General features: G+C 49.3%; 3 protein-coding genes across 7 annotated transcripts; 1 reads left to right on the plus strand and 2 right to left on the minus strand.

The window, feature by feature from the left end:
- The first annotated feature begins 51686 nt into the window (after positions 1-51686).
- ACAN (aggrecan) lies at positions 51687-86348 on the plus strand. 5 transcript variants are annotated; one of them, XM_063091001.1, is made up of 19 exons: positions 51687-51756; positions 54104-54487; positions 55432-55606; positions 56873-57000; positions 58437-58730; positions 60479-60883; positions 61988-62162; positions 62712-62839; positions 63709-64002; positions 65616-65831; positions 68176-70350; positions 70432-72105; positions 72929-73042; positions 79843-79956; positions 83125-83283; positions 83730-83812; positions 84664-84808; positions 85635-85817; positions 86272-86348. In XM_063091001.1, exons 1-19 carry the CDS (start codon positions 51687-51689, stop codon positions 86346-86348), a joined length of 6993 nt encoding a protein of 2330 aa, XP_062947071.1. The 5 variants fall into 5 exon arrangements, with proteins under 5 accessions (XP_062947071.1, XP_062947073.1, XP_062947072.1 ...); XM_063091003.1 differs by lacking the exon at positions 79843-79956; XM_063091002.1 differs by lacking the exon at positions 72929-73042.
- A 3110-nt stretch (positions 86349-89458) lies between these two features.
- On the minus strand, positions 89459-103742 carry HAPLN3 (hyaluronan and proteoglycan link protein 3). Its single transcript, XM_063090004.1, is given in 6 exon segments — positions 89459-89826; positions 90487-90789; positions 92888-93256; positions 97471-97596; positions 103681-103711; positions 103713-103742. Coding segments are annotated over 6 exon segments (1146 nt in total). The 3' UTR covers positions 89459-89539.
- A 4952-nt stretch (positions 103743-108694) lies between these two features.
- Positions 108695-121642, minus strand: MFGE8 (milk fat globule EGF and factor V/VIII domain containing). The gene is made up of 9 exons (XM_063090421.1): positions 121500-121642; positions 118659-118784; positions 118171-118302; positions 115457-115638; positions 114868-115023; positions 113917-114061; positions 110788-110972; positions 109591-109746; positions 108695-109493 (listed from the first exon to the last, which is right to left on the minus strand). The coding sequence occupies exons 1-9, from the start codon at positions 121570-121572 to the stop codon at positions 109356-109358; spliced, it is 1293 nt and encodes a 430-aa protein (XP_062946491.1). The 5' UTR covers positions 121573-121642; the 3' UTR covers positions 108695-109355.
- Between the last annotated feature and the right edge of the window lie 18673 nt (positions 121643-140315).

Genomic DNA, 140315 nt, shown 5'->3' on the forward strand with positions numbered 1-140315 from the left:
ACATGGATGAAACTGGAGGACATTGTGCTAAGTAAATAAGCCAGTCACAAAAAGACAAATACTGTATCATTCCACTTATATGCTGTACTTAGAGAAATCAAATTCAGAGACAAAACGTAGAATGGTGGTTGCCTGGGGCTGGGGGCTGTGGGGAATGGGGGAGTTACTGTTTAATGGGTACAGAGTTTGTTTTTGTGAGATGAAAAGTGCTGGAGGTTGGTTGTGCAACAATGTGAATGTGCTGAACACTCCTGAACTGCACACTCAGAAATGGTTAAGATGGACAATTTTACATTAGTGGTGTTTACCACAATTTTTTCAAAAAAGGACAAAGAGGCAGCTGGATATATATGCCTTGAGCTCAAAAATAAAAAAGACTGAGAAGAAATATGTGCAACATCTAGGACGTGGTAATTGTCAGGGCTCAGGATGTAAACAGCCTGCACGGAGAGAAAGACAGCTTGGGAGTGTCTCCATCTGACAGCTCGTGAGGAAAGACGCGTGTACAAGGAGACTGAGGAGGGGTGGACAGAGAGGTAGGAGGACCCGGGAGAGCGCCAGAGGATGGAGCATGTGAACAAGGAAGTGTCCATATGCCTCATGCCACGGAGAGCTCAATAGGGCATGCAACGAAGAGTGAAAGCCATCAGATTTAGTAACTTGGAAGCCACAGGACATCAGCCAGAGCTGTTTCAACAGAATGATGGAGATGAAAGCCGGGTTGAATCTACAAAAGAGAGAAGAGACAAGACCATCAGTGTCGGGTTCTGAGAACATGGAGCTGGGGAAGGCACGGGCACCCCAGGGGAGGTGGAGGCTTAGCCTCGAGGGGAGGACGGAGGCTCCACTGTGGGAGAGTGGAAGGGGAAGTGAGGACGCAGGTGGGTTTGGAAGCTGCAGAATTTTAATCTACAACTTCAAATTTCTCTGCAAATTGTGGGAGGAGTGCAGGAGTTTAAGGGGCTGGCAAAAGTGTTGTTGGGACGCTAGGCTGGGTAAGAGGAAAGGAGAGGACTAAAGGATGAGAAAAGGCAGAGATCCCAACAAGGGTGTAGATTGATGGGGTCCAAGGGTGGGCTGAAGGAGAGGAGGCTGTGATCGGAAAGCAGGATGCCTGAATTGGGGATTTGTGGGATGACAAGACTCGGAATGAGAAGCTCAAGGTGAGACTCAGGCCATGAGTAGGGGAGGTGGGCTCCAGAGAGGAGCCACCAGAAGAACCATCTCTCCTGAGTCACAGCCCAATGTGCCTCCCTACTCTGCAAGATGTCACCAACCCTGAGACATCATGACGGCGTGTTGATAACCAAACACACAGAGCCAAACAAATCTAATGCCCTCTGCACCCTGTTCCCCAGGCAGAGGGTATATATTTTGCACCCAAAGGTGATCCTAGAACTTGACCCTGGAAGAATATCAGTCAGGGCTGGAATACAAATTTGGAGAAAGCAGGGTGATGCCCCTATCATTTTAATCAGAAAAGAAGAGAGAGAGAGTGGCTTGTTTTGTCCGGGAAGGCAAATCTACTGAGTGGTTGCAAGCCCTCCCATTCTTCTCCATCTCATCTCACCAGCGTTGGTCTCTTTAGAGCAGCTGCTCTCAAACTCAGTAGCATAGGGGAATCACTGGGGAACCACAGCCTGGGTCCCACCTCCAGAGATTCTGGTTGAATTGGTCTGGGATACAGTCTGGGCATTGGGATCTCCGAAAGTTCTCCAGGTGATACTCGTGTGGAGCTAGAGCTGAGAATCACTGCTTCAGGCCAATATTGGAGCTGGAGCAGCTGCCTTCCCAGCATCCAGGCTAAGTGCACTTTCAAGGACAACAGCCACTCGCAGGGGTCTGTGGGCCAGTCTGGAGGAGAAACACAAACAGGTTCCCCTCTTCTTACAGAACTGCAAGGCCCTAGCCCAGGCCAGGAAGGAAACCATATAAAACTGAGCTTGGTTAACACCTCCTGGGCCTGGGTGCTTAGCTGGGTTTGCACATTTTGAGCAATCAGGCTGGACAACATTCCCAGAAGCATTGATCAGGTGGAGGAGGGCAGGGAAGAAAGGCCAAATGGCTTCAGGTGTGGTGTGAAATTGGGCATGAGTGACAGTCACACCTACTAGGAGAAGCAACCCAGACGGCAAACAAACAGGGCAGGTGGACTGAGACCAAGTTATGTGGACATCTCAGTGGTCACAGAATGTCAACAGAGCCAACAGAGCTGTCTTCTTTCTGTACCTCCAAATACAGAAACTTTCCACTAGGGACAGAACATCTGTAGACAGTGTGACGTGGCCATCCCAAGACAAAGCCAGAAAGCCCATGTTTGCAGGGACTTGACATGCAATCTTAACATCAAGAAGGAGCCTTATGCTCAGAGTCTAACCAGCATGGGAATATAGCCAGGCCTCGTGGGGACTTTTCTAAGACAAAGAGAGACCTCACCAGGTCCCCAAGCTGCAGCAGCCATGGTGACACCCAGGACCACAAGATTCACTCACTCTTCCCACAGAAGACTTCGCTGACCCCCATCTGCACCCCACACGTGGGGCTGCAATGTCTGTTTGCTTATCTGTCTGCCTCTACCAATCCCTGTTCACTGTGGCACCTATGAGCCCAGCAGAAGAGTGTCATGATGTAACTAATAAACACATAAATGAAGGGGACGTGTCCACTGTTCTTAAGCAAACAATCAACAGCTCTCAATCTGGGGAAGATTTTTTGTTGTTGTTGTTTTTTCAAACTACATAAGTCTGGTGGCTTACTCCAGACCTTTTAAATAAAGTTCTTGGGGACTGCAAAATGGTGCAGCCTCTATGGAAAATGGTATGGAGGTTCCTCAAACAATTGCAGATAGATCTACCATATGACCCAGCTATCCCACTGCTGGGAATATACCCAGAGGAATGGAAATCATCAAGTCGAAGGTATACCTGTTCCCCAATGTTCATTGCAGCACTCTTTACAATAGCCAAGAGTTGGAACCAGCCCAAATGTCCATCATCAGATGAGTGGATACGGAAAATGTGGTACATCTACACAATGGAATACTACTCAGCTATAAAAACGAATGAAATACTGCCATTTGCAACAACATGGATGGACCTTGAGAGAATTATATTAAGTGAAACGAGTCAGGCACAGAAAGAGAAATACCACATGTTCTCATTTATTGGTGGGAGCTAAAAATTAATATATAAATTCACACACACACACACAAAAAAAAAACGGGGCGGGGGGGAAGAAGATATAACAACCACAATTACTTGAAGTTGATACGACAAGCAAATAGAAAGGACATTGTTGGGGGGGGAGGGAGGAGAGGGAGGAGGGAGGGAGGTTTTGGTAAGGGGCAACAATAATCAACCACAATGTATATCGACAAAATAAAATTTAAAAAATAAAAATAAAAAATAAAATAAAATAAAAAGTCAAAATAAATAAATAAATAAAGTTCTTGGATGTGGGGGGCTCTGGCTGTGGGTAGTTATTATTCATATTCTTGATTAAGAAACATTGCCCTGCAACCAAAGGTTCTCATACTTTAACAGGCATAAGAATCACCAGAGGAGCTTGGTAAAAATGCAGATCTGGGCAATAAATTATTTGAAAAAAAAAATCTAAAAAGTAATACCATCCAACAGCATCAAAAAATATGATCCATCAACAGATGAGTGGATAAACAAAATGTGTTAAATACATACAATGGAATATTATTCAGCCTTAAAAAGGAAGGAAATTTAGACCCTACCTATTTCAAGACAAACTATAAAATATAAAAATACAATAATCAAGAGGTGCGGTGTTGGTATTATGATATACATTAATGGAACAGAAGAGAGAACCCAGAAATAGACCTATATGTTGATTTTCAACAAAGGTGCCAGTGCAATTCAGTCTTTTTAACAAAGAATGCTAGAAAATGGGGTATCTATAAAAAAAAAGAACTTACACCATACATACACACACAAAGTAAATCAAAATGAATTATAAATCTAAACATAAAAGTTAAAACCACAAAACTTCTCAAAGAAAACAGAAGAAAATCTTTGTGACCTTGACATCACACACACAAAAACTTTTTTTTGTGACTTTGATTTCTTAGGTAGGACCAAAATACCCCACTAACTATACCAGAAAAAAATGGAAAATATGGATTTATCAAAATTAAAGACTTCTGCTCTTTAAAATTCACTATTAAGAAAATAAAAAGGAAAGCCACAGACTGGGAGAAAATATTTGCAATACTTATATTCAACAAAGGATTCGTATCCAGAATACGTAAAGTATTATTAAAGGTAAGTAAAAAATAAATAAATAAACAACCCCCCCCCAAACACAGATTTGTGTTTAGATCTTTGTGTTTAAAATCTTTAGGCAAAGATTTTAATAGATATTGAAGATATACAAATGGCCAATAAGCACACCAAAAATGTTCAACATTACTAACTAGGAATACGCAGATTAAAGCCATAGTAAACTGCCTCTATACATTCATTTCAGAAACTAAAATTTAAAAGACTCACAAAATCCACTGTGGGTGAGAACGTGAAGTAACTGGAGCTCTCACACGTTGCTCATGGGAATGCAAAATGGTACAACCACTTTGGAAAGCTATTAGGTAGCTTCTTAATAAAATGAAAATATACTTATCATATAACCCAACAACTTCACTTCTAAATATTTACCCAAGAGAAATAAAAATATATGTACACACACACAAACTTGTTCATAAGAGTTTTATTCATAATAGCCTGAATCTGGACACAATTCAAATAGCCATGAGCAGGTGAAACGAATAAACTAATTGTGATATATCCCTTCAATGAAATACTACTCAGTAACAAAAAAGAAATAAATTATGGATGCAAACAATATGGAAGAATATTAAAATCTTTTCTTTTGCCAAGCAAAGAAATTAGACACAGAAAATACATATTGCATATATTAATTTCTTAGGGCTATTGTAACAAATTACCACAATCTTGTTGACATAGAACAATGGAAATTTATTCTCTCACCATTCTGGAGGCCAGAAGTCCAAAATCAAGGTGTCGGCAGGGCTGCACTCCCTCTGGAGGATCTGGGGGAGAATCCGTCCCTTGCCTCTTCTAGCTTCGGGCGGCTGTGGCATTCCTCGGCATTCCTTGGCTTGTGGCTGCATCACTCCAGTCTCCACCTCCATCTTTTTATTTTTATTAATATTTTTTTTTACATTCTATGATGCTGTTGCAGAGCAGTTGGGAGGGAGAGGGAGAGGGGAAAGAGGAAGGAAATGGGATGGAAGAAAGAGGAACGAGGAGGGGCAGGATTGAGGCCTGTGGCACCCCCCCCCCATTCCCACAGGGGAGACTGCGGGGCTTCCAGCAGTGGCTTGATCACTGCAGGGCTGGATGTAGATATCGGGGGGGGGGGTGGCAAAAGCCCTTGCCTCCCACTATCCCAGCTTGGGAATCCAGGGCCCTTCTTGCTGCGGCTCAGTGGTTGTCATTGGGCTGGTTGCTCATGTTGGGGAGGTGTGACCAAGGCCCTCGGCCCCCCACTGCCCTGGCTTGGGATAACCCAGAGCACTTCCTGTGGTGGCTCAGTGGTCGCCACTGGGCTGGCTGCTTGTGTTGGGGGGCATGACTGAGGCCCAAGGCCCCCCACCCTTGGGACTGGTTGTGGGTGTTGGGGGGCATGGCTGAGGCCCCCAGACCACCCCCTTTCTGGCTTGGTAGCCCAGGAGACTTCCAGTCTTTCTAGGTATTGTAGGTGTTCCTTGGTGAAATGAGACCTTTACTAGTTAATAACAAACTTTGTCTCTGGTTGTGGGTACTCTGTTTTTACTTTTATTTCTGTGTTGGATTATTTGCTGTTCACACCACTTAAACTCTGAACTGGAACTAATTTTTTGTCCTTTGCTTACTTCTAAAATGGGGGAACTTCCTGTGGGGACCAGTACTCGAGCTCTGTAGCTGAGCTAAATTGCTGCTTTGCTGCTGACTCCCTGGGGAAGGCTTTTTGTGCAGCTCAGGTTTTAATGGTTGACTTTATAGGTACTTCTGGGTCTAGTGAAATCCAGTGCACCTGGGTTGTGTAGAAACTCTAGTCTGGGCCTGAGTCTTTTCATCAAACTGCACCCTATGCAATTCCATATTCCTGACCAGTCTCTTCTGAGTGGTCCTACAATGATTGGGACACAGATCAGCTGTCCTTGCTGTGCCCCAGTGTTCCCCAAGTGTGCCCATCTCCCCCACTGCCCATGCTGCAAACAATTCCCATGGGATGGGCCATGCTCCAGTCCCTTGCAGTGACTCACTGTCCTCTGAGTGGCTCCTTTTTTTTTCAGTTGTTCTGGCTCCTCACTCCTAGGTGGGCCCACAGAAACCCTATTAGTGGTCTTGTTGGCCTGGGGGCCACCAAGGCTCTCTTCTACTTTGCTGCCTCCAAGCAACTTCACCTGAAGGGGCACAGCTGTGGCTTTTGCTGGCTCCTGCTCCATGGGCTCAGCAGCTCTAGCCTGGAAGTGGCCAGGGCTCGAAATGGTTGGAGGAGTTTTTTCTTTCTCTCATCATGGCTTCTTCAGCCTTCGTGCACTCCATAGGTCTCTCTTCCTCTTTCCCTCAGCTCTAGTGGCTCCAGCTTGGATGTCATTGCTTTTCTATAGTTGTAAATTGGCTGATTTGTGGGAAAGAGTGATGCTGGGGACCGTCTATTTAGCCGTCTTGACTGGAAGTCCTCTCCACCTCCATCTTCACATCACCTTCTCGTGTGTGTGTGTGTGTGTGTGTGTGTGTGTGTGTGTGTGTGTGTGTGTGTGTGTGTGTGTGTGTGTGTGTGTGTGTGTGTGGTGTTGGCTCTCCCTCTACCTCTGTCTTATAAGGACACTTGTGATGGCATTTAGGACCAACACAGGTAATCCAGAATTATCTCCTCAACTCAAAATCCTTAACTTCATCACATCTGCAAAGACACTTTTTCCAAATAAGGTAGCATTTGCAGGTTCCAGGGATTAGGACATGATATCTTTGGGCCACCATTCAACCCACTCCATCACATGATTCCATTTACATGAACTTTGAGAAGAATAAAACTAATCCACAGTGACAAAAAGCAGTGGTTGCCTGGGGCCAAGGAGGGGGAGGTGACTGACTGCAGAGGGGCATAAGGAGAATTTCTGGTGGGAAGGAAATGCTCTATATCATGATTGTTGTGATGGTTACATGACTGTATACATTTATCAAAACTCATCAAACTGTACCCTTACAATGGGCACATTTTATTTTATGTAAACAGAGTTCACTTTAAAAGAAAGCAAAAATCTCACCCCACCACCACAAAGGCCCCTAGGGAGAGGCCCCAACACGGCACCCTCTGAGGGAACCCATCCAGGTGAGACCCAGCTCCTGAGAAGCCTACTCTACCACTGCAAAGGCCCCGAGGGGAGTGACAGGCAGCTGAGTATCAGCAACACTCCCTGCCACTGTTGCTGACACCAGGGCAGAACTAGTGGACCATGACAGCCTCCACCACAGCAACTGCTGCTATAAGGACAGCTTGCTGCCAAGACAGCAGCCACTGCTACCTCATGGGTTTCCTCGAGACCACTCATCGGCATAGACAGAAGGAGCGACACCAGCAGAACCCAGGGAAAGAGGAAAGAAACAAGGGAAAATACATTCAGAATCACCCATTCAAATCGAGGAGCACTAGTATAACCCAGTGTACCTAACAGTGTCAGGGTGAGCTAGTCACAGTGCCAACAGTCCAGCCCAAGAGCACTCACTATAACCTAAGAGTAACAAGACTCCAAGGCGCTATCCCCCAGAATTTCAGAGCTTACCCATCTCCTGACAATCCAATATAGTGTCACTATCCTTAGCAAAGAAAGAATAAGCATCCTAGGGAATAGGTCACAGAGGCACTCTCACGCAACTCCAACACCAAATTCGGCCAAAATGCCTTCACAGAGACTACACTATAGCATCTACCTGGATCTAATACTAAAACACCCCATTCAACCATCATTATAAAACACACCTGCAAGAGGAACTCTTTCTCTGCTAACCCCACTCCAGAGTAACTTCTCTTCCAGATGACTAAACACCAACAGAGAGATACTAGAAATATGAAAAAATAAGGAAATATGACACCACCAAATGAATGTAATAACTCTCAAGTACTAGATCCTGTAGAACAGGAAGTCCTTGAAATGACTGATAAGGAATTTCGAGCAACGATTCTAAGAAAACTAAATGAGATACAAGAAGACTCAGTTAGACCACACAAGGAAACGAGAAAAAGTATACAGGACCTGAAAGAGGAAATGTACAAAGAAATCAATGTCCTGAAAAAGAATGTAGCAGAGCTTGTGGAGCTGAAGTATCATTCAATGAAATAAAAAACACAACAGAGAGTTTAAACAGCAGGCTAGAACGAGCAAAAGAGAGAATTCCTGATCATGAAGATGGTCTGTTCAAAATAACACAAGTTGTGAAGGTTAATTCTCTATGTATGTTTTGGGGGGTGGGGGGGCAGTTGGCTTGTACAGGATTGAATCCTGGACCTTGGTGTTTATCAGCACCATGCTGTAACCAACTGAGCTAACCAGCCTGCCCATGAAGGTTAATTCTAGGTGTCAACTTGGTTAGATGAAGGAATACTGAGAAACCTAGTAAAGCTATTTTTTTAGGTGTGTCTGTGAGGGTGTTTCCAGCAGAGATTAGTACGACAGTCTGAGTGGCCTGGGTGGGAACCATCCAATCCACTGGGGGCCCGGAGAGAACAAAAGACAGAGGAAAGAGGTGAAGCTCTGTCGATCTGCTGAAACTGGGATACACTCTTCTCTCTTGTCCGTGGGCATCAGAGCTGGAGACTCTTCAGCTTTTGGGTCCCAGAACTTACACCAAGGACACCATCAGCTTCCCTGGTTTTGAGGCCTTTGGACATGGACTGAGCCAGGCTACCAGCATCCAGTTTATATACAGCCTATTGTAGGACTTTTCTTTATAGTCACATGAGCTAATTTCCCTAATAAATCCCTCTCATATAATTATAAAATATCCTATTGATTCTGTCTCTCTGGAGAACACTGACTAATACACAGGTGAACAAAAAAAGAAAAAGAAAAAGGATTTAAAAAATTGAAGAAAATCTAAGAGAGATAACAGACAACCTTAAGCACTCAGATATCCAAATCATGAGTACTCCAGAAGGGAAGAAAAAGGAAAAGACATTGAAAACATATTCAATGAAATAATAGCAGAAAACTTCCCAGGTATAGGGAGAGCTATAGATCTTCAGATTCAGGAGGCTCAAAGATCCCCAAACGTATTCAACCCCAAAAGGTCCTCTCTGAGACATGGTCATACCGGCACTTCCTCAGTTCCATTGACCAACTCCTGGACTCTCAGGGATGGACCCCAGGCCAAGGCCCCAGGGCCTCTCTAGACCAAAAATGAAGCAGACCCTGGTCCCAGCACAACTCCCTGGATTTGGTCCTTATTTGCATAAGGGAGACAGCTTGGACTTTCTCTGCCTTTATCCTCCCCATCTCTCAATAAACTGGTAAGCTTCTCCCCCACCCCTCCCTCTTTTGCTGAGTGAGTCAGGGCAGGCTTCCTAGAGCCAAGTACAAGCCATGACCTGAAAGCTGATCCTCACGTGCTCCAGGTATGCCTCCTGGCTTCTCTGCTGTCACTGCACAACATCCTCTCTTCTTTGCCTGTATCCAACCTCATGGACTGAGGAGAGTTCCCCACTGGCTAGCTGAGCAGAGCCTTCAAGGGGTTCCAAGATGGAAAGTATGCAGCCTACAGGGCTGCAATCAACTCCTGGTGATGCCTCCACCTTTTGGAGAGCTCAGTGGCCTCCAGCTCTGGTCCCAGGAGATAAGGAATAAAGCCTGAAGGAGGGATGGGGCCTTCCAAGGAGATAACAATCCTAGGGCTAAGAGGAGACCTGACCCTGGCAAGTTCCCTGAGCCCACCACCTTGTGTTGAAGACTTAGACCCAAAACATGTCTTGAGCAGGGCCTCCATATCTTGAAGGCCCTGAGGAGGAACAGCCACAGGAGCAGGCTGCCCTCCTCTCTTTCCAGAACAGTAGGCCTCATCCACGGGCAAACTGGGTACTTAATGGGACTCCACCAAATGCCCCAGACCCCCATTAGGGTGTGACAGGCTATTCTGGCAGCAGGGACCCAGTGATGGGCTCAGCCAGGCCCCCAGTGCACCATTATAACCCTCACCTACTCTGGGAAACATTTCAGACCCCCAAGAAATGGAGCCCAGTGACCGAAATAGCCAGGTGGAGCCCAAACCTTATTCCACCATTGGAAGAATGACTAGAAATAGTAATTGCGTCTGTTCACAACAACATTTCAGTCTTGCATCCCCCTGACACATGAAGGGATTGCACTGCCCCTCCTGCTGTAGTTGGATGGGGTCATATGACCAGCTCCAGACACTGATCTGTATCCTCTGTGCTGGAGCATTTAATTGCTGATGCACAACCCTCCAGAGCTCTCTTTCCCCGCTGCCAGGGCAACCAGCAATGTTCTAGATGGTGGCTGCTCTGCTCAGCCTGTCCTGGAGCGAGGATGATGCTGACCTGGCACAAAGCTCCCAGCCTCTCCTCAGTGGCCACGAGCATGGGCAAGAATGAAATCTTTGTTATTTCATCACTGAGATTTGGGGGCTGTTGTTACTGCACCCTATCCTGACTGAAACACGGGTCAAAGGCCAACCAGAGCTGTGCATGTTCAGTATCACCTGCTCACAGGGTCCGTACATCCTTGCTTCCCTATCATGCACTTCTAAGTTTGGGTCCAAGCCTCAGTCCTAACACAACAATAGAGAAAGGATGCCTCATATTCCTGCCCAGCTTGAAGACCCCGAGTGAATGATCTTCTCTGAGCTGAAGATGCCAGATCTTTGGGATTTAGTGGATTCTAGTAGAGGGTTAGGATGAGGGTTTGCCCACTACTGGCAAAGCCCAGGTTGTCAGCCACATACCAGGAATTGAGTTGTGACATGTGAACTGATGTCTGACATCAGACTCTCGAGCTCTAGCATTTCTTGCCTGGTTTGAATAAAGACAGACTAACTTCACTTCGTCCATAGTTTCTCTTTGGCCACAGAGAACTCCCACCTGTGGGTCCTGACCTGAAGTCTGCACTGGGACATCATCTTCAGCCTCTCATTTCAGTGAGTCCTAGTGTGTCTCCAGTTCTCCCATAAATTCTCTAATTTGCTGTTTCATGGGAGATGTAGCTTCCAGTCTGCTTCCTTTGTTCCCAAGCCTCAGGAGCTCAAGCCTCAGGCCACTGCCTTGCCTGTCAAGGCACCGCTTCTCCCATCATTGAACAGCTCCTAACCCCACCATCCCCAGAAAGGTATCCTGACTGATAAAGCCTGGCTAATTGTCATTGAGAGTTCTCATGAGTTCCCCATCTGTTCCCATTCCTGACCCTATGCCTTACTACACCTGTACTGCATCTTATAAAGACCGAATTTGACCCTTTCAATCAAGTGGGTAGGGAGCGGAAAGGGAATAAACAAATGTTATGAACCCCTGCAATGAGCTTGTTGCTTTCCTTCACTCATGCAGCATGGTGAGAGGTTAAAGGCACAGGCTCAGAACCAAACTGTCCAGTACTGAATCTCAGCTCTGCCACTCACTAGCTGTGTGATCTTGGGCAAGGTGCTTGACCTCTCTAGACCTCTGCTGCCTTTTTTTGTAAAACAGTCGTAATTTGTGAAGAGTATTAACAAGTCATCAGGTTGCTATGGCGACCGAATGAGTTACTAGACATAAAGTCTCAGAACAACACCGAGCACACATTGCTCAATGCATGTGAGTTATGATGATTCACTAGCAGAGCATCTAAATGTGCCAGACGCAGGGGTCCAAAGGAGAACACAGACCTATTCATTTATGCAACAAATATTTACCGAGGGACTGAGGGACTACATGTGTCTCACACTGTGACGGGCACTGGGGACACGTGTCCTTGCCCTCATGAAGCTCGCAATCTGGGGAGTAGAAAGGCAGACACCAAACAAGTAGTGGCAAATTGTGGTCTTAGGCTAGAAGGGAACGAGGTGCTGTAACAGAGGTTGATGGAGGCAGAGATGAGGTGGTCAGGAAAGGCCTCTCTGATGTTTAAAGTACAACATAAAGATGAGGGGTGCTATCACGTAAGGAGCAAGTGCAGGAAGAGGGAGGAGATGAGGTAAGGGGACAGGCAGGGCCAGGTCACTCAGGCCCTGTTGGCCATGGTGTCCTCAGTGCAACCCGAAGCAGAGAAGTCACAGGATCCCATCTTACATCTTTCAGTGGAATTTTTACTGAGGAGGAAACTGAGGCCCAAGGTCACATTGCTGGTAAATGGTGCAGCCAGGACTACAACAGTTCTCATCAGCCCTAGCTCAGCAAACTGGCCAGTTCACAGCCTCTCACTCATCCCATTCTGGACAGCAAGAACCAACTGCACAAGTAACATCTGGTGGCCTCCCAAAGACCTTCACCTGCTCGTGGGTCATGGTGCCTGTCTTGATATAAACTCACACCACACCCAGGATGCCACCATGTGCAATTGGGTGTCCAGCAAAGGTTTCACGCCAATGGCTTCTACAAACAAACAGTTCCCCTGCACTCCTTCCCCACCACTGTTCCCATCCCCCACCCCCACCAGAGCTGACACCCAAGCCAATAACCACAGGTAAACGTGTTTGTCCCTGGGACACGGAGTTAAACACACAACCACGGAGAAGTGTCATGAGTCCAGAATGGAAGGAGCCAACGTGCCAGGGATGACAAATCCCCTGAGAATTCAGTTCAAAGATCCCCCAGAGACAGCCCTCCCCAAAATAGGCAGAGAGGGTCAGAAACACCCATGCAAAGAGCTGACCCACAAAACTCTCACTGTGCCCAAGGCTTTCCCCACCTCAGCCCCTACTATTTTTATCAAGAGAGTGAGAGGGGGTTGCCAGGCAGGGCCATGCCACTGTTTATGTCTGAAATTTGAAAAGATGCACAGTGTACTTGGGAGAAGGCGTTGTAGTTAAAGGAATTTCGGAGGAGAATTTCAAACCCGGCAGGGTGAATAGGTGCCTTGTGTTCTGGCTTTTGAATCTGGAAAAGTCACATTTCCAACCAAGGCAGGCAGAGGGGCCAGGAATGGGGGGAAATGTACGCGTGTGAGATTTGGACAGCAAGTGAAATCCAGCTCACCTGGGCACCGGGGACAACTGATTTTCAGACTGGGGGTGCTCTGGGAGGAAGACCTTCTGCACCTCCACTGTAATTTCGATTTATTTACCTCCCAATTAATTCATAGACTTTTCTTGCTCTCTTAGCCTATCCTAATTAACCCCACTCAGTCCTAACCATTCTCCATTCTGTCTGTCATCTGTCTCCTCTTGATGAGTGAGTTTTGCTGAGTATTAATTTTCTCATATATGCATATTTGCTTGTTAAGGCTTTAAGTCACTCTAATTTGTGGATTTTCTGCTTCCTGATAACCCTTTGATAGCTGCACATCTACTATTTCTTTAACACACACACAACTGCTGCAGTGGGACTCATTGGTGCTATTCCTCCAATTGTGGAAAATAGGAGGCCAGAAAGGGCAACAATAAAGAGCCCACCAACCCACCCACCCCTGTCCCCAGCTGAATGAATTTCATCATGTCTCTCCCCTATCCTCCTTCATCCTTCAAAGGTTAAATTGGCTCTGACACAGATCTGTAGTTTCTGGCCCAGACTGCACATGGCCCTTATTACACCAACGATCCTCAGAAAGGCTGGGGTGACTTCTGGGGGACTGGACTTCTGACTTGATGTGGGATTGAAGATCCTGATCCCCAAGCTCATAACTTTATCTTATTTCCTTGGGCCTGGGGGCAAATGCCAAGAAGCTTTAGCCTCATTGATGGCTATAGCTGCAAAAATGCAGCAGTCTTAAAGTTCATTAGTCACAAAGTCCTAAGAGCCACAAGATACAGTTGTCATGCAATTAAACTCTAGCTCTATGTCTGATGAGAGTTCATTGCTTGACCCTCACCTATATTTCTTTTTCTCTAGAACCTCCTCATATGCATCATTTTTCCTTGGGTGTGTGAGCGTCTCCAGCATTCCCTCCCTATATGTCTGGTCTCTCTCAGTCTCTCTTCGCATCCTTATATTACTGTCCAACAGCCTCTCTCTCTCTCCTCCTCTTCTGCCTCTTCTACTTTCTCCCTGTATCACAGTATACAATTAAAATATATTTAAGCATTTGTTGAGTAGAATTTAATGCTCCCTGTTCTTATATTAGGCCAACCGATCATTTCCCTGAGCCCCAGACCCAATTTCTCTCTGCCCGTTGGCCACCTCCCCAGGACCTCCTTCCACCTCTGAAAACCCAACTTTTCTACAATAAAACTCGCTGTCTTTTCTCCCCAAGCCAGCCACCCTTCCTGACTTCCCTGTTGCTGTCATAGGGACTCTGTGTCTCCCAATTATTCAGGTTCAGAAGTTTGAGGCCATCCTCAATTCCTGTCTCTTCCTGTCCCTTCTCACTGCCATGGCCATAGCATTATCCCACCACCCGTAGATGCATCTTGCTTATCCTTCAATGTGTTGACACATACCATGTTTTAAATTTGATAATTAGTCATCATCTGATTTCACATAAAAATTTAGATATTTGGCTTCTCAAGGAAAATAACAATAATTACTACTGCTACTGCAACAACGTGATTAGCACCAATGAACCTGAGTTCCTGGATGGCAACATTCAGTTGGACCTGGGCAGTGGCTACCCCTTTGGACGGAGCATGCACTCAACAGTTTGCCTCCAGTTTGAATAAAAGAAGGCAGACACGAAGGAGTACACATGGGAAGATAACATTTAAATCAAGTTCAAAAGTAGACAAAACTGATCAGTCAGGTCAGAATAGTGACCACCCTGGGAGGCAGGTACTGACCAGAAGGGGAACAAGGGAATCTTTTAAGGAGCTAGAAATGTTGTACAACTTGACCTGGGTTGTGATTACAATGGTGTTTCTATATGTAAAAAGTTCATCGAGTTGTACACTTAAGATGCATTTTATGTATATTGTATATTAATAAAAGGAAGGAAGGAAGGGAGAAAAAAATGTTGGTACAGTGCCTAGCTTAGTACCCAGCACATAGCAGACATTCAATAAATGGTTGGTTGTTGTTGTTTTTTTTTTTAAATTTTAAGTATGAAGGCTCTGGAGCCAGGTGGCCTGGGTTAGAACCCTCATTCTACTATTTAGCAATTATGTGAACTTGGGCAGCTTACTAAACTTTCCTGTCCTCCATTTCTTCATCAGTGAGGTGGAGCTAATGAGAGCCCCTACTTCATAGGTCATTGTGAGGTTTAATAAAATCCTTAGCAGAGGGCCCAGCACGTAGTAAGTGCTCAATAAATGCTACCCTAAAAGGAAAAAAATCCTGACACACACTGCAACATGGATGAACCTTAAAGACATTATGCTAAATGAAATAAGCCAGTCGCAAAAAGACAAATACTGTACAATTCCACTTATCTGAGTTACCTAGAATAGTTAATTTTATAGAGACAGAAAGTGGAATGGTAGTTTCCAGGGGCAAGGGGAAGGCGTCAACGGGGAGTTGTTTAATAGACAGAGAGTTTTGGTTTGGGAAGATGAAAAAGTTCTGGAGATGGAGGGTGGTGATGGTTGCACAGCAATGTCAATGGACTTAATGGCACTGGTCTGTACACATAAAATGATTAAAATGATAAATTTTGTGTTATGTACATTTTACTACGATAAATAAATAAATGTCATGATAAGCAAGCTGTGCTAGCCCACGAAGGAACTGACATTCCATTTTTCTGAACTTGAGATTTTGAGGCTAGACAGAGTCCCCTCCAGCATTCTCATAATGCCTGTCCTTTTTAATGAGTATTTCAAGATTGGAATGCTAACAAGTAAAATCCTAAGAATAAAAGATAACCCAGTTAAATATGGCTTTTTTCCTTTATATGTCTTGCATTTTCTCCCCTTAAAAGAATACACACTAAAAAAACAAATGTGAGGTTACTTCAAAAAGTTCATGGAAAAGTGAATTAGAAGATATAGGAATCTTTCCATGAACTTTTTGAAGTATCCTCGTACAGCAATAGCAATCACTAAAATGTCAAGAAAACTATTTCCCGGCACTGTAATATCAAATGAGTGCCAAGTTGTGTGGGCAAAAGTCAGGCTCATGTCTTAGCAGATCATTTTTAAGCTAAGAAGTTGCTGCTTGTAGCACTTATGTTTCATTTCTAGCAAGTGTTTGTGGGATACCATTTCTGCTCGTTTTATGAGTGTGCATTCTGTATCTATATGATAGTGTATAAAAAGCTGGGACCAAAATTTTTCAGAACAATCCAATGTTTATCACTGAAAGAAAATTAAAAATGTCCAGCCTCGTGGGAAAAAGGCTGAGCAGTCAGTCCCAAAAAGACTCTGATAGGTGAAATAAACGACAGAACAGAGAAGAGCCAGCTCTGAGCTGGGGTGTGGAAGGCAGCTCCTTAGAGTTTGGGGTGGGGGAGAAAGAAGTTGAGCAGGCTTCCAGGAGCCTCTGGGCTGGAGCTGGCTGGGGAATCACACAATTCAGGCACTGCAAAGCCTAAATCCGACCTTTCCTCTTCCCCTAGACCTGCTTGGAAAATGTTGTTGAAAGTAATGATGATGAAGATATAAACCAACGCAGTAACACCCCCTCTAGCATCACTCACTGAGTACCCTCAATGATAAAAACCCTAGTGAGAAAGAAGTAAAATATACTTGTTATACTTTTTTATAAGTGACAGGGTTTTACTAAAAATAAGAATGTGCTACGAATTCAGAAAAAAAATTTTTTAACTGAAGCTTCAAGAAATGAGTTTCTTTAAACACGCCCTTCAATTTCTGTGTCTTAGGTGACACGGCACTTTTCTGTTACTGTACATCATCATTCCACACAGACCTGTGACAGCTTGTAAGTGTTTCATTAACGTACCCTGCGGTCTTTATTATTAGAACGTTTCCCTCTTAGTGTGTCACTGTACAGTGTTAAAGTAATAAAACAGCACTTTTCAAATGTTCCACTAGCTCTCAGTAGTCTCTACTCCCTGGCCTAGTTCTGCTATAAGAAGGCTTTTCTATGTCGTATTTCTATGGCTCTTTGCTTCCAAAAACAATCATAATGTTCTCAACGTATTATATATAGTATTTATCATTGCCACATCCTTGTGTGGTGGGTATTTTTAGCTTCTTTTACAAACCCAGAAAGCAGCACCCAGAAGAGAATGTACTTACTCAGGGGCACTTACGCAGGGGGGTGGGGGAAAAAAATTAACCATCCTTGCACCTTGAGCCAGACCGTTTGCTAGGTGCTGACATTCCATACCTTATATTAATTTTCACAATTCCAGAAGGTAGCTGCATTTTACAGATGTGAAAACAAAGATCCAGAAAGGTTAAGAAACTTGCCCAAGGTTCCCATGCCAGAACTGGAATTCACATTCAATGCCTGAACACAGGGAATCTCCTTCCTGGACTAACTGGAGGCTGTTCTGCAGATATTGGGACAGACTGCGTTGCTCCAGAGAGCAGAACTGGACCACTTGCTCATACAGGGGAAATGGATAAACGCTCCAGAGGAATTCTGCAAACACCTTCTATCAGGACTTAGGCAAGGCATCACGTCCCATGTAAGGGACAGAAACAAGTATTCCATGGTGATACAGTTAAATGGACTGGGAAACTGGCCATCCTCTAAGAGTCAGTTTAATAGCGTGCAGAAGAAAGTCTCCACGATGCCCCACAGAGATCCCCAGCCCTGGTATTCATACCCTTGTGTGTTCCCTCCCACACTAATTCAGGGCTGGCCCTGTGTATCCAGTAGATTACAGTGGAAGTGACAGTGGGAATTCCAAAGCCAGGACATGTCAGCATTGCAGCTTCCACTTGGCCTCTGTATCACTCACTGTGGTGGAAGCAGCTGCCATGTCATGAGAACACTCAAGCAGCTCCATTGGGAGGCCCATGTGGAGAAGAACCAAGGCCACAGGCCAACAGCCAGCACCAGCTTGCCAGTCATGTGAGGGAGCCACCTTATACACGGATCCTCAAGCCCAGTCAAGCCTTCAGCTGAATGCAGCTGCAGCTGACATCTTACTGTAACCTCATGAGAGAGTCCAAGCCAGAAATGCCTGGCCGAGCTTCTCCCAAATTCCTGACACACAAGAGATATTAAATGACTACTTTTGTTTTAAGCCACAAGTTTTGGGGTAATTTGTTACAGAGCCATAATAACTAGAATACGGAGCCCTGTCATCCTAGGAGGGCTGTCTCTACTCCCCTGCTCTAGAACTTGGCCTGAGGCTCGGTCCTGTGCGATACATTTACGAGCAACCCGATTGAAGACACAGAAGTGACACACTAGTTAGCTTTGTAAAAGGTCTGCTGCTGAGAGCAATAGCAAACACATAAAATGACAGAATCAGGATCCAAGATGATGTGGACTGCTGAGCTGAATTTATTAGAGCAACTTTAAATAGAGACAAAGATAACATCCCATGTTGCATTAGAAAAAACCCATTGTAAAGGACAAGCCAGGAGAGTAGTTGGGTCACAGCAGCACATGTGGGAAAAGGTCTAAGTTGGCAGCAGGCTCAGAATGAGTCATGATGAGGTTGTCAAAAAAGCACACAAATGTAGGCTGTATAACAGAAGCATGGGACTCAAACAAAGGAGGTGAGTTCTCCTCTGGGCTGAACACACCAACGGGGAGGACTGTGTTCAGTTTTGAATCACTCTTTACATGGGACACAGGCAGTCCAGATCTGAGTAAAGAAGATTGATAGAGGTGGGTAGAGGTCTGTTGAGGGAGACAGATAAGGAAGAATAGAAAGGATGCCTACTCCAAAAAGACAAGAAGAGGAGGGAGAGGACAACACAACCACTGACTTCAAATACGCAGAGATCTGTCATATGACAGGAGGTCCAGGGGACAGGGCCGGGGGTAGAAATGGGCCTGTCTTGTTCACTGCTGGATCCACAGTGTTGGGCATGAGAGGAAGCTTATACAAAAGCTGAGGGCTGCCTAAATACTAGAACCACGTGAAAATGAGACGTGGCCTCAGAAAAGAGTCAAACCCATGGGCGTTTCCAAGCAGAGTCTGATGCTCCACTTGGGAGGACAGTCGTGGAGAGGATGAACATACTATATGAAGAGTTGTCCTCAAAGTTCTCTAGGAGCCCTTCCCAGCTCTGAGACCCTTTTATCCTGTAATCTTGCAATTGAATGAGCAGAACGTGTTGAATGACATCAGCACAGTGCTTCTCAAACTTCAGCAGGCATAGAAAACACCTGGCAGATAGTGTTAAAATGCAGACTCTGAGTCAGCAGGTCTGGAGTGGGCCTGAGATTCTGCATTTCAAACGAGCTCCCAGCTGACACTGCTAGTCCGGAGACCACACTTTGAGCAGCAAGAGGTTAGAACTTACCAATAACAGCAGATTGGATCAGGCAGCCTGGAAAAGGCATTAGGCAGTGGTAAAGTATTCTAGCAGAGGAGGGATAACCAGCACCGGGAATACTACACAAGAAACAGGACTCCTGAGTTGGACAAGAGGGGCCTCTACATGTCACCGAGGGCTCTCTGACACTAATGTCCTTTGCTTCTCTGAATAGTTTTTAAAGTGCCCAAACACTTTATCATCATCACGAGTTTTCTGTATCCTTCAGGAGTAGGCAGTGTGGAGTCATTTTTTGACAACTTGCATTGAAATCCCATTCACTACCTTGGTGGCCTCTAAATCTCAATTTCTTAGTGTGAAAATGGTAATAATATTCATGAGGCTGTTGTACCAAGCAGCATCTGGCACATAATAGGTGCCCAGTATATGTTTCTTAGCTTCATTACAAAACTAGACGACCAGTAAACATCTGTTCCCTTCATTACAATGACTTACCTAATTAATTTTATCCTTGACGAATTGTCTTTCATCACATGTCCTAGAGTGTATGTCAGACATGACCCCATTTTACAGATGAGGGCAGTTTGGTCTCACCTAGAGCATCAAACAAATGCTGGCATGAGAATCCATGACCCTTCCTGTTAGAACTTTAGGGATTTTTTTCCAGAAGGGTCATTTCCCCTGGTGCAGGCATCAAAGCCAGTAACTAATAAGATTTCATCCCGTTCCTTTGTCTGACAGGGAAGACACTGTTTCCTCCAAGGGGCGTTGGCCACCAGCTGGTTGGAAGTGCCTTAAGTGTTCTGCAACTTAGAGACCTGACTCAGAGAAGCCAAAGACTCAGGTACAAAAAGCAGGAAGTAAAGAATTGCCATCCAATGGAACACCTTAGCCACAGCTCCTGGGGACCAGTGGGTGGAGTGGGCACCACTCCCCCTCCCTTCCCCCTCTCCCAGGGCCTCACTGCCATGGACAGGAGAGACGGGGGCTTGCAGAGAATGTGCTGGGCCAGGGCCAGTCCTGCCCCCATGCAGAGATGGTCAGTAAAATAACCACACAATTGCAGCATTGGAAAACCTGGGGAAACCGAGGCATTTCAGTTCCTTTTAATTGAGGAAAAGCTTGGTCTATTATCTCTGTAATGGCAGCCCACAAAGATCCCACTTCTTGCTCCTCTTCATTCAGTCCTTGCCCAGTGAAAGGGTCAGGAGGCTTCCACCATACTGAGACCACTGAATCTTAGTGAAGCACCACCAGCTTCCCCCATAAGGATCCTGAATGCCGCCAGCCAGCCACCAGTCTCCCGAAAGTGCTGCGGCTTAACCAGCGGCTTGTGCAGCAGAGAGAGCATGACCTTGGGTTTGAATTCAGACCCCACCTTAAATAGGTAACTCCACAACTTTCTGAGCCTCAGTTTTCACATCTTGGGGGTGGGGGGGGGAGTAGCAGGGAGTTGTAATATTTACCTTATTGGGCTCTTTGGAAAAATTAAATGAAATATTAATGTATGTTACACAACTGGCTCATAAAAGGTATTCAAAAGCTGGTAGTTCTTTTATTCTTTTTCCCGAAATAAAAGTATTAAAGAATGCTATAGAGGTACTGGAGCTGTAGAGGTACTGGAGAATTCCTGCTTCATGTGAGATGTCCTTGGTCTCTCCAGGATTTTGAAGACCTTTAGCTTTTTGCTCTGAGGCTCCCAGCTCCCGGCACACCTTCTCTTCTCTCCGCCTTCCCCTGCCATCCCGGCGTACCCCACCCCCCAAAACTTTCAGCCAGCTCCTCAGTGAGGGTCCTTCCATGGGGTGGCCAAGAGTAGCAGGCCTTGCCCTCTCCGATCGCATCTTGCCAGGCCTTAGCTGCAGACGCCGCCGGGCGCCCGGGAGCCAGGTGCACGGCGGCTGCGGAGCCCGGCCGCTCGGGGCTGTCCTGCGGGTGCAGCCCTCGGGGGCCTCTCCGACTGCGGAGCTGCCGGCCGCAATGCAGACGCGGGCTCTCCAGCCCTTCCCGCGTCGCCTTCCTCCCGCGAGCCCCGGAGCTGCCGGGTCCGAGCAGCAGCAGGGAGCGCTCCTCCCGCGCCCTGCGCGCCAGGCGGCTTCCCCAGCGGCGCGCCGGTCTGGAGCCAGGGTCCAGCGCGCTCCAGACGCCTCTGCCTTCCCCTCCCCCTGTCGGCAGCCCCTGGCTCCCCCGGGGGTGGGGTTTCCCTTTGCGCTCGCCCCCTCCCGCCCCCATCACTCGTGTGCCCTCCCCTCCCCCGCCCGCCCCTATGTATGTGTCACCGTGCGCTATGCCCGCCTGCCCGCCCGCCCACCCACCTACCTCCCCGCCGCTCCAGAGGGGACTCAGAGCGGAGGACGCGCGTGGCGCTGCTCAAGGTCTCTCTCTCTCTCCGCACCCTCGCCGGCCATCTGACTCGGGTGCCAGGGGGCTCCGGGCACCTTTCAGTGTCCCTTTCCTCGGCCAGCCCGGACTCCGCAACCTAGCCGCTGCCGCTGCGGCCACCGCCCAAGGGGACCTGCGGACAGGACGCCGGCAGGAGGAGGGGTGCGCAGCGCCCGCACAGAGCGTCTCCCCAGCTGCGCAGCGAGACCCGGGCCTCCCCGCCCCAGGAGCCCCCAGCTGCCCCGCCAGGTGTATGGGACTGAAGTTCTTGGAGAAGGCAGTCCAACTCTTCAAGGTAACTGTCTCCTTTCCTCCAGAGAGAGGCTCTCCCAGGGCGCGCGGCGAGCCAGGAGCGGGCTGAGGCTGCCCGCCTCTGTGCTAGGGGCTGCGCTGCCTCGGTCTTCCCCCTGGAGATGTGTGTGCTGGGGGCTCCGACATCCACCAGCTGCGTCCGTGGTGGAGTTGAGCAAACTTTCCAGCTGTTGCAGACTCCGAATGAATGGGGCGAAGGAACACGTGAGGAGGGGCTCTTGTCTCCTAGTCCCCGGGGATTAAGGAACAAGGGAGCTTTTACTCCAAATTCCCATGTGTTTTTAAGTTCTATCGACTGGGAGGACTCAAAGTTGACAGAGTAGCAGCTTTAGGGTCAAGGAAATGTGAGTTCAAATCCCCTCTGTTCTACTTTTGAGCTGGAGGAGCCTTGGCCTGAGCCTTGGCCTGCCCTCTGTGCAGCCAGGAGAAAGCAAGCCTCCTTGGCAGGATGGCTGGGGAATAAAAGGTGTGGACAGTATGTCAGGTAGGCAGCAGGTGCTGAGAGAACCCATCAGTCCCACTTACTTGGCCACTTGGCTTCCTCCAGGGGCCACAGGGCACTCAAAAAGGTGCTGGAAATCCGGGAGCAACTTGGCAGAACCTAGGACAGGGCTACTAAACTGCCAGCAAGGGAGACCAGAGCAGTGCTCTGAACATGCCCATGTCCTCCAAGAAGGGACATTTCTCAAGGAGGAAAGAGGAGGGGAGATGAGGACATATGACCACAGGCAATTTTTCGTTCTCTGGGTTCCTCTGCAAATGAAGCCAATGAGATGGAGCAGGAACTCTTTCCAAACCTGGAGTTGGGGCAGAGGCTGTCAATATGTCAACTGAACCCACATTCTAGGCCAGAGCAAGCTGTGGGGGTAGGAGCTTGTTTCCGGCTGGGAGACAGGATCGAACTCAAACTTTTCCATCACTATCCTCCTTGCAGTCGTGACCTGGGTTCTGATGGGATTCTGCTAGGGTTTCCCCATTAAGAGGCTTAGGTCCCTGCATTTGATTGATGCGTAAATTCCAGTTCTTGTGGGGGTGGCTGCCAAGAGGAGAAGGAGGAAGATACAAGGTTGAATGGAGTTAGAGCAGTGTTTCTGGTCCCGGGTGCCACAGTGGTGAATGTCTGGCAGTTTGGGGGAACTCTGGGCCTTGGAAACACAACCGAGTCATCCCATGATGAGGGCAATTGAACCCAGAAAGGAGCCCTGACTTTCTAAAGGTCACATTGTCACTTAGGGTCAGGGGCAGGCCTAAAGTCTAGGTTTTCTCAAGCCATAGTCAGTCCCTCATCTTGATTTAAGAGTCCGGAAGTCTGGGCTCTAATCCTTATCTCTCTCCCTTGCCTCCTGGGTTGCTTCAGACAAGGAGCAATCAGGCTGCTCGTGCGCCTTTGGGCAAGGCGGTTTAGGAAGCACTGAGAATTCAGACGTAGCAGTGTCGGCCTGTCAATCACTGAGCCCAGGGAGAGACTGCCTAGGAATGGAAGGGCAATGGGGAGAAAAGCCTCCAGGCTTGTTGGGGATGGGGGAGTTGCGTGGGGGGGAGGGGAGGATGGTTCTAACCAGAAAGAAAATTACAGAACAAAAGATCTCCCCAGTTTATAAAAGTTTTAGATAAAGCAATTAGCAGAAGGAAGAAACTATCTCTCAAAAAGATGGTGGAATTCCTCCGGTTACATCAAGGTGTGTTTAAGTTAGATATATTTATGTGCAGTTTCTAGCGCCACACCTGGTATATTCATTCATTCTCCGCTCCCTGCAGAGCCCTGGCCCATAGATGGGATTCCATAAACAGCAGCTGTGAGATGACCCAAGCAAAGGGCGTAGCACAGTGCCTGCCACTGGGCAAGCACTTCATAACTGTTTGATAAGATTACTATTACAATTATTAATTCTAATAGGAAGTAATTTTTCTTTTCCTGGAATTTTCAATGAAAAGCTTACTTAAATAGGGATTCTTTATTTAGTGTGTGAAAACCCTCCTCTTACCCAGGCACAAATCTTATCCAGCTGATCATGTCACACACACCCAATCCCAGGCAGCCACCACCCCTGCATGCCCACTCCCCAGGTGGAAGGGGAATCCAAGAGAGAGCACGTCTCCTGAGATGGTGGGGAAGAGCCATGAGGGTGGGCAGCCTGGCAAACAGGCAGACCCTGGTTCATATCCCAGCTCAGCCACTTACTGGCTACATGGCTTTGATGAAGTTCCTGGGCCTCCCCAAGTCTCAGTTTCCTCTTCTCTAAAAAGGGGAGAAGAACCTCCAGTAAGAGATTTTTGTGAGGACTGAAAAAGATAATGTGGGTACCTTGTCTGGTTCTCAGCAGGCACCACAAACCTTAATTCCTCTCCTCTACTGGTTCCTAGGCCCCCTTGAAGTCACAAACCATAAGTTCAGGATAGTATCGGTTTTAAATTCTGTCATGCACTGCTTAACCAAGGGGATATGTTCTGAGAAATGCATCGTTAGGCAATTTCGCTGTTGTGCAAACACCACGGAGTGTACTCACACAAACCTAGATGGTATAGCCTATGCTATATGGTATAGCCGTTACAGTCTTATGGGACCACTGTCGTATGTGCGGTCCGTTGTTGACCGAAATGTCATTAGGCAGCGCATGACTGTATTGTCTTAATAAGAGACTGTGTGTTCCAAATTTTGTTGTGGATTTTTTTTTAAATGATACTTTCCAGGACTGGGTCCCTCCCAAGGCCCTTCTTATTGGGCACTAGGAGGACCTCAGCTGATCCCAGGAAGCCCACAGGCCACTGCTTGGAATCTCACTTTCAGTCTATCTCTGCCTGCAAGAATATTTAGCACAGGATTTGTCCAACCACAGGTTGTGAAACAATTTAGTGGGGGTTTTAACGAAATAAAAAAGAATAGATCATCTCATAGTGCCTTTCATGTAGTAAGTATTGTTTCTGGAAACTTTTATTTCTGTTATATATCTTACAGCTCTCTATGAGGATGTGTGTTTATCACATATATGTATATAGACAAATATTTTTGATATTTGCAAATATATTTCTTACTGCAGGCTGTGGTCAAAAAAGTTTGAAAGACACTGGTCCCGACGATGTTTCTGTTTCTGATGGATTCCTGCCTCTTGGTTCCAGGTGGCAGGCACTGGGGCATCCTTGATGCCACTGTACCAACAGCTGGACTGGACCCTTAAGTGTCCAGGAGTGAAGGCAACTAGGGGTGCAAGCTGGGTATGGGGGTGAAAGGCAAGGTCAAAGAAGAGGACTCAGGGCCGACCCCGTGGCGCACTCGGGAGAGTGCGGCTCTGGGAGCGCAGCAGTGCTCCCGCCCCGGGTTCGGATCCTACATAAGGATGGCCGGTGTGCTCACTGGCTGAGTGCGGTGCGGCCGGTCACAAAAAGACAAAAAAAAAAAAAAAAAAGAAGAGGACTCAGAGTCAGAGAGGAAAGCAAGGTCTGCCTACAAGTGGAGCAGGGGAGGGGACAGGGCAAGTGGCTGTCCTGGGAAAGGAGTTCTGAGGGTGGGCACACATCTGGGAAACAGGAGCCTTCCTCTCCTGCTATCACCAGGGCTGGGCTTGTGGCCATAATCTGGGCCCTGGTGGGAGCTTCATTGCTGCCCTCCTTCCTTAAGGAGTTCCTGTTCACCAGGGCATCTCGCTTGGGGGTGGCTGGTCTCCTTCCCTCAGACCCAACAGGGCACTGACATCCCTGCCAGGGGGTCTGGACTCCTGGGCACAGTTGGAGATGGAGTCTGCAGAGGCGGGGCCAATGGGGGTGGGACAAGGGGAGGGCTGGAGAGGGGGAGCCAGAGTGCAGGCAAGAGGAGGACCAGAGAGGGGGAATTTGCAGAGAAAACGGTAAAACGGTTCCTTTTTTCAAAAGTTGAATCCAGGGCAAGAACGGAAACGGTAGAGTTTACTTTTAAAAACTCAGAGCCTCCTTGTAAGCAGCCGAGTGTGCATGTGTGTGTGTCTGTGTGTGTGTGCGCTCGCGCCCGCGCTGGGAGGGCCGGCCCTGTGGGCTGGCCTGGGTGTGCGAGAGGCGACTTCTCTCCCTCTCAATGGCCTTACAGTGTATCCTAAAGAAGCTTTTTGTTAAACTCATGAATAGGTGGATTTGGGGTGTGTGATGCTGGGCATCATGATTTGGATATTTGGTTACCTTTGAGGTTACATGTTTTTCCTTTTAAGATATACACCCAAAACAGGGGCCACCTCTCCTGTGTAGGGTCACTTTTTGTGGGGGAGGGGGGTTATCTGTCTCTATGTAATCGATTTGACTTGAGAGTTGAGGGGGAGAAACACAGGACTAAACAGGTCTGCAGTGCCTGGCCTGGGGGACAGCCCCTCCTCAGACCCCTGGTCTCTGGCCATCCCCAGTCCACAATGCCCAAGGCCTTCAGGGCCTATGATGACCCTCATTTAAAAGATCAAAAAGGGGATCCAGGCCCAGAGAGGGGGAGGACCTGCCCTCAGACCTCTCCAGAACAGGTTGGTGAGGATCCAGATCTTCAGGCCTTCATCCCAAAACATGCCATGTCCGTAGAGACCCTCATTCATTCATTCACTCATTCATTCATTCATTCATCATTCTTCCAGCTGTACTTGCTATGTGCCAGGCACTGTGCTAGGTGCCAAAAACATAGCAGTGAATAAATCAACTCATTCTTCTTGCCTTCTGCCCACTCACGGTCTAATGGAGAACATGGGCTGTAATGACTTGACCCTGACCTCTCATTTCTATAAAGCAGTGGTTCTCAACTGGTGGCTATTTTGCCCCTCCTCTGCCCCAAATTGGGAACATTTTGCTATGTGTGGAGACATTTTTTTGTTGTTACCATGGGAGAGGAGGATGCTTACATCTTACAATGTACAGGACACACACACAATAGAGGATTATCTAGCTGAAAATGTCAGTGGTGCCAAGATTAAGAAACGCTTCTCTAGACCTTCACTCAGTTATTGGGCCAGGCCACACCCAACTGCATATAACAGCAGGAAAACCAGGGATAGGAGGGCAAGAGGGAGGGCTTGGTAGGCAGAGAAGAGTAGATGACAAATGAAAAGAGGGAAAAAAAAGGGAGGGCCACAGAGGTAAAGTAGAAAGAACATGGGCTTCGGTGGTCCAGATTAAGGGTAAGATTCTGTCTGTGTGTCCTTGGGCAAGTCTGTTATCCTCAGTTTGTGCACCTGTGAAACGGACTTGTGGGACAGTTGTGAGAGTTCGATAAATGACAGCTGTTATTATCTTCGAGGCTTTTAAAGGTCCTGCTATGGAAAATTACAGCATCAGCAGGTGCAGACATGTGATCACGAAGCCAAAGAAGGTTGCTGTTTGGGCAGGGTTGCCATAGTAATGCCTTCTGCTTGGAGGGGGGCAGGGGACGGTGTCAGCACCCCACACATGCACACACAACTCCCAGAGAGAAGTGAGAAGGGGGGAAGGCTGTGCTCCAGGGAGAAGCCCGATGTGTGCTGTCCTCCAGTGTGTGCAGTGGGAGGAGCTCTGGACCTGGAGTCACATGAACTGGTTACTGGCTGTCTGTGTGGCCGAGGGGAAATTGCCTCACCTCTCTGAGCCTCAGGTTCCTTATTGTAAAATGAAGATACTAGGGCCTCACAGGTCAAGATCCAGTGAAAACTGTTATGAAGGTGTTTTGTGGGACTGCCTTGAAACCGATGCAAGGACCTTTCGTATCTAGTGTGCACTGTACCCAACCCAATGCCAGGCACACATGACAGACTAGCGGAATGAATGAATGAACCAGTGCACTACAAATTCCTTTCAGTTTTTGAGAAGGAGAGTACCAATAATACCAGATGGGCAATCCGCTTCGCCAGTCCTCCATCCCTTGCAAGTCGGAAGATGCAGGGACCTCTGGTTCCCAGTTAGTGCTGGATCAGGTTACAGCACCGGACAACAGCACCCTCTAGAGGGCACTGCAGATATAGCAATGGTGCTGTGACAGTCCCGAGGTGGGATCCCTACGGGGAGTGGGAGGTGGAGGGGTGGGAGGTCACCAGAGCTGAGGAAAGCTCAGTTACTAAAAAGAGGACCAAATCAGGACCAGGAACCCAGAGACATCTTGGTGCAGGCACGTCATTGAACATCTCCATTTTCCTATCTGTAAAATGGAGCTGAAGTCCCAATAAATTAAGGCCTAACTGAAAGCCACTAGCCAAAGGGGTGGATTTGGATAAATCATAAAATTTTTTCTGAGCCTCTACTTTATAGAGGCATAAAACATTAAAGAAAGGGATTCAGGGGTCACCATGCCACCTTCTTCATTATGCAGATGGGGAGACTGAGTCCCCGGGAGGGGAGGGCACTTGGGGAGGGGGAAGGGGGCATGGACTGCTCTTGGCAGAGCCACAGCTTCAACCTGGACATCTGAGCCTCTTCCCTTCACACCACACGTCAGATTTAAACCAGTAAAAGGAGTCACCAAAACACTGTCCCATCCAATCAGAACCCAACTGTGGACAGATTTGGTCCTTGTGCCGCCATCTGTCCCTCCATGTCTTCTCAGGTTCCAGGGCTACTTTTGGAAAGAAAACCCTTCATAAGAATAATGTCCAAAGCCAAGGGGTACCCACTCCCTCAGAGACCTGGCTTCCTTGTGCCGGCCACCACCTGAGTCATATGTAGGGGGATTTTTCCCAGCAAGGCCTGGGCCCTTGGCCTGACCTTCCCCCGACTCTGTTCCTCTCCCACCAGGTGCTCCCTTCCCTCCAACTCCTGCTTCACCCTGCATATCCAGATGGCGCAGGGGAACACCTGGATTGGATTTTAGGATGACTCAGGGATGTAATGGGTGTTTTTTAGCTTTACAAGACATTGGAAAGGGGGCTGGAGGCGATCATCGAAGGCAGCCTTTAGTCCCTAGAATTAGAAGCATCTGAGAAGCTTTTAAAAATGCAGGTGCCTGAGCCCTAAGGTGCCTCAAGCGATTCTGCTTCAGTGGGGTGAGGCAATGGGGGTGGGGAATCTGTGGTTTTCACAATGGCCCCAGGTGATTGATTCCAATGCAGTCTGGTTTGTGGCCCTCTGGTTTAAAGCCCAGACATTTCCTCCGGGTGTGTTTGGTCTAAGTCCTTCTCTCTAGCTCCACCTCTGGGGGTTGCTTGCCCTTCCTTCCCCACAGGCTTGCCCTCAGTTTGTCCTGTAGGGGAGTGAGAAGGTCAAGGCCTGCTTCCCCTGTCTCCTCTTTCCTGCCTGAGACAGGGGCCCTGCTTCCACCATAAAGCTGTTCTTGACTTTGGATTAAAGTACATTTGCCCCTAGAAGCAAGGCCTGGGCTCCCCAGGTGGGTCCCACAGAACACACCTTCCAAGGGCAGTGAAAGGCATTGCGTGTGGAAAGGGTCTCATCCCCCAGGGAAGTTCAGGGTTAAGCAAAATTAAATGGGTCCCTTCCCTGCAGGGCTTCTCAATATGCTGATGGACTTTGGAAATCTCCATCAAGTTTCTCAAATGGAACTTGACTAGGGAGCACATTTTTCCCATAGCAGATGGAGGGACTCAAGTCTATGGAGATGCTGATCTAGTCAGCCAGCCGGGCTGATTCTGTGGCAGGAATGAGGCGCTGCGCCAGGGCCCGAGGGGCAGCCCCAAGGAAGGGGGAGACCCCACCAGGTAGGGCTTCAAATCCTAAATTCCAAATGCAGCCATGGACCCAGCAAGCCCTCTTCACCCCCGGGCAGGCTGGCCAACCTCACCTTCTCACTTCACACCTACCACCTTCCCTTTAAAGGCTGGACATGCTCGATGCTCATTTTAGTTCCATTTTTCTCTGGATTTAAAAAAAAAATGGGGAGAGAGGTGGAACATTCAGTGCAGTTTACTGGGAAGGGGCCCCACCCCCTCGGCTGAGTCCTGCCCCTGGACATGTTCTCTGGCTTCCCCTTCCCCCATGCGTGAGCCGAGGAAGAACCTCATATGCTCCCTCCGCTTGTTAGGCAACTCCAGGGGTCCGGTCTCCTGGAAGTCTCTGAACTGCATCCCCCAGGGGTGAACAGTGGCCCCTGGAGCTGGGCAAAGAGGTGCCTTGTCTCGGTCCTTGTCTCTGTCCCCTGTCCTCACCACCTCACCCATGAGCATTACCCCCACCCCAGGCCCATGAGGCCCAGCCAGGGTGCTTCGCACTGAAGCATCCTTGTTCTGGGATTCCCACTTGCTTCCTAAACCCAACCCACGCTGGCTTCTGCTGTGACTTGTTTTGTTAATGTTTTAACAGAGATGTCCCCTGGCTTGGGGACACCTGATAGCTTAGATTGTCCTAATACCCTCTTCTGAGGCAGGGAGTGCTGAGTAGGGCTGGGTTGGGGTGGGAATGGCTTCCTTAGCCAAGGAAGGGCCTATCACTGGGTTAGAACCTCGGTCTCCTCGAGCCCCCTGGGCCCACCAAGGCCCTCCCATCCGCCCTCCTCTCTGGGAATTCCATCTGCCATCTAAGTGACTCAGGGGCTCCCAGGTTTACTCACAGTAGGGTCACAAGACTCTCGTATACACCAGATAAGGCTCTGGTAATGATCAGTGGCTGGAAAATGGTAACTAATCCTGCCCCTCCTTAGTCACTGCCAGCACTGTGTGGAATGGCTCCCCTTACCTGCAGGCACCTACTGAGCAGGATTACCTGCGTATCCCTCTCAGCCCTCTAGGGACTGCAGAGGCTCCTAGAAGACCTTGGAGTTGGCCCTGTCACTGAGAATCAAGCCCATTCCCTTTCCTTGGCCCATAGGCCCTCGAGAGGGCATCCCACTTCCCTCAGATCATCTCTTGCAATTCATTCTCCCTTCCCCCTCCTCCCTCCAGCCGCTGCCTCCTACATGCTTCCCACCTCGGGGTCTTTGCCCTCTCTGTCCCCCTGCCTGGATGCTCTTTCCACATGGCTTTGCATGGCTGGTTCATTCTGGTCTTCAGGTTCAAATGTCACCTCTTTTTCTTGCCCACTCAATTTAAAGAAGGCAAACACCCCACCCCACCTCTCACCCCTGGCCACCCTTTACTGCATTTTCTTTGTAGCTTATCACTATCTGGAGGTTTCTGGTTGGTTTCTTCACTGCTTGTCTGCCCCCTCCCAGCCTCACTAGGAAGAAAAGCTGCATGGGACAGGAGCCCTGTCTCACTTGATAACTCTGTGTGTCCAGCTTGGTCGGCTGTTTAGCTCACTTGGTAGAGCATGATGCTGTTAACACCAAGGGCAAAGGTCCAGATCCCCATACCAGTTAGCCACTGATTTTTAAAAAAAAAAAAAAAGAAAGAAATGCTTGGCACACAGTAGGTGCTCAGGAAAATTTTGTTGGCTGGACAAATTCAGCTCAGTGCTTTTCAAACCATGCTCCAGCAAGTTGGTGGGGGCAGAGCCAGTGATTTCGGGGGGTCCCTGTGTCAGATTCTATCAGAACAACTCCAGTTTTCTTTCTATTGAAAGCCTCCGATATATTGCACTTAGCTCTTGTCATAGACAAGAAAACTGGGACCCAGGAAAGAATATGTCCTCACCCTGGCCATGGCTCAGGGACCTTGCACAGTCAGAATGGTCAGCACCTGCCCCCAGTGGGAGGCACCAATGACTCAGCTGAGGAGAGGGGTGGCCACCTCCATGTGCCAACCCCTCATTTCTCCGGCCGCCCTTAGCTGTTCATGAGGACTCAAACTTCACGGGGGAGCAGCTGCTTTTAGGAATAAATCTATTCTTAGGGTCACCTTTGGGGCATCAGATTCTATCACTGGGCTACCCAACATGTGCCATGGGCATCCCATTTCCTTTGCATCTTTTGTGCTCAGGGTCCCAGCACCCTCTGTGATGTGGTTAGAAGCAGGTCAGTCTCTGGGGATAGGACAGAGAGTAAGGCACGGTTTTCCTGCCTCAAGCAGCTCAGAGACCTCATGGTTTTGTAGTCCTCAGTGGGCCACTCTTCTCAGCAATCGCTGTCCACACTGAGTGACATCTCACCTCCAATCTCATCTGCATTTGTCCTCTCAGGCTCCACCCCCGGGACCTTCCCTGAACCTCCAGCTCCATCTTGTCTTTCTTCAGTTGTGATGGAGACTCTAGCACGTTGTCTCCTACATTTTTATTCCCAGCTTTCTTCCTGATGACATCTAGCACTCAGCCTCACAAAAGACTCTATGAGACCATTGCCTTCTAGGAGTGGATCAGGTAGAGGGACTCCAAGTTCAATCTGGCCACTTCACCAGCAATGTGACCTTGACAGAGCTGATTAATCTCACTGTGCCTCAGTTTCCTTATCTGTGAATTGAGTATAATGATTCTCACCCCATAGGTTTGTTGGGCGGGTAAAATAAGGTAATGCAGCTAAAACACAATAGCTCACACAGATCAGATGCTCTCAAAGCAGTAGCTGGTGTTAATCATGAGTATTCCAGACCCAATCCCAGTATCTCAGAACCTAGCGTTGTGTTGGATGGTCATGTCTTAGCTATGGCTGCCTCCTCTTGCCCAAACTGAAGTTCTTCAGCTGCTTTCCTGCCCACTTATGCTCTTAGGATAGTCTCACCATCTTGGAGCAGAAAGGGACCTCAGGAATGTAACAGGAGCCACATGTTCTCTGCCACCTTGAAGATAGCTAGGGGACAGTGTAGATGAAGAAAGCCAGGTCTGGCTCCTGATAGGCCTGGTAACTGCAGCAGGCCCTGTTGTACCCAGGGTTCCCACACTGCATAACTCCAGGGGGTGCGATTCCATCATGGTCCATGTCAAGAGTGGTCCCTGGAGTTGTGCAGTGCACTGCCTTCACAACTTTACCTGTCAGCCCTGATTATACCCCACTCCTTCAACCATTCTTTTGAGACTGTGCTGTAGCTATCACACTACAAAGGATGGGTTGGCAAGAATTCCTCTTCAGGCATTCTAACTGCTAGCCAGCATGGCTGTGCTGTCGGGAGGCATGAGGGGAGCAAGGGGCTGGTGCAAGGTTGGGAGCTGCCCACTGATCTCCGCATCTGTCCTCTGTCCTCCTCTCCTAGAACTGGGGAGTGAGGAAGTCTAAATGTTCCAGAAGAAACTTGGATGGTTCTGAACAAATTAAGGCAGCTGAACAGACCCACTTCTGCCTCCACCTGAAACTTTGGTCTTTCTTGTCCTGTGTGGACCCCAGAAGAAAAAATGCACTGAGTCCAAACAGGACAGAAACCTCCAAGAAACTTTCCTTTCTGGGTTTTTCCTTAATCAAAGGCAGAATCCAGACCAGGATCTGGGATATGGTTCTCCCTTCTCCTGGTTCCATAGAAATAGGCCACATTGTGTATCAAGTGGGAATGGAAGGGAGGTAGAGAGGCTTGATGATAGCTGAGGGTCAGCAAGCCAAACCAAGAAAGTCACAAAGATTAGATTTGAAGTAGAAGGGCAGATGAGAAAGACCAAGAAAGATCCATCAAGAACAATCCCAAGACATGAAATGTTCTGTCTCCATTGAGAAAAGAAAGGTAAAAGGAGAAACCTAAATTGGACATAACTTTCTTTTTTATTTTTTGGTGACTGGCCAGTGCGGGGATCAGAACATGTGACTTCGAGGTTATAAGGCTGCACTCCAACCAGCTGAGCCAACTGGCTAGCCTCTAAATCAGACATAAGAAATAATTTTCCAGAGAAATCTAAGTAACCCTGAGATCGACTACCAAGTGAGATTGGGGAATCTCCTTTATTAAGAAGTTTTTAATTTGGAGTAGTATTATAATAAAAGTTACCCTTTGTCTTCATTTCCTAGGGCTGCCGTAACAAAGCATCACAAACTGGGTGGCTTAACACAGCAGGAATTTATTATCTCAGTTGTGGAGGCCAGAAGCCCAAAATCCAGGTGTCGGCAGGCCCTGCTCCCTCTGAAACCCGTAGGGAGAAACTTTCCTTCCTCTTCCCAGCTTCTGGGAGTGGCTGCTGTCAGTCTTTGGGTTCCTAACCTTGCAGCTGCATCACTCCAATCTCTGCCTCCATGTCACTTGGCAATCCCCCTGTGTGTCTGTGTCTTCACGTGACCCTCTTCTCCTCTGATAAGGACACCAGTCATATTGGATGAAGGGTCCGTCTTAACCTCGCCTTACCTCGATTACATCTGCAAAGACCCTATTTCCAAGTAAGGTCACATTCACAGGCCCTGGTTAGGGCTTCAACATATCTCTTTTTGGTGGGAGGGACACAATTCAACCCATAACACCCTTTGTTGACTTGCTACTATGTTTTAGACCTACTCTGTGCTACTGCTACTATGTGCTTCATTTGAGAGATTTCAAGGAAGTTCTATCAGGAGAGACAGGTTAAACAAATGAGGTACTCTCCTACCGGTCAGTGCTTTAATGCTAACCGGAGACTGGACGAGTTGAGTAGAAAGGATATCAACGCCCTTTTGGGGTCTGAGCTGAGCTCCCCGTGTGCACACACGTCACACTGAAGCAGCAGAAACTCTGTGAAGAAGATCTAGTCATCCCCGTTTTATAGAGGATGAAACTGAGGCACAGCTGGAACTTGAACTCATGACTGTCTGATTCCAAAGTTCATGGTTGCCTGGCTATTCCATGCACTGTGCATGCAGAGAAGGCGAATTTCTCAGTCTTGACTCTGACATCTAGCACAAGAAAAAGAAGCAAAAAGGCCTGTCGCCCACACTGGGGCCCATCGGTCAGGGTATGTGCGTAAAGCCCACCACACTCAAAAGCTTCACGTAGATTCCTCTGGCTCAGGGTCAGGGCCACCTTCAGGAGATAGAGGTCATGAGCTGGAAAGACCTTGGACCCAGAACCCAGAATCTGTTGAACACTGTGACAGAAGAAAATTCTGTTTCCTAAGAGATTCCTGAGAGTTTTGACACATAGAAACCTTGCTCCTTCCCCCTCCACCCCCAACTGGCTGCCGCCTTGGTCACTGGGGACTCCGTTGGCTTTGACACATGAACTCTAGTTTTCCTCAGGGCCAGCCATGGCTGGAGTTTATTTTATCCTGTGATTGTCTTAAATGTAGATTTTTTAAAAGGATATAAAGTTTCATTTTGTTTTTAGAAACATTTTTCCTTCAAAACATAGTAAAGGGTATAATAGAAAGTTTAGGAAATATAAACATTCAAGATGGAAAAAATAAAAATCTGTTATAAATTTACCACCAAAGATAACCGAAATTAAATTTCTATTTTTGGGGTCTTTTTTTCACGAATACGTATCCACAAAAGTGGAATGGAATCGTGTCCTAAATATTTTGTGACTTGCTTTTTGTGTTTAACAATATAACATGAACATGTTTCCAAGTTGGTAAGTAGATGTCCATATTTGAACATTCTATGTGCCAGGCTCTCTACTGGACAGAGTAGGGGATATCGAAAGAGAAATAAAAAGTTTTCCCTGCCCTCAAAGAGCCTACAGTCTAGGTGGGAGACATGTCTGCAGTGAAAACTACTCACAGTTTAATGCAGAGAGCCCTCATTCCACGCCCCAGTGCTGCTCCTGATAATGCAGCTCTGAGTGAATTTCTCCATCAAGGAAAATCAGCACAGCTGCTCCCACCAGGTTTAAATGGGTTGGAGGCTCAGCTACAGGGCAGTGGCAGATCTCTGAGAGAGAGAACATGTCAGTGAGAAATCCCACAGGTGCTCCTGATGGGTATGTGTCCCCAGGAAGCCAGAGAGGAGACACTCGATATGCTGCTCCCAGCGTTGGCCTCAGTTCCTCTCATGGCGTGAGCATCTTCAGGCGCCAGGCCTGTGCCTGCTGTTTGTTGACATGTATCTCTCGTAACAAGCCAATTCACTTATTTGCTGCTCAAATAAAGAGTTGGACCCACCAATGGAAGAAAGATGGTTGTGTTGGACTCATTGGAAGGTATTATAGGAGTCTCCAGTCTGGTGCCTTTCTAAGATTTTCAAGGGAAAGTTTGATCATACCTGGTTTCTGCCTCATGCAGGCCTTTAGAGCCCAACCCCATGAAGATACAGTTCGTCTGTGGAGCATGTGAAGGCATCCTAGGGTGCTGAAGGCAATGTGGTACCCGGGAGGACCCCATGTGAAGGCTTCCTTAGATGTATAAAGCACTCCGGAAAAAAAAAAATGGAACTTGTCCAGTTGGAATAGCACATAAAGATACCTAGACACCATGTTAGATAGGGCTATTGATTTCTCTCCTCAAAAGGAGAGAGAGTACAACAGTCTTCCTCATCGGTGGTTTTGCTTTCGCGGTTTCAGTTACCTGGTGTTCAAAAATGTTAAATGGAAAATTCCAGAGATAAACGTGAGTTTTAAATTGCTTGCCAGTCGGAGTACCGTCATGGAATCTCACACTGTCCCGCTCTGTCCTGCTCAGGATGTGAATCATCCCTTTGTCCAGAGTGTCCACATTGCCTATGCTCCTTTAGTCACTTGGTGGCCATCTCCGTGACCAGATCTACTGTCACGGAAATCTCAGTGATTGTGTTCAAGCCACCCATCTGACTTCATAATGGCCCCAAAGCACAGGAATAGCACAAGAGTAGCTGGCATATTGTTATAACTGTTCTATTTTATTATTAGTTATTGTTGTTAATCCTTACAGTGCCTAATTTATAAATTAAACTTTATCATAGGTTTGTGTGTATAGGAAAAAACATAGTATATCTGGGGTTTGGCACTATCCATGACTCCAGACATCCACTGGGGGTCTTGGAACACATCCCCCCTGGATAAGGGGGTCCACCGTAGTCAAATTCACAGAAACAAAAAGTAGAATGGTGTTTGCCAGGAACTGGGAGGAGGTAGGAAGGGGGGGGGTATTAATTGTTTCCAGTTTTGCAAGGTGAAGAGTTCTGGAGATGGAAGGTGGTGATGGTTGCACGACAACCTGAATAGTTACTGCCACCAAACTGAAGACTTGAAAATGGTTAAGATGGTCAATTTTATGTTGTGTGTATTTTACAACAACTTAGGTGGGGAAGAATCCATTTTTTAGAAATAAGGAAAGGTGACTTTCTTGTGAGGACAATGTCATTGAAGAAACGCTGACTGGGAGGGACTGGAAGCAGCAGGCAGCCTGCATCCCTAGAAGGCGCTTCTGTGCAGGAAGCCGCTCTGGCATCCCGTTGGGAGGCTGTGAGGCTCTGTAATCCTGACAGCATCACAGGGGACAGTCACACAGGCAGGAAAGGCTGGCAGAGAACTGGGAATGCCAGATACAGCTAGAGAGGGAAGAAACAGAGGGAGGACTGCAGCATCAGGACGATGTGCACAGCCCTTCACTGACTGGGGAGAAGTCAGGAGACAGAAGGGTCTGCAAGGAGCTCAGGGAGCAAGTCTCTGCCTCTTGCAGAGGCATTGGTAGCAGGCACTCCACAAATGCCTGTTAATTGAATTCATGATTTAAATAAAGCCGAGGCCACAGATGCTCAAAGGCCTTTGATGACTAGCCCAGACCTCCAAGGGTCACCAACTTCAGCACCCAACACCATTATTCCTGGCACTTACATGGGAAGCAGGGGACTGGTGAAGAGCACTGCTTTTGGAGTCAGACCAATCTGGGTTTGAATTCTGGCTGTACCATTCCCTGGCTGTGGGATTTGAGGTAAGTTATTTATCCCCTCTGGGTTCTGGAATTGGACTCGTAACAGTATGCCCCAACCAGAACTAACGTGGTCATTGAACGGGACGATGCATTTGTTCTGAGTGCTGCTGGGCACCGTGCCTGCATGGGAGCGAGTCTCAGTAAATGGCAATTTAAAGAGGAAGTGGTCATGAAAGGTGCTCATGGATGAGGGAAGACCCATGGGTAGACAAGACCCAGTGCACGGCCCTGGGGGCACAGTGTCCTTGCAGAGGTAGCAGAGCTACACGCAGCGTGTGCGCCTGCTGTGATCGACAAGGGTGAACTCAGTCTTCATGGGGCATCACGGGGGATTCAGGGAGAAGGGGCCAGCCAGCAGAGATAGCAGAGGCTGCAATTTCCTCCTGCCACCCACCACAGTCATTCCCTGAAATCCTGAGAGCTTCCCCATCACCTATAGAACAAAGCCAAAGTCTTTAGCCCAATCAGGCAGGCTCCTCAGAAGCTGGCCCCGCTTTGTTTCTGACTTTGTTTCTAACTTTATTTGATCATACACCACTTGGGCCTACTACTTTCTCCCTGCCTTTGTGTGTGCAGTCCCTCCCTCCTGGAGGGCCCTTTCCCTATCTCCACACATCTGTATTGCACCTGTCTGTCAAAGCTCAGCTGAAATGCCACCTCTTCTCCAAAGCTCTCCCAGATCTCCCAAGTCTGCATCCTCTCAACTCCTAGAGCACTCTCTCTGCCTCTCATTGAGAGGCTCTCCTTGTATGGTAGGTTTATTCACACACCTCATTCCCTGTCCCACACAGTGAGCCCCAGGGAGTAGGCTCGCAGCTGCTGGTCCATCTGTAGATCCCCCTCAGCACCTATGACAGAGTCTTCCACATGGGGGGTATTTGTCAGAGGAAAGGAGGGAGGGAGGAAAGCCAAGAAGTACTTGGGGCTTTTCTGGATGAAAGGCAATCACTCCTGCCATGTGAGGCCAGGAAGAATGCTCTGCCAAGAAGGAGAAGCAGTGTCACTGTGGGATGACCATGGCAGGAAGAGGCCTGGTCCACCCAACCGACACTGAACTGTCCCAGGCAGGACCTGCCAACCTGATGGAGTAGAGAAGATACCATTTTGGGAGGTCCCCAAGACCATCCTCGGTTCAGTAATTTGCTAGAAGGACTCACAGAACTCAGCAAAGCTGCAATACTTACAGTTATAGTTTATTGCAGTGAAAGAATTCCAATCAAAATCAGCAAAGGAAAGAGGCATATCAGGCAGAGTCTGGGAGAGACTGGGCATCAGCTTCCAGTTGTTCTCTCCCCCAAGGAGCTGTGGTGATAGCCTTACTTCTCCCAGCAACAGTGTATGCAAAATGCACAGAGTATTGCTAACCAGAAAAGCTCCCCGAGCCTTGGTGTCCAGGGTTTTTATTGGGGGCTGGTCATATAGACATGACTGGCCTTAGTCTCCAGCCCTTCCAGAGGCTAAGTTGACACTATGTGGCCCAAGGTTTCCATCATAAATTACACAGTTGCATAACCTATCTGGCATGGCCTAAGGCCCCCGGTAAACAAAGACACTCTTATCAGGCAGAACATTCCAAAGGCTTAGAGGTTACCTCCTGGGAGCTGGGGGCAAGGGCCAAACCCTTCTTTGGGCAAGATAATCCTTCACTGCACAGAAGGACTGCTCTGTAAATACCCTGAAATGATACACAAAATCCCATGAGTGTGGGGAACGTTTCCTGAGAACTGTGTCCATGGCTCCCAGTGGCTCTCACAGAAAAACAAGACCCAAAAGGAGATAAGCAGATGATCTCTATGAGGTCATTCCCAGCCCCTGAAGTTGGGGTGCAAATTAGGATCAAAAGAATGAGGTTTGACTCCAAATAACCCATCTCCTTTCTTACCCTTTACTGGATCCCAGGACTAAACTCCAAGAACCTGAGCCCCTACCTCAAAAGTTTAAGGAATTGGGCTGGTTGCCCCTTGTTTCCTTTTAGCCATGTCCCACGCACCCGGCCCTCTGGCCCAGTAATTCAGCTGTAACCCCACACACCTGATGGCCCTTTCTGGCAAGCAGGCATTTCAACCAGGACCCTTAGCTTCCAGAAACCTTTACTGAAGATCATTTTTGAAACCTGGGCTCAATTTTCACCCAAGGGAGCTACCGAGAAGTCACACGGGGCCTTCTAGCCCCTTCCCAGGGAGGAAGTCTCTCTATCCCGCCAGGTTGGCAGTCAGCACTGAGTAGAGGGAACTCAGCTCTTGGCCCAAGATCCTTGCCCCAGGAAAGGTGCTTGTGCCTGATGGAAAGTTTGGGCTGAAAGACACTCCTTTCCAAAATCCTGGGTCTGATATTTACACAAAGTCTGAAATTAATGCAGAGAAAACTTCCAAGTGTCCAGGCTAGAATGGAAGGCTGAGAACAGGAAGGGGTGTGTCCCAAGTACCAGGGTTTTTTCCACAGAGAGAGCAGGGCAAAGGTGGATGTCCCTGGGTGTGAATCAGAAGTCATTAGTTAACCCAGTCCTTCTTTATTTTAAACTGGTTTTCGTGGGAATTTGTAATTCAGAGTGGGGATGGATGGGAATAATGGAGAAAGGCTGATGGTGTTGAGCAGAATTTGTCCTTCGAGTGCCCATCCTTCTCCAGGCATATGCTTCAAGGCCACCCATGGCTGAAGCCACCCCATCCTCAGGAAGCCTCATCCATGGGCCTCACTCCCAACCCTTTGGAAGTGCAGCCTGCATTAGGCTGACAGCCTAGCTCTGAGTTCTGTTTTGTCCCTGGATGCTGTCTCTGGAGTCACCCACTACTTCCTGCTTGGTGGCCCCAGCCCCCTCCTGCCCCACTCCTGATCTTCTCTTAGCAGAGAAGATGTTTCCATGGGTCACATTTGTGCTCCAGGCTACCCCTGACAGCGCCACTCAGAGTTACCCTCTGTCCTGGGGTTACTAGTGCTCTCCAGAGCTGAGGAGGCAGGAATGCTTTGGGATCACATGACACTCAACAGTTATGGTCTTAAGATTAACTTTCCTTCCATTTCCAGACTTAATTCAGAAGGGACGACATTGCCTGTTCATCAAGAGCTGTTCATTCATTCATTCATTCAACAAATACCTGTTGAGCACCTACTCTGTGCCAAGCACGGATCTAGGCACTGGGAATATAGCAGTAAACAAAACAGACAGATGTCCCTGCTATCATGGAGTGTATACTGTAGTAGGGGAAACAGACGATAAACAAACAAACAGAAAAGGACAACAATTTCAAATAATGATAATGCTATAAATAAGCTATAATAGGGTAACATGATAGGGAGGGACAGGATGACGGGGAGAGAACAGGATGGTCAGGGAAGGGACATTTGGATGAAGCTAGAATGATGAAGTGGCCAGCTAGGGAAAGATCTGGAAGTGTGTACCAGGAAGAAGGAAGAGCAAGTACAAAAGCCTTAGGAAGAAACAAGTTTGTGCTCAAGGCACAGCTGCAATGTGGCTGGAGTCAAGGGTGTGGGGAGTAGAGGACATGGTCTGAGCAGTAGCAGGGGCAGAGCATGTGGGGCCTTGAAGGCCATGGAAAGGAGCTGGATTCCTCCAAGAACATCCATCTGCCATGGAGTACATAGGCCAAGCTCTCTTTTGCTTTAGCCATCCCAAGCAAGCTCAATTCATTCAGAATCCCGATGAGATAAAAGCTCCCTTCCTTCCAGCCCCTCCTGCCACCCCATCCAACAGGATCGGACTACCCAGGGGACACAGGGACTTCTCCTGGGTGATTTGAAAGGAACAAGAGGAAGTTCAGAGCAAGTTGCCACAGGGAGTCATCATTCCCTGCCTCTTTCCCTAACTGGAAATCAGCAATTTCTGGAGGAACCACCCATTGAAATTCTGGCCAGAGATACCAAGAAACTTGCCCATGTTCACGCAGATAGCACATTATAAGTCGAAGGCATGAATTTAGGTTGTGTTCCTAAGGTACTAACCTTCTATCATACTATGTTGTCTCCCAGAAAACTTGAGAAGAGGCCATCCAGGAAATCGCATAGAGCCTGGGTTCAAAGTGGACCCCAGAGAGAGGATGAAGAACAGTATATCTCTTGTCACAACAGAGCCAAGTTAAGGAGGTATTACTAGCAGGGGCACATATCAGTGGGTGAAAGGAAAAAAGGCAGAGAGGCCAGAGAGGGAAGAAAATGATGTCATCTTTTAAAATATTTTCCATGCTACATGTCCCAAACTGTAGCCTCTTCTTTCAGTTCCCCACTGAGCTCACATCCACCTCCACAGGCAGGCATGGCCTTTACCTAAAAGCTCACACAGGCCTTCAGCAAATCAAGGCCAGCTCTGTCTTTATTGTTGGACCAGCATCCTCCTGGCTGCTGGTCAGGGCAATGAGGTTGGCCACACTTTGGCACTTGTAGAAACAGCTCCTTCATCTGATTTCTGAAGCTGAAGTTTAGAAGAGGCTTCCTTCCTTTGGCTCCCCTCTCCCTGCCCCTCTGTGATCAGCAGTGCAGGAAGCATCAGGACTTAGCCATCTCTTTCAGTTAGCTGATAGGAATCCAGATATTCTTGAACAAATGATATACATGCTTTTGCAGGTACTAAGACATGGCCCATTTAATCAGGAGTGGCTTGATTGGAGCTCTTTAAAAAAACCCACCCTGAAAGGCCCTGGAAGGGAGATAACAGGCCTGTCTTCAGCCCTGCCATACCACAGTGTGTTTTTGTAGTAGCCACCTGTTTTGGAACCCTCAGGCAATTTGCCTGAAGGACACTGGGAAAAAGCCACCTTGTTGGCTTTGGGATTGAGTCTTCCAGTAGACCTCTGGGAACAAGGGGAAATCCGGGACTCAGAGGCCCAGCAGGGCCCCTTCCTGTTGATGGAAGGTCCAAGAGTGGGTTAGGACTCCCACTTGGGAGCCCACCTCCTCCAGACTGGACCCTGCATTAATCATTGGCAAGATCCCCCCCAATCCTACCTATATTCCAGGCAATCTGTAGCCTTGAGCAGAGCTGGAATAGGTTTCCCTCTCTTATGAACTAATTAGGGATGTATTTTATCCTCTACCAACCGTCAAAACCCTCTGGATCTGAAATTCCATGAGAACATTCCCCGTCTCCCCTCTTGATTGAAATATGTTTGTTGACTGAATAATGGAATGAATGTGTAAAACTAGTGAATGGAGAGGGACAGGGATTGTTGAGGAAAACCATGGGATCTGTAGCCATAAGATCTGGACTCCAGACCAAACTCAGCCACTTACTATCTGTGCAACTTAGGACAAGTTATGCAACCTCTCTGAGCAGTTGTCTCACTACCTATAAATTGACTATAGCAATACCTATCTTTGCAAGGTTGTTTTAAGGATGAGAAATGGCATATGTACAGCCCAGGGCATAGTTCCTGCCAGAGAGCAGACCCTTCATAAAGATGATCCTTAGGTTGTTCATGAAACCACTGCATCTGTTGATTCTGGCTAGAAGATGCTCACTGTTGCCTGAAGGTGGAGAGGGGTTGGCTGCCCTCAGCAAACACAGAGAAACTCTGAGAATTCTACAATAAGCCTTCTATCACTGGCAACAGCAGTAGCAGCACTAGGCTCTTACTTTATAGTCCACAGTGTTATTTGAACCCACATCCTACACCCAGTCTTGGGGTGAATGCAGGGGTTCCCGTTGTTTGCCATCATTGCCGGCCAAATGACCATTCCCTTGGAGCATCATTTAAATTAGATATAAGTGTAAATTATGTGGGCGTAACTTCATATCAAGTTAGCACATGTGCAGAGGCACTGGGCTCGGTGCCCACAGTAGGTGCTCAGTGTATCCACATGGACTAAACGCAGTGGTGGGTATGCACAGCAGGTCTTCTCTCTCCTCAACCACAGAGGATCCCATCAGATGAGATTTGAGGAAGGAGCCAGCATTCATTGAGAACTGCACAGTCTCTCATTTAATTCCCATAGCAGTCTTATGCTAATGATAGATCGTATCCTATCAGCACTTGAGAGGTAAGGAAACTGAACCTCTGAGAGGGTGAATAATTTGGCCAATGTTATATGCTCACATGTAAATGTCAGAGCTGCAATTTAACATGATCTGTCTCCCTCCAAGCCATGCTCTTTCCTCTAAACAGTCCTGCCCGCCACCGGGCTGTTCCCACCCACCCACTCGCACACCCCTGTGAGTGGCTGCCCTAGTAGTCTAAGGCAACGGTGGGAAAGAAGGCACAAGCCAGGATGTGTTCATTAATAAATTGGTTGTAACAATGACAAAGGACATGGACAGAAAGGAGACAGTTTGAGGCATGGTACCTGCAGAGAGTTTCCAGGAGGTGGCATTGTGCTGGGTTGGATTAGGTCAGACGTAGGGCTGAGGCGAGGGTGTTCTGAAAGGACCAAACTGTGTGAGCAAAAGAAGGGAGGAGAAGGAGCAGGGCCAGACCTGAGCCTGGGGTTCAAAGGGGGCACTGCCAGGAGACAAGGCCAAGGCCGCGTCAGCAGAAGGTCTCAAGCAAAGTAACAAATGTGTCCAGCAGGTATGACACCCTCCAGCCTGCTGTGATTTCTCCATTTGTTATATTTTCTCCCCCAGTTCCACCACCTGAACCCTGCTCCTCCCCTCAGGGCCTCCCCTCACTTCTCACAGACATGGGCTCCACCCTCACAACCTCCCAGCTCCCCTCTCTGCACACCCTGCTCTCAGCTTCTTCTCCAGCACATCGAGGGCACAAGGGGCATCTTCCTGAGGGGGCTGAACCTTCCCAGAGAATGTGCTCAGCTGGCAAATGAAAACCTCATCCAGTCTTGGGGTGAATGCAGGGGTTCCCATTGTTTGCTAGCATTGCTGACCAAATGACCATTCCCCTGAAGGATCATTTAAATTAGATGTAGGTGTAAATTATGTGGGCGTAACTTCGTATCAAGTTAGTACAAGTTCTGCTCCTCAGTGTTGGAGCAGAACTAGGAGGAGACGAGCTGGTCCCTCACCACAAGGGAGGCTGTGAGGGGTGAGATGCGACTCATTCTGTCCCCAGAACAAAAGTGTCAGACTGTCTTCTGCACTGTGGGGAGTTGACATTTAGAATCTCAGAGAGCTCCAGGACCAATTCTCCCAAACTGCCCCCATTTCAGGAAAGACTGAGGCTTGGGGTCATTCAGCCAGTTTAGGCACAGTCAAGGTTAGGACCCAGAGCCCTTTCACTCATGTGTGCTCCCCTGGGTATGGGTTTGTCTCCACCCACTAGGCTACAAGCAACTCTGAGGAAGAACCTTCTTTCCCCTTCACTGGTCCCTTCTGTCTTAGCACAGAACTGCTCAAGGCCAATCCTAGACAAGCTGTGGCCTTGAAGGGCTCATGTGCAGCACTCCCCACCCTCTGCCAACAGCCTTTTTCACAAGACCCACTCAATTGCCCAGAAAGCAGGAAAACATTCATGGAATTTGATTTAAGATGCTTCAGTGATGAAAGAATAATAAATTTGGAATAAGGAAATCAAAGATATGGAAAAAGACACAGGGGTGGGAGTGGTAAGGAAAGGAGGGAGAGAAAGGAGAAAGAGGAAGAAACCTAAAAAGAGTATCAGCATCCACAAAAATTACTTTCACAGTTGTCTTGGGGGTGAAGCTTGCATTATGATTCCAATTTACAGATGGGAAAACTGGGTAAGTTGAGGCCTTCTATGAGTTCTCCAGTGAGTTAGGACAGAGCTAAGACTGGAATCAGCTTCCTGGCTCCCCCTTTTCACACCATCCCACCATGTCTGTTTAAAATATGTGGAAAATTGGCAACTGCAGTGGGATCACTCTGGCCAGGTGTGCCCTTGGTGTGGGATCCCTGGATCTTTCCCTATGCTGGGTTTGAAATCCCAGTCTCAAGTGCACATGCCACTGCTTTCACACACAGATATCAGGATGGATCTTGTCCACGATTAGCCTGCAAATAAGTGACATGCTGGAGGCCAGTGGCTGGGGGGAATGGGTGGCCCTTTCAAATCCCTCCTTCCAGACTTAAGTCAAGGACAAAGAACCACTTGGTCCCTGGCAAATCTCAGTAGTCCACCAGTCTACCAAATTCCAACATCCATTCGCTCATCCAACAAGGAGATGTCAAATACCATTTTGTTGTTGTTCCTGGCATGGTGTGAGTTAACACAGAGAAATTTTTTTCGTTTAAAGATTGATTTTCAACCTCAGGGAGGTCACAATCTGCATGGTGAGGGAAAGCTAGCACACATACAGCAACAGGAGGAAAACCCAGTGCTGTAGTGAGTGTAGAAGCAGTGATGGCCAAGGGAGCAGAAACAAGGGGCGGGGTCCGCAGAGGCTTTGGGAGCACACGGGAGCCTGCAGGGTCAGGGAAGGGAGGGTGCACATTCAGTATCAAGCCAACATTTGCTGAGTCCTCATTGATGTGGCGGGCGTGGGCTGGGCTGGGGAATATGACACAGAGATGAACATGGCCCAGCCCTGTCCTGGGGTTGGCAAACTGGCCTTGGTTTCAGGGACACTGAAGGACAGCACAGTGAGTAGAGAATGAGGCTTCATTCGATGGAAAAAGAGAAGTACCCGTTATCCTTCCCCAGCTGCTCTCTTTATTTACTGTTAATTACTTCCAGCAGTGTGCTGGCAAATCCACTCTCAAAAAGGAAGAAAGAAAAAAAAAGCTCTCACCTCATTTGTAGTGTTTGCTGATTCCCGTAGTGTAAATACTACCATCATGACCAATTTTAAGCTAGCAGGGTGACGGCACTGAACACGCAGTTGCAAAGACATGCTTAAAATTGGTTCTGGTGAGCTGGTGCTAATTGGCTGTAGCACAGCACTGGGTATCCTTGGAGCTCTGGGAAGAGAAGACCCTGAATGTTACTCCTCATGGCTGCACACAGACTGTGACCTTCCCAAAGTCACACGCCCCACTGAAGTGCTGTCATTAATCAATACAACCATGCACGTTGCAAGCAAGCAATGTATCTCTAGCTGGGATTTATTGAATGTGAAGGGGAAGTGGTCTACCTCATAGGGCTGTGTCCCCTGTAGGTGCTCGACAGATGTGAGCCTCCAGCCACACCCCTCTGCCCACCAAATCGTAGGGTTGAAGGAGATGACTTCCAAAATGTTCGGGACTCCATTTGTTCTTTCATTCATTCATGCAGCGGACACTTCCTAATTGCACTCCCTCTGTGCCAGGCACTGCGCCACCATGCCGAGCACGGGGAGACAGTGGGGAACAAGCAGATGCAGTCACTACCTCATGAAGCCCACTAACACCAGGAATTGTGAAGGCCAGGCCCCTTAGAACTGGGCTCTGGCTCGGCCTCCACCTCCAATCTACTGTGTGGCCTTGAGAAAATCACTGAACCTCCTTGGGCCTCAGTTTCTTCACCTGTAAAATGAAGGAGTGGAACTTGATGTTCACTGAGGTCTATCTCAGCTCTGGCCTTCTGTGGCTCCAGGGAGGAAAGGTCCGGAAGCCTCATGAGGAAGGATTGGTTGAGGGGATCAGGAATGCCATCATGGGAGGAAAGCAGGCAGGAAAGCAGACTGGATCCCTGAAGATCTGTCACGAGTCCCGTGAAAGAGGAGTGGACATGTTTTGTGTGGCCCCTGACAGTGGAACTCATAAGTGGAAATTACAAGAGGGTGGGCCGTTTCGAGTTCCTCGGAAGATCTTGAGCACAATTAGAGCTGCCCAGCAATGGAATGGGCCACCTTGGGAAGGACTGAGCACCTGCCATTCAATCAGAGGCTGAAGACCACCTCCCATGCCACATAGGATCCCTGGCAGGGAGGTCATGATTGTGAACCCTATAATCATCAGTTCTGAAGGAACAAAAGAAGTCATCTGGTCCACTGTGTTATGTGGAAAAGGATAATTGGATGCAAAAAGATTATAATGAGAAAAAACACAAGTACTTGCAGATGGCTAAGGAAAAAGACTAGAAGGAAAACTATGAAGACACTAATAATGATTGGATTAAGACTGAGGGTTATGGTGATCTTTTTTCTCCATTTCCCTATTTTCCAAATGTTTGGTAGTGTGGTGATGTTTTTGAAACAAAAGTAGTTTTATTCTTTATGGAAAGTCATCTAGTCATCCTGGGACAGGAAGCCTTCCTATAACCACTAAACTCTCTTCCAATCCCCAAATTCTGAGAGGCTCACTCAGGCCTGACAGCCAGGGAGGTGGGAGGAAAGTGGCTTTAATGGATGCCTGCTGAATGCCAGACCCTGTGCTGGATGCAGAGCCAAAGGCACAGTGCCCACCCTGGAGGAGGGAGGACTGACTGGCACACTATCTCACTCGGCCTTTGAAACAGCCGTGGGGTCCTGTATTATTAAGTGGTAGGTGGCCAGCCAGGACCAGGACCCAGGTCTCCACTGTATGTGGTGCAAGAAGAGAAATTCAAGGTGAGCAGGTGAGCTGCCCATTCAATCCCATAATCTGATGGAATCAAGGTCAAGGCCCTGGCCATGTAGACACCCATGGGATGGAGTCTAGCTGATAAGGAGGGTAAGGGTTTCCCTGTCCTCACTTATGGAATGCACATGTGCACATGCGCATACACACACACAGCCTCAGCTCAGGTCGAAAGCACTAGCATGCTTCCTCTTCCCCTGTCAAGTCTCCTAATAATTCTCTCCTGAGAAAGCCAATTCCTTGATGATCAACCCAACACACATGGATCTCACCAGCCTTCACCCAGCATCCACTGCCCACTCCCCAAGCTCCTCTTTCCACTTCATTTCAGGCTCCCCCTTTCCCTCTCCTCTACCTCACTCGCCAGCCTAATTTTCTTCCCATGGAGAAAGGCTCCCTGTTGAGAGGTCTGTGCAGGGACTTGGGCTGGCAGAGTCTGTCTCGTTGCATAAAAGACTCAGTGAGTCCCGGAGGCACTTGGAACCCAGACAGAATGGAATTTCTCCCTATTTTCTTTACAGCTGAGAAAACACACACAAACACAAGAGCATATTTACAGCAATATTTCTATCCCAAAGTTTGTCTTTAAAAAAAGAAATGAAACAGTTTCTCTGCCCACTCCACTCCTACCACCACTGCCCCCTTTTTATTCCTTCCCATTTCCCGGTTTAGGCCAGTGAGAAAAACAGAGTGGCTCAAGCCCCACTGAGAACCACCACATCCCTGGACAATGTCTGGCTTGTTCAGAGAGCAAGGAAGAAACAACTCCCCAAACCTGCACAGAACTTCCCAGCGAAGGGAGTTCTGAGGGAGCAACAGGCGGGCCTTGTGTCTGAACACAGAATCCCTGAGGCTCTGGGAAGAGAGGAGTCCACAAGTCTAGGCCCCTCCTCAGCATGGAGTGGACGCCTTACCCTCCTTCCCTGGGGGGGCTATTTCCCACCACGACGGTCCCACTGGGCTTGAGCAAGAGATCCACGACGAGCAGCCCCTCCCAGTGCCAGAGGTGCAGGCCCCCAGATCTTTTTCTTTTTTCTTTTTTTTTTAAAGATGACCGGTAAGGGGATCTTAACTCTTGACTTGGTGTTGTCAGCACCACGCTCTCCCAAGTGAGCCACGGGCTGGCCCTCCGAGATCTTTTTCAAAGGCGGCAAGGTGCCTCACACACTCATCTCTGTACCCTCAGAAGCATCTGCCCCAAGGTTTCTCAGGTGACTGATATATATGGCATGAGTGATGGATGGGTGGTAGACAGAGGCCACTCTCAAACAGACAGAGAAGGGCTGTGGCCCCCTCCCGCCCCTCCCCAAGTGTTCCTGGATGGGAAGACCAGTGCTCCCCACTGGACCCCTGGGGGGCTCCCCTTCCCAAATCCATCCAGCCCCAGCTGATGGTAACTGGGCCAAGAGTGACACCTGGGCCACCAGATTCAAATGGAGCCAAGGTCAGGAAGCCAGAGGTGCCCCCTTAGCTGAGCACTATCCCCAGCCTCTGAAACCTCCATTCTTTAGTTCCAGTTGCTCCATATGCTCCGAGGATTCCTCCCTCTGTGATGCAAACACTTCTTATACCAAAAGTAAACACTCACAGACTAGAGGGGAGGGCAGGGAAGGTGCCAAGGCAGCTCCATCCAACAGAACAACTCAGTGAGCATCCTCGGTGCAGGTCGCAGAGTGCGAGTCACAGAAACATCTGCAGCATGGCTCACACCCTCTAGGACTGCAGTGCTCCATCTCGGCTGCATATTAGAACCTTCTGGGGGGGGCTTTTAAAAACCCTGAGGTCCAGGCTGAAGACCAGGTGACTTCAGCGTGCAACCAAGCTTGAGAGCCACTGCTCTGGCTGATCTCTTGTAAATTCAGGTGGGTCTTCCTAGGGTCTACCTGTGCTGGCCAGAGTCAGGGTTCCATTTGTGCAGGGGATGCCCTTTACATTGTGGTCATCACAGATCTGTATACTTATCACGACAGTTTTCCAGCAGATGATATTAAGGAAGGCTTGTCTTTCTAATTCACATCAAGTTATTGTGCCAGCATGAGAGCTACAGGTATCCCAGGCTCTCACTTCTCTCCTAAATTATTAATCTGCTCATCTCACAGCTTCCTCAAGAGCTCTCTAGGTGGGCTTCCTTCCCCTGACTTAAACCAGGCCCCTGAATCTTGCCTGAAACCTTGGAGCAAGTCCATTCTAAAATACACAAGTCCCCTCGATTTGAAGTTGGTGGCAGGCCCAGATTTCACAAGGAAGGTTGGGGAGCTCGTCATTTTTCCGGTTCTGGAAGATTGTAATAGCCAGGATCCTCCAGAGAAACAGACAGATAGGACACATACACACACACAGGTACATACAGTCGTCCCTTGGCATCCGTGGGGAATTGATTCCAGGTCCCCCAGTGGATAACAAAATCTCCAGATGTTCAAGTCTCATATAAAATGGTGCAGAATTTGCATATAACCTCTGTACATCCTCCCATGTACTTTAAATCATCTCTGGATTACTTGTAATACCTAATACAATGTAAATGCAATGTAAACAGTTGTATATTGTATCGTTCAGGGAAAAAGGAAAGAAAAGTCTGTACATGTTCAGTATAGAAGCAATTTTTTTTCACGTATTTTTGATCAGTGGTTGGTTGAATCCGCAGATGCAGAATCCAGATACAAAAGGCCAACTCTGTGTGTGCGTGTGCGTGTGAGTGTGTGTGCGTGTGAGTGTGTGTGCGTGTGAGTGTGTGTGCGTGTGTGTGTGTGCGCGTGCGGGTGTGTGTGTGTGTGCGTGTGAGTGTGAGTGTGTGTGTGTGCGAGTGTGTGTGCATGTGTGCGTGCGGGTGTGTGTGTGTGTGTGTGTGTGTGACAGAGAGAGTAAAAGAGATTTATTATAAGGAATTGGTTCACACAATTATGGAGGCTGGCAAGTCCCAAGATCTGCATGGTGAATTGGTAAGCTGGAGATTCAGGAATGCTGAGAGTGAAGTTCTAGTCCAAGTCTGAAGGCTTGCAACCCAGGAGAGCCAATGGGGTAGTTTCAGTGCCAAAGCCAATAGCCTCAAGATCCAGGAACAGCTGATGTTTCTGTTCAAGTCTAAAGGGAGGGAAAAAACCAATGACCTAACTCGAAGACCATCAGGCAGGAAGAATTCTCTCTTACTCAGGGGAGAGTCAGTCTTTTGTTCTATTCAATCTTCCACATTACGGTGGGCAATCTTCTTTACTCAGTCTACCAATTCAAATGTTTATCTCATTCAGAAACACTCTCACAGACACACCTAGAACAATGTTTGACCAAATGTCTGGGCACCCCATGACCCAGTCAAGTTGACACACAAGATTAACCATCACAGGAATCATTGGGATGAGCCTTCACTAGCTGGAAGATGGGAGGTTAGGTTGATCCACCTAATGCCTGTAATTAAACTGAGAAAACTGTGAAGGTTTTGTGAGGAAAGGATTCTTGGGGAAAACATCTCACCAACCACATGCAGCCTCCATATCTGAATGTGATTACAGATTCCTGGGCTTGAAGCTTATCACCATGGCCAAATGTCACGTAACCTCATCATGCTTTAACCATCCCAATAATGCCTCTGCCTCTCCTCTTCCAGGTGAACTATGACCACTTTACTCTTGGTTTTTGTGACTCTGAGGGTCATCACTGCAACCATCTCAGTAGAAGTTTCAGGTAAGGACATTCCCATGCATATCTCGTTTATTCAGTAGGTGCTGGGTTCTGAGTGCTGGCTACTGAACCTAGTGCTGCTGGTCCCAGGAATATCACTTCTTCTTTTTAGCCTTTTCTTGCCCCTGCCCACTCCCTACTGATACAAGTGTAACCGCAGTGGGAAAGCACCCAAGAGCATGCACACACACATCCAGGAGCCTCTCTCAGAAAATAGTGCTCCTGGCTGCCCTCTAGCTTGGACAGCTGAGGGGGAGATCCTGGCAGGTGCCTTCCCTCCCAGGATACTTCCCTCTGTGGATCTCACCTAGAACTGCACACACTGAGCTCGGGGTAGGGGCAGGATATAGACAACCAAAAGAGAAAAATTTGCCAAGAGGGGATTGGCTAGAGCATCCAAGAAAAAAAACTGGCCTGAGAAACAGAGAGAAGCTCCTGTGAATCACATAGGTGTTTGCCCATCTTGACAAACCATCCTCGGGAAGCCCCCACCTATCAGGCTGGGTATATTTCTGATCATCAAGCCCTGAACCAAATGAACAAACCTTCCACTGACCCCAGGATGGGCTGCCCCAAAGTGGAACGTATCTCCCTCAGACGCAGAAAAGAGAGGCCCCAGCTTGGGGCCATGTTCTATAGAGGACCCCCTCGGGCCCCTCTCCCAGCCTCAACCCTCCCCAAAGGAGGGGACTATAGGGCCAATGGGACATGTCCACCCAGCTCTGCACTCCCCCTTTAGACACATTCTGGGTACCCAGGATGCCCACAATCCCCTGCCCAAGTGGGCCCAAGCCACCTTCGGGCCTGCATTGGGTCCATGACCCATGGTGTGAGCCACCCCTAGGCCCGAGGTGGGGGTTAAGGAGTGGCTGTTTGTATGTGGTGTGGACAGAGCGGGGATGTGAGGGCAGAGATCAACTCAGTGTGTACATGAGACCCCTCACAGTACAGAGTCAGGGGAGAAGATAAGGGGGCCCAGCTCCACCTCTTCCCACCCAGCCACTGCATCCCAATGCACACACAGCTCTAAGGAATGCAAGAATTCTACATTTGAATCTGACCTTTCAGTTCATTTTGAAAGGTTTCATTGTCAAATAGGAGGATAGAACATATTTTATTGAACAATCTGTTGACCTTATTTTAACTTTTGCACATGTAGACACATGGTCTATGGGCCTCCATTTGTACTGTTGCTCTGGGACCCACAAACACCTAGCCCCTGGCTATACCCTGGGGTGGTTTGCCCACACAGGCAAACCAGTTCACTAGGGTTGGGCGAGAGCTTTAAAACCTGCCACTCTGGGCACTGCAGTCACCTTCAGCTTTCCCCCAGAGCCACCAGTGCTAAAACCACACTGTGCCCAAGGGTGTGAGGGCTGAGCGTTCAGAGGGAGATGTTTGCGGAGGGGCTGGTGGGGACTGTCTAGGACATCAAAAGGTTAGGACTGGACTGTAACATTCCTGACTCCTCTTTCCTCGCCCTGTTATGTATCCACCACCCACAAATATCTGAAACATTTTTATTTCAGCCAGCAGGCTCTCCTGAAAGAAGGGTTCCATAAATTTATGACTCCCCATGAAAGGTGCTATTTTTTTGGAAAGCTGTTTCTTCCCATTCCAGACAGATCTTCTACTCCTAACAAGATTTGGTGAACATACCACATCTCCCTTACCAATACGTTCCATGATTTTCATGGAGTCTGGTCCTATCCCATTTCCTCACCACCCCCCATCCCCCAATCTGACTCTTTGCAGACTAAAACACCTGATCTTCTCAGATGCTTCTCCACCTAGGCCCCTGAATCCCAAATAGCAAAAGAGAGTGACTTTCCCCCTGCAAGGATGGGCAACAGCCCACAGGAGACCTCCCCAGATGGGAAACATTTTGAAGTTTTGTGTCTTAGCTTTAAAAGTTGTATAGATTTTATCTACCCCATAATAATTTTTGCTATCCCAAGGTCATTTTCCCAGAATCTTTGAGTCAAGCTGTCACTTTAAGATGGGTCCTATTTATCCTGTCGTTTGGCATTCCCTGAGGTACCCCAGTTTGAGAAACAGAGAGGCAGTCCTGATTCTGACGTTTCCCCTGCCCTCCTCTGGAACCCTTTTCTCACTCCACAGTTTCTGTTTTGAGGTGCAGAGGTGTCGTGAGGAACTCTGCTCTGGAAAGGGTGTGCAGGACTTCCTGGGAATTTCCATATGACACAGGAGCATCTCCCGTCATAGGCAGAAACACACAAGTTAGATTTTGGTCTCTCAGGAGAGTGCATTTCCAGGACTGGCGGGGAGGCTGGGTGGTCCTGTCTAAGCACTAACAAGTCTGTCTTTCACCCACACTTCTCTTTCACAGACCATGAGAACTCGCTGAGTGTGAGCATCCCCCAGCCGTCCCCACTGAGGGTCCTCCTGGGGACCTCCCTTACCATCCCCTGCTACTTCATCGACCCCATGCACCCTGTGACCACCGCCCCCTCCACCGCTCCCCTCACCCCGAGAATCAAGTGGAGCCGCATCTCCAAGGAGAAGGAGGTGGTACTGCTGGTGGCCACTGAAGGACGGGTGCGGGTCAACAGTGCCTACCAAGACAGGGTCTCGCTGCCCAACTACCCGGCCATCCCCAGCGACGCTACCTTGGAAGTCCAGAGCCTGCGCTCCAATGACTCTGGGATCTATCGCTGTGAGGTGATGCACGGCATTGAGGACAGCGAGGCCACCCTGGAGGTCGTGGTCAAAGGTGAGAGCCTCCTGCAGGGGAACTGCTTCAACCACAGAAAGAACCAGAATAGGGTCCTCACTGGTGTGGACCCAGGCGGGCTGGCTTTCAAACCCAGCTCCCCAACACACCTGTTCACACCTCATTCAAGTGGCTTAACATCAGGTGCTTCCTCTGTGACCTGGAGTTGGTGATAACTTTCTCTCTGGACTTTGGGGCTGATTAAATACTTCCTGGCCATGATCACAGGTGAATAACAGTTTGTGCTTCAAGACAATCCTGTGATTCAGTGGGCCTTGTGATCGTGCTCATTTTACAGACAGGCAGCTGAGGTTAAGTGACTTGCCTAATGTTACCCTGGAAATGAGTCAGAGCAGTCTCCTGACACTTCATCCAGGTGTCTTTTCTGTCTCCCTCTGCCACCTCCTCATTCTCGACTCCAGAAGCCAGAGAAAGGGCCGAGGTCTCCCTGGTCTTGTTTCTTTCTATGGCCCAAGAATAGTTAGGTCCTTGGTTGGCTTCAGAACTTTGGTCAGCACCATATTTTTCGCAGGGGGAGGTATAGTGAGAGGACTCTGACATGTACGTCTCCTAGATGTACCTTAAACAAGGCTCCCCCAGGTTGCCCCTGGGCTGAGGGTGCATGGGAGTCTCATTCCCAAAGCAATATAGGGTCCTGGAATAACCAAAAAAAATTATAAGGAGGCAGATTTTAGTTTAATTCAGAGAACTTTTTGATGATCAGAATAATATAACCATTCAAAAAGGAATGCCTTGTGAGGTAGTGAGTTCCCTGTTGCTGGGGGTGTTCCAGCAAAGTCAGCAGGACCCCATGCAAATGTGGAGAAGGATCCATGCATCAGCCTGGACCAGACTGTCCATGTGACTACCACCATAATTCTGTGAGGGCCTGAATAATCAGAGGCTGTGCTTCACCAGCTCTCCCGCCCACATGTGTCTTGCAGGTATCGTGTTCCATTACAGAGCCATCTCCACGCGCTACACCCTCGACTTTGACAGGGCGCAGCGGGCCTGCCTGCAGAACAGTGCCATCATTGCCACACCTGAGCAGCTGCAGGCTGCCTATGAGGACGGCTTCCACCAGTGCGATGCTGGCTGGCTGGCTGACCAGACTGTCAGGTAGCCCCCAGCCCACCAGCAGAGTGGGGCATCAGGACTGGGGGCCAGGGGTCAGAGGCCACAGTGGAATGGGGCGGGTGATGGGGTGGAACGTTGACCAGCACTGATCTGGCTCCAGCGTGACACCATGCCAGCCTAGGTTAGGGTCTGGGTCATGCCCTGGCCAACACGGGCACCCAATGACCCATCCCAAATCTTTGTTATTCTCTCTTGTAATGGAGTGGGTGGCTGCCAGCAACCTCGTCCTGCATGTCATATCCTTCCTACCCATTTTTCCCTTTGCCACAATTTTCTCACTCACTGCTATTGTTGTGGTTGTTGTTGTTAAGTTTGGTGTTTTCTGTATTTTTGTAAGCCATCTTACATCCTTTTTGTTTTAAATAAGGCAAGACATACACAAAGTAAGCTTCTTGGGTGCAGGGAGAGGTAGGTTGCACAGCAGTGCAGATGGAGCCCTGCCCTGCAGGGTTCTCCATGCCTTGTAAACGAGCCTGTGCAGGCAAGACACAGTTCATTCCAGGCACATCGTAGCTCTAACTGTAAAAGCCAGAACCACAAAGCCTCAGGGAGAAAACAGAGGAAAATATCTTGCAATCTTGGGGTAGGCAAAGAGAACTTAGGGCACAAAAACAACTAACCATTATAAATAAATAAATAAATAAATAAATAAAAAGATCAGACAGTCTAGCATAGTGCAAGAGCCCACACCTCGGCCTTAGACAAAGCTGACTCAAATCCCAGCTCTGGCACTTGGAAGTTGTGTGAGCTCGGACAAATTGTTTAATATCTCTGAGCCCCAGTTTCTTCAAGTGTAAAATAGTCATTACAGCACCTGTCTCACTGGGCTGATGCTACGGAGCTGGGGCCCACGGGCCAAATGCAACCCTCTCCTTGTTTCTACAAATGCAGTTTTATTGGAACACAACCATGCTCATTTGTTTGTAAATTGTCTATGGCTGCTTCGTGCCACAGTGGCAGCTGAGTGTCATCACAAAGACCTTATGGCCTGCAAAACCTAAAATATTTACTATCCATCCTTTCACAGAAAAAGTTTGCAGGCCCCTGATAGAGCACGTTTGGTACCAATAAATACCCAGTAAAGGGGCCACCTTTAATCATTAATAACTGAAAAGCAGACAGGAGGTCCACATATGCAGAGCAGACACAGTCAAATGCGATATGTCGCTTTTTCCTCCTGTAAGGACTCAGGCCATGGGCTTCCCTGTGTCCACTGAGAGTCACACCCCCACTTTGGATTCCTGGCAGGTACCCCATCCACACTCCCCGGGAAGGCTGCTATGGAGACAAGGACGAGTTTCCTGGTGTGAGAACCTATGGCATCCGAGACACCAATGAGACCTACGACGTGTACTGCTTCGCCGAGGAGATGGAGGGTGAGGCTCCCCTGCCTGCCAGGAGCAGCCCTGCTCACTTCCCAGAGCCCCCGTCTCATCCGCATCACCCCACCCAAACTCGGGATGGGAATAGCACAGGCTTGCTCTGGGCAGGGCGCTAGCTCAGGGCCTGACACCTGGATCCTCCTCTGCCATGAAGGGGTGGGGGCGGGACCTACAGGTCTGGTCCCCTCACCCTCCATTTTAGAGAAGGTCTCGATGGCCCCAAGTATCTGCTAACTGTCTGGCGTCACCACCAGGCCATGTGCATGTGTCACAGGAGTTCTCTCACCTAGGACTGCTCCTCCCACCCAGGACCAGGCTGCTCTGGCCAGCTCATCCCTATCCTTCAGGTCCCCTGCACCATCAAAGCCCAGTCCAGCCTTATCACTCTCACAAGGGACATCCAGTCCACTCCAAGGTGGGCCCATCAGCAACAAAGTTCCCACGAGAGCTGGCTGCCAGCCGCCCTGTCTCAGCTTCTCTGCTGCCTGCCCCAGCCCTATTCCAGGCCTTCCCAGTGGGCAAATCGGGGACAGCGGGAAGGAACCTGGTTTTTTCTGTTTTGTAAAGGGCACTCATTTTGGTCACAGAGTTACCCAAACATGTGGAGGACACCCCTTCCACAATCTGTACCCATCTACCCTTTGGACATTCCAGACTCTGCTACCTCTGGCAACTGCCCCCACCCACCACCCACGCTCCACTCCTCCAGCCCCCAGCTATGAGCCCAGCACTCACAGCGCCTCCGGGCTGGGAAAAGAGCTGATGAGCTGGCTCTCTCTGAGGCAGGAGCAGACCACAGCCCCCTCCTCGTTCTCGCCAGGGGCCAAGCCCACCTACTGGGTAACAGCAACTTGCACACCCACATTTGGCTAACCAAAGATGAATAGAACAGCCAGTCAGAGCTGCCACTGAGCAGGGGCAACCTGAATGATCCCCATGAGCAGATGCCCACCACCCCCACCCGTACCCCTGGCACAACCTTGTTCGGTTTTGGGAAATATATTTTTAAACTTCACAGGCCGCAAATGATGCCCTTACAGCCTTTTCAGGACCTAGAGACCCCAGTCTGGGAACCACTGCTCTAAAGGGTCAAAGTCTGATGCCTGCTTTTCCCATCAGAATCTGAATCTTTTTCAAGGATTTGCTTTGAGTGGGCAATGCTTAGCTCATAGGAAAGATCCCTTGTGGTGGGAAGTTACACAGCAAATGGTGGGGCAAAGATGCTTTTGAGCAGGAGGATGTCACCCTTGTTTTAGGAAATTGATGTCTTGCCCAAAAGCCCATGAAACTGTGGGAAAAGGGCTCTGGGAAGTTAGAGGCCAGACCGAGTTAGAGGACTCTCAAGACCTCAAGGAAAGGCATTGCTCTCTGGGGACATGGCAAGGGATATGGGAGAGAGACCCTCATGCTACCGGCTGTGTCCTTCACAGGTGAGGTCTTTTACGCGACGTCTCCAGAGAAGTTCACTTTCCAGGAAGCATCCAATGAATGCCGGCGGCTGGGTGCCCGGCTGGCCACCACCGGCCAGCTCTACCTGGCCTGGCAGGGCGGCATGGACATGTGCAGCGCGGGCTGGCTGGCCGACCGCAGCGTGCGCTATCCCATCTCCAAGGCCCGGCCCAACTGCGGGGGCAACATGCTGGGCGTGAGGACCGTCTACCTGCACGCCAACCAGACGGGCTACCCCGACCCCTCATCCCACTATGATGCCATCTGCTACACAGGTGGGGCTGCAACCAGAGGCTCAGGAAGGGGGTTCATGCCACAGAGGAAGAGAAGATCTTGGAAAGGGAGGGTTGGTTTTTGCCCCTTCAAGAGGCCACTGGGTACCTGAGCCTCATGTTTTTAGCATCCTCTCATTTTATTTTTTTTCCATTACATATGTCTATGGGGTACAGTTTGTTGTTTCAATACACGCCTATATTTTATAACGATCCCATCAGAATAGTTAGCATATCTATTACCTAAACATTTATCATTGCTTTGTGTTTATAACATTCAAGATCCTCTTTTCTGTCTATCTTGAAATATACAATACAGTATTATCAGCTGTTGTCACCGTAGGGTACCAAAACTTATTCTTCCTATCTAACTGTACCTTTGTAACTTTGTACCAGTCTACCAACTTTTCCCAGCCCCTCCTCCCCGCTATTTTCACAGATTCCTAGGAAGAGCAAAGGTGCAAATGCTAGAGGCTGCAGTGTATCCAGCCCTGTCTCATCCAATCAGCACAGAACGGGGTTAGAAGCATGAGCTTTAGAATCTGCTTTGTCGGGTCTGAATCGCAGCTCTGCCACTTACTACAGTGCAACCCTGGGAAAGTCAAGGCCTGAAGCCTCGCTTTCCTCATCTGTCTAATGGGGTGATGGTGGAATCATATGGAAGATGGCAGGAGCCTGACATGAGACCATGCTCCCACTGGAGGGCGCTGTAATCTGGCCTTTTAAACTGAATGAGCTTCAAAGGAGGGCCAAAGTGTAGAAAAGAGAAGGAGAAATTTGACAGGGACTTTATTTTGAAAAATTAGACTAAAGTTTTTTAAATAAGTTTTTATCTCATATTTAACACAATTTATTTTATGATTACAATTAAGTGCTAATTCCTGGAGGAAAAAACAATGAATAAGATGGATGAGGAGTTGTATAAATTTTACAATGGAATAGGTGATAAGACAATGACAGCTGATTTCATATTTCATTTCCACAGCAAAAAGGTTCATTTTGGCGGCCGGCCCCGTGGCTCACTCGGGAGAGTGTGGCGCTGGTAGCGCTGAGGCCGCGGGTTCGGATCCTATATAGGGATGGCCGGTGGGCTCACTGGCTGAGCGTGGTGCAGACCACACCATGCCGAGGGTTGCGATCCCCTTACCAGTCAAAAAAAGGGGGGGGGGGTTATTTTTGCAAAAATAATTAGGATCTCTCCCCATAACCTCTCTTAACCTTTTGATATTCTAACCCCTCTCTTAGGAGTAGTATCACCCTTATGTATTTTCTCTGAATTAACTGGCTTACTTCTGCCAGACCCTCATTTATCCATCACTGTGAGGCAGGCAGTTCTCCAACATCACCTTCATCAATTTCATGAGCTGCATCTTCTGCGAGACTTTACAGTTTCTCTTTATAACTGATTTACATCGTCCTGTTGGACAGTTACAATATAGACAGTCAGCAAGAGGCCTCTCAGGAGGTTGAGGTGGCACTGGTGACAAGCAGGATGGATGTCGGGAGAGAACTGATTTAATAAGCAGCATGCCAAGTGGTCAGTGTCCTGCATTCTTTTGCAAACGTGAAACTGTAGGGACTCCTATAGTGATTACTCAGATACCTGAGGACCCCTGCAGTGGGCCAGGCAGGGTGCCTTCCTGCCCCAGCAGAGAAGGAGGGGAGCCCACACTCACCTCCAGCTGCCCTTCCTCCCCCTCAAGCCAGTCCCAAGCTGAGTGGCTTAAGCTTGACTTTGTTCCCTGCCCCAGGTGAAGACTTTGTGGACATCCCAGAAAACTTCTTCGGGGTGGGTGGTGAGGAGGACATCACTGTGCAGACGGTGACCTGGCCTGACATGGAGCTGCCGCTGCCCCGCAACATCACTGAAGGTGAAGCCCGCGGCAGTGCGATCCTCACCGTGAAGCCCATCTTCAGCATCCCCGTCACTGTGCCTGAGCTCGAGGCGCCCTTCACATCAGCCCCTGACATAGGGGCCCCCGCCTCCCCTGAGGCTGAGAACAGGACTGGAGAGACCACCAGGCCCTGGAGCTTTCCCGAGGAATCCACACCTGGGCTGAGCTCTGCCACGGCCTTCACCAGCGAGGACCTGGTCGTGCAGGTGACCGCTGCCCCAGGTGCAGCCGAGGTCCCTGGGCAGCCACGCTTGCCAGGGGGTAAGTGCCTGCTCCTCAGGGGTATACGGCAGGGAGCAGATGGAAAGAACATCTCCTGGGGGTCAGAAGACCGTCCTGGTTGCACCTTCAACTTAACCTGGGACCTGTGACAAGCCTCTCCTCTCAGACTTTCCTGTCCTCATCTGTAAAACAAAGAGGATAGGCCCGACCAGTCATGTCCACACTCTTTTGCCACAAAGCATTTATTTCAAATGAAGTCATATGTGGAAACCAATGTATCTATCACACGGATCTAGGTGGGGTGAAGTTGAGAACTGGGGGTCCTCCTGCCCAGGGTCCCTCGTCGCCCCATCAGGCACCTCCACAAAATAGAACCACTTGAAAACCACTGCTCTAGAGGACCCCTGAGGCCTCTCACAGCTCTGGCCTTCCAGGACAAGGGTCAGCAAACCAAAGGGTCAGCCACCAGGCCAAATCCAGTTGTTCCTATATGGCCCATGAACTAAGAATGGTTTTTACATTCTTAAATAGTTGAAAGGAAAAAATTAACATTTTGTGACACATGAAAATTATATAAAATGCAAATTTCAGTGTCCACAAATAAAGTTTGATTGGAACAAAGCCATGCCCATTGATTAAAGTGTTGCCTGCAGCTAACTTAGGACAGTCATAGCAGGGCTCAGTAGTTGTAACAGAAACCACAGAGCCCACGGAGCCTAAAATATTTACTATCTGGCTCTTTCCGGAAGATGCTTCCAACCTCTGTTGTAGGATGATAGTGTTCCAGGTGCTTAATAAATGTCTGGAGGACCGGGATCCACACAGCACAGAGCTCAGCTGCTCCCCAAACTCAAGTCCATGAACAAGAATATCCTGGTGTGACCTCCACCAGGGTCACAGTGATGTCCCCACCCAGGGGAGGGGCAGACGGACTGCCATGCACCGTCGCACCCACGATGCCACCTAGTGGGATTTCAGCCAGAATTGCCCAGACAAATCCAATATGTCAGAAGGGAGGAGTTGGGCTCCCTCCGTGCCCGTGAAGCCTTGAGAACCAGGCACCGTGGGCACCAGCGTGGCAGTGCCCAGTTCACGCCCTAAGCCTGACCTCTCTGTCCTTCTCTCCCTCTCCTCTCCACCCAGGGGTCGTGTTCCACTATCGCCCAGGATCCACCCGCTACTCGCTGACCTTTGAGGAGGCGCAGCAGGCCTGCCTGAACACTGGGGCAGTCATGGCCTCGCCCGAGCAGCTCCAGGCCGCCTACGAAGCAGGCTACGAGCAGTGTGACGCCGGCTGGCTGCAAGACCAGACTGTCAGGTGAAGGACAAGCTGGGCCCCTCTCCAGTCCAAACCTGACCTTCGGAGTCAGGCTTAAGGAGCCACAGCCTGGCATGGCACCCAGCAGAGAGTGGGAACCCAAGACCATGTGGATTAATGAATGAATGAGTGACCCCACAGCTGCTTCCTTAATTTCTCCCCTAGAACTAAGACATATTCTGAAAGGAGGTGAAGGGCACCAGGTGATATTAAGTTCTTGGTCCTTTCCCCCCAAAAGACATACAAAGGGAGCCCCTGCTCCAGGGACTCCCTCCTCAAGTCTCGTAGTCCCCTCCCGCTTAACCCAGTCCCTTTCCATGCAGCGGGCTCTCTTCCAAAACCAGGCATCCCCCAGGGGTCACCAGACCCTTCCCCAGCTGCTCAGGGAACATGCTGCAGGAAGGGCTCCTTCCTGGTTTGAATCCCATCAGACAACTGGAGACACACCCTGCCCAAGTCCCCAGCTGGCCTCGCAGCCTCACCCTAGAGCCCTGCATTCCCCAACCTCCACAACAGGCTCTCATTCTCCCCTCCCATCCTCCTTTGCAGATACCCCATTGTGAGCCCACGGACCCCGTGTGTGGGTGACAAGGACAGCAGCCCGGGGGTCAGGACCTATGGCGTGCGCCCGTCATCAGAAACTTATGATGTCTACTGCTATGTGGATAAGCTGGAGGGTACAGGCCACATTCTCACATTTCGGGCCCTGATGGGCAGGGGGCTGACAGGGAGACACAAAGAGGAGGGGGATTACCACCCACCCACCCCTGCTTCCACCCAGCTTCCCAGGTGGGAAAAGATCCTGTTTATGGAAGAAGACCCACCCAGCCCTGCTCTCAGATCAAGCCCCTTCTCTCCCTTCTAGGCAGTTTGTGTGGTTTCTCCAGCATTGCAGGGGATCATTGTTTCCTTAAAAAAGGAGTTTATTATTAAATAAATATAATTTATTATAAATAAATGTAATAATAAATTTATTTATATTATAAATAAATGTAATATCCACCATCTACCTCTTGGAGAGTCCCAATGCCTATAACCAAATCAAAGGCTCTGAGAAGTCCTGCAGTAAAAAAACCTCTTGAATTCTCTTTAACTCGGCATTGCTTATTTATCACAGACCTTTATTCTGTTTTATTTCATTTCTTTTAAATTCAAAGAAAATTATCAAATTACTATTCCACTGAACACAATTTTAGAAATGCTGGTGTTCTGGAAAGATTTCAGCACTGTCATTGTTTCAGAACCCTGGGCAAGTCACCTTACCTTTCCAATCCTCCTTCTTCATCTATACAATGGGGCTAAGTTATATGCATATGAGAGTCCAGTACAAACCAGAGCAGTTGGTCCTCCTATTTCCCAGTGTCCCAGGAGATCTAAGGGGGAATGGTCAGGAAGGGTGGCCTGGGTTTTTAACCTGTGTGTGCCATGGTGGGTGTCTAACGCTGGTGGTAGGGTTGGGAGTGGCAGGAGCTCTGCCCCTGGATGACCAGAGGCTGCTCTGGCTGTGGGCGTGGAGGCTCACACCACCACTCACATCTGCCCCCAGGGGAGGTGTTCTTTGCCACACGCCTCGAGCAGTTCACCTTCCAGGAAGCAGTGGAGTTCTGTGAGTCCCACAACGCCACACTGGCCACCACTGGCCAGTTGTACGCCGCCTGGAGCCGTGGCCTGGACAAGTGCTATGCCGGCTGGCTGGCTGATGGCAGCCTCCGCTACCCCATCGTCACTCCACGGCCCGCCTGTGGTGGGGACAAGCCAGGAGTGAGAACCGTCTACCTCTATCCCAACCAGACAGGCCTCCCAGATCCACAGTCCCGGCACCACGCCTTCTGCTTCCGAGGTATGAGCCCTCGTCTCTTCTCTAGCACCCCCTTCTGCCGGCAGTGACCCCCCCCTGGGCTCACCCCTCCTGGCCCCTGGCCACTATCCCTATCTATCAGAGCAAGCAACAAAAAGCCAGTCCCTCTGGGGTAAGGGCAGCTCCAGAGGGAGCAAGATCTTAGGCTTTGACCCCAGGGCAAGGTCAGCCTTCTAAAGTTCCCCAGAGACAGGTAGAGAGAAGTAAAAACTTGGGCACTAAAATCAGGCAGACCTGAGTTTGAATTATGGCTCTACTACTTAATAGCTGTGTGACCCTGGGCAAGTGACTTAACCCCTCTGTTCCTCTGCTTCATCTACAAAATGGTGATATAATAGCTCCTACTTCAAAGAGAGTTGCCATGAGGACGTTAACTGGGAAAGCGCATATGAAGCACTTCCACTATATATACGAGGGAACTTCAGAAAGGTCGTGGAAAAACAGAATTGAAAGATAATATGAATTTTGCCATAAACTTTTTGAAGTACCCTGGTATATATATGTGTATATATACACACACATATATATACTGTTTTAAGTCGCACATCCATGTCAAATTATCTCCAGCTTGTATTTGTGATGAGTTTAATCAAATTATGCTATTCTTCACTAAGCACCAGTAATTCACGGTTTTAATCGACCCATGCCATGGCGACGCTACCATGACAACCATCACTACCAGTTAGACGCCTGTGAGTGATGTCATCACGCAATGCAGTGGGCTTGGTCAGGGCGTGGCCAAGGCGTGGCCAAGGCATTGCTGGGCTCTGATTGGATGACTTCTCAGAGTCTGTGGAGTGTCTGGGTGCACGGATCAGAATGTAAATTGTAGTTACAGGTTGTGGCATATTTTCCATATTATTGTCAAAACCGAATGCCTTTGCGACTTTACGTGACTCTATCATTATTTCCAAATAAAGTTATTGGCTTTCTTCCTGACTAAGCCCCCTGCTGGTTTCCCCCAAACGAGAGGGCTACTCTCAGTTGATGAATCCTGCCCTCGCCGCTGCAAATGCCAGGATGACTTTCATGGTATTTAAGTAACACACTCCTGTTTTTGGTCCTGACACACTTGGAGCATAATCTCTGTCCCCAAGATAGGCAGAATTGTACAGTAGTTGAAAGTATGGAGTATGGCACCAGATACTTGAATTCAAAAATAGATCTGCTACTTATAAGCCACTGACCCTGGGCAAGTCACATAGCCCCGTGCCTCAGTTTCTCCATCTATAAAATGGGATAACAGTACTTATCTCATAAGGCTGTTGTGAGATAAAATAATTTTATATACATAAAGCCTTTAGAGCAATGCCTGGCATGTTTGATAGATCCTGCAGGATAGATGTCCCAGACCACCAAGAACTAAACTGCCAATGATGTGTGCATACTGATATTGTATAGTTGACACAAATGGCTCTTATTAATTGAGAAGGCAAAGAGCCATCTTGCTGAACTGGGAGGTGGTTGGGTGTGGCCCAGTAAGGCTCTTGCACAGGCCTGGCCCACCTCAGAGTCCCCTAGCTCCTCTCAAGAAGGGCCAGCCTGGGATGGGTCACTGGGAAGGGAGGGACCCTCACCACCCACATCCCTTTTAGGTGTTTCAGCGGTGACCTCTCCAGGAGAAGAGGAGGGTGGCACACCCACAGCACCATCTGCTGTAGAGGACTGGATTACTACCCAAGTAGTGCCTGGTGTGGCTGCTGTCCCCTTGGGAGAGGAGACGACTGCAGTCCCAGACTTCACCATTGAACCAGAAAACCAGACAGAATGGGAGCAAGTCTACACCCCAGTGGGCACATCCCCACTGCCAGGTTGGTGTGGCTTGGGCTCTGGGGCACACCCCTGTCTGCCTATGGTGTGCCAGGGGGGTGGTTTCTTTCCCTGGGACCTGTGCTCTGTTTCTCCAGCCCTGACACTGGCTGGGTGTGCTGCTGTGGGCAACTTTGTCCACCTCAGCTGGCCTCTAGGACCTGCTTCGGAGTGACAAGGACAGCCTTGTTCATAAAACACTCACACACGTATTCACTATTTCCTTTCCTTTATGTCTCCTGCACACATACTACAAATGTCCAGCACCGTGCCGATCAAAGGGCCCTCAGCTATTCTGTCCTCCCACACTGACCACCCTACCCTAACCTTTGTTAACCTCTCATGTAGAAGGATCTTCAATAGAGGGGAAAGAACCAGGGAGGGAGTTATTGTTGGAAGTTTGCTGTGACCCGTCTCCTTGCCTTTCTCCTCCTTCTGTGTCCCTCTGCTAAGCCAGGCCTCCCTAGCCAAAACATACTGATAGGATGAAAGCAGCAGTCACCAAACCTTGTTGGAAAAAGTGTTTTGCTGCCACTAAGGTTTGGGAAGTGCTGGCTTACAGAAATTGACAGGTTTCCTCACTGCAGAACTTCTCAGAGCCTCGCACATGCTAATTTTCACAGTAAGTCTCCAAGAGGAGGTGATGTAGGCAGTGAACCTGACCACAGTCTTTTTGTTTTAATGGAGCGCTGTTAACATCCAGTGGCTCCCAGTCTGGGTAAGGCTGAATTAAAGCAATGTAGAGTAATGTGTGTGTTTAGTAGAGTCAGCTCCCATGGGGGGTATGTGCATCTGAAGAAAACAGTGTAACAGAGCTTCCCACTGATTCATCCAGCCATTTATTCCATGCATAGTTCCCGAGCACCAGTGCCAGGTGCTCCTCTGGGTGCCGGAAATACGAAGCCTGGCCTTCCTCCATGCCAGGTAGGAATGCTTCTGTACAGCAGGTGGGATTCCAGCCCAGAGAGCTCACCCAGCAGACACACCTTCACCAGGACAAGAAAAACTTAGTCCTCTTTGGTGTGAGGTTGTGACTTGACGCAGAACTCGGGCAACCAACGGAGGGGAGTTATCAATGGGAAAGTAGCTCCAACAGCCCCATAGAAATGTTTTCTAAACTTCAGTTCCTGACCACCTTGCTGATTTCAGCCATACGTGGAAACCTTTGTACTATTGTTTCTTTTTCTTTAAATTGATTTGCTTTAAAAAAATTTTTTTTAATTTATTTAAAAGGGAAATATTATATCCTGACTGTAAATGTTCACCCTGGTGTGTTTCTGAAAGCATAATTATCAAAATAAAAAGAAAGTCTTTCTGGGTGCCATCTAAAATCATCATGCATGCCACCATGGCTATACTTCACTCCCCCACTCCCACCCCCAAGATTCTCCTCTAAACAAGAGTGGACTGTGAACCCACTCAATGGACCCAGCACCCTCAGTGATAAAGGGCTTCATCTGAAAAATAAGCCCGAAAGTACAAGGGTACTTCAAAAAGTTCATGGAAAAATGGAATTAAAAGGTAAAAGAGATTTTTCCATGAATTTTTTGAAGTACCCTCATAGATGTAAGGTACAAAAGCCAGGTAGGTTGTTTTTTAAATGCCAAAGGAAACAAGACCGAAAGAAAAGAAAGTAACCATGATTATTTGAATGGTAGGGGGTTTTCTTTTTTACTATTTTTCGCATCCTCTGTAATAGAGCTCTCAGAATTGAAAGCATTAATGTATCTTTTACTAACAGCACCACCTGACCCTCCCTGCCTCAGAGGGATGGGTTGAGAGGGGCAGTTTTCACAGTCGAGCGGGCATCTGCATCACCAGGAGAACACAGCGTCCTGGGCCTGCCCAGAGCTTCTGAGTCAGTGGGCTGGGTGGGGTGTGGGAATGTGCTTCTTTATCAAGCTCCCAGGTGCTGCTGGTACTGCTGGTGCTGCTGGTGCTGCTGGTGCTGCTGGTCCAGGGACCACACTTTGAAAACTATGAATTTAGGTAAATGAGATAATAATGCACTTGAAGGGTAACCTTGGTTGCCTTTGGAGGTGGCCAAGCCCCCACATCCAGTGGGAGACTCTACCTAGAGTCTCACAAAGCACAACCTGTGTATCCTGTGGCCCTGAGGGGAGTGGGGGGAGCTTCCTGGTCCCCTTCCTTCCTGTCTCCTTCCATCCTTCCTTCCTTCCCAACACACTTACACAGTGCCCTGTTAGAAAACATCTGGACACAACTCTGAACTCTTGAGAGAAAAGTTTTGTTGTGGGAGAAACGGAGTTCGCTTTCTATGTATGAGTTCAAAATAGGACCAAGTTAGTAAATCCACACCTCATCTTTCTTCCTCCTTTCCTGCAGAGATCCCTCCTACCTGGCCTCCCACTGGCGCAGCAACAGAGGAAAGCACAGAAGGCCCTTCTACAGCTGAAGTTCCCTCTGCCTCGGAGGAGCCATTCCCCTCGGAGGGGCCGTACACACTTTCACCCCCAGTGCCCAGTGGGACTCAGCTACCAGGCTCTTGGGAGGCATCCGGGACCCCTGACATCAGTGGTGACTTCACAGGCAGTGGAGAAGCTTCAGGACACCCTGACTCCAGTTGGCAGCCCTCAGGGAGCAGTGCAAGTGGACTGCCATCTGAAGACCTGGAATCCAGTGGTCTCACCTCCACAGTGGGCTCAGGCCTGCCCATGGAAAGTGGATTGGCCTCTGGAGATGGAGATAGAATTGAGTGGTCCAGCACTCCTAAGGTTAGTGGGCTGCCTTCTGGAAGTGAGGGCCTGGAGGTCTCTGCTTCTGGAGTAGGGGATCTCAGTGGACTTCCTTCTGGAGAAGAAGTTCTAGAGACTTCTGCCTCTGGAGTAGGGGACCTCAGCAGGCTTCCTTCTGGAGAGGGTCTAGAGACCTCTGCCTCTGGAGTAGGAGAGCTCAGTGGAGTTCCTTCTGGAGAAGAAGTTCTAGAGACCTCTGCCTCTGGTGTAGGAGACCTCAGTGGACTTCTTTCTGGAGGGGAAGGTCTAGAGACCTCTGCCTCTGGAGTAGGCGACCTCAGTGGACTTCCTTCTGGAGGGGAAGTTCTAGAGACCTCTGCCTCTGGAGTAGGGGACCTCAGTGGAGTTCCTTCTGGAGAAGAAGTTCTAGAGACCTCTGCCTCTGGTGTAGGAGACCTCAGTGGAGTTCTTTCTGGAGGGGAAGGTCTAGAGACCTCTGCCTCTGGAGTAGGAGACCTCAGTGGACTTCCTTCTGGAGGGGAAGTTCTAGAGACCTCTGCCTCTGGTGTAGGGGACCTCAGTGGACTTCCTTCTGGAGGAGAAGTTCTAGAGACCTCTGCCTCTGGAGTAGGGGACCTCAGTGGACTTCCTTCTGGAGGGGAAGTTCTAGAGACCTCTGCCTCTGGAGTAGGAGACCTCAGTGGACTTCCTTCTGGAGGGGAAGTTCTAGAGACCTCTGCCTCTGGTGTAGGGGACCTCAGTGGACTTCCTTCTGGAGGAGAAGTTCTAGAGACCTCTGCCTCTGGAGTAGGGGACCTCAGTGGACTTCCTTCTGGAGGGGAAGTTCTAGAGACCTCTGCCTCTGGAGTAGGAGACCTCAGTGGACTTCCTTCTGGAGGGGAAGTTCTAGAGACCTCTGCCTCTGGAGTAGGAGACCTCAGTGGACTTCCTTCTGGAGAGGAAGTTCTAGAGACCTCTGCCTCTGGAGTAGGAGACCTCAGTGGACTTCCTTCTGGAGGGGAAGTTCTAGAGACCTCTGCCTCTGGAGTAGGAGACCTCAGTGGACTTCCTTCTGGAGGGGAAGTTCTAGAGACCTCTGCCTCTGGAGTAGGAGACCTCAGTGGACTTCCTTCTGGAGGAGAAGTTCTAGAGACCTCTGCCTCTGGAGTAGGAGACCTCAGTGGACTTCCTTCTGGAGGAGAAGTTCTAGAGACCTCTGCCTCTGGAGTAGGAGACCTCAGTGGACTTCCTTCTGGAGGAGAAGTTCTAGAGACCTCTGCCTCTGGTGTAGACCTCAGTGGACTTCCTTCTGGAGGAGTTCTAGAGACCTCTGCTTCTGGAGTACAGGACCTCAGTGGTCTTCCTTCTGGAAAGGAAGGTCTAGAGACCTCAGCTTCTGGAGTTGAGGATCTCAGTGGATTGCCTTCTGGAAAAGAAGACCTGGCGGGGTCTGCTTCTGGAACCTTGGATTTTGGCAGACTGCCTTCTGGAACTGTAGGAAGTGGGAAAGCTCCTGAAGCAAGTGGCCTTCCCTCTGGATTTAGTGGTGAGTATTCTGGGGTGGACCTTGGAAGCGGCCTGTTCTCTGGCCTGCCTGACTTTAGTGGACTTCCATCTGGTTTCCCGACTGTCTCTCTAGTGGATACCACATTGGTGGAAGTGGTCACAACTACCACTGCAAGTGAACTGGAAGGGAGGGGAACCATTGACATCAGTGGTGCAGGAGAAATATCTGGGCGGCCCTTCAGTGAGTTGGACATTAGTGGGGGAGCCAGTGGACTCCCTTCAGGAGCTGAACTCAGTGGGGAAACATCTGGACTCTTTGGTGTCAGTGGACAGCCATCAGGGTTTCTGGACATCAGTGGGGGAACATCTGGGATTTTGGAGGTCAGTGGGCAGCCATCAGGGTTTCCTGACATCAGTGGGGGAACATCTGGAATTTTTGAGGTTGGTGGGCAGCCATCAGGGTTTCCTGACACCAGTGGAGAAATATCTGGAGTGACTGAGCTTAGTGGACTGTCCTCTGGGCAACCAGATGTCAGTGGAGAAGCATCTGGAGTTCTTTATGGTGGTGGCCAACCATTTGGCATAACTGACCTGAGTGGAGAAACATCTGGGGTCCCTGATCTCAGTGGACAGCCATCAGGGTTGCCAGGGTTCAGTGGAACAACACCTGGAATCCCTGACCTGGTTTCTAGTGTTGTGAGTAGTGGTGAATCTTCTGGTATTACATTTGTGGACACCAGTTTGGTTGAAGTAACCCCTACTACATTTAAAGAAGAAGAAGGCTTAGGATCTGTGGAACTCAGTGGCTTCCCTTCCAGGGAAGCAGATCTGTCAGGCACATCTGGGATAGTGGATGTCAGTGGACAATCTTCTGGAACAATCGATTTCAGTGGGTTTACCTCCCAGGCTCCAGAATTCAGTGGCCTACCACATGAAGTAGCTGAGGTCAGTGGAGAAGCCTCTGGAGCTGAGACTGGGAGCAGCCTGCCCTCAGGAGCATATGATGGCAGTGGACTTCCATCTGGTTCCCCCACTGTCTCTCTTGTAGACAGAACTTTGGTGGAATCTGTAACCCAGGCTCCAACAGCTCAAGAAGCAGGAGAAGGACCTTCAGGCATTTTGGAACTCAGTGGTGCCCACTCTGGAGCACCAGACATGTCTGGAGACCATTCTGGATTTTTGGACCTAAGTGGGCTGCAGTCCGGGCTGTTAGAACCAAGTGGAGAGCCACCAAGTATTCCATATTTTAGTGGGGACTTTTCCAGCACCACCGATGAAAGCGGAGACTCCTCTGCAGCCACTGGCACCAGTGGGGAGGCCTCAGGGCTTCCAGAAGTTACTTTAATCACTTCTGAGTTCATAGAGGGTGTTACTGAACCTACTGTTTCCCAAGAACTTGGCCAAAGACCCCCTGTGACACACAAACCCCAGCTTTTTGAGTTCAGTGGAGAAGCCTCTGTGTCTGGGGACATTAGTGGAGCTACACCAACGATCTCCAGTTCTAGGATAGAAGAGTCATCAGTCCCAGAATCCAGCAGTGAGATACCTGCCTATCCTGAGGCTGAGGTGGGGGCATCTGCTACCCCCGAGGCTAGTGGAGAAGCTTCTGGCTCCCCCAATCTGAGTAAAACCACGTCTGCCTTCCATGAAGCTGATCTGGAGAGAGCCTCGGGCCTGGGGGTGAGTGGCAGCACTTCGACCTTTCAGGAAGGCCCCACGGAGGGGTCGGCTGCCCCGGAAGTGAGTGGAAAATCAACCACCACCTACAATGCAGGCACAGAGGCATCGGGCTTGCCTTTAGCCACTCCCATGGCTTCTGGGGACAGGACTGAAATCAGTGGAGACCTGTCTGGTCACACCTCAGGCCCGGATGTTGTCATCAGCACCAGTGTCCCAGAGTTCGAGTGGACCCAGCAGACCCAGCGCCCTGCAGAGGCGCAGCTAGAAATTGAGTCCTCAAGCCCTTTGTACTCAGGAGAAGAGACCCAAACAGCCAAAACAGCCACCTCCCCAACAGACACGTCCATCCCAACCTCTCCAGAAGGGACAGGTGAATCAGTGTCAACCATTGCAGGTATTGTTGATTTTTTTTTTTTTTTCTCTCTTTTGAATGTGCTCAGGTAGTTCAGACTGTAGTCAACTATAGCATAGTAGGAGACAGTGTAGCATTAAGGTTCCAATCACAGCTCCACCAGAGATTAGCTGTGCAGCCTCAGGCAAGATTCTTAACCTCTCTGAGCCTCATCTATAAAATGGGACTTGTACCAGGGAAGATTAAATAGAATATAAATGTAGATAAAGCAAGCGCCTAGCATCGTACTTTGCACACAGTGCACACTTATAAAGATTGTTATCGTTACAGTGGGGTTACATCACGTGAGCATTTACATGTGAATTAAACTATCTGTACTTGGCACAGGGAGGGACAAGAATGACTGCTGAGATAGTGCCAGAAATTGTTACACATCCTGCTCCGAGTGAGCATGTGACGAGAGAGTGAATCTGCTGGTGACATTTTGTGTCCAAATATCTCTTTTGTGAAGGGTTAAAACCTGCCCTGTGTTCCCACCCACATCCCAGCACAAAAGGATATCATAAATTGTCTCACCTGGATGTAATCCTAGCACCAAGCTCCAGGCACCAGTAGCAGAATTTTCTCAGATTTTTGCTTTGGGATTCCTGGTACTTCCCTTTGTGCTGAGAAAGTTTTCAAAATTTGAAAGACCTCCCAGATGCTGTGGACCAGGTGCCCAGGAGGGACAGAGTACCCAGAAACATGCTGACCCAAAGCCTCATGGACTGAGGGGACCTTGTGCCCTAACTGCAAATTCTCAGGGCTGTGCTGGCACCCAGATGGCTGTGTTCTTGATGCTCCACCTCTCCCCTGGGGGTTGCAGCCCCCGCCAGGTCCTGTGCTGAGGAGCCCTGTGGCGCTGGGACCTGCCAGGAGACGGAGGGACATGTCATATGCCTGTGCCCCCCTGGTCACACTGGCGAGCACTGCAACATAGGTAAGACCCTCAATCGACTGTGGGGGATGAGGGCAGGGGCACTAGATGGACTCCTTCATCCCAAGAAGGGACCCCAGGTGGGAGGAGGTGACCAAGGTCAACTGAGGCTTCTCAGACTGGGAAGGAGAGGTGCACAATGAACTGTTGTGGGTAGAAGCCACAGGATAAACATGGCTCATCTTTCTAGAGCATCTAGTCCAGATGATGGCTTAGGAGAAAAAAGTCAAGTTAAATAATTAAGCTTGTAAGTAGTTTTATGTCAAGCCAATGACTATTTTATGAGTAGAATGCAAAATGTGCTTGAATTTTGAAGATAAAACTTGAGACTTCAAAGAAAGCTTGGGGTGAGTAGCGGGGATAGCTGATCGCACCCCTCCGTCCCTAGGAGGGAATCTCTGAGGGAGCCGTCTTCCTTCATGCAGAGTGAACCCCACCAGGCACCCCCTGCAGTCTGGTGGGGTTTGAGTCCCTTCTTGCCTGAAGGAAACACCACAGACAGAGCTTGTCACCCCAGCATGGGGATTCAGGGGCACCCTTCCCCTGGGCACCCCCTGCTCTGGAGCATCTGTTTGTCCTTAGCCATGAGTCAAGCAGCTCGTGGGATGGGTGAGGAGCCTGGGGACCCTCTGATTGGAGGCGGCCCCCAAAACAAGATTAGAATCCACCTCTCATCCCGTGGACATGTGCAAAGCCTGTGGCCACGGTGCCATTTCATCTCTTCTACATCACCACCCTTGAAGGAGGAAATGCCTGGTTACCTCCAAGCTCATATTCTTGGGTTAACTGTCTCCACTGCCCCAATGCCCTCATCCCCAGCCTCTCTCCTAAGTCAGGAATCAGAGACCCAGGGTCTTTCATAAAAGGGCTTCATTCCTAGGACACATGCAAACATGGAAAAATGAATCTTGGGGAAAAAACTACTACCAGGTGAACCATGTCAGGCAACTGTCCTCCACAGCCTTACATCATTCCCAAAGAAAGATTCCGTGTTTGTATATATTAATGTATGAAAATTAACGCATCATTATGTACCATATACTCATATAATATAAATATACTGTACACTTAGCATTTACACAGTAAAATATATGTATAAACATATATATTTATATATTTATTTGATTTTATATATATATATATATATATATATATATATATATATATATATATATATATATATATATATATATATATATATATATATATTAAACAGGTTAGGGTAGATAACTGCTCACTCTTTCCCCCATTGGGGTCAGCCTCTGCCCACGTGTGGGGGCCAGAACCTGAGAACACTGTGGGCCTCCAAGGCCAGAGAGGGTGAATTATGCAAGGAAGGTCCTGGCCTTACTGCCAAGGGAGCAATTACCACAGGGCTGTAGTGACCCTAGGGACTATAGCTGTACCCCTGTTGGGTGACTCCATTCTTGGCAATTCCTTCCTAACCTGACTCTTGAAGCAAAAATGTGACACTGGTATCAGAAGTCACAGCAAGGCTGGTGTCCTCAGCATTCCTTAACTATTCTGTAAGGACAGCCTTTCTCTGATTATGTATATTTCCAAAGGACTTTCTTCCCCACAATTTCTTCAAGACAGCTCTGTGAGCAGCTTGGTAATTACCCCCACACGAAACTGGAACACAGAGAAGTTAAGTAATTTGCTTAACTGTCGAAACTGGAACACAGAGAAGTTAAGTAATTTGCTTAACTGTCGAGTGAGCTGAATCAAAGATTGAGGTTTGAATTCACTTAACATAATGGGCTAAACAAGAAACTCCCTCTTTAACATAATAACCAGCTGCTGGTCTCAAAGAACTGAAGCCAGCCTCCTGGGGAGCCAGACTGGAGAGTGGCTGTAGAATCTCAGTTGCTCTGATTCAGCACAGCCCAGCCCTCACTTTCCTCATTTATAAATAGGGGTCAATGTAAGTAGTTCTCAGCTTTGAAAAAGTATGATGCCTGGGACCGACCCCCATGGATCTGATTGAAATGGTTCTGTGGCCTTGGCATTACGGTTTTTTAACTGACTCCAATGTGCAGCCACACATTGGAGGGTTGAGAACCACTGCTGTAAGGATTAGGATCGTCTGTGTACATCTGGCCAGAAGATGCATTTAATAAAAATTGGTTCCCTCCCCCATCACTCACTCCACTGGTTAGGCAAAGCTTTAGCATCTCCAAAGAGCAAGTGAGGAGGATCAGCCCAGCACAAAACCTGGGGTCTCATTCCCCGTGACCTTATTTATCCCTGGGGTCCCAAGTCACTCCTGTTCAGTTTCACTCAAGGCTCACATGCTTGCAAAAGTGCATACGGCAGATGGTCCTCAGTCACCGTTTTCTTACCACCAGAACCAGGAAACACAAGTTGTTAAAAAGAGCATACATAGGCCATACATAGTATTATGCAGGATTATTCCCGGGCACTATTTGAATACTCAGGGAAGACTTCTTCCTCATAAAGGGGGTCAGAGACTGTATTTAGTTCTAAAAGAAAACTTATGAAAAATTACTTCACCTTATTTAGTTGGTATTCCATAAACAAGTTCTGATAAATTATTAATCAGTACTTTTGACTTCAAAATAAACATCTGTTGAATGAATACTTAGATTCTTTAGCAATTAAAAGCAGGACTAGTCTATTCTGATCCACTTAAAAAGCAATAGTGTATTCCCCACCTCCATTATTAATTCCCAGCACCCGTGGGAATTAATCCTAGCTCTGAAGTTTTACTCCTAGTGCTGCTTAGAATTACCTGGGGTGCTCTTAAGAGGCATCGTGCCTGGGTCCCACCCTGAGATATTCTGATTCAATTAGTTTGGAGAGGGACTCTGGCATTGGTATTTTTAAGCAATCTTTAAATTAAAAAAAGAAAAAGAAAAAATTTAACTACCCCAATGATTCTAACTTGCAGCCAAGGTTGAAAAATATTTGTTCTAACCAGATCTCACATCCAATTTCCAGTCATCACTGGTGCTATGTGAACTTCTCTTAACTTCTCACTTAGAAGGGTATAAACTTAAAACTTTATCAACCTCCTTTCTATTTTACTGCCATTTGTCACTTTCTAGGTTTGGAGCTTCTTGGGGGGGATGGGGATTGGTTGGTCTATAAGGGATCCAAACCCTTAACGTTGGTGTTATCAGCACCATGCTCTAACCAATTAAGCTAACCTGCCAACCCTAAGGGAGATGTTTGAATTTCAGAGAAACCTTTATCACTGGGAAAGAAATGCTTTCTTTCTTTTTTTTTTTTTTTAGAGATGCTTTCAAAGCAAGTGAAAATACAATGGGCCGGCCCATGGCTCACTTGGGAGAGTGGGGTGCTGATAACACCAAGGCCACAGGTTCGGATCCTATATAGGGATGGCCGGTTAGCTCACTAGCTGAGCGTGGTGCTTACACCAAGCCAAGGGTTAAGACCCCCTTACCGGTTGTCTTTGAAAAAAAAAAAAAAGTGAAAATATGAAAATACAAATTCCACCTTCTTGACTTAACAGAAACTTCATGGGAATTTAACAGGCAACTAACTAAATTTAAAAACCAGGATATTAAAGTTACATTCAAGATAAAAGACTTGAAATAGTATAAATAATGATAGCATACTTTTTAATGATGTTTATTTTAAAAGCAAATTGAAACTGACAAGTACACTCCTATAATCCTTCTCTCAATTCTCTAACAGACCCAACCCAGAAAGTCAGTGCATCTGCTCTGGTCTGTCCATCCTGATTGATCCCAGGTCTTTGCAGGGTGCACAGCATACAATGAATTAAGAAATTTTCTCTATACTTCTGGAGGGGATTTTCCCCCACCCTTGTCCGGTAAAGTTATGTTCAGAGTTCCGCATACAGCTGCACAGGTTGTGCACTAAACAACTTGAAGAGCGCCATTCATGTCACAGTCTTTATGAGTGGGAATACCTTTAGTTGAGTATCACTTGAGCAAAATCACCTGCAGTCACTCTTCATTCAACATTTTCTGTGAGCAAATAAACTCTTACTCACCTGGAGGTCCTGGGCTCTGACCCAGGCGAAAACCGGACAAGACTTATTCAAGGTGGAGACCTGAGGTCTCCAATTCAGACACCAAAGTGGTTATTTGTAAGTGACTCTACTCCCCTAGCCTTCACCAGGGTCTCTCAGTTACCTTCTCCCCTAAGTTAGAAATATTGCTGGAGGGCCTTGTTCAGGAACAAACCAACCCTTTTGGTTATAGTAGTGGGAAGAGGACCCTGAGAGTCCTGACATTCTCCAGAGTTCCTGCTCAATGACTACAGGAGAGCCCTTGGTGGCTGCAGCAGAAATGGTAATGAGGTGCTGAGAGTCCAAGACCCCAGTGTCTCTCTCCCTCCATGGGACAGAGGCCCAACTTCCAGTATCGTTTCCTGACTCCCTCCTCCATCTCTTCCCATCTGTCTGCCCCACTTTCCAGCCTGGGCAAGTCACTTCACTTGTTTCCTTACCTGTAAATGGCATAATGATGTCCATGCCACCAGGCTGTTGGGAGGATAATGTATGTGTGAGTCAGCATCTGGCTCAGAGAAGGTTCTTGATAGTTACTAGTACTCTCCCTTTCCTCTCTTCCTTCATGAAGCCACCACATTGCCCAAGGCCCTTCCCCCCTCCACCTGCTAACACCTTGTCTGGGACCCCCACTCTACGCTCACAGCAGAGCCTAGCCCGATGCCTCCCTTGGTTCCAGAAGCCAAGACATGTCCCAAGTGCCCTTCACAGAAAGAGGTGGGCAATGTGGGGCCAGAGTGGCTCTTCCAGCCAGAAGAAGAGGAAATGGGGTGCCACTGGCCTGAGTGGCTAATCAGAACACCCCACTACAGAAGATGCTGGCTCAGCCTCTGTAAACTGCCTCTTGTGGCATCCACAGGTTCTCAGATCTTCAGGATGTGGCTCTTCCTTTCCTCCTCACCTGTGAATCCTGGGCCTTGCAAAAAAAAAAAAAAAAACAGCCCAGGAACTGGTTCCTTCAGTCCATGCAGTCTTCTCAGGGAGTACCCTGGCCAAACACAGCAGGAAAGCAACACTGCCCTGGGCCCTCAGGCAGCCTGGGGGTTGAGGTGCAATAAGGCTCTGGGACAACAGGAAGCCCCCTGGCCTGAGCTCCCTCGGGGCCTCCCACCTTTCCCGCCCTCTCCCCCATGGGTTGGTCAGAGGCCCCAGGGTGGATATCTGGCTCCTCTCCCCAGAGGCCATTCCTGTCCCCTGCTCTGTACAACTGCTTTAGCGCCTACATTTGCTTAATTCCCCTTGCCCAGTGCTTCCCATCTCCCATAATGATGCTAATGGATAAAAGAGAACAAACAGTTGCTTTCCTGGAGCAGGAGAGCCATCCCAGCTTCCGCTCCGCCAACTGGCCTGGCCTATTGCTGCTACTGCTGCTGCTGGGAATCCTGGTGCATGCTGGGACTCCGAGTGCATGCCGGGATTTCAGTCGTTTCCGCCATGCATTTTGGTTTTGCTTGGAACAGTTCCAAACTTGGAACTGTTGGTTTCTAGTCCATGGTGTGCGTACCCTGACATGAAGTTAAGGACTTCGTGGGAAGAGAGAGATGCCCGAGAACTGGAGATTAGGAGCTTCATGGAATGAGATGTCTGAAATGGGATTTGGGGGCCACCATTACACTAACCCAGCTCTGGCCTAGAAGATGTTTACTGTGCTCTAGCATGAGAATCCAGAGGAAAGAGCTTTTGCCATTTTTTTAGAGGATTGAGTTTAAAGTCTGTTCTGCTCTTACGGGAGGCAAGAACTAAGTCCTGTAACATATTTAGGACTCTGAGGTCCTATTCCCCAAACAGGGCTTAGCTGCTCACGTGGAGACCATCTATAGACAGGTCATCAGATCCTCAAGGTTATATGAATACAGCTGCATCTTCAAACCACATATGGGGCCCCATAAGCCAGTGGAACCTACTCATTGCAGAATTGTATTAATCTCCTGGCAAGAGGAGCTTCATAATACCTTTTGTCATGTTCCCAGGAAGGAAACTCAGAAAAAAAACAGTAGGAGCCTTTGGAGTACAGATATGAAGAGAGCAGAAGAGATCCGCTAGGTCTTCTTACTTCTCAGAAAGATGCAGAAAGACCAGATTAGGAGATTCAGTTCTCACCTTGCCTACCTGACGAAAATTTGAAAGATTCTGGCTTCATTTTTACCTGATAATAAAGAATCGTATTTACTGAAAACAAAGATATCTACAACCCAAAAGTCTAACGAGTCTCATGCAAATATTCCATGCTGCCAATTTCTCATGGACCTATACTCTGCAGTCCACTTCTAGGTTGTTCATTCTAGTACTGCACGGCCTTGCCCTCTTTCCTTGGTTCATAACTACAGAGGAAGCCAGGAAAAGAAAGAACTCTAACCAAGCTTCAAGAACGTGACTTCCAGTATCTTCGTTCACCACCATGTTCTTAGCCGGTTCAGATCTCATGACTTCCTGAAATATTCATAAGAGAAGGTGTCTTGGAGGAACTACATGTTCACTCTCACAAAAGGCATTTGGTTGCAGAAGTACCAGATCTTTTCAGCCCACTGAGAAACCTGGCTCCAGTGCTCCAAGCTTGCCAATCAAGAATCACACACATCCAAGAAAAAACACTTGTCTGGATCTTTGGTTCAGCTCTCTAAGATGGCGGCAGCAGCAGCAGCAGCAATTCTTAGGAAAACCAGCCAGTCCCCTCCCAGGGCTCTGGAGAGCAGCAGGGCTGGCCACCCATAAGGAGGCCACAGTTCTTGCGAGGCTGGAGTTGACGGCAGGAGTCCTAATGGTGGCCCTTGGTTTCTTGCAGACATTGATGAGTGCCTCTCAAGCCCTTGTCTGAATGGAGCCACCTGCGTGGATGCCATCGACTCTTTCACATGCTTATGCCTTCCCAGCTACGGAGGGGACCTGTGTGAGATTGGTACGGCCGTCTTGGCTTCAGCTAATGTTACTAATTGCTGCACCCCCTCCTCCTCCCTCACCCTCCCCTCCTAACCACAGGCTCTAGGCCCTGGCTGGGGCCCCCAAGGTCGATCCAGACAGCCATTCCAGGGGCCACAACTGAGAAGTCTGCCCCTCTGATTCCTGCTCTTTCTCCTACTCTTTCCCTTGAACACCCTCCTGTGGGGCATCGGCTGATCTGACCTCAGGATGATGTGCAGGCCGGGCCAGCCTGCTCTTTGGAAGGTGGGGCTCTGGTTACCTCTAAAACACCTAATCTTTTCCGGGGCTTTCAAACCTGTTGATGCCACCACCGAGGTCAGTGCACACATCACACTGAGAGGGCGGACCTGATTCCGTGCATTTGTCTTGAAGGAAGCTACAGGGTGGGAGTAATTGGTTCTCACTCTGATGACAGCCACAGATCTTACCAGTGTGGTCATGAGCATGTGTCTGCCTGATGTATTATACATGGGACCTTTTGTGGCCCCTCTATGGCCCTGGGAGCCACCGTGCCATGCTGCTGAGCTGCCTACCTATTCTCCTGGGCAAGAGCTGTGGTTTGTCTGCCTGAGAGCTCCTGTGTCACCAGCATGCTCAAGTCATGCATGAGCAGGGAGTGCTGCATGTCACCTTCTCTTCATCACCACCGTGACAGCTGCCATGTCAATGCCATGCTAGACCGTGCTTTCTTCCTCCTTCCCTTGCGCAAGGCAAAGGCTGGCTAGAGAGAACAGTGTCCTGCTACAAGGGGCAGAGTCTGAGTTTCCTCTCTTGGGCCTTACCAACCCTTCCACTTGTGCACCTAGGCTGGGCTGCAAGCTCTGCCAAGGGAGCTATGTGCCAAGAACCCTCCCAGGGCCAGACTGAACCCCCAGCTCTCTTGCCTTTGGTGCCTCCTAGTCCCCCACCCCCACCCCCAGCCTCCTGACATCAGGGGCTTCCAGCTCAGAAAAGGAGAGATGGAACTTTTGGACGCTCATAGCAATGGCCCACACAGAAATGGAAGTGTGCAGGGGCTCAAAACCCTTTTCAATGAACTCTCAAGTTGGATACCCAGAAACTTCCTGAAAGCCGCTGAAACTCCTGGGATGTCTCCCTTTCGTCTTACACAGTGTGGGGAGGTGGTTTTGGATTGCACATTCCTTGGAGGCACTGCCAAGGTTACAGACTGGTAGCGGAACTTAAGGCTTCTGGAAGAAAAGGCCTGGATACCCCTCCTCCCCTGCAGCCTCCGATCCTCCATCCTCACCCCAAGCCTTCAAAGAATTGGTTCATGGGGTCTTGGCTGGGATGAGAGTGGAGAGCTGCAAGGATTTTCTCCCCAGGATACCAAAACATTTGCCACAGGGGAGAAGGGTGTGGAACAATCATGCAGACAACAGCTCTTGGGCTCCAGCCTGGGAAAGTGGACTCTGCTGGGACAGAGGCAGGGCCCTCCCTGGGCTCTGCGGCCTGATGGAGCAGAGAGATGGTGCTGGAGCCACTCAGCTGAGCCAGGGCCTGGGCGCCCAGCTAGGCAGAGTCACATCTCTTCTCCCCTCCCAATCCTGAGCACTCACCACCCCACAGGTGCCTTGTGCCTTGACCATGTCCCTGCTGCTGCTTCCAGCCTTCCTGGAATTCCATTTCTGTTTTCCAGAGCCTCCATCCTGCATGATCCCGCCCCCCTCCCAGAGCAGCTGCACCCTCCAGCTCTGCCTGCCCAGCTCAGCCCTCTGGCACTGAGGTGGCCCAGGAGCTGACCACACAAGCCAGCCCCGGGAAGACGTCTCTGTCCTCCTTATGGTGCTGAGCTCTCTCTGAGGCCTCTCTGCCTCTTTCCAGAAGTTTGCCTCACCTCTTGGGGAAGGCACTGGTAGCAGGGGAACCAGAGGCCTCTTCTTCAGCTCCCCTGGCTGTTCTGCCTCTTTCTTCTCAGGCTGCCGGCCTCCTCTCCCTTCACTCTCTATCATTCCCAACTGTCTCTCCTCCAGCCTTGCCAAGCATCCACCTTGGCAGCCTAAGACTCCTTCCCTCAGGTACTGGACCTTCCTCCCTGTGACAGCCAGACTATTGGTGGCACCCAATCAAAAAGGCTGCCATACAGCTGAGGAGTTCATGTCCCTCCACTCAGCCCCAGGGCTGAGAGGCCCAATGGGAGAAGGAAGAGAGGATCTGGAAATTCCCTCTCTCCAGTGCTGTGCTGGCAGTTTAACAACCAGTTCTTGCAGAGGAAGGGGAGCCCTGATTGGCAGCATCTGCCAATTCCTGAGGTGTAAGTACTCCCACCCACTAGGACCAATTTAAAGCTACCAACGTGATGTCACTGAAGGCAGCATTGGGAAGATACACACTACCTCTTTCGATCCTGAATGTCTCTATCCAGCATGTCTCTACCCTTTTTCCCCTAAGCTGCTCCAAGAGCTCCAAACGGCCTCTTCTCCAAAAAGGAGAGCCCATTACAAATTTAGGTTTGGGAGGGGAGAAGCTCCTCCCCTCTTCCCATCTGCCACCAAAATAAATAAATAAAAAGCCAGATGACCTGGGTCATAGACCCCCAGCTGGCTGTCTTGCTCCAAGAGGCAGACTCAGCATGCTCCACTACAGCCAGCTCTGATCAATAGCCTCAGAGCTCCACATTTGCTTTGAATGAAGCAGGCTTATTTCTGCTCCTTCAGTCCCAGCCAAGCCTCTTAGGAAGGAAGCTCCAGGTCCTGTCCAGCACTGCTGGTTCCTGCTGCCTCCAGACTTCCCCAGGGTTCTGCTCTCCCTGGAGCCCCACAGAGCCTCTGAACTATGTTTTGCCTTAATCTCAGAACCTCCCACCCTCCCACCTCTTTTCATCTGGCCTGCTGAACCCTGCCAGCCCTCCAGAGCAGGCCTCAACAGGAAGAAAGCTTAGGAGGGGGTGATGGGGCGGGGGGTGAAATTGGGGAAGGACAGGGCCTGTGGCATTTCCCAGAAGGTGGGAACATGCTCAGAGGCTCTGGGGACCAGGACTTCCTGGTTTCCAACCTGAACCCCTCTCCAGCTGGGCCTCTCCCTTCCCTTGAAGGTGCAACATTTAAGGTGGGGTGACTACAGGAATCCATGCCAGGAGACTGGCAGCAACCACCACCTCCAGTCTACCTGGGCCCCTCCCTAAAGCCCCTGACCTGTGTTGCAGACCAGGAGGTATGTGAAGAAGGCTGGACCAAGTTCCAGGGCCACTGCTACCGCCACTTCCCTGACCGAGAGACCTGGGTGGATGCTGAGGGCCGGTGTCGGGAGCAGCAGTCACACCTGAGCAGCATCGTCACCCCTGAGGAGCAAGAGTTTGTCAACAGTGAGTGCAGCGGGGCCTGAGAGGAGAGCGGCCATGCAGGCAAAGGGCCTCACATCATAATTCGACAGACGTGGGCCTAGTGAGGCTGCAGGGGTGGGGGAAGGAAGGAGGGAGGGATGGGTGTCCCCACAGCCTGAGTTCCTTAGAGCAGAAGACAGAGGTCTTTGCGCTGACAGTGCTGACTGCACCCAGGACAGCCCACTGCTCGGAGTCAGCCCCAGACTAACTCTGTGGCTGTCACCTGCCCATGTCTGTTTGGAGAGGTGGTCTGGAGTGCACCCCAAACAGGCACGTGCTGAGACCCTTGAAAAGACTTAGAAGCAGGTGGCATGCTCCGAGGAGCCCACCCACCTCCTCCCCCAAATCCCCTCTGCCTCTATGAGCTCAAGTTTCTGACACCCTGAGGGTTTCCAATGCCAGGCCCAACACCCACATCCTCTCTCCAGACAATGCTCAGGACTACCAGTGGATCGGTCTGAATGACAGAACCATCGAAGGGGACTTCCGCTGGTCAGATGGACACTCCTTGGTGAGTTCTGCTGGGGGCACCGGGCACACCTGGTGATGCAGAGAAGGGGGGAGATGAAGACCCTCAGGGATAGATGCATTCAAGCCACATGCAAGCCCTCACTGAGCAGGAGCCCTTGAGGGAAGGAGGTGTGTCTCACTTACCTCCACCTCTGGGGACCAGCCCAGGCTGCACTGGTGGAGGAATGCGGGCGTGAGGTGAGGGAGGAGCCAGGAAGGACAAGGAGGGATGACAGCAAACCACCAGGAGGGATATATGGATGCTTGAGAGGGGTCCCTTGCCCACAAAGGACTCGAGTCTACACAAGGAGACAGTCAGAAAGCAGCATAGATGCCAAGTGAACAGTATGGGGAGTCAATGCCGAGGGCCTCAGAGAAGGCCTCCTGGAAGAGACAACTGTGAGAGCAATTAAATTAGAGGAAAAGGGACTCTCCTGAGCAAGGCTAAGAGGGGAAGCCTGGGGGTACTTCCCTGGCCAGCAGAGTCCCAACCTGAGAGCCCTGTTCCTCTCCAAGCAAGGGGGAGTTTATGGTCAGCCTTGTCGGCCTTTGTGGAAAAGAGTGGAATCAGCTCATGAACAGGGGCTGTGGATCCTTGGGGTTTCTGAGCTTCTGCGAAGGACCAGAGTCAGGCTGTGTGACCAGTTCCCTGGAGAAGCCATGGGTTCCACAGTGCCTAGGACAACCCTGACCTGGCTCCCAGCAGCCTTTGCCACTGCCCGATGAGCCAGAAGTTAGGCTAAAAGAGAGAGGAGATGGGGGAGAGGCTGGAGGGAAAAGAAAGTGGGGTCAGGCCAAGCCGCGCTGCCCCTGCCCTCTCCTCCCTCACCCCTCGCCCACTCCCACCTGCAGCAATTTGAGAACTGGCGCCCCAACCAGCCTGACAACTTCTTTGCCACCGGAGAGGACTGTGTGGTGATGATCTGGCATGAGAAGGGCGAGTGGAATGATGTCCCCTGCAATTACCACCTGCCCTTCACGTGTAAAAAGGGCACAGGTAAGCAGGGGCCTGGGCGGCAGTCCAGAGCAGATGGGGTCAAGACTTTCAGCCCCAGTTGAGGTTCTTGCTGTAGGATCTGAGATGGGCCCCCTTGTCTCCCTGTGGCTGGTGTCTCCTCACCTGTCCAACAAGCAAATTGGAGCTGACCTGGGGGGCCTCTCTCAGCATGGGCATCCCAGAGCCAATGGCAAGGGTAGGCTCACTCCCAGGGACCATATGCAGACACTGGGAGAGCATGAAGGTCACAGGCTAGAGGACAAGATCCCCTACTCCACACATACACACAGTCCCTTGGATATCGGCAGCAGGAAGTCACCCACCATGGCAGCTGGGTTGGAAGCTTCTCTCTTTGGGGCTCCCAAGGCCATCACTTAAAGAGTCAGAGTTGTCAGGCCTTGATCCCTCAGCTTTAAGTCTTTGGACATCAAGGTGCTGGTAAGACATGTCCCACCTGTTCCTGCTCATAGTCCTGCATCCCCAGGCCCCCTTTGGGTCCCACTTTTCCCTGAACTGGATGTTTTCATAAAGAAGCCACAGACGGACTTCCTGGCCCTCTTTCCCTACCTTTCTCCCTCCCCACTGTCCTTTCTTCATCCCCTTAAGAATCCCCTTTGTATTCCCTTCCTGCTGCTCTAAATCACTGAGGAAGCCAGATGTTAGAACCAGCGGTCTCCAGGTTCTTAGCACTAAAAGAAAACACCTTTTGCTGGCAGTCAGGGCCCACAGTTGGGTGGCAGGGCTCTGGGCTGTCTCATTGCAGCCAGCATGGGTCATCACGGAAGACCCTTTGGCAGTTCTTTCTAAAGAGTGTCTTTCCCCTCAGTGGCCTGCGGAAACCCCCCCATAGTGGAGCATGCCAGGACCTTCGGGCAGAAGAAAGACCGATATGAGATCAATTCTCTGGTGCGGTATCAGTGCACCGAGGGCTTTGTCCAGCGCCACGTGCCCACCATCCGGTGCCAGCCCAGCGGGCACTGGGAGGAGCCTCGGATCACCTGCACAGACCGTGAGCATCATCCCTCCCACTCCTAGCTGGGCACAGGACCAGATTCTGCCAGCACAGCCTTCTCCCCGTTCCCGTGGCACAGTGGTGGCAGCTCACCCTCTCCCAGGGATCCTGCACCGTCTACAGGGTTGAGCAAGGGTCATGAGGTCAGAGGACTGCTCAGTCATAAATCACTGACCCCTGTCCCTAGAGAGCCAGGTACCTGCCCCAGGAGAGGGCTCACTTTTACTGAGAGGATTAAGGAGAAAACTGGTGGCCTGCTTTCCTTTCCAATGCCTGACTGAATCTCCTTAGCCCAAGGAGGTTCAAAGAAAAATCAAAATCCGGGAAGCATGTATAGCCTCGGGCTGACTTAAGGAGCCCACGGTTTCCACGGGGAGAGAGAGCAAGCTGGGCAGAGCCCAGGCTCAGCCTACTTTCTCACCACGATTTTTCCACCTCCCTTTCACCCCAGCCACCACCTACAAGCGCAGACTACAGAAGCGGAGCTCACGGCCCCCAAGGAGGAACCGCCCCAGCACGACCCACTGAGAGGAGCTTCCAGAACACACCCAGGATGCTGAGCCCAGGAGCCTGCAGGCTGACAGTGCGTCCCACCCAGATGGTGTCCTCTTCTTGTCGCTTTTGTCATATAAGGAATCCCATTAAAGAAGAAAAAAATAAATCCTACATTGTGTATGCACCCACCCACCCCCCCGGATCGCCAAAACTGCATCTAATTTGTCCCCCAAATGCCAAAGCAAAGCAAATTTATTGTAACCCGTGGACTGAGTTTAGAGACATTTCTTCAATCTCCCACCGTGCCTTTCCAGGGACCAGTGCAGGGACGGGGAGAAGGGGAGGGGTTAAGTTAAATAAATAAGATTATTTTTTGTTTCCTGACTTTATCCAAGAGCAGTGCAGTTGTTGGTTATTTCACCTCCAGGGAGAGCTAGGGAGGAGGGGGGAGGGGCCAGAAGGAGCTGGAAGAGGCAGAGGCCTGAGGGCATGAAGAACTTGGAACCAAACCGCAGCTGAATGTATTGGAGGAGGAGCCAGGAGGGCTGCACCATCTGTGTGGGGTAGTAGCCTTGGGGGAGAGGGGGCGGGTTGCAGCCCACGATGAGCGGGCAGGAGAGAGCCATCAAAGGGATCTTCCATCACTTGGGGGTCGGGTTTCCTCCAAGGGTCCCTCTTCCAGTGTCCTCTCACCCGGGTCTGCCGCCCTAGCAGGTGTCCCTCTTGGCAGGGCTGGGTGGGGGCACTTTCCTTCCCAGTGGGAGTGCCACCCCATCCTTCTCCCCCCACCCCCACCCCCACCCCCGGGACCGTGCAGGCACCAGGGTTCCGAGCACCTATTTATATTTTTGAAAACTAAAGTTTATGATAATTATAATAAAGACATTGGAAGAGATCTATTTCTTTTCTTTTCTTTTCCCTTTTTTTAATTCAAAGAGAAGGCAGCCATGATCGGGGTCTACTGAAGGAGCTCTTAGGAATGGTGGCAGTAGGGACACTTTTGATCAAATAACCCCAAATTGGTGTGACTCCTGTCTGTTCAGAGAGCCTGGGACAGTCACATCTGTTATGCTTTATTTTTACAAGGGTGCTGATATGTTTGATGGATTCTCTGCGTGTGTGTGTGAATGTGGAGTGTGCCTGGGTGTGGCTGTCACATGTGACATGTGTCAGTGGGTACAGTGTGTGCACTTGTGAGTGGGCATATTGTCAAAGAACAACTCAAGTGAGACATCTGGGCCCCTGGCATAGTTTGGTTCTTTGGTGTCCCATTGTTGGCTAACATGAGAGGGGGTGGTTGATAGACTGAACCCAAGAATGGGGCAAAACTCAGTCTTTATAAGAGCAAAGGAAAAAACAAACTGCGGACAGTCTGGGAAAAGGGAAATCTGCTCACACGTTTTGGGGGTAAACTGGCTAGGTTAGCCGGCTGCTAGCAAATAGGTAAGGGCATTCTGCCCTTAAATAGGCTGGAGGATATCAATGTAAACAATTTCAATTGTTTATGGATTCCCCGACAAATCTTGAGCGTTGAGCACGGGGGTGCATGCCAGACAGAGTCCTTCCACCAATGCCTCCTCCTCGGGTCACCTCCCTCATCAGAGTTGCTCAACGTGCCATGGAGTCCTTGTGAATGTGTCTGTGTTGGTTGGTACATGCCGGCATAAGTTTGTGCACGCTGTATCTCTTCAGGTGTGGACATGTGTATGGTTGACTGTTGGTGAACATACGCCCAGGTTACCTATAGCTCTGGAAAGAATGGGTGGGCCAAAGAAGAGAGCAGAGCACTGGTAACATACTAGGGGCTCAATAATTATGTAATGAATGGATTAATTAACTCACTAGTTGGTGGCACAACTGTCTATGTCAGTGGCTTTCAAATTTGAGCATGTATCAGAATCCCCTGGAGGGCTTGTGAGAACAGAGTGCTGGACCCACCCCCAGAGTCTCTGAAGGTCTTGGGTGGGCCCCACCCCCAGATCTTGGCAGGTCTGGGGTGGGGCCCAAGAATTTGCATTTGTAACAAGTTCCCAGAGATGCTGATGCTCCTGGCCACACTGTGAGAAGCACTTGGCAAGTGAAGAACTGGATGAATAACTAGTTGGTGAGTGGCAGGGGCATGCCTGTGCAGAGGCTACGGGTCTGGTTTCCTGAGGTGGGGGTGAAAGGGGGGGGGCACGGGACTAGGCACAGAGAAGGTTGGTCCCCAAGATCCCTGGCCTCCAAGACCCTCCAAGAGGGCCTCCTGTCCCTGGGAGGAAACTCCCACTCTTCCGCTGGGCCTCACATAGACCCCACGGGGGGCAAGGATGGAGGGGACATAGGCAGGGTATGTCATGGGACAGGTAGGGCCAGAACCAAGTCAGCCTAAGGGGGCAGCCCACGCAGTTCCCTGCCCACCCCAGTGAACTGACCCATCCACCTGCAAAGCCTGGAATAGGACTGCCCCCACCATGCCCACTGGGCCCTGAGACTGAATGACATGGAGACGGAGAACAAGACGCAGAGGAGGGCTAGGGAGGGAGGAAGGGGTCACAGCACCATTTATTGTCCAACCAAAGTACACACACCTGAGGGCTGCTCCCCAAATAGGGAAAAATGAAAACAAAACACAGACTCTTTGGAAGCAAAAGAGGGGGGAGAATTAGAAGGGGAATTTCTCCCTTTCCTTGGATCTCACCCAGAAGCCTAGTGACCCACTGCAGGCTCCAGCTCCTCAGTAGGGCTGATTTGGGCCAGCAGCTTCACAGAGCAGTAGGAGGGGGCAGGAGACTGCATGGCCCAAAGCCCAGCTCCACAGCCCCTGCCATGTCCTCTCCCTCCCCAGGCTGAGGCAGAGGGAGAGCTGCAGCCACTGCACCCCGACACCTTGTGCACCCTGGCAGAACATGCCCACTCTGGGCATCAGCCTCATCAGGGCAGGGAGACAGGCTGGATTCACTGACGCCAAGAGCCTTCAAAAAGCCCATGAACCCCACATGTCCCAGATGAGAGGACAGGAGGCTTCCTGGAAGGGGAGCCTTGGCTGTTCACCTGAGCAAAGAGAGGAGCTGGATTCTGTCAGATATACTAAAAATATTAAAAAAAAGACTTTTTTTAAAGCTAAGTTGAGAAGTATAAAAATAATACTGAAATTGCCCCAACTCACACGGGAAAATGAACCACTCAATAAATACACAGCCCGTGAGGGAACGGAGCAGGTACAGCGTTGGCCACCCCAGGTGCTAGCGTTGACGATAGCAGTAGACGCCATATGAGCGGCTTTGTGGGTCTGGGAAGCCGAAGCTTCGGACCCCAGGCTCCGGGGACCCACAGTTGGGACGGGGGTGAGCCACAGGGTAGCGGGCACTGCCATCTGCCAGCCAGCCAGCATTGCAGTGGTCCAGACCATGGAACTTCCAGGCAGCAAAGAGCTGGCCCACCTTGGCGATCTGGGTGCCGTCTTCCCGGCAGGCCTCCCTTGCCTCTGTCAGAGTCAGCTTCTCAGGGTGCTCCAGATAGTACACCTGCCCTGGGGGAAATGGGGTGTGAATGCTGGGCAGTCGAGGGGGCAGCGCAGAGGACAGCAGGGGCTACAGCAGTGCCAGACCCCAGCACCTGGAAACTGTCTAAGTCCAGGGCATCTGCAGTGGACACTTTGGGGGTGCACCTTCCCAGTCCTCACCCCCTAACAGCCCATCCCACCTGCCACAGGGCTGGGGTCCCTCAGTCATGTCTGTACTCCCCCACCACCCTTCCCAAATTGTACACTGGATGGGCACCCCACCAAGGCTGGACCAGTCAGGGTCTCTCACCTGCTCCATCATTTACTGAGCCCCTATTAAGTGCCAGGCACTTGGGATATGGCACTGAACCAATTTCTGTCTTTACTTCTTTATCCTCCCGTGAAATGAGCTGCTTTGTGAGGACAGACTGTGTTTTGTCTCTGATGTCTCAGAGTCAAGTCTAGGCCCCAGCACATAGTAGTCACTCAGCAATGTTAGATGAACGAATAAACCAATGATCTGTATGAAGTGGCAGTGGCAAAACACGGAAAACTCAGACGGACATTGTTTCAAGACCTGCTCGTGTAGGGCAGGCAGAGGAGACCAGAAGCTCCCCAGACGCTGCCCTCCCGCAGGCCCCATACAGCCACAAAACCCACAGGCCTGTGCTGGACCATGGCACTCACCCTTGAGGACAGCAGCGAAGCAGAACACATCATAGCGGTGCAGGCGGCGGTGGCGTGGACCATAACTGCGCACACCGGGCGCCAGGCCCAGGCCACCGCAGGGCTGCCGGGGCAGCGTGATGGGGTACTGCACCGAGGCATCCTGCAGCCAGCCTGCATTGCACCAGTCCAGGCCCTCCTCCCAGGCCCGGAAGAGCTGCTCGAAGGAGGCCACCACCGCGTCCTGCTCCTCGCAGGCCTGCTGGGCCTCATGGAAGTTGAGTTGGTAGCGGCCCTGGGGAGGCTGGTAAGGAAAAACCACACCTAGAGAGGGAGGAAATAAGAGCTTGGAGGGGTGGGCAGGGGCCCAGCTGGCTGGACGCCCCAGCCCTCCTCCACCTCTACTGGGACGTGCTCCCCCCAACACACACACATACACCGTCCTTCAGAAAAGCTCAGCAAACCTCTAATCTCTTGTCCACTGCCAAGTCCAAGCCAGAGCCCACCACCCCCTCCTATACCTATCCTGGCACACTACAGTACTCAGAAAACATTTATTAGCTTGTTAAGATAATTTATTAATCAGTCAACTAATGTCCCCAACCATGGGATGGGAATTAAGCCTAATTCACAGGGCTGTTGCAAGGACCTCCACGAGTACATGCTGCCATCTACAGGAGATGGGCACAGGCTTTGGGCTCTAGAGACTGGGTTTGGCGCCCAGCTCCCTCTCAATAGCTGAGATCTGGTAATACATGTTATTAATGTGGAAGCTTCTTAGGAGAATGCAGGACACTTTCCATGTGTGAAGGACGATATTCAAGGAAAGGAGAGGCCCTAGATGCTTTGGAAAGAGGGGTGGTAAAAGGCCGGTCAATAAAGGAGGCTGGAGGTCAGGGAGGTCATAAGATAGGGGGCCTTCCTCCTGGTGGCCAGGATCTGATGGGGACCACAGGCTTCCCTCAAAAGTTATTGTTCATGTTTGAATTTTACTATAATAAAAAGTTTCTGAAACATCCAAGATTCGGTTCCTACCAAGTCAGATGTAATTTTAAGCAGTAGGAGAGACCCTAGGGGTCTAGGAGGGGACCCCGTTTGGTTGGTGTTATTTCGAAGCAAGGCCCAAGCCCTTGGAATCTCCTCCCTGTGGCCAGGGACCTGAGAAAATCCTGAACCCCAAACCTCCAGTCTCACTAGGGCAGGAAGCCAGCCTCCTGGGCAAAGCCAGGTTGAGAGGGCACAGAAGCCCAGGGACCCTGACAATCAGCTTGCAACCTCCATCTGTGTTTGCAGGGGGATTGTTTTACACCTGACCCTACCCCAAATTCCCAGCCCTTAGAGCTCTGGGAACGGAATGAGGATTCCCTGTTTCTCTAGGCTGCCCCTGCAGCCCCCAGACACTTGACTCTTGCAGGCTCTCTCCCATCCCTCCTTCATGCCCAGCTTTGTGCATGAGGAATGTGGGCCCTCTGAGCCACCCTCTAAGCCACAGGGACTGGGGAGGAGGATACTGCAAGCAAAGACTGAGAGGACGCAACATTTATCCTCCTGGCCTCTGAGGGGGGTAAAGGAGGAACTGCTATCATTCCCTATTTTACACCTGAGAGGCCAAGAGCTCCAAGCCAGGATGGGGCACCTGTGTGCCACAGCTGGGACAGGCCAGGGACGAAGTCAGGTCCTCCACGCCTGAGTTGCCTCCTTAACAGGTGGGAGAGACATGAGGATACTCAGCCCCATCCTAGAGACAGAGAAAGTAAAAGAGATCCCAAACTGGAGCCCACACATAAGATCTGGCTTAAAGGGTCTGGCTGGTTTGAACAGCACTGGGTGGTTTTCTTTTAAATAGGAGATTTTTACATAAAGATCCAGAGATTTCACATAAAAAGATAAGCATCTCATCAAATCATAAAATCTGGCAGTGCTGGGTCTGCATTTTGGCGTGGCGTCATTGGCTGAGCCAGTGAGTGGAACAGAGCGACTCCCTTTGGACAGGATGAGGGCTCGGCGGTGTGCCCCAGTCCCCACCACTCCCTATCATCGCACACTGAGCCTGCCTCATTTGCGTTGCCTGCTAACCCTGCTCAAATCTCAGCTCTGTCTATGATTAGCTGCGGAACCAGCTCCCATTCCCTCTCTGAATGGGATGTGAGCGAGAAGGGGTAAAAGGTAGCAAATTCTGGAGGTTGACTGCCTGGGTTCAAACCCCAGCTCTGCCATTTATAAGCTGTGTGACTTTAGGTAAGTTACTTAACCTCTCTGTGCCTGAGTTTCCTCATCTGTAGTAAGAGTAGCTTCCTTGTGGGGTTGTATTGAGGATTAAATGTGTTTACCTGTCTAAAGTACAAAGGTCTGGATGCTTTCTCGGTCCCTCTCCCCTAGGCACTCAGGTTTCAGCATTACCCAGTCCCAGTTGGGGTCTCACCCCGAAGCTCCAGCTCCACCAGGCCACTCTCATCCTCCAGCCCATCAATGACCTCACAGCGGTAGCGCCCATAGTCCTCCAGCCGCAGGTCCCGAATTTCCAATGAGACTTCACCCTCCTTGTCTTGCCTCAGGTGCACCCGGCCTTGGTAGTCCCCAAAGGAGCGGTGCCTCAGCCCGATGGCCACCAGCACATCCTGCTCTGGGGCCCCGTTCTCCGACAGCTTCCACCATTTGATGCGCACGGGCCTTGGGGTGGAAAGAGCTGGCTCGTAGTGGTAGTGGCAGGGCAGGGTCACGCTGGCCCCTCGATGGGTGAACAGGGTCTCTTCGGGCATCTCTACCACCAGCTTCACTCCATTGAAGAGGCCTGGGGGGAGAGGTGGGGTGCAGGTGGGTAACTGCTGCAGCATATCTGTACCTCGGCAAGGGCCACCTTCCCCCCAACCTTACCCCAGCTCCTTCCAGGCTCAGGTGTTCTAGATGGCAACAATGATCACCATGCTCCACCCCTCCCTGTGTCCACATGCTTTGCAATGTCACTGCATTCCTCCTTCCATCAAGAGGCGACTTGTATTTCCTGCCCCCTTGAATCTGTGCTGGTCTTACCACCTACTTTGACCAATGGCCAAATTGAATGCTGTGGAATTGACAGTTCCCTTGTGCCTATTCTGAGCCTAGGTCCTAGGAGGCCTTGCTGCTTCCACTCTGTGTCTTTGGACCTTGCCAGCCACCATGAGCACAAGCCCAGGCTAACCCGCTGGAGGATGAGAGACCATGTGGAGCACAGACAACCCTCCCCAACTGAGGCCATGCTAGACCAACCAGTCCCCCACTGACCTGCCAACCAACTGCAGGTGCATCTGCATGACCCAACTGCAAGACCAGAAGAAACGGAGCCCACTCCAAAATGCTGATCCATGAAACCATGAGCTAAAATATGCTGTTATCTTAAGCCACTAAGTGTTGTGGTGGTCTGTTATGCATCAGAGTCTCCTTTCCTACCATACTGGTGACAGGAGACCACAACCTCAGCCTCCCCTTCACTCTCTGGTCCAACTGTCCACCATGACTTTTCCTGAACACCTAGCAAACCTGGTAAGCTAAGACCAGAACTTCTACAGGAGACTATTCTCGGGGTTACAAAATAAACGAAGAACCCAACATGCAACAAAAGAATCCAGTGTATGAGCTAATGCTGCCTCCTCTTTAGCTAACGCTGCCTCCTCTTTAACTTGGGACCCCCTATAGGGGCCTCACCATCTCATTCTCTTGGGTTTGGATTTCAAGACATGCTTGAGGTACACAAGGTGGGGGCAGGTGGTACACAGAGAGGTTCTCAGTAGAGTATGTCATGCTGAAAAAGAGCTATACCTAACATGCCAGATTCCCTAGTGCACAGATCTCAAAGAGGAGAGGCCCCCAAGCCCGCAGCATCAGCATCACCAGGAACTTGTTAAACATGCAAATTCTTGGGCCCCATTCTAGACCTACTGAATCAGAAACTCTGGGGCTGGGGCCCAGTGATAAGTGTTTTAACAGCCCTCCTCCAGGAGTCTCTGATGCCCACTCAAGTTGGAGAATCCCTGCTCTGGAGAGGCAGTAGATACAGAGGTTTGAGACCACAGCCCCAGAGTCAGGCAATCCAGGCTTAAATCTTGGCTCCATCTTTTCCCAGCTGTGTAATCTAGGGAAGCCAACCCTCAGTTTCCTCATCTATAGAATGGGCTAATAGTGGTGCCTACAGAGGGCTGAGGTGAGGCTCAAATCAGAAAAGGTAGGACACCCGGCACACAGAAAGTGTCCAATAGATACAAACCAGGACCTTCACTTAGTGGCAACTTCCTTTGTTTTCCCCAACTCTTGGAGACTTCAACTCGAATAAAATGAAAACATACATCCACATGACAAAATCATAGTATATCCACATGATGAAAAAATGCACAGCCATGTGACATAACCTGGTAGATGGATGTTCATTCATTGACTTAGAAAAAGATTTGTATTCTATGACGTGATAGGGGAGGTTACAAAACCACATGTATAGCATGAGTTAATTTTTGTTAAAGAAAATGTTTTTAATTATATGAGGGGGGTCTTCAAAAAGTTCATAGTAGGATTTGAATCGTCTTTCAATTCCATTTTCCACAAACTTTTTGAAGTACCCTCGTATACGAAACGCTGGAAGATACACCTAAAAAGTTAGCAGGGATTCTTCTGTGTGATATTATATATACGTTTTGGTTTTCCTCCAGTTCCTGCCTTGTTCTAACCTTCCCCCACCTTTCTGTCTTGGAGCTGGCCATAAAGAAATTCTCTGACCTTCATTAGTGGATTGTAGGTAATAAGACCCACGTTCGAGAAGGGCTTCCACCCATACACAGGAGGAAGGAATGCTGCACAGAGAGGCTGAGAAGAATCTGAACAGGCCTTGCTGGATTTCCCTACCCAGTCTGTTAGTGTCAGATCATACTCTTTTCATCCAATCACATTTCCACACAGTTGTCTGTGCTTAACTCATGACTGCCTAGTGAAGCTACCAGAAAAACCCAAAAGCACAGTGTTGGGGGAGGTTCTCAACAGCTGAACTCATCTGCATGCTGGGAGGGTGCGCACCCCAACTCCATGGGAACAGAGGCTCCTGCACTCAGGACCATCCCAGACCTGGCCCTGCGTATCTCTTCTTCTGGCTGTTTCTTCATATCCTTTAAAATATCCTTTGTAATAAACCAGTAAACTTGTTTCCCTAAGTTCTGTGAGCTGCTCTAGCAAACTAATCAAACCCCCGGTGGGGGTTGTTGGGAACCCTGATTTATGTCTGGTTGGTCAGAAGTTCCAGAGGCCTGGACTTGCAACTGGCATCTGAATTGGGGGTCAGTCTTGGGAATCTGATGCTGTCTCAAGTAGATAGTGTTGGAACTGAATTGGAGGACACCCAGCTGGTATCCGCTAGAGAACTGCTAGCTTGCTTATCCCACACATTTGGTCTCAGAGGTCAGAAATCAGTCTTCCGTGTTGATTGTTGCTGAGTAAGAATGTAGGAAAAAACACTTTGTGTTTTTTCTATATATTCAAACATTCTGGGTGGGGGGATTATATGTGATTTTGCTTGCATATATTCAAGGACAGAAGAGAATGAGAAAAACAAAGAGATGGTCTGGTAGAGTGGTGGAATTACGGGTAGGAAGTTTAAGTTTTAAAATTTCCTTGAATCTCATTAAAGTAGTGCTTATACAACAAAATAAATTCTGGAGGAAAAGGGTGGTAGGCTAAATAATGGCCTCCCAAAATATCCAGGTCCTAATTCCTGGAACCCGTGAATATTATCTTACATGGCAAAATGAACTTTGCGGATGTGATTAAATTAAGGATCTTGAGGTCGGAAGAGAGTATCCTGGCTTTTCCGGATAGGCCTTAACAGCAATCACAAGAATCTTTTTAGAGGGAGGGAGAGGGAGATTTGACTACAGGAGAGGAGATATCCATGTGACCATGGAGACAGAGACTGGGCTGACTCCACAAGCCAAGGAATGTTGGCTGCTGCCAGAAACTGGAAGAGGCAAGGTGAGCACAGATTCTTCTTTAGGGCCTCTGAGGGAGCAAAGTCCTTTCGACACTTGGATTTCTACCCCAAGAAACTGATTTGGGACTTCTGGTGTCCAGAACTATGACAGAATACATTTCTGTTGTTTTAAGCCATGAAGTTTGTGGTAATTTGTTACAACAGCCCTAGGAGACCAATAAAAAGGGGGAGATTTTCCCCATAGGCACAGTAATCTTCTCAAAGGGGAAAAGAAGTAAGGAAGAGACACCCAGCCCCACCACTGGGCTCATGTCTCATCTCCAGACCAGGCTGCAGGTGCTTCACGGCAATGGCTGGGTGTTATTGATCTTTTCATTCCTTCCAGAAAAATATCTCAGATTGTCTTCCTAATAACTGTGTGACCTGGGCAAGTGGCTCAACTCTCTGAGCCTCAGTTTCCTCATCTGTGAGATGGGGTCATAATAGTATCTACTTTCAGGGCTGCAAGGGCAACCCCCTCCCTGCACTGGATATTGGATGTGTTTCTTCTCACCCTGGCCTATGTCAGGGTTTTTGTTTAGAATACACGAGATAACGTATGTAAGGCCTCTAGAAGTGTGCCTTACCCATGTTAGGGGCACAATAACTGCTAACTAAAAAGTCCCCTGCCCAAGGCTACACAGCTAGTAAGAGGCAGAATTAAGATTCGAACTCAACCCATTTGACCCCAAACCCTCTTTCCACTGAGGAGACCAAGGAAGGTCACCTGTGAGCTGAATCTTGAAAAACTGGCAGAACTTTGGGGAAAGTATAAAAAGTGCAGTGCCGTCCCTAAATCAACCTGGCGCTGTGTGTAAGGGGCTAGCAAACACGGAGTACTAAACCATCTCCTCCTGTCATCTTAGAAGAGAGGCTTGTCTATCGCAAGGGCCCAGATGGGAAAGGGGCTGCCACGTCACCCCCTGTCCCCTTCCCAGCCTGGAACCTGCACATCACAGCAGGAGGTGGGGGGGTCTTGGTCAGCCAGCAGAGCAAAGAGCCAGGCCCAGGATGCCGCCCACCTTCCCCATGGCCGTTGCCCGGGTTCCTGCCGTTGGAGTAGTAGAAGCCGTTGTAGAAGGGCAGTCCAGAGACGCAGGGCAGGAGCAGCAGGCCCAGCAGCAGCAGGCCCATGGCGTCATGCACGGCTGCAGCGCCAGCGTGTCCTGGGCAAGGCTACAGCTCCAGGCAAACTGGGAAGAGGAGGAAAGCAGGCCGGTTAGATAGAGAAGCTGGCTGCGGGCTGGGACCCCTCTGCTCCAGCACCCACTCATCCACTCGCTCAGCAGTTTTTTACTGAACTGCTACATGCCAGGCACTGTCCTCAGAGTCAAGAAGACAGCAGTGACAAGCTAGATGAGGTTCCTGCTCTCCAGGGGCTATGCCCCGCAGGCAGGACGGGCCATAAGCAAACAAATCACAAGAAGGAATGAGCAGACAGCAAAAAGACCATGGAGAAAATGAAGCAGGACAATATGATGGTACCAACATTTTTCAAACTGCAGGTTTGAATTTGAAAGGTTGTGAGCAGCATTTTTTAATGAAACTGAATAGACTAGACTAGAAAATACTGGGGTACATTGCATGTCTGGTGAAGATGAGTCCTGCATCGCGAAACTTCTGTTTCAGTCCAGAAACGTCTGTGGGGGGTGAGGTAGGGGGTCGCAATGTGAAATTAATTTCTTACTCTGGGTCAAGGTCAAACAAATTTTTAAACACCATCCTAGAGCGCTTTTGAGGGCCTATTCCAGTTTGGGGGTATACTCAAAAAAAGTAGGCAGCTGGCCCATGGGCTGTAGTTTGTTGATTTGATTTTTAAAATATTGCATTAAAACATTGTCTTGATTATAGAGTTTTCTGGCAAACCTCTCCCTACCCTACACTTACATTTTGCTCCCAAGGCTGGTGCCTTGCTCTTCCCACCCTTGTCCCTGCTCATTGGCTACATACTGAGCACTCAGGCATCACAGTGCTGTGTGTCAGGAACAAAAATGGGGAGACAGAGAAGGAGCACTGAAACTAGACTGAAGACACAGGAGTCTGCCAGATGGAAAAGATAGACAGGTTTTCCCAGCAAAAGTTGCACAGGCCAATGAGATCACGTGGGGGCTGTGGGTGTGCAAGATGCTCTCTACTTGTCCTGCACACCTCCCAGGTCCACTGTCTGCCCTCTCTGCCATGCATTGATCCCTGTGGTCAATTCTTCTGGGCCCTAAGCCCTCTGGCTTCCAGCTGGGTTCAACCAAGGAGAGGCACTCACAGGAGATGGGCAAGAGGAAAGAAGTTGGGTATTTCTCACCGCTCCAGGGCCTCTGCCATCTGTCTGCTGTTGCTTATCTCTGCATCCCCCAAACTCTTTGTTTGATCCCTTTACCCTAATTTCTAGAAGTCATCCTTTCATTAATGTCTCTTTATTAGAACCACCTGGAGTGCATTCTGCCTCCTGCCAAGACCCTGACTGATATGAGGGAGGGGCAGGGAGAGGGGCACTGGGGCGAGTGTCTAGTTGCCTTTGGTGCCAGGAAGCCTGCTCTTTGTCCCAAAAGTCCTGGAGTGCCAATGATGGCTTTCAGCAGAGAAGCCACAGGATCAGACTCATATCTTAGAGACATCCCTCTGACAGCTGAGTGGAAGGTGAACCACAGGACAGCGTCCAGAGTAACAACAGGCATTTGCAAATATAATAGTGATTATCAAGCAGCAACATGGAAGAAAGCTTAGAGTGTAATTTAAAACAAGATGAAGCAGAACATATAATTGTCACTGTGCTGTGATTGCAAGTACGCAGTCTTACGAGTGCCTGTGTACACGAACCAGAAGCGGAGGAGAGAGAGACAGAGAGAGAAGAGAAGTACCGGCCTGCAAGGGTGATGGGACTCTGGAGGAAGCATTCATGTATCAAGAACAGTTAGGAGATCTTGCTAGAGAGGAGGGAATTAATGTGGAGGGAGTTGAGAGGCAGAATCCACTATTCTCTTAGACATCTTCCTAGAAATCGTGAGGCCCAGACTAGCTATCTGTGTTGTGTACTGCAGCTGGGACACTACCCACCCCCACCCCCAAAGGCTTCACCTCTTGTCCAAGAAAAATTCCCCTGCTGACACCCATAAAGCCTCTTAGTGACATGGAACTGGGCTGCCTAAGCACAATGGAGCAACCTGGTACAGAGTTTGGGAACTGGAAGATTTGGGTTCAAATCCCATCTCCACTGCTTATTACCTGTGTGATTCTGGGCAGGGTTCCTCAGTTGTGAAATGGAGATCATAAAACTCACCCTGACATGTTTCCCACCAATATGTTCTAGATTCCTCTTATAATGAGTATGTGCATAACCATTCAGCCCAAGGCTGTATTTCCAGCCTCCCTTGCGGCTAGGAGAGCCATGTGACACAGTTCTGACCAGTGGCAGTGAGCACAGATGCCATGTGCCACGTCCAGGAATCAGGAATGCCTTTTCCTCGCATTATTTCCTCCAACTTGCTGGCAACCATAGTAGCCACCTTAGACTCAGCGATGGAAACCACAGATTGAATGGCAGAGGTGCCCATAAACCCTGAACCTCCTCCACCTGCACTGTCCCATAAGAAAGAAACGAAGTCCTGTTGTATTTAAGCCACCACATTTTGAGTGTCTTAGTGAACACAGATTAGCTTCACTTGGCCTAACAAATACACTCACTTCATAGGGTTGCTCTGGTCAGCATAAAAATATTAAGATGATTTTAAAGAGCACTTCCTATCCCACCAAAACTCCTAGAAGAGGGATCTCTTAGTATCCCCATTTTACAGATGGGAAAACCAAAGCAGAGAAAGATTAAGTAACCTGCCCAAAGTCATCCAGCTAGAAGTGGCAGAGCTAGGATTTGAACCCACTCCAGCTCCAAAGCCTGGAACCACCATGCCAAATTCAGGGAGGTGACTGTATAGAGTGCATAGCCCAGTGCCTGGGAAAGAGCAAAACCTCCTCCTTTCCCTTCCTTGAGTGCCCACATTTGGAACCAGGAGGGAAGTGGAGTGAAGGCTGAGAGACTTGTCAATGCTGAGCTGGTTGTCCCAGGGTCCACCCCATCCCTGGGCAGCCAGCACCTCCTTGAGCAGAGGAACTTCCAGCCTCTGCCTGCAATGTTTCCAGCCTCTACAGCAGCTCATCTGGCACAAATGGCCCCCTGGAGAAAGGGCTTCCTGAGGATGAACAAATTCAGGCATTTCCGCCACAAAGTGGCATTTGTATTCCTGAAAAAAATGTGCATTTTTGCAAAATCATGTATTAAAAAATAACAAGGTTAACGGAAAAATAAAGTTACAGCCAACTACTCAAAACATATGCCAACAGAGCGCCAACAAAAACAAGAACAATCCTAATGAAAAACAACAGTACTGTTAACACTTCACTGACATTTGCACCCGATGCCTGTCTCTCAGCCCTTTGCAACCTTCCTCACTGGGGCAAGTGCTTTCTCCTTGAGATGTAGGTCCTTGGGGCATTTTATTCCAATAGAAACTGGCTTTACCAAGATTAAAAGTCTGACCCAATGGGAAGTCATCTTCAATCATTTTTTTTTTAATTTATGTATGTATGTATGTATATATGACCAGTAAGGGGATCTTAACCCTTGACTTGGTGTTGTCAGCACCACGCTCTCCCACGTGAGCCACAGGCTGGCCCCTTCAATCAATTTTTTTTAACACAGAGATATGTCTTTGAAATATCTTTATCTGATTCCTAGTTTTAGCAGAAAACTTTGTTAAGTTCTCGTAAGCAGCTAAACCAGCCAGGCAGGTATTCCTCCATCACCAAATCTATTGCCTCCTTGAGTTAGGATGGTGAGAGTTTGGATATTGGGAGTTTAGAGAATTCGGGCTGGAAGGGATGCTGCATTATCCAAATCAATTTAGTTCCTGCGTCTTGGACAGTGAACAGCAAAAGTCTAGATAATGAGGGACATCTGTATGTGTACTAAAGAAAGGCACTTTCTGAAGAACTGTCAGCATTTATCTTAAGGAATTCATACATCGCTAAGGCTTGCTCTTTAATCGTGAGAAATCTCCAGACATTCGCGTGCCGGGAAAAATGACTACTGAACCAATGCAATTCCCTGTTCTACTGACATAGCTCCCCCATCGTTCTTACCAATTATGGATGAGGTAAGCCACAGTTCAGAAACATGCACTGGGGGAGAGCAGACTTCTAGTGTCCTCCTGCATGCAGACTGAGGGAGAGCACCTTCTAGTGTCCTCCCATGAGCAGAGTGTGCGTCTCTGAAGTACCCCTTCCCAGCCTCAGACACCTGGACACACGCTCACAACCCACGCCTGGGCCCCACGCTTGCTCCCTGGGTTTTAAAGGGCTTCTACATCTACGTCTAGCAGCTCTCATGATCCTCTAAGAGCCCCCTCTCCCACCATGGTCAGCAATAATTTTATTCTCTCCATTTAATCCACAAGTGAACAGAGGCACAGAAACATGAAGCAACTATCCAAAGGTCACACAGCCAGGAGGCAGTAGAGGCAGGACTCTGTTGAACTGTTTTCAGCCAATCTCCATAACGATGTGTCCTGTTTACAGACTGCTTCCACTTGTCAACTCCCTCCCACAGACATGGTTGCTCAGGGGCCTCACAGTGTCAGAATTATTATCCTCACTCTGCTCTGCCATTTTGTGCCACGTGAAATCCCTTGGTCACTGTCACCACCACCAAGAACCTCACCAGATGTGTTTCCTGCACTGTGGACTTCCCAGCCTCTGCAACTTAAGCAATAAATTTTGTTTTCTTTATTTAAAAAAAAAAAATTATTACCCTTGTTGCACAGACAAGGAAACTGAGGTTTGGAAATGCTAGGATGCTTGCCTAAGGTTACCCAGGTAGAGAAGGAGCTAGGACTTGACCTCATTCATTCAATAAATATTGACCATGCATCTACTGTGTGCAGGCACGATGCCAGGCACCAGGGATACAAAACAGAAGGCCTCGTGGAGTTGACATTCTAGTGAGGGAGCCGGACAGTAAACACGATGCGTGATATATACGATATTAAGGTGGTGCACGTGACAGAGAAAGATGAAGCAGTGGATTGGGGTGTTCCTTTAGACAGGGTGGATCAGGAAGGCCCCCCTGAGAAGGGGGTGTATAATGGAGGCATGAGCCTTGAAAATCCTGGGAGAAGAGCATTCCAGAAAGAGGGAACAGCAAGTGCAAAGGCCTTTGGCAGGAATAGCTCGGAGACCAGTGAGGCTGGAGCCCAGGCAGCAAGAGGGAGGGTGGCAGGAAATGATGTCCAGGTGGTGGCCAGAGGCCCCACGATGTAGCACCTTGGATTTTATTCTAAGAAGGGAAGACACTGAAGATTTTTCAGCAGAGGAGTAACAGGAATATGATTTACATTCTAAAGAGATCAGTCTGAATGTCTTCTGACCTCCAATCAAATGCATATCCTCATCCTGGCTCCTCCTTTCCAAGCTAAAAAGAACCTGCATTCTCACCATCACTTCTGGCCTCTCTCCAGTCTGGGCACCCAACTTTATTTACTCTCTGGTTTATTAACACTCCCTCAAATGGAGGGGTGTGATCTGGTCGACACCTCTCTTTTTTGGATGCTAACCCAGCAGTAATGCAACCTTCCAATGGTGGGGGTGGCGAGGATGGAGGGGAAATGCCAAGAAAAATAAAAGAGATTATGAAGAAAAGCCCGGGCCTCTGCCCAAGAGCTACAAGCCAGGTGGAAGCCAGCCCTCCTTTTCCAGCCCTCTTTGAGAAGGAGCAGCACACACAGCCCGAGGTTTCGAGTTAGCCTCGCTGAGTTTGGATCCAAGTTCTGCTCCTGCTGGCTGGGTGACCCTAGGCAAGTCACATGACCCCTCTGAACAGAAGATTTCCTCTCTCCAGAGAAGACTAAAAGGGAAGTTCAGGGGCTGAGGACGGACAGCCCTGAATGCTAAAGCTAATGCACAGAGCAGGGTCCTGGGCGAGAGTCGGAGCAGCAACTGCCGCCTAGTTGCTGCCCTGCCAGGGCCTGTCCCTGACTGCTAACCACTCTGGGAGGGGTGGACAGCCTCTGCTCCCCTACCCCGGCTATCCCAGCCAGCAGCCCCTCAATACCACCAGAGGAGGTGCTGTCAGCTGGAAGGCCTAAGACGGAGTCCAGCCCAGCCACCTCAGCAGTAGGTGGATCCCCAAATCAGTGGGAGCCTTGCCTGGGCACCCAGACTCGGGCTCAATGTCAGAGCAGACACACCTGCATCCTGCTGAATGACTTTGGGCCAGTTACTCAACCTCTCTGTGCCTCCATTCCCTCATGTGTAAGAAAAGGATACTAACAGCGCCTCCTTAAAGGGCTGTGGTGAGGATTATATGATGAATTATATCCAGTCCCTGACACATAGCAAGTGCTCAACAGATAATAGCTAATATGTATTTGCTGAAGAACATAGTGGCATAGATTTCTGGCTCTAGAATCAGACCCGCCACTTGATTCAGTTCTGGCTCCACCCACTTACTAACTTTCTGTCACTGGGCAAGTCACTGAACCTCTCTGAACCTCAGTTTCTTCATCTGTAAAATGCGAGTCCCAGCAATACCAACCAGAAAACATTTTTGCGAAGATGAAGGGAGAGAATATCTGCAGAACACTTAGAATGCTGCCTGATAGGGGGCAAGCACTCAGAAAATATTAGCTATTATGACTATCGTTAGCAGATTACAAAGTGAAGTCTCACATTATCTCAGCGGATCTTCCTCCTTTCTCACTGCCTAGGAGAGAAAGCAACCGCCATTGCCTCCTCTTCACAGCTGGGGAAACTGAGCCACAGGCATGGAGATGAGTGAACTACCCAAGGCTTTGTCTTTGGTAAATAGCTCGAGCTTAGAGACATTCAGGTCTCCTGACGACCAACCCTTTGCTTTTCCCAGGTGCCACTTCCCTAAACCATCCACACCAGACTACAAGCTGAGCCCTGACTAGGAGGGTGGTGGCAGCCACCTCCCCACCATCAGATTCACAACCAGATTCACATCCTCAGCGGGCCACCCGTGAATTCAATCCCCAAGTGCCAGCAGAGGGCGGCATTGTCCTCCAAGTCTCTAGCAGCTGCGCTCCAGAGAGGAATTTGACATCAGTGCCCCCTGTTTAGACAAGGCTTTACCGGCGCCTTTGAAACCCGCCGCCCCCGGAAGGTGGAAGCCGGAGGTGTTTCCTACCAGCATTCCAGCCGCTGGCCCGTGCGGGGTTGCGGGAGAGGCGCCAGCGCCTCCCAGTCGCCGTCCTTTGCTGCAGAGAGCAGTCGCCGTCCTTTGCTTCCGAGGGTCAGCAGTGGACACCGCGGTCCACACTGGGTCACAGGCTGCCCGTGGCCACCCAGCAAGTTGGTGGCAGGGCTGGGTCCAAATACCGCGCGCTGGCCGCTCACGAGCCTAAATTCCCCCATGAACGACGCCATCTCCCACCTAGGGTTCCACCCCGCCCCTCCCTACCCCTTCGGATCTCTGTCCCTGGGGCAGGAACCCCAGTGAGCCAAGGTCTAGAACCGACGGGCATCCATTGCGTTTGCCCCGGGGCGGCCAGAGCGGGCTGACCGAAGCCGAACGGCCAAAGTCCGCCCGCCCGCCACCTCGCCGGTTGTCCCCAGCCCCTTCCAGGGTTCCCGCAGCCGCCGGAGCACGTGACAGATGCCCCGGGACAGAGCCCGGTGCGCAGCGCCCGGTGCCGGAGACGGCAGGACCAGGACAGGACGAGACGGGAAGAAGCCGAGCGGCCCCCTGCGGGAAGGAGGCTAGAACCGGGCGGTGGCCTCGAAGCCACGGGGTTTGCCCCTCGCGGCGCACACCAGCGTCCCGCGCGTCTGCCCGCGCCCCTGCGCTGCTTGCCGCCCGCCCCCCCCCCCCCATAGTGCCGGCTAATTCAGCGCAGCCGGGGCCCCCGAAGTGCCAGCTCACTCCTCTTGCCGCTTCCCCCACCTCACCCGGAGGAGTGAGGCCCCGCAGGAGACCCAAAGCGGGGAGGGAGGAACCCCAGGAGTTCGGCGATCCCCGACCCCTGAGCTAAGTACCGTCCCCCGCAGGCTCCTCGACAGCTCCAGCGCTTGGGGCCGTGAGCTGTAGCGATCGAGTCAGCAGCAATTTGGGAATCTTGAATGAGCTGGAAGGAAGCGGCTGCGAGCAAACCCCGCGCCCCCGCCGGGCCAGCCCCTTAAAGGCACACACGCCCCTTTCCCTCCCAAGGGCTGGGCAATCTGCAGAATCGGCTGGGGACCACTCGCAAACAGCTGCTTGCCGAGCTGTGAAAGGAGTGTCCAGGAGTTGAGGTTGTCACATCTTGGAGGAGGATATGAGTGGTGGGTAAAGAGGAGCATCTGTGGAGGGAGTCGCATTAGAAAGCCCTGGTTTACCAAAAACAGTGGGATGGAACAAAACCCCTCTCCAGCACACTGCAGGTGGGCTACGGCTGCCTGACCTTCATTCAGGAGAGGGAGAGGTGAGTGTTCCATTTTCTCCATGCCTTTCCTTCACCCCCACAGAATGCAAGGGGCTGACATCCTCCTGACCCTGAGTTTGGCCATCATGAAATCACCAGCCAGATTCTCAGCTCAGTGTCAGGCAGAGTAGATGCTCCCCCAGTAGGTGGGGCTTGCATGAGTGGCCCTGGGGAGAAGAGGGGTGAGGAGGCACAGGATGGGGTGCTCCCAACAGCCCACAGGGGCAATCGGGCTTCTGACTGATCCTCCAGCAGGAGTGGGGCCCTCTCTTATAAATCCTGCCATCTGTCAGCAAAGCCATCCAGGCAGCCACCTCTCAGGATGCCTCTGTTTGGACAGGGTGTTTTCTTTTCCGTCCAGACCAACAGGGGCCCTAGCCTGGATGGCCCCATTGTTTCCTCAACAGGAAAACCTAAGAAGGTCCTTTGGCCTTGGCTGGGAGAAGGGTCAGGGTGTCACAGAGGCCAGAGAGAGAGAGAGAGAAGAGTGCATGCACGCACACGCACGTCTTACACACAGCTGAGAGCAAATCAGAGCACAGAGAACTGCAGTGGACTAGAGGGTAAACTGCACCTAACATGAATGCCAGGCTTGATGGACAAAAGGGAACCGACGAAGGTTCCTCTACAGAGAAGAGACATGTCAGGCCACTGTGTGCAACATGGTGTGGGGTGGGGGTAATAAACAAGTCTCGAGTACCAGTTAGGAAACTCTTGCAAGCTTCACTGAGGATGCTGGCCAAAGCTTCTGAGGCCTCTGACAGGGCCAGGCTCTGCAGCGGTGTTTCTGTGCACTCCCTCCTCTAGTCCCCACAAGGCCACAGAGTCTGTCTTGTTTATTTCCATTTTGCAGATGAAGTGAGGAGCAGAGAGGTTAATTGCTCAAGGTCACTTGGAGTCAGGGTTTGAACCCAGGTTGTCTGACTTCAGGCTTTGCACTCCTAATCACTCTACCATGTCTAAACCGGAAACAGAAAGGAGCCGAGACTCGTTGGAGAGGCGGGGTCAACGGGTCCCTGTGCTGACAGCCACAGGTGTAAGGAGCAGGGTAGACAGAAGGGAGGGTCAGTTTTCTTACAATAGGGCAAGTTAATGTGCAAACCAGGGGTAGGGGTGGCCAGGAGGTGGAATCTTAACTCTGGCTGTCTGGTCCGTGGTCAGGAAGAAGAAAGGAAATTCGTGGAGGTGATGGTAAAAGCTGTGGAAGTGGAGGACACTGCCCAGGGACAGGAGCCAAGGAAGGAAGGGGTCAGGAGTGAGGGGACTCAAGTCCAGGGTCACAGGAGGGGGGATTTCAGACAGCTGTGGCCAACCCATCCAAGCCTACAAAGATGAGAGGAAAAAGGGACTGAGAGGTGGCTTAGGCAATTCCAAAGTCACCTCAGATCTCCTGGGCCAGGTGGGGGCCCTGTGACACCTGTCCACCAGTCCACACAGCCTGTTACCCAATGAGACTGGCCCACAAAAATACTCAATGTGGTGAAAAGGGTAGGTTAACAGATGGGAGTGAAGCTCTCAGTTTCTCCTTCTGCAAGGAGGACTCCTGGGTCCAGCAAGGCTCAAACTACAGTTAGTCACTGGGGAGGCAGAACCACTCCAGAGCAGAGATGCTGAGGAAAGAGGCCTCTCCCACCGTCTGCTAGTCCCCAGAGGCCAGAACAGGGGCTGGGGGTAGAAAATGCTCCCAGGAAGGAGTCCTGAGGCCAGCAATCACCCAGAAAGACCTGACTCCAGACTCATCCACACAGCTCCACAACAGGATGGCTTGGAAACTGGAAGGAGTGGGCTGAGGGAGCCCCAGGGGTGGGGAGTCCCACACCGCCAGTTCATATGGAGACCACTGCCTGGGCCTTTTATTCTGTTCCTGACCAGCCAAGAAGTCTTGGCAACTGCAGCTCTCAGGAAGGAGCCACTTCCAGACTAGTTTCCCTGATGTGGTTCCAGCAAGCACACACCCTCCCTTCAGCAGCCACGTGGCCCAAGGGCTGCCCAGGCTGCCCAGAGGCACCTGGTGCATATCACAGCATGGCTCCCAAAGGTACGTCACCCTTTTCTCAGCTGGTCAGTTCTTCCTCTATCTGCCAGCCCCTCCTCAGATCACCAGTGGGGCCCGCACCACCCACACTGGCCACTTCTTGATGGCCCTGCTCAGGGGAGGGCAGAGAGGGTACCCAGGAGCTCTCCTCCCAGCCCTGCAGTGCACATGCCGGTGGTCCCCCAGGAACCACTGTGCTTGGGCAGGAGGCCTTGTGCCCACATGGCAGAGCCCTGGCCCCCTCCTACCACCCCACACTGCACCCCACCCCAGGGCCTCCCGTAGCTCTGAAAGCAGCCTGGGCTCACCGAGTTTCTAACAGTTTCTCCAGCCCACTGCTCCACTTACAGAGAAAATGGAAATTGCCGGAGGGGAGACCCAGCGGCCAAGGCCTGGCCTGTCTTCCTGGTGTGGGAGGGGCAAAGGCATTCATGGAGACTACCTTTGTGCCTGGCTCCCATGGGTCCCTCCCCAGGGCTGGATAGGTACAGACAGAGGTGGAGAACAGAGAAGAGTGAGGTCAGGTTGCGAGGACTTTGCGAGGACTTAGAAGTCCTGACCCCCTCCAGTGGGAACCCTCCACAGTAGTCTCCCTCCTCCTGCTATTAAGCTATTTGTAGTTAGGCAGGTAACACAGAACGCTGGGGGGCTCAGGGAAGATTGAGGGCAGGGTGGGGGCAGGGGAACCAGCATGGGTGAAATCCTATTTCCAATAGCAATGACAAACCACAGCAAGAGTTCCAGTGGAGAATATAAATATATTTAGGAAGCTGCCTGTGTGCTCTGGGATGCAGAGCCAGCACAGAGGAGCCCCCCACACCTACCCACCTCCTCCCCAACCTTGCTCCAATCTCTCTCCATAGACCCGACCCACCCCCTTCTGTCTTTCCAGGCTTCAGAACAAGGGTCAAGAGAAGTCTCCAGGGAGATAAGGGGGAAGTGTCTGGGGGGCAGCATTATGCTGCAGGGCTGACCGGCAGGAGGCTGTTATCTCCAGCCTGGCACCTCAGGCCCTGCCTCAGGGGACATGGAATGGGACATGGAATGTGGCGTGTGGAAGAGGAGCTGGGAAGACACAGAGGCCCTTCGGAGTCTGGAATCAGGGATCTGGAGACATGCAGGGAACCCACACCCCCTACTGCACCCTTCCCTGTCCATCCCAGACCTACTCACCTAAGCGACTGGGATGGCACGAAGGCTGGGTGCCAGGGACAGGTGGGAGGTGCAGAGAGCAGTGTCTGGGGTGCTTCCTCTGAAATCCCGCTGCCCCCTCCAGCCCCAGCCCCACCAGTCAGGAGGGAGGGCTAAGGAGACAGCAGCCCCACAGAAGGCAGGAGCACCAGGGGAAGGGCAGGTGTCTCCACGGCCTCAGCGGTCCTTCTGGCCACTTCGGCTGGGCCTACCACTAACAGCCCAGCAGTTCCAGGCGCAGGGTGATGCGGTTGTGCCAGGCAACAGGCAGGACACGCACAAAGCGTGCCAGGAAGGGTCTCTCAAACAAGTTCTTCTTGTGGGAGTTGTTGTCCGAGTTGCCAGGGAAGATCTACAGGCAGAGGAGGTGTCAGGAGGACCCCAGAACAAGCCCCCTCCCCTCAGAGCCCCAGGAGTGGCGAGAGGAGGGAAGCTGGACAGACACCCACCTTGCTGTCGATGGCCCCTTGTTCCTTATACTCGGTCCACTTCAGGCCATCGTCACTGTAGGCCACTTTGTAGGCTGCCACATACTGGATGTGGCCAAAGTCACGGGCACCCTGGGTCACAATGCCCGTCACCTGCTTCTGGGAGCCCAGGTCGACCTATGGGAGAAACCAACAGCATGTTGCAAGGACCATCTCCAGGAAGGTGGAAAGAGGCAGACGTGCTGGGGTGTGACTTTAGTTTGGGGAGAACTACTTTACTTGGCTGAGCCTCAGTTTCTTCATCTATAAAATGGGCACAAATAAAACCATCTACTTTGCCACAGACCATTAGGCACTTCACTGCAATAAAACACATATTTCAGCATCTGGAAACTGTTCAACTCTATGCCAGCCCTGCCTCAGACCTGCGTTAGAGTATGATGGGAACAGGGACAGGAGAGGCCAGAGCCTGTAGGGGCATGAACTGCTCTAGAGGCCCCCTGCAGGGCTTCCCACAGCCTTACATTGGCCCTGAAGGAGTCCAAAGGCAGGGTGCTCCTCATGGACCCCGACACCATAGCATGCTCCTTAGGCCCTACAGATAGACCTCCCACCCCCAGCCCCTGACAACCCTGGGAAACCTGCCAGCTGCCCCTGGACAGGCAGTCCCAAGATCCAGGTTGCAAACCCAAGTTAACTGCCACCAGCAGGTGAACCCCAGGCAAATCCTTGTCTCACCAGGACTCAGTTTCCTCATCTATAAAACAAGCTCTGTTTTTTCATGACTCTTTTGTGTTTCCCAGTTTCCATGAAATCCAAGGACTGTGCTATGGTGGGTTCTCAAACACTGAGTCAGAGAACACCCGCCCTGTGCTCAAGTGGGAGATGCCTGGGTCAGGTCTCCCTCCTCCATCCTACCCTGCTGTTCTGGGCTGAGCCTTGTCAACCCTGTGGCAGCCAGTGGCATAGTTCTACCCCTGTACGAACACAAATACACATACGCGCGCACACACACACACACCCTTTCTCCACCTGGGGGGCCTTGGTGGAAGCAGGATAAGGAGAAAGGTGGGGCATGTGGGAGGAAGAAAGAGAAAAGCCAGAGAAAAACAAAGCTTTTCAGAAACTCTCTTGGGGAGCAGAAGCCAGGTCAAAGATCTGGCAGCCTCACCCAATCTCAGCAGACCCCACCCTGCTCCCAGGAGGGGCCTGACCCACCTGCAGCCACTCAGAGGCACCGTTGCTCTGGGCAGTCCATGCATTGAACTTGCCCTGCTTGTCCAGCCGCCCGTAGAAAGGGTACCAGGCGAAGGCAGGTAGGCCCCAGGTCTTGAAGGTGCTGGAGGCCGTGATCTGCTTGTCAGGGATGGTGTCATCCTTCAGGCCCAAGGGTCGGGAGCATCCTGCCAGCAAGGGGGGCTGTCACCCAGATCTAGGATCCAGAGCTCCCAGGGGTGTAAGCACAAGGTGATGAAGGGGCAAGAACTCTGCAGATCCTGACCAGCCCCTTGGTCAACATCCCCTGGCATCCCCTTGGACGACAGAAAGAAGCTCCATCTGCCTTTCGGAGCCAACTGTCCACTCTGTCTCCGCCTGCCCACTCACTCCTCACCTCAGCCGGCTGGTCTCAGCTCCCACCCCGTCCCAACTTGCCCCTCACACATCACCCAAGACCTCCCACTCTCCATTCTTCTCCCTCTGCACTAGGGCAACCCCTACTCCACCACCTCCCACGCCCTTTCAAGGCCTGACTTGCGAGACACCTCCTCCAAGAAGCCTGCCCTGACCATCTCACTCCTCCTCTGGACTCCCTCCATCACTCCCACGGCACAGCTGCTATCCACACCACTGACTTCTGAGATTACTGCCAAGAACATTAATAACAACCACCTCATTTATTCCATGCTTACTTCAGTCATTTCATTTGCCACCAAAACAAACAAAAAACACGAATGAGATAGGTATTAGTAACCCACTGAACAGATGAGAAAACTGAGGCTGGGAGACATCCACAAACTCCTAACCACCACGCCATATTGTGACATCATCTCCACCATCCACGCACCCCAACTGGACCCATGAAGGCCTGACTGGTGGTGACCCAGGGATGAACACTCCTGCCCTCTAGCAACTAGAATTTAGAGAAGTCAGAGAACTCCTGGGGCTCAGGAACATTCTGCCTCCTCCTCCAGCAGCCTCGCCTCTACGAGAGGGCCTTCCACACACCCAATACATGTTTTTTGGGTGCTGTCACATAGGTCTGTGAGGGCTGGCCTGAGAAGCTGGCCTTTGTTTCACACGGGCCTGCCCCAAACACTCAGGAATGTGCTGGGCTGTTTCGGTTAGTAACTGCACCTGCACGACGCCAGAGCAGTTGGGGATGGGCTGGAGATACAACTCCAAAGAGAATGACGGGTGTGTCTCACGCCTTGCAGAATCCCCACTCCACAACTGTCGGTCCCTTTGGGGAACTGAGGGGAGGGGTAGTGGGTCTGGAATGCCATGCCTCCACCGGGGAGCAGGCTATATGACATGGTGCTTTACATCACTGTCCCTCAGATACTTGCTCCCTTGCCACTAACAGCATGTACCTCCCAAGTGTGTCAAGGATGCCTGCCAATCACGCCATCACCTCGTAATGGCAGTGCACCAGGTAACCACCACCCTCCTTCCACAAAGAGAGATACTGCGCTGGGAGCTAGCTCGTCCCTTGGCTCCAGAACACAGGAATCCTAAGACAGGCAAAGCCGGGGTAGCTTTGCAGAGGACACCAATTCTGCATCATTTGTTTGAGGAGGACCCATCACAGGTCATCTGCTTCTAGCAATTCACGCCACCCTCACTCTAGGTCTCGCCAGGAAGTCAGTCAGGTAGACTTGCAAGTAAAATGCAGTTCGGAGGGGCACCAGGGTAAGGACCAGGACTCTCAGCAACATCACTCTCCAAATGACCCTAGAAGTCCCTTCCCCTCTCTGGACCTCAGCCTCCCCATCTGTGAAATGAGGTACTGGAGTAGTACTTCTCACAGATTGCCTGGGGATGTTGTTAAAATAAATATTCTGTCAATACCCTCATTCTAGGGTAGGGTTATATGTCTGAATTTCTAGGAAGCTCCTAGGTGATGCTGATACTGCTGGTCAATGGAGCTCATCACCCGCCAAGCTTCCCCTCACTCTAGGTTCCAGCCTCACTAGCCTTCTCTCCCCATCAATATTACCCAGGGCCTTTGCACTTGCCAATTCCTCACCTGGAATGCTCTTTCCAAGTTCTTCCCGTGACTGACTCTCCATCATTCAAGCCTCCACTCAAAGGCCATTCCAACAGAACAGTCCCCATGCTGCCCCCTCCCCTCATCCCAAGTTACCCTCATCACATCACCCACTAGAGGCTATCTGACCTTTCCTTTATTTGCTCCTCGCCTTGAGTCTCCCTCCCTCACTAGAGTGCAAGTTCCATGAGGTCAAGGACCTCACCTGTATTGTTCCCTAGAGCCAGGTACTCAGGAGGAGCTTTATAAATACTTTAATAAATGTCTATTGAGTTAAATAATTAACCAGCTTACCAAGGATATTGTGCCTGCTTGCAAAAAGGAATCCTGGTATAGGGCATCAGTCCCCTTGTGGAACACCCAGACCTCAGCCCCACCCATACATGCTCATGGACCACGCTCGTATGCACACACACGTGCACACATGCACCAACACTCCCTCCAGTCGACTAGAATTCCTACAGGAAAAGGAGTTGGTCAAGACCTTGACGGAAGCAGATGAGGCAGCTTTACTTGGAAGGCAGCTGTGATAGGATCATGCAGGCAACTTTAATAGCCAAAGGCTTCAGGCTAAGACAGCGAGTAGCAGGGGACTCCAGGGAGAGGTGACACAGACCTGACTCAGTCCTTTACCAGTTGCCTAAATTTCCTTTTAACAGAGGCAAAGTCTTTTACTCCCCACTTAAACAACAGGGCTCAAAAGCCAGGGACCCTGGGAGAGGAAGCACATCGACTTAAGTTAATTCCTAAGAAAAGACTAAACCCAGCCAGGCACAGAACTCAGCTCTGAGTGATATAGGGTGGTATCTGAAATGGGGTAACAGGAAGAGGTGCCACAGAGGAGACAGGGGGGCGAAGGAGGGCAGGTCTTGGAGAAGACAAGAAAGGCCACCAGCCACCTCTCTGCTCCACAGCCCTGCCTAGTGAGGAGTTCCACCGGTAGCCAGCAGGTGGCACTGTGGCTGCGAAGAGAGGGAAATACCCAGACCTCAATAGAGATAGTTGGGCTGAGCTAGGCTGAGAAAAGAGGGGACAGGGAAGGCCACCTCCTAGCATTGGCCACAGCCCCCGGCACTCACCATTCACCTCACAGCCAAGGAGCTCGAAGCGGAGAGTGCAGCCCCGGTGGCAGACCACGGGAAACAGCCTCAGGTACTGCACCTCCAGAGGAGTGTTAAACAGGTTGATCTTCAGGCCGTTGTTGTCCACATTTCCCACAAACAGCTAGGAGGGTAGGGGCAAGGTTGGAGGAGTGGGTCAGTGTGGGCAGTCCCCCACCCTCCTGGCGTTGCTTCACCTTCCTCTTCAGGCCCGGAGGTGGAGGCAGGGGTGGGGTTGGGAGAATGGGGAATTAGCAGAGCCAGCAGGGGCTCAGACAGCAGCCCTTCCTTTGGCCACCCCACAGCCCTCAACACAGATTCTCTTCTCACACCTTCTTTGGTCATCACGGGGCTTTGGCATAAACCCACCTTTCACACGGGGCCACCTGTAACCTACGGGGTGCCTCTGTGCAAATTAGGAAAAAGCACTCCTTCCTCAGGACACTTTATTATGACAATTTTCTGACAGAAGTACACAAATAGTCAATGTCTATATCGTGAATGGTGTCCACTTAGGAATAACATCCTTAGGACCAGCCCGTGGCTCACTTGGGAGAGCGTGGTGTTGACAACACCAAGTCAAGGGTTAAGATCCCCTTACCGGTCATCCTTGAGTGGTGTATGACCTGCACAACTGTACATGGTAGCCCCGAAGGTTCACAGTGCAGCCCAGCTCCACCACCACCACCCTCAGTAGGTCACTGCACTATTGTGAGCCCCACTATTCTCAACTATAAAGTGAGACTATTATTTGTAACCACAGAACATGGGCACAATCTGGGTTTCCTAATCTCTGGAAACTAAGATGCACCTGAAGACTCACCTCATGGCCAATCACCCAGGGTACCCTCACCTCACCAGAGAATCTCAGTGCTAAATCCCTAGGGGATGCTGACCACAGCCTCTCTTAAGGGCCCCAACAAGCCCCACCTGGTCTCCAGACCCATCTGCATCCTGGATGAATTGGAAATTGCGTCCATTGAGGCTGTAGGCCACCTTGAAGCTCTTCAGGTACTCAGCACTACCCACGCGGCTGGCACCCTGTGTCACCACACCTGTCACCCGCATCTTCCGCAGCAGGTTCACCTGGACCCGGGCAGGGGAGATGGCATCCCCATCTTCCAGGTTCTTTCCCCCACAAGATCCAGGCCAATACACCCCCTTCACTGCCCCCACCAGCGGGGAAACAACCCAAGCAGAACAAGGGAGGGGCAGTTGAGCACATTTCTCAGGCTCTAGACCCAGTGCTCAAGGAAGCACAGGAGGAGGGGCAAGGCCCTCAGAGGCTTCATCCAGGGCAAACAGCACTTCCACAGTCTGGGGCCTGCCCCCCATCCTGCCCACCCACTCCAGGCCCACTAAGGCTGCCCTCCACTTACAGGTACTTCACCCGTGGGAACCTGCTACCTTGCTGCTGGACCCCCCACTATGAACCCTCCCCTGGCATCCCCCAAATGCACACACATTCATCTCACCTTCTGTCTTATCACCCCACCCTGGGGCCATCCCTTCTCCATACCTGGATCCAGGGATTCCTATCGTAGTTGCTGGCTGTCCAGGCGTTGACAATGCCTGTGAGGTGCAGGCGGGCCAGCTCCGGGCCCCAGCGCTGCAAACCCATGAAGCCGAAGTACACGGATGAGGCAGAGATCTGCGAGTTGCCAATGGCACCCCCCTCCATGCCCAGCGGCATGAGACAGCCTGAAGGGAGGGAGATGGCAGTCAGGTGGCCACCCCGGCAGGTTCCAGGGCCCCACTGGGACCCAGAGGACAAGAGAATAAGACAGAGTGACCTCTGCCGGGGACCCAGAGGACAAGAGAATAAGACAGAGTGACCTCTGCCGAGGACCCAGAGCGAACCTCAGAACCTCAGGCAGAGCAAAGACCACAAAGGGACAACGAGGGCCATGCCCAGGAGGAGGTAGTGAGGAAAGGTACAAGGTGGGTGTGCTGGGGCAGCTAGAGGCGGGGCAATCATGGAAGCAGGGACCCAGCGCTGCCAGCAGGGTCCAGGCCAGGCTGGCTCTCACGGGGCCGACATGACTAGCAGGTGGAGCCTCTCTCCAATCTGTGGTGGGTGGTCTCGTTCTTATAGGGCATTGGGCAGCAATTACTCTGGTGCAGGAGGAGGGCTGGTGGGAGACAATACTGGCATGACCTCCTTTTCCTCAGAGTCCCCACCCCAACAGGGAGGGGCCCCAGCTCAGCCCCTGGCTTCCCCAGGAGGGTGGCTTTGGGAAAAGGGGTGCCTTGGACAGCAGTGACCAGTACATCCACTACACACAAAGCAATAGGCAAATCTGCCTGGAGTTTTCTAGAATCCCTCTGGCAGGAGTTTTCTGGGTGGGGCATAAATACCATCCTGTTTTCCCTGGTACCTTTTGCACCTCTACCTGAAGGTCCTCACCCAGCCATCTGTGAACATGCCCCTAGCCAAAGCCCCACTGCCTTCCTCATTACCCGAGCATGTGGTACCAAGGAAAAAGGACAGCAACCAGGCCCACCCACGGGCCCAGCTCCCTCATCCCCCAGGGATCCCCACGGTGTGTGCTAGGCCTTCCAGCAGCCCAGCAGAGGACTCAGGGACAAACCTACCCTTCCCCCAACATCCCAAGCTCATGCTGAGCTCAGTGCTATCACACCCTCACAGGGACAGTAAGGCCCCCAAGACCAGAGCCTGCCGGTGGCTGAGCAGGGGCTGGACTCCAGGTCCATCTCCACAACTATCCTCACACCCCACCCCAGCATGTCCACCCTGAGGGACCCGAATGTGCATTCTCTGGGCCTGTAGGAACCCTGCTGGCTCAAGGAACATACCATATACCAAACAAGGAAGGGCTGCAAAAATCCCTCTGAAGCCTCCCCTGTCTGTGTGTTCACCCCCTGCCCCCTTCCCCAGGAGCTGCCCCTAGACTGAGAAGCTAGAAGGCAGCTAGGTGGGTCATTCCAGCTCGGGCACACCCACGTTTACCTCCACTCCCAGCACAGTAATTATCAGGCCCACCTGAACCCACCCAGGGTTCTGTCTGCCTTAGCAACCCCCCTTCCTGCCCCCCAGATACACATCCTTCCGATGCAGTTGTGTTTGGGAGGTGGGGTGCCTTGGATGGCAGTGACCAGTACATGCACTGCACACAAAGCAATAGGCAAGTCTGCCTGGAGTTTTCTAGAATCCCATGGCAGGAGTTTTCTGGGTGGGGTGTAAATACCATTCTGTTTTCAAACACATTTGGCCTCAGCCCAGGGCTCAAGGCATAGGCCCATGGTGCTGCCCTTCTCTGAGGGGAAGGGCATCCCGGGCATTCTACCTGCTCTCCCCGAGGTCCCCAGCCACCCTGCCTCCCAGGTCAGCCAACCTCAGAGCCTATCACCACATCTGCCTGAAGGAGGACAAGATGCTCACCTGCCCCTGCCCAAGATGCTCCATGACTGACAGGCTGGATTGCACAAACCTGGGAACCTCCCACCTAAATCCACCCATCCCTGGGCCTGAAGGAGACCCACCCAGTCCATTGCAAGCAAGGAAGAGTCCTGATGTGGTTGGGAGCACAGGGTGGGAGGGACTCCAGCTGGACCAGGAGGGAGGACAGCGTGGAGAGCTGCTGCTGGCAGTGTTGGCTGGGCACCCACCCAGGGCCATTCTGTGGCCAAATGAATAACCCAGCAGGGCAAGCAGGGTCAGCCCTCTGCACACACCGGGCCTCCGACCGCCCAACCGCGAGAGGATGGCCCAGCCTGCCCAGGCCTCTCCCTCTTCCCTGAGCTCTGTGATGAGGCCACAGGTCAAACTTGGGCCAGGAAATGTCAGACCCTGAGGCCAAGCCTGATTTACTGAGCTCCTGGGCCCCCCAAAATTAAGAATGTGTTTGTTTCCCCTCTTGGTTGAAAAATCCCAAGACTTAACCCTAATGTTGTGTGTCTGGTTCATGGTGACTCAGGAAACAACATTCCCATGACCTCTGGGGTGAACACAACCCCTCACTCCCCTGCAGTGACAGCAGGCCTGGCCTGCAGTTCCAGGAGAGAGGGGAAGGCAAAAAGAAGCCTGTAGAAGGACAACAGGACCCTTCTCCCCCCAATCCCCTCCCCCTATCTAAATGAGGTTCCGTCCATCCCCTGATCTCCCCAGAGGCAGCCTTTACACAGGGAGTAAGTAAGGCCCACACACATCCTGTGCCACCAGGGCTGTGGCTCAGGGCCTGCCCCCAGGAGCGGGCACCTCCAGATACTCACTGATCTCACAGTGGGTGCCCACATAGCCCGAAGGGCACTCGCAGACATATTGGGTGAAGACGTCCCCTCGGTGTTCATTGTCAATCATGTGGCATTCAGCATCATGGAAACAGGGGTTTGGGAAACAGGGACCTGGGGACAGGGAGGCAGGTAAGATGGGCAGGTGATCAAGAAGGAGCTGGGGATGGAGACAGAAAGCAGCAGATGGGCTTAGCCCAAAAGGACACTCCACTCAAACTCGGCACATCATCTCCTCCCTCTCCCCCTCCCCCAATCTGCTTGCTGGAGCCTGAGCCAGCCAGGAGCCAAGGAGGGTCATGGGGAGGTGAACCTGCCCAAGAAAGGAAAGCACCCAGCTTTCCAAGTGGCCTGGGAGTTTCCAGGGAAATGCTGGCTGACAGGAGGAGAGATGCTGGAGACCACTGCCCACTTTGGGAAGAGCTGGGAGCTGGGGATGTGGGGTGGTAGGCACAGCACAGGGCAGGTACCTTTCTCAGTTTCGTTGCAAATGAGGCCTGTGAAGCCTGTGGGGCAGAGGCAGTAGAAGGGCACAGTGTCCTGGCCCTCCAAGCAGGTTCCACCATTCAGGCACTGGCTGGAGTCACAGAAGTCACCTGCAACGGCAGCCCTGTCTCAGAAACAGCAAGCCGATAGTTCAGCAAACATCTGGGGGGCCAACTACCATGTCTGCGCTGGGCCTCTGAGACAGAGATCAGGTGCAGCCCAAGCCCCAAGAAGCGAATGGGAAAGAGGCCAGCAAATCAACAGACCCCTGCACAGGAGTCATTGAGGCATGGTTTCTGCCTGGGACAAGGAAGTTTAGCAGAGGAGCAGACATTTGAGCTAAATGTAAAAGACAGAGTGGGAGGGTGCCAGGCTGGGGAATGAGGAAAGGACATTCTAAAGAAAAGCAGAGGCACAGAGGGCATGGTATACTGGAGAACAGGAGGATGCGGCTGGAGGGTAGGTTGGGGCCAGACTGGGAGGGACCTTAAGAATGACAAGTTTAGAGTTTTCATCCTGCAGACCAGTGGCTTTTAACCTTCCTTCAGCCTCCCCACCATTGTCCACCAAGGAAAACAATAAACAGAGATTCTCAAGTGTGAGGTGGGACCAGGGAGGCCCAGTTCCAATTCCAGGCAGGAGAAGGTTGAAAAAGCCCACGTGAGGACATGCCGCTGCACGGGGCTCCTCCGAGGTGGGGAGGGTCTGGTGGCTACAGACAGATCCATCCCTCGGCTGCAAGGCGAAAATCCAATGCAAGGGGGAGGGGAGATCAAGACAACATGGTGAGAGAGGACATCAGGGCATGAGGAGGAAGGGTGATTTGAGACACTGGAGCAAGGGCTGAAGAGGTAGAAGGAAAGCTGTAGAGGCCACCAAGTCTTCTGGCTGGGGGCCTGGGGACACATGTACTATGAGCCGCCATGAAGGACATAGGAGGAGCAGGAGCAGGCAGGGGGTAAGACAGGCACTTGGGTTTGCAACCTCAAGGACTGTACAGAGGACAGCCAAGTGGCCCTCAAATCCTGTTCGCCTCCCCACACCCAGAAGGGAGCCCTTGAAGGCTGGGCTCCCACTCACTCTCTCAGAAGCCCACCTTACCCCAGCTGTCGTCAGTCCCTTGACTGGTGCCAACCAGTGAACTGCAGCCCACTGAGTCAGCCCAAGGAGAGTCCTCTAGCTGACTTAGTATCCCAGAAGGGCTGCCCCAGACCCCACACCTAAATTCGTCATTTGGGGTAAAACATGAGAAAAATTTTTTCCTCCCTGCAGAGTCAACATCCCAGGCTGGAGGGCCCTCCTGAAATCCCAAAGCCACAGAGAGCTCACCCGGTTCCAGGAAAGACAACACCATTAATGAGCGATCAGCCCTCAGAGCTCCACCTCAGCAGGGGCCTCAGGAGCTTAAGGCAGCTCCCAAAGAGCTATTAGTCACTGGCTTTAAATAGCAGGTTAATCCCCTCCTCTGACCCACCAGGCGCTGTCACAGAGCCTTGGGAATGACCAGAGTCCTGGGTTTCTGCCCCAACGTGGACTCCTCTTCCTCCACCTCCCAACTGCACCCTCCCTCTTTACTGCTCCAGGACAAAAAACAAAAACAAAAAAGGTCCAGTGGAAACAAGGGAAAATGAAAAATGTCACTTAACGGGGCCAGGCCTTAGACTGACAGGGACTGGGTCACTTGCATAAGGCAGACATGGTGTTCCTCCCTTCCAGAAAAAGCCAGATCACCCTCTACAAAACCACCTTGGGATTTTAGGGTCCTGCTCTTTGGGAGATTTCCCAAGGACATCTGGCCAGGGCTCAGGTTGTGGGGATGGAAAGGAGGAGTGGAAAGGGACTGTGGAGACCCAGCTAAATTTCAGGGTGGCTGGGGAAGGATAGGAGCTCCCAAGGGTGTGGGAGCTCGAAGCACTCTCAAGGCTTCAGCTCCAGCCCTGGGGGTCAGACCGGTCATAGAACGGCAGAGCCGGGGCCCAGCTGTGACCGCTCTTGCTTCAATCAATCCCATTTCTATTTAAAAAAAAAAAAAAAAAAATGATGGAGGGGCTGCCTAAGAGTCTCCCCGCCTTAGCCCCCAATGGGCACCCCTTGCCCAGCGGCCCCACGGTGAAGGGCACGGGGCATCCACGCCACCAGCCTGCAGGAGACCCACCTGTCTGCTGGAGGCCCTCTAGGCGGGGGAGGACCAGGAAAGATAACAGCAGCCGGCCAAGGCCGCGGGAGGAAGCCAGGAGGCAGCCCTCTTCCAAGTTCCTCCCCAGCCTCTGAGCCCCCTCCGGGGCCCCATCTAGAGCCCCCGCTCCATTCTACCGACTCCCTAGCCCCTCCCTTATCCGACCAGACGCCGACAAGTGGATGCGCAAAAATCCTATGAACTGTCCGGCCGGCCCGGCCTAGGAGGGGGGTGCCGGAGAAAAGTTGGCTGGAGAGGACTTCTCAGTGTAAGAGTCCCAGAATCTCCAGGTGGAAGGGGTTCCGGAGTCAGACTGCTCACGAGGAAAGAGAAGCCCGACACAGCGGATTCCTTTGTTAGGTGTAAGCCACATCCCTGGGGGCGGCAGGGCTGTCACCCAGTGTCCCGAGTCCCCGCCCAGCGTTCGAGCCTCTATAACTGCCCAAACGCCGGAGCGCGGAGACAGCAGGAGAGGCCAAGCGCATCCCCCTCTCCTGCCAGGGCGCAGCCGGAGAAGCCGCCCCTCCGCCCAGCGCCGGCGCTTTGCCCAAGTTTGTCAACAGCGGAGGTGGAGAGAGGGCGCCGCGACGAACTTCCGAGCCGCGCGGGGAGGAGGGGCGAGGGCGAGAGGGCGGCGCCCTCGACTCACCGGACACGGCGAAGAGGCCGGGGGCGCAGAGCAGCGCGCCGCACAGCGCGGCCAGCAGGCGGGGGCCCGGCATGCTGCGGGGACGCGGGCGCGGTTCGGGGCACGCTCGGCAGTCGAGACCCGCGGGATTCTCGCTCCTGCGGCTCTGGGACCAGAATAAATCAGCTGCTCAGCACCTCCCACCGGCCCATGTGCTCCGCCCAAGCCGGCCGGAGGCGGCCTCGGGGCGGGACTCCACGGCCTGGGAGGGAACGGGGTGGGAGGGGATGGAGGGGTCGGCGACACTCGCCTCCCGCCTTGGCCACACCCGCTTCCCTTGTCCGGCCAGCGGGTCCTAAGATGATTGCACAGCAAAGGGCTCAGGAAAAGTTAAAGAAAAAGAGAGTGATTTTAGACTTAATGAAAAGACGTAAACCTCATTCATAAAAAGAAAATGCAAATTAAGACTACAGGAGTACCGTGTTTCACTTATCAAATTGGCAAGTATCAAGTTAACAGAGTTAGTGGAAGCAGTTGGGGAACAGGCCCGAGCATGCATTGTTGGAGAGAGTATAAATTTCTCTGGAGGGCTATTTGGAAATACCCATCAAAACGACAAATGCTGACACCATAGGACCTAGCAACTCCACTTGCAGGCATTCATTCTACAGAAACTCACAAGTGCAAAATGACATATATCCAAAGATATCACAGCAGCATCATTTGAAATGGTAAAAGACTAAAAAAAGAACCAGCAAACTTTTTCTGTAAAGGGCCAGCTAGAAAATATTTCAGGATTTGTGGGCCATAGGTCTCTATGGGGACTTTTCACCTCTGCCCTTGTAACAGGAAAGCAGCCATAGAGGATAGCAAGGAAATGAACATGTAGTTACTAAGGGAAAGGAAACCAGGGTATGAAGGAGACTTGCTTGTCACAATTGACTCTCTTTTATCAAGTGCAAGTATCACCTGTTTACAAATAAATGACTTTTGTAATAGTGTTCCCATCAGACAAGCAAACAAACAAAAAAACGCCATTCATCTCCCCTACCAACTGTGTTAAGACTTAGGTTGGGACTAGAGTCCACACAGGAGGCCCTTCTTAAAACTGTCAAGAAGGCAGAAAACCACATATGATCAATTCAATTGTCACTGAAAAAAAAAACATTTAATAATATCTGATACCTTTTTATGATAAAACACTGAACAAACTAGGAGTAAGAGACTTGTATTGTTAAGATGACAATACTCCCCCAAATTGATGTACAGGTTCAATGCAATTCCTGTCGAAATTCCATTTGCCCTTTTGCAGAAATTGACAAGCTAATTCTAAAATTCATATGGAAATGCAAGAGACCCAGAATAGCCAAAACAATCTTGAAAAAGGGCAAAGTTGGACTTTTTGATTTCATAACTTACTACAAAGCTATAGCAATCAAGACTGGATGATACTGGCATAAAGAGAGTACATGTAAGATTAATGGAATAGAATTGAAAGTCCAGAAGTAAATTCATATGTCTATGGTGGATTAATTTTCAACAAGAGCACCAAGACAATTCAATGGGGGAAGAATAGTCTTTTCAGCAAGTGGTTGTGGAACAGCTAGATAGCTACATACAAAAGAATGAAGTTGGACTCCTACCTCACAGTTTACCGAAGAATTAAAGCAAAATGGATCAAACACCTAAATGTAAGAGCTAAAACCATAAAATTCATAGAAGAAAACAAGCATTAATCATCATGACCTTGGGTTAAGCAATGGTATCTTAGATATGACAACTAAAGTACAAGCAACCAACAGGAAAAATAGATAAATTGAACTTCATCAAAATTAAAAACTTTTATACTTCAAAGGACACTGTCAAAAAAGTGAAAAGACAACCAACAGAATGGGAGAAAATATTTGCAAATCAAATGTCTGATAAGGGTCTAATATCTAGAATATATAAAGAACTCATAACTCAGCAACAAAAAGACAACAAAATTTGAAAATGGGCAAAGGATTCCAATAGACATTCATCCAAATAAAATATACAAATTGCCGATAAGCACATGAAGAGATTTTCAACATCGTTAGTCATCAGGAAAATGGAAGTCAAAACCACATGTGATACCACTTCACACACCCACAAGAACAGCTATAATTAAAATGAAAAATGACAGGTGTTGGTGAAAATGTGGAGAAATTGGAACCCTCATTCATTACTGGTGGGAATGTAAAATGGTGCAGGCACTGTGGAAAACAGTTTGGCAGTTCCTCAAAAGATTAAGCTTTTATTTCTTTACCTTTTTTTTTTTTTTTTTGGTGGCTGGATGGTATGGGGATCCAAACCCTTGATTTTGTGTTATCAGCACCACGCTCTAACCAAGTAAGCTAACCAGCCATCCCTAAAAGAGTAAGCACAGAATTATCACATGACCCAACAATTCCACTCCTAGATCTATACCTACGAGAACTGAAAACATATGTTCGTACAAAATCTTATAACACCATTACTCATAGTAGCCATAAAGTGGAAACAACCCAATGTCCATCAACTGATGAATGAATAAACAAAGTTGCAAATCCATACAATGGAATATTATTCAGCCCCCCCCCCAAAAAAAAGAGTACTGATAATTGCTGCAACATGGATGAACCTCAAAAACATTATGCTAAGTGAAAAGAGCCAGACACAAAAGGTCACACATTGTATGATTCCATTTATATGAATTGTCCAAGGACTGGCTGGTGGCTCAGCTGGGAGAGCATGGTGTTGATAACACTAAGGTCAAGGGTTTGGATCCCTGTTACTGGCCAGCTGCAAAACAAAAGCAAACAAACAAAAAAACCAGAAAGAAATATATGAGTTGTCCAGAACAGGCAAATCTATACAGAGAAAAAGTAGATAAGTGGTTGCCAGGGACCAAGGTGAGGAGAAAATGAGGAGTCACTCACTACTCATGGGGTACAGGGTTTCTTTTTGGGGCAATGAGGATATTCTGAAATTAGACAGTGGTAATGGCTACACAACTTTGTGAATATACTAAAAATCACTGAACTGTACATTTTAAAAGGGTGACTTTTATGTTATGGAAATTATATTTCAATAAAAAAGAAATACGACTCTTTAGAAATCCATCTCGGTGGCAGAAAGAGAAAACAGTGAGCATAATGCCACTTAACTCCTGTGGAACAGAAGTTTCTGGTCATCAGCTTTCTGCCACCCACCTAGCACAAGTGCACAATGATCCAGTTAAGACATGTTTAACCACTGAGTCATTCAACGAACACTTACTGAGTACCAACTGTGGTGAGCTCTGTGACTAGAAACTCTGGCTGCACATTAGCATCACTTGGGAAGATTTTAAAAAATACAGATGTCCAGGCCCCATCACAAAGCAGAATCCCTGGAGTGAAGCCTGGACATCAGTATTTTTTTAAAGCTCCCCAGATTAGGTTAATGTGCAACTAGTATGAGAACCACTGGCCACAGTCACTGAGGTCAAAGACAAAAGACCTATGCCTTGAGACCTAGAGCTGATGGGGTTTTAAGAAGGCAGGGAGGGAGAATGAAAAGGGAGGGGATTTTCTTATGTGATCTGACCCTTGTACAGCAAAGTGGGATGATATATCCTTTATCTCCTTGGCCTGAACACTTTTCTTACCCAGTACGAGAGCATCATAGCATTACCCGGTGTAGTGGATTGAATTATGTCCCCCAAACCTCCCTGAAGCTTGAATTTTGTCCTCCAAGTTGTATGTATTAGAACTTAGCCCCCACTGTGACTGCTAGGAAGATGGGAAATCCTATTATGGTAATTGAAAGATGGTGCCTTGAAGAGGCAATTGGATTGTAGGACCATGCAGTAGTGAATGGATTAAAAATGGTGGTCAGGGGTGTGGTTCTGACAGCTTTAAAAGAAGAGCGTGCCTTTTTCTCTCTCTGCTTCCACCATCTTGCAATGTGAGACCCCTGGGTCACTGTCACCACCACCAGATGGACTTTGGACTTACCAGCCTCAGAAACTGTAAGCAATAAGGGTCGTTTTTCTTTATAAATCACCCAGTTTCAGATATTCCGTTATAAGCAACATAAACAGACTAATACATGGTTTGGTTAAATTTTTATTTTTTGGCAGCTGGCTGATATGGGGATCAGAACCAGTGACCTTGGTATTATAAGGCTCTACTCTAACCAACTGAGCTAACTGCCATCCTGGTTAAGTTTTTTAACAGTCTCATACCATGATCATATTAAACAGGTAATCCATTAAAAACTTTCAGATTTTTGTTATATAAATGACATGGAAACCAGGTGTACCTACTAGAGGATTTAACACTGAGAAAATAAAGGTAACCTTGGGAAATTCAAAAACAGTCACTTTTTAAAAAAATAAATACATAAAATAAAAAATTTTTAAAAATTTTAAAAACAGTCACTTTTTCACTTCTGGAATGTTGGTGGTCAGGAGAAATGAAGGCCACAGTGGAAGTCATATACCAGATGCACAGATGGCACTGTGTTTGTTGTAGACTCTGTGGATGTCGAAAGAATGGGAGAAGCCAAATATGAACTTCATTAAATAACTAGGATATCAGAAAATCAAGGAGTTCCTGTACTTATAGTTGCTAACAAATAAGACCTCAAGAACTAATTTTGTCTCTCAGAGACTGAGAAATTGTTAGCAATGGGTGAACTGAGCTCATCAACTCATTGGCTTTTGCAGCCTTCCTGTGCAATCATAGGAAAGGGAATAAAGGAAGGACTTGAGAAACTACACTATATGATAAAGGAAGAACAACGTTGCGGCAACAGACAAAGAAAAACTGAATAGTGATACCTTTTATATCTGTGTGGAGTAGGGTTTCACTGGTCTAATTTTGACAAATGGAAGTGTCTACAGCCTGGTTTGCCTCTCTGCCCTTCTGGATGTTATTAAAGTTTTGTTTTGTTTAACAATCAGATGCCCAACTCTGTCACCTCCTGGAAGATGGGTAAACGCAGTGCTTCTTAAAGTGGTTTCTCTCCCCACTCCACAAATCTTTTGGTACTACTGTTTTGGGAACCAAGCAAGGATAGTAAATTAACCAAAAAACACTTGTGGAAATTTGACCTGCAGTTAGTGAAATAATACTTTGAAGACTGTCTGCCTAGTGTTTTGTGCTTATATCTTTTGGGGGGGAAGCTTTAACAAGGAAATTGCATACAAGGCTTTGTATGTTAAGATAAAATGCTAATGAATGGAAATGTTAAGATTGGTTAATATATATATATATATATATATATATACAGCTACATTGATCACATTGGTCCAACCAGTCCTTTTTTGATGTAAGGGACAAGGAGAAAGTGTTTGTTTTTTAAAATTTTGGTCAAATGATTTTTGACTTTCCTGGAACCAAATAATTTAATGCTCTATCTTAATTCCAGACAATGTTTAAATAAGTTGGTCTAATTTTAATAAAACTAAGGTATTTGCGGGGCTGGCCCGTGGCTCACTTGGGAGAGTGTGGTACTGATAACACCAAGGCCACAGGTTCGGATCCCTATATAGGGATGGCTGGTTAGCTCACTTGGGAGACTATGGTGCTGACAACACCAAGAAAAGGGTTAAGATCCCCTTACTGGTCATCTTTTTTTAAAAATTTTTTTTAATTTTAAAAAATAAGGTATTTGTGGCTTATTCAAGTGGATGGATTAGTTTTCCTGACAAAGCATGTTTTGGTATGTAGTATTTTTAGAAATAGCTATGGCATCTTTCTACACAGGTTATTAAAACAAATTTTGGGGGATTTAGGGCTATCATACAGATAGTTTGTTTGTCAGAAGCACTTTCACTTGAAGAACCTAAAATGATTTACTTGATTGTCTTACATAGTAAATAGGGCCCTGTAGATTAATCATAAACACATATGCTTGGACACATGTATGGATTTATGAAGATGATGCAAGTCTCTAAAATATTTCAATTTATAAGATTTTGTTCTATTAATATTTGCTGGCTGAAAATAGATGTGGGCTTTTCATATTTTTGTAGTGTTTTGGGAGGAGCAAAAGCTTTATAAACAACATTTGATGTGCTATGAAATGAAAATATAAAAGACATCCTCTATGTGTTCTGAGCTTTTTTTGTTTACAAACTAAGCAGTGTTATATGGGCTGTCCAGTCCTGATTATAGGAAGGAAAAGATGGTACAGTACTGCGGATAAGAATTACAGTTGTAGAAAATGAAGGGGAAAGTAGCAAAGCTGTTTTATGATAATTCACTAGTGCTGTTTACATTGGAATAAAAAAACTCTAAATTATAAGGAGGAAAGACATTCATCTAATTCTTATCTACAGGCAGAGACTTACTTCCAGTGATCATATAACAGCAAATCAGCATATTTTCTGTGTGTAAAGCCAACAGCTGATCGTTCTGAAAATCACCAAAAGAAATGCACTTTGCTAGCAGGGTTCATTTTTGTTTTGGTTTTTGTTTTTTGTGGGGTTTAGGGATTTGTTTGTTTGTTTTCACTGGTACAACTGAGTTTTTGGAAACTTGGTGGTTGTTACACACAAAATGAAATCACTTCCTGTGGAGATTTCCTATGCCAAATGAACCTGCGCTAGTGGTAATCACTTTGAATGTTTGTATTTATAGAAATGTGGATAATAACTACCAATAAACTACTCGAGGCACTGGGAGAACATTGTCTGACTTTGAATTTTAACGTATTTCCACTCTTGCTGAAGCTCTGTAAAAACACCTGACCAGCTGGGCTATTTGGTTCTGTATGTAGTTTGGATCTGCTCAGATGTGACAGAGCCACTGAAGGCTATTTTCTGGGAGGACCTTTTTCTTTACCCTTCACTGATACTGAAGTCATGTTATCTGCTCCATGATCATCACTAGATCCATGATGGGGTAACAAAACTTGCCAAAAAAAAAAAAAAAAAAAAAAGTGAATCAATTTAGATTTTCAGTCTGCCTAATTTTCTGTCTACTTGCTGTATAAAACAGCGCTGTCTTAACTCTCAAAAAAAGAAAAAAAAAAGGGAGCTGAGTCACAAAATGGCAAATACTGTATGATTCCATGATTTCACTTAAATGAGGTGTCTAAAGTAGTCAAATTCATAGAAATAGGAAGTAGAATGGTGGTTACCAGGAGGTGGGGGAAGGGATAAATGAGGAATTGTTTAATGAGTATCCAGTTTTAGTCATGCGAGATGAAAAAGTTCTAGAGATCTGTTTCACAACAATGAAAATATACTTAACACTTCTGAACTATATACTTAAAAATGGTTAAGATAGTAAATTTTATGATATGTGTTAACACAATAAAATATTAATTCCTTTTTTTTAAAAAAGATCACTGTAGGGGCTGGCCTGTGGCTCACTCGGGAGAGTGCGGTGCTGATAACACCAAGGCCACGGGTTCGGATCCCACATAGGGATGGCCGGTTTGCTCACTGGGTGAGCATGGTGCTGACTACACCAAGTCAAGGGTTAAGATCCCCCTACCGGTCATCTTTTAAAAAAAAAAAAAAAAAAAGATCACTGTATCGTTATTCCACCAGCATTCTTGGAGCCAAGCACCATTCCAGGCACTAAGGGAATAGCCATCCTCAGGGCTGATGAGGTCACTGTTCACATGGGTCTTCTAAATGTAAGAAAAGAAGATAATTTCAGGTTGTAGTAAATGCTGCAGAGACAATACAACAAGAAAACATGACACAATGAGAAGGAAAGGGAGACCAGTTTATAAGTAAGGTAGCTGGCAAAGCCCTCTTTGAAAAGGTGGCATTCAGGACTGGCCGGTTAGCTCACTTGGGAGAACATGGTGCTGATAACACCAAGCTCAGGGATTCGTATCCCTGTACTGGCCAGCCTCCCAAAATTTAAAATAATAATAATAATAACATTCATGCTGAGACCCTGAGTAATTAGAAGACAGCCTTGCAAGGATCTGAGGAAGCAAAGGCTCTAAGAAAGGAACAAAATAGAGAATCCAGAAATATACCACACACCAAATCAATTGATTTTTGATGTCTACATGCCAAAAACCACCCAGTTGTTCCAGTACTAACTGTTGAAAAGACTATCCTTTTTCCATTGTACTGCTATGGCACCATCATCACATCTACATGCCAAAAAAACAGGGCTGGCCAGTTAGCTCAGTTGGTTAGACTACAGCCTTGTAACACTAAGGTCAAGAGTTCAGATCCCCACACCAGCCAGCTACCAAAAAATAAAAAATAAAGAATACATGACAAAAAAACAAAAATGAATTTCACACCTTGAACAAAATTTAACTCAAAATGGATCATAGATCTAACTGTAAAATACAAAACTATAAATCTTCTAGAAAAAGACATAGAAGAAAATCTGCATGACCTTTGGTTTGCTAGTGGGTTTTTAGATACCAAAAGCAGTTCTCATGAAAGAAAAATTGATGAATTGGACTTCATCAAAAGTAACCTGTTTTCTCTGTGAAAGACAATTAAAAGGAATTAAAAGAGAAGTCACAGGTTGGGAGAAAATATTTGCAAATCTCCTATAAAGAACTTGTATCCAGGATAAAGAACTCTTCAAACTCAAAAATAAGAAAACACACACCCCAATTATTCAAATTGGCAAAAGATCTAAATGGATGGGAAATAAGTATATGAAGAGATGTTCAACCTAATTTTTCATTAAGGAGATGAAAATGTAAACAATGATTAAATATCACTGCATACCTACTGGAATAACTAAAATCCAAAAAACTTGACCATACCAAATGCTGGTAAAATGCTGAGCTACAGTTACTTTCATTCACTGTTCATGAGAATGCAAAATGGTATAGCCACTTTGGAAGACGGTTTGGCAGTTTCTTATAAAGTTAAACATAGACTTACCATACGATGCAGGAGCAGTTGTACTCCTAGGAATTCACCCAAATGAACTAAAACTTAACACAAAAACCTGTAAACAAATATTTATAGCATAGTTATCAAAAACTGGAAGCAACCAAGATATCCTTCAATAGGTGAACAAGGGCTGGCCGGATAGCTCGGTTGGTTAGAGTGTGGTGTTGCAACACTAAGGTCTCGGATTCAGATCCCTACTGGCCAGCTGCCAAAAGAAAAATAGGCAAATGGATAAGCAAACTGTGGTACAACCATATGATGGAATATATTCTGTGATAAAATGGACCAACCTATCAATTCATGCAACATGGATGACTTTTAAATGCATTTTGCCAAGTGAAAGAAGACAGACAATAAAGGCTACATGTTGTCTGACTTCATTCATATATCATTCTGGAAAAAGCAAAATTATAGGGACAAAAAACAGATCAGTGATTGCCAGAGGTTTAGGAAAGGGGGAGTGGTTGACCGCAAAGGGGAAGGATGGGGGAGTTTTTAGATGATGTAATTATTCCACATGAACTGGAATGGTAGGTACATAATACCATGCAACTGCAAAAACGCACAGAATTTTATAGCACAAAGAGTGACTTTAAGGTATTCAAGTTTTAAAATATCAACCAGGATGCTGGGAGACCCCAGACTGTGACAAAAGAATCTAGCTGTGTTGCAAATGTACGACATAACCTCAGTGATAGTAGCTGGAGAGAAAGGAATTGACCTAAGTTAACTTTGGAAAACAGTGTCTGGACTGGAAGCACAGGCCAAACACAAAAGGCACTATACATAATGACTGAACTTTACTCAGTAAAGTTGTTTCTCATGGAGATATGGGTCAACAATTCCGAAACTGCTGTGCACGTATACTGAGCTTTAACAAATAACTAAATGAAGGGTTGATGGTGGAAGCCAGCTTCTGACTGTTGGACTGGAAAGTTGTAGATAAGTAAGGGGGGAGCTGAAATAAACAAAGTAGTACTGAATTAGTCAGAGAGACATCAGTGTGAATTCATGTTCAACTTAATGTGGATACAGATAGTTAGATAGAGAAATGATTATAGATATGTGTGAATACACAGGTTAGAATACATACATATATTTCCTAGCTCTGTCTTCTGAGAGGGCCTAGACCCACAGTAGCAATGGAGTACACCAGTGCTCAGACCTTGGTCTCTAACACCATTTTCAAATAAAGGGAACCAGAACCTCTTGGAGAAATGGACGATTCTAAGATTAGGGCAGAGAGAAGATAAGATGAGCCCAGAGCATCTTATAGTACCAGAAATTAAGAAAGCAGTAAAAAAAACAAAAGGATAAGGGCATGTCAATGGGACACAAAAGCCAACCTGAAAGAGTTCCCAATTGCTCAAACTGGAAACACATAAGCAACAAAATAAATCACATAAAATTAGATTATAATTTAAAATGTCAAATAAATATCTAAGATTCCATACTAGTACAAATAATAATTGGATGAATAAATGAATGGGGGAGAAGAAACAAATCTTCCTTACAGAAAAATTGCAAATAATTTACACAGACATTCCTTCCCCCAGTAGGTGGAGTTTAATGCCCCTTCCCTCACCTCTTGCTTTGGGCATGGGCTGTGCTTGGTGACTGGCTTCCAAAGAGTAGAGTATGGGAAGGTGGGGGGAATATCTTTTTAGAGAAGAAACATTTCAGAAAAGGCAGCTATTCCCTTCCCCTTGTGATCAAGGTTAACAACGTCAGTGGTAAGTCATGTTGATATCATACACCCCAATATGACATAAGAAAGACACTTTACCTCTTTCTCCCCAAAATCCATAACCCCAGTCTAACCATCAGAAAAACATCAGACAAACCCAAAGAGGAAAATTCCACAAAACTCTAAACCAGTACTCCTCAAAACTGTCAAGGTCATGAAAAATAAGGCAAGTCTGGGAAATTGTCACAGGCCAGAGGAGCCTAAGGAGACATGATGACTAAATGTAACATGGTATCCTGGATGGGATCCTGGAACACAGGAAGGACATTTGTAGAAAAGCTAATGAAATCTGAATAAAATATGGAGGTTAGTTAATAATAATGTGCCAGCATTGATTTCTTAGTTGTGACAAATATTCCACAGTAATGTAAGATGTTAATAGTCATAATGGGAAAAACGGAATGGTGGGGGGTGGGAATATACAGGGAATCTCTGAACTATCTTTAAAAGTTTTCTATAAATATAAAACTATTCTTGGCGGGCCCATAGCTCACTTGGGAGAGTGTGGTGCTGACAACACCAAGTCAAGGGGTAAGATCCCCTTGCCGGTCATCTTTAAAAAAATAAATAAATAAAATATTCTAAAATTAAAATTTTTTTTTTTAAAGGCCTTGAAAAAGTCACAAGCCTGGCTGATTAACCAAGAGAAAGAAGACCAGCATAACTGAACTGACAAGAGCAGAGGGGAGTGGAACCCACAGAAGCCACAGAGTGGGACAGGGACTAGCCCTGACAGGGCCTTGTCAGCTGGAGTTTGAATTGTGGTTCTGCCGTATACCAACTGGGTGATCTTGGGCAAGTACTTGAACCTCTCTCTGAGCCTTAGTTTTCACAGCTGTAAAATGGGGTAATAATAATGCCTTCCTGGTGGTTTCCAGTTTGGGCCTGATATTGACAACCTTATACATGTCTTTTGGTGGACATATGCCTACCTCTCTGTTGGATATTTACCTCGGAACTGCTGAATCATAAGCCATGCACATGCTCAGCTGTAGTAGATACTGCCAAAGAGTGTTCCAAAGTCGTTGTACCCCTTCAGTAGATTATGTATTTATTTCTCTGCACACAGAATAAAATCTATACTCTTTGCCATTCACTCAGTATACAGAATGTTGAGCAAAAGAAACCAAACACAAAAGAGTACGTGTTCTGTGATTCATGTATACAAAGGTCAAAGGCAGGCAAGACTAATCAATGGCTTAGAAATCAGAATAGTGGTTAGCGTTGGCGGAGTCCTAGTGACTGACAGAGGCACAAGAGGGGCTCCTGCGGGTGGGTGGGTGACTGGAAATTTTCTGTTTCTTGATCCAGCCACATGGGTGTGTTCACTTTGTGAAATTCATCAAGCTGTACTCTTAAGATTTGTCAGAGTTTTGAATATATGTCACATTTTGCAAAGGTTTACATCAAAAAAAAAAAATCTGTTGAAGGACTTCAAGGAGAAGAGTGCCATTATTATTATTATTATTATTATTATTATTATTATTATTATTATTATTATTATTATTATTTTGGTAGCTGGCCTGTGTGGGGAACTGAACCCTTGACTTTGGGGTTATAAGACTATGTTCTAACAAACTGAGCTAACCAGCCATCCCCAAGTGCCATTATTTTTAAAAGATGATTCTGGCTGCTATGTGGACAATGGCTTCTAGGGAGATAGGAGAGAAGCCCTGAGACCAGTTAGGAGGCTAGTGTAAGGGTCCAGGGGAGAAACAATGGTTGCTTGGGCCCATGGAGATGGGAGCCAGGGCGGGGGGGGGCAGGCAGAATGAGCACAATTGAAAAAGATGAGCACCCTGTGAATTTTGGAAGTTTACCCAACAAGACTTGCTGGTGGGTAGGATGTGTGGGCTTGGGCAAGAAAGGAATTAAAGATGCCACCCAGGTTCTGGTCTGAGCAACTAAGTGGATGGTAGTGGCTTTATCAAAATACTGTAGTTTGGGGGTTTTTTGGCTTTTTTTGTTTTTGGCAGCTGACTGGTACAGGGATTGGAACCCTTGACCTTAGTGTTACAAGCTGGTGTTCTAACCAACTGAGCTAACTGGCCAGCCTGGCCTTATCAAAATAGATTGCCTGTTACCTATCCATCCCATCCATACCAGGGGAGCTCCACGTCTCCAGGACTGGGCACAGGGCCCAGCACAAAAGAAGCACCTCTAAAATATTTGTTGAATGAATGAAATGACTATCCCCTTGGGCAGAACCAGATCCAGGGTGCGGAGGTGGTAGGAGAGCAGACACACAGGATAAGGAAGTGCCCACCAATGAGCAGAGCTATGTATGCAACTTGGGGTGGGCAGCTGTTGTAGGGGGTGAGCTCCCTGTGACTGGAGGAATTTAAGCATAGGGCCTATGTCAGGAAGACAGTATGAGAGGGGCCATGAGGAGAGGTGACCTCTGAGGACTACACTGTCTCTAGGATGCTGTTTTAAGAGATTTGTCAATATTCTCCAGTCTGGCCTCTCCTCCTCCACTTTCCAGCCTTCTCAAATGCAGGCATCGCATGAGCTTGAGCAGCCAGCAGCCCCACACTCACACCCTCCAAATGCACACCCCCTTGCCCAAACCAGATGCTCTGGGCACACATCGTAATCTGTGAGCAAACATCCCAGCACAGGGACCAAACAACCCCCTTTTGTTTCCAATCGAGAGGCCAAGAGCCAGGGGCCAGGGCTGGGGAATAAATATGCCTTCAGTTTAAAAATGGAAAAGTGTTTTCTCACTAAAACCGAATGGGTTGGTTAAATTCTGAGCTTCCTTTATGTGATTTTCCATACTTTAGTTGGGGTTTCTGTTCACTACTATCCTCCACTGAGTTTCTGTGGCAACTCCCTCCAACCCAGACTAATCTCCCCCTCTCTGAACGCCTGCAGCCCTGACACTTGGAACCAGCCAATGGCCTCCTCTTCACTCTGTGGTGCGTTGGTGCGTATTCTCATCCAGTGTCTGCTCCTCTGAGACAGGCAGCTGGGTAATGTACAGAAGGATTTAGAGCCTGGGACCCAGATTCAAACTCCAACTTCACATCTTACATTCCTGACTACCTTTGCCAAGCTGCTAGTCAGGCATATTTATTTTATTGATTTTATTGATTTAAAGGTCATCTCTCCTCCTTCCCAGACACTGGTCAGTGGCATCCATTGGCCCAGGGCCGTTCTAGGAGCCTGAATCTGCTGTGGAAAAGGAACACAACCATGCCTTGAGTCACGTATTTGGTCTGCAGAGTAGGAAAGACATAGAAGAAATGCCTTAGATCTATTTTTACAAGGCTCTGCTCAAAGCTTTTCTAACTTGGCCAGCTGGACATCTGGACAACCCATCTCATGCCTGAGTCCAGAGTAAGGTCATTTCCAGAAGAACATCAAGTCCTTTCTTAAGTTCAAACCCAGGGAGGGAGGAGCAAGAGCCCCAGATTGGGCAGGGTTGAGGGGTAGGCAGTGAACCACAGGTCCAGGACGGTTTGTCACTGGCTCATCCCCACCCAACACCCAATCTCTCCAATTCTTCTCCCATTCTCCATCCCCCAGCTGGAAGGGCCTCTCTTTAAGGGTCTGAGAGCCTTTTCAGTGCAAAGATCTCTTATGTGTTTGGAAGCCGAGTGTCTTCTTCCTGCTGCTCCCTTTTTCAAGTCAGCAGCCCCAGGAGAATTTATCAACAGTTCATTTTCCCATTTTGTCCAGGAAAAAGTCATCCCTGTCAGTGATCTGAAAAGCAGGCTTAAAATTTCTGACTTCATGCTCCGAAACTACTGCTGTATAGCTTTGTCCTCAAAGCCTCTTAGAACTCAACTCTTGAGTCCCACCAGATGTCAGGAAGGCAGAGTTACCAGGTGAGTGAGTTGGTCAGCCCAGCCTCCACTAGCCACTTGAGCCCAGCGGGAGCCCAGCCTGGCTGGATGGGGCAACCTTATCACCAGAGGGGGAATTTGGACTTCATCTGCTGCCCAAATCCCTGTGCCACAGGCTTGGCCATCCAACAACAGATTCCCTACCTAATCCCTACTTTGTTCATTCATTCATTCATTCAAAAATATTTATTGAGTAACTGCCAAGCTGTGTGGTGTGGCAACTCACTTGGAACCCCAGAGTTTGTATAAAGATTATTTTAAGCTGAAGACATTTGAGATTCAACAGTTGCAGAAAGAAGCCTTCTCACAGTTTCCCCTATTCGACTGAAAGCAGAAACTTCTGACAAATGAGAACAGAAATAAATTCCCTCTTTGGTGGCAGTTCTGCTCCCAGAAAAGAAATCAAAAGTAAATCTACCATAAATCCTCTCTCTGGGGGAGTTTTGTGGCCCTGAAGAAGACACTCACACTGGTACAAACACTATCACAGACTTTCTTACCTCCCTTTTGATCTCCTAAAAACCCATTTGCCTTTCCTAAGGAAACCTATTGGTTCTTCCCATAGGAGCCTTTTTCTCCCCTCTCCCTTTCTTCTACTAAATTAAGTATATAAGCCCCAAATTCTAAACACCCCTTTAAGCCATTCATCACTGAGCACTACTGCATGTATGCATGTCGCAGGCAGGAATAAACTCTTACTTCTCTCTTGCTAATCTGTCTTTTGTCAGTTTAATTTGCAAGTTCCCAAGTACTAAACCTAAGAGGGTAGAGGAAAAGTTTTTTTTCTCCCTGACTGTGGTTTGTACTGAATCTTGCTTTTACTCTCCAGTACTCAACAGGGCCTGGAGCCACTAAGCCCCTCACCTAATACTGCCAACCTCTTGATCCTGTAGAGTAAAATATAACTTTAACATGTGCAATTTGCTTCTGTACTAATGCTTGCTAAAAATGAGAAAACATAACTAATGCCATTTCAAGTAAGGCAGCTTCTAAGGCGCCAAGCAGGCGGGTCCAGGCACACTAAATTCCAGGGAGGTAGGAAATACCACCCGGTTCCAGGGACCAGCTCCTTATCTAGAGGCCGCCTGGCCTGAAAGATAAACGGTTGGGAAATATACTGTCCCTTATCAGTGTGCCAGCCCGCTAAAGACCACCAATAAATCTAAGGTCATCTCAGATAACCCGTAAGCCATATACAACTCATCCTGTTACAAAAGTCTGTCTAAAAATTGTATAAAAAGTGCTTGTGTTAAGGGCTTGGGGTCGCTTTTTGTCTTGGAGACTGAGGGACCCCAGCATGCTGGAATAAACTCCTCTTGCTTGATTGCAACGGTCTCTGTCTCATGGTCTTTGTGAGGTGAGCCATCCCGACCTGTGGGATTTGTGCATGGTGCACAGGTCTTACAATCCTAAGACGTTAAATGCTTCTCACCAGATTTTGAGGCTGTCCCAGTTTCTAGCCTTGTTCCCCTCCTGTCCTCACTCTCCCACTGTATCCTAACCTTAGAAGAGGTACTGCCTAGGACATGACCCTTGAGCAAGAATCTACTTCTTCCCCAGCACATCCTCAGATCTAAATTGTCTTTCTGGAATAATCTAGAATCTAGATTAGAGCCTGGGGGGGTTCCTGCCACACAGTGCAGTGGTCTTTGACCAGGGGAGATTTGGTATACTGAGTCCAGACCCCTTCAAAGTCTCACAAGCAATGTGAATTACAGAAAAACCTCTTTATTTTTCCAGTAATCCAGTTTATACTTGCTGAATCAGATACCGCTGTATTTCCAAAGGGCAAACACTTATTCTCAGAGATACACCACCTAAGCCTCAAGGAAAAAAGGAAAATGTTCCTAAGGGTCCTGTAACTTGTGAGCTGCCTTTCTGATACTGAGCAAGTACTTCACACCAACCTGCCCCCAGCCCCTTGTGCCTCAGAAAGAAGAAAGGGTCCCAGGCGGAGCTCAGGCTCCTTAAAGGCTGCTCTCAGCTACAGACACAAAGAAGCAGCTGAAGCTTTGAAATTACCACTTGCAAAGGCACGATTGCATTCTTAGCCGAGGGTGGCCCCCCTCCACTGCCACTGTCTGGGGATGGGAAAGGGAGGGAATCTTTCTTCCGGGGATTTTTTTTTTTTCAGTTGAGGTGCCTCAGGCATCCAGGCAGTTGGGAATAAAGCTTCCAGGAAGGAGGTGATCCATACAGACAGATGTAAAAATCATTTGGCAGCCCAGGTGGTGAAAATGGGAGGCTCCCTTGGGGTCAGACATGGGGAGAAGACAGAACCTACATGTTTTCACCTCCCAGCTCTGTGAAAATGCCCTCCCTGATCCCTGCCCCAGCTCCTTCACATACTTCAAGAAGGGGCAGGAGGGAACCAAGAGGTTTTGAATGCCTACTGGTCATCAAGTTAACATTAGGACAGGAGGCAGCCATGGAGTGGTTTTTTTTGTTTGTTTTTTGGTTTTTTGGCAGCTGGCTGGCATGGAGATCTAAACCCTTGATCTTGGTGTCATCAGCACCACACTCTACCATCTTGGAGTTCTGAGTCCTGCAAACTGGGATTGAACCTGCCATTTTTGTAGGGGGTGGCCAGGACCAGCCACATAATGTGCTGGGCCCAGTGCAGAATGAAAATGCAAGGCCCCTTGTTCAGAAATTATTAAGAATTTCAAGACAACAGCAGAGTTAAACTAAATACGAGTCCTAAGCAAGGCATCCTGTGAGACTGCGTGGGTCTCATGCCCATGAAGCCAGCCATGGGGCAAGTTCCTTCCCTTTCCCTGACTCTCCTGTTTCTCAGAGGGTTGATGTAAAGGAAGTAGTTGTGACCTGCACAAGCCCAGGTACAAGGAGCTAAAATTTGTTTTATTCCCATCTCCTTTCTTGCTCAGACTGATAGTTCCTTGAGGGAAATGACAGTCTTTTACCACTTTGTGATCACAGTGCCTGGCATACAGTAGGTGCTCAATAAATGTTACAGAAGCATCACGTTCTCAGGCTCTTGCTGAACCTAGAACCACCCTCCCTTTCAAATAAGGTTGGTCTGCCAGCTGCCTCACTCACGTCCTAGTTCCTTGCTCAAGCCACGGGGTCCCCAACCCTCCCCTTACCCCAGGGATCAGACTGCTTGCTTCTCTAGTTTTCCTTCATAGATGTAATCTTAGACACATGTTTGACAGCTTCACCCCCTAGTTAATACTCAAGAAGGTATTGCAGATACTGATTCCTATCTGGAAAAACATCTTATTAGTTGATCATAAATTTCACAGTATGGTGGAAAATATTACTTTTCCCATAAGGCTGGCTTGGATAGAGACCCAGGCATACCTTTTTCTCTCTGGCATCCCTCCCTTTCCCCTTTTTGTCCTCTCTGCCCTCCTTGGAAGCTTGGCATCCCCCTGACTCCTGCATGTGTGGGTTTTCAATCGTTCTTGTTTCCATCCTAGAAGGGTGGGTGGGGATAGGGGCTCACAGTCTACAGCGGGGTCAGGTCTTTCAGATTCATCAAGGAGAAAATCAGCAGGCAGACAGATCTTTTCCATCACCTCTCCTAATTTGGCTTTCCTGCATTATCATACTAAAAAAACCTCTTTTATACAAGGAGGGGAGGGGAAGGAAAAAAAGTGGGGAGCCATACAGAAAATCAGATGTGCCTCTCTAATTACAAGCTACGGTTGACCCAGATTAGTTATCCGCACTTGCAAAATGGCCCTGGAAATTTACAGATGGTTCATTAAATCTTCCATCTTTATACTAAGCATTTAGTATCTGCCAGGCCTGGTGTTGAATGCCAAGGGGACATGAAGGTGACCAGGAGGAGCTTGAAGTCTCGTGGGGGAAGCAAGCACATCCAGGCCTAACAAGGCATAAGTGCCCAGTGACACATCCAAACAAAACCACAGTGGCACTCAGAGACAGGACAGACAGCTCGAATGACACACAGCACACATGAACCTCTTTCCATAATGCTTTTGGCTGCAGATCTAATTCCTTTCAGCTGCTGGGGATGTCAGCAGAACTCTGAAGACTCAAGACCAGAGAAAACCCCATTTCCTCCATGAAGTAGCACAGGGATGCCTACTGGCTGCCTGATCTCCCTGAAGGGCATGTGTGGGAGGGGGACTCCTGGAGAGTCTCCCCACATCCTCCCACTTCAGAGTTAGCACCTGGCATCCCAGCTCCTGAGTTCCTGGCTTCCCAGCACCTCCCAGAAAATTCCTGCTCAACCGCTATCCTGGACTTCCCCAGGAGAAGCCACAGCCCCCTTCTTGCCCACTCCAAATACCCTGACCATTTTCTTTGCTGCTGCTGCTATGGAAATCTCCTGCATGTGTCACCTCCACAAGGCAGCAACCAGCAGTGGC

The sequence above is a fragment of the Cynocephalus volans genome, chromosome 3, assembly GCF_027409185.1.
Source record: "Cynocephalus volans isolate mCynVol1 chromosome 3, mCynVol1.pri, whole genome shotgun sequence".
Lineage (NCBI taxonomy): Eukaryota > Metazoa > Chordata > Mammalia > Dermoptera > Cynocephalidae > Cynocephalus > Cynocephalus volans.

Excerpts from the sequence above, each read along its gene's own strand:
- ACAN (XM_063091001.1), top strand. The coding sequence starts at position 51,687 with ATGACCACTTTACTCTTGGTTTTTGTGACTCTGAGGGTCATCACTGCA. Across the intron at positions 51,757-54,103 it reads CATCTCAGTAGAAGTTTCAG|ACCATGAGAACTCGCTGAGT; the intron begins GTAAGGACATTC and ends TCTCTTTCACAG. Across the intron at positions 64,003-65,615 it reads CCACGCCTTCTGCTTCCGAG|GTGTTTCAGCGGTGACCTCT; the intron begins GTATGAGCCCTC and ends CATCCCTTTTAG.
- MFGE8 (XM_063090421.1), bottom strand. The coding sequence starts at position 121,572 with ATGCCGGGCCCCCGCCTGCTGGCCGCGCTGTGCGGCGCGCTGCTCTGC. Across the intron at positions 114,062-114,867 it reads CAGATGGGTCTGGAGACCAG|CTGTTTGTGGGAAATGTGGA; the intron begins GTGGGGCTTGTT and ends CTACCCTCCTAG. Across the intron at positions 109,494-109,590 it reads AAGGGGCCATCGACAGCAAG|ATCTTCCCTGGCAACTCGGA; the intron begins GTGGGTGTCTGT and ends CTCTGCCTGTAG.